Below are 141,762 nucleotides of genomic sequence, written 5' to 3'. Positions count from 1 at the left end.
TGTTGCTAGGCAACCCCAGCCTCCTTGCTCGCTGGCTCACTTTAGGCTTAAAGATACAAACACACACACACACACACACACAGGAATAAACTGTGGTAACTCACTTTGCCCATTATGTGTGCTGCCTGTCGGCCCCCCGACCATTACTCCAGTAGCCCTCTTTCTCACCCTGCAGCTTTTTTTTTTTTTTTTTTTTTACCCCAGAGAAAGCCGTTAAATTGAAAGTCATTTGCATTTCAGAGAACATCTTTGTCACGGCGACGCTGGATGACAAGCTGGCCTGTTTGTTAATCTCAGTTTTCAGCTGTTCAACCTTTAAACCCCGTAGTTCAGATCTCTTTGTGGACGGAGGAAAGAGGTTCCCTGTACGCACAAATAAAATATCACATTACCATAGCACACAAAGCAAATGTTTCCTTTTCTCCTCTGTATTTGTCTTCCTGTCTCCGTCCACATCCTCCTGCACTGTACACCGTAAATATGTCCTCTCGCTCTCTCCCTCTCTCTCTCTCTCTCTCCCCCGCAACGCCGCGTGTCTGCAGGCAGAGAACCTGCTGCTGGACGCCGACATGAACATCAAGATAGCAGACTTTGGCTTCAGCAATGAATTCACTCTGGGGAACAAGCTGGACACTTTCTGCGGCTCCCCGCCCTACGCCGCTCCAGAGCTCTTCCAGGGCAAGAAGTACGACGGGCCCGAGGTGGACGTCTGGAGCCTGGGAGTGATCCTCTACACACTGGTCAGCGGCTCGCTGCCCTTCGATGGACAAAACCTCAAGGTCAAGAGAGAATACGTCTTTGTGTGTGTGTGTTCGTGTGCGTTAGATAAGCAGATGGTTGTTTTCTGTGGGTGGTTGTAGTTTGTGAGATGCTGGTTTCTGTTCCCTCTGCCCCGCAGAATGCAGAAAGTAAAGAGCGAGTTATTATGTTTGTGCCAGCCCCAAAGTATTAAGCTTTGAATAGGTGTTAGGAGGAGGTGGGACGTACCCAACGCAAAGACGGCAAAAAAGATACCTGGTGCTTTGTTTGGTTGCTAAACAAAAGAGATTTAATGCTTTCTGTGAAAATATAATTATCCACAATCATTTCACACCACCTGCCCGCACCGTGCGCTCCGTCAGCGCACGTATGACTCACTCTGGAAGTGCAGACACATTTTTGGTGGGCGATAAAACAGCGAATGTCATGATACTGATGTTAACGTGCCTGGGAAATATAATCGAGGACTTTGCTCTACACCCTGCTGTATAGAGTTTTAAGACCTACGTTACTGGTTTTTAACTGTTTATTGACCAGACAGTAGCTTCATTGTGTTTTGATTTCACCCCCTTTTGGCTGTTGTGCGGCAGCTGTAACAAAATATGTTCCCCTTTTCTGCATGTGTCATATTGAGGCGCTGATACAAAAAAAAAAAAAAAAACAGGATGTAATGAAGCTTTTACAGCTTTTTACTCGTATGCCACGTCAGAACATGCTCCTTGAACTATTGTTTCATACATTAAAGCAGAGTTAACACCTCATGCTTAAACCTCCTCAGTATCATAGTTAACAAGAACCCTGTTCCCTTTAAAGTGTGATGCACAAAGGCCTTTAAAAAGTCGAACTGTGATGTTATTGTGCGTCCGGTGACTGATTATATCGATAACGTGAAAGCGTGATGAATCAAATATCAGCATAAACAAATACCAGGAAGTGCATGACCATTATGTTATGCTCATATTACCCTCCTGCTGGGCTACAGCTGTGTTTGAATTGAGTCTTTCTGAAACCCTCCCCGGCTCTTGCTTCGGTGAATGTGCTGCTTGTCTGACAAAACTATAATTCATTTGGGGGTGTAACCGCAGCTAGCGTGTAGCTTGACTAACACAAACCCGTATCAGATTGATCTAGATAGAGAGCTGAGGAGCAAAAAGCAGACGAGAAATACTCGAGTATTTGCACAAACATGTGAAAATCGACTAAAAAAATAAAAGTTTCTTTTGTCAAAAACGTCTCGTGAGCGAAAAGTGTGTGATTGTTCATGTTTTTGGGGGTGAATATTTGGAGCCTGCTGCTAACTTCTGGTCCACTCATCCATCTCCAGGAACTGAGAGAGCGTGTGCTGCGTGGTAAATACAGGATCCCTTTCTATATGTCCACCGACTGTGAGAACCTGCTCAAAAAGTTCCTCATCCTGAACCCTTCCAAAAGAGGCAGCCTCGAGGTAAACTGCAACACACTGACACAGTAGTTTAACTGTGTATTTTAATTAAATCATCCTTTAAAATGAACTGTATAAACCCTGCATATATATACTGGTTGTGCGCTGTTGCTAGACAGGCTATATATTTACTAGTGTAATGGTGCGTGGTGCATACAGTGCCGTATACCTGAACCTGTTTCACCAGCTGTGTGTGAGTTTGTTGCTGAAGTGTCAAGTTCTTTTTAAAGGCATAGCGAATACCTGTTAGGTCGGGATTAAAGAGTTCCTAAATGTAGATTGTTACGAACAAAAATAATACTTGTATAGCACTTTTTACTTGCGAGATTATTATCCCTGAATAGAAAACTGTGTGTTAAGTGTTTAAGCAGCTTTGTAACGACGCTGTAAAGACAACTCAAGTGTTAGAAATTTACACCTTTTAGAATATGTTTGTGTTTATATCAGCTTACTGCCTGAGCCTGACTCAAACAGTAAACTATTTAATCTGCTAAATACTGAAATGGATTCACCAGTATCTGAAGTGTCCCATGAGAAAGCCCCTGGTAACAGATGCATGGTAATGGTCTACTTTACTCTTTATCTATCTACCCCCCCTCCCACCCCCCAACCCTCTCTTCTTTTTTGCCCTTTTATCAATTTTGACAACTCATACGGCCGGTCTGGCTTGCTCCCAGCAGCAGATAATGAGGGACCGGTGGATGAATGTGGGCTACGAGGAGGAGGAACTCAAACCCTACATTGAACCTCAGCCAGATTATAAGGACCCCAAGAGATCAGGTATGCACAGGAACACACTCCAAAGTGATAGATCTGCTCCTTTCTTTTCCCACACATGCACACAGGGACGCGCATAGAGAGCGGATAAGGATAACTTATCTTTATAGACCTACGGTGAGTTTGCCATTTTAATTAGAAACTGGGTTTTTTTGCTGTATGTGAGTAGACGTCATGCTGCAGATGGGATTCTCTCAGGAGGAGATCCAGGACTCGCTGGTGAACCAGAAGTACAATGATGTGATGGCTACGTACCTGCTTCTAGACTATAGGAACTCTGAGGTACGTTAGCGCTCTTTCCTCCAATCATCATGATATAATATTTCCGTTTTGTGCAGAATACTTAACACACAAGTATATATTTATGCTCATAACACTTCTAATAACAGTACCACGTAAAAATAACTATTTTTAGCCCTTTTTTTTTCTTTGTTGTATCTGCACCATCTTTCTCTTTCTTTGAATAACGCACACGTGTTAAGACCTCTTGTCCATTTCTCCCCCCAGCTGGAGGAAGGTGTCATCAAGCCTCGGCCAGGAAGTGATGTAAGCAACATAAATGCCCCCTCCCCGTCTCACAAGGTATACGGAGAACGCATAACGTCCTCTGCATAATGAGATTTCCCAGCTCCAGCCAGTTACACAAGTACACTGACTTGACTTAGTATTCGTACTAAAAATACTCCGGGAATCTACTTTATTTTTAGGTACTTGATTGTAGGCCTACAATACATATGAACGACAGCAAACCACGGCCTCCGCGAGCGCTGGCGGTGATTCTTTTTTTCAGTGTTTGAACATCTACAGATGAAGGGTGGCTGTACATTTAGGTCTTAATGTGTAAACACGCTGAAAAAAACCCAAAAAACACCGCGTTGACCTGTGTGCATTTTGTTTCTCTTAGGTACAGCGCAGTGTGTCGTCCAACCAGAAGCCTCAAAACCGCAGAGTCACCGATCAGGGTGAGATTGGTGTGTGTCAGAGGGGAAGGGCAAAGCTGGTGTGTGTTAGAGAGGCCTGTAATAAAGAAAAGGGGGGGTGGAGGCGAGGATCGAGGATGGAGATTGGGGCGGTAATTTGTAAAAGAGCGAAAGGGCGGAAACGGAAATACCAAAACTTTGAGAAGGAAAGAGTGATGGGAAAAGAGGATGTGATGGAGAAGTGACAGGTGGAGCAGAGTGGGAATGATATACGCTATTAATAAAGGTTAACGTAAGACAGATGGTGTGGATGGAGGGAAAAAAAAAAAGCTCGGGAGAATAAAAGGGGGAGTAAACGATTAATTTGTGAGTTGGGGGGGTTGCTAGAGCAGATTGAATAAAAAGAAAGCTGCCAGACTGGTTTCTGTTAATGAATGAGTAATGAAAGGAAAAGCAACAAAGACCCGGGGAGATGTCCAAGGTTGGAGCCCATTAAGCGGTGGTCGGTCTGATGCACTGTCTCTTTGTAGGCTCCAAGAGGGGAGGTCAGGCCGACAACCGGACTACAGGGGAGGATTCTGGGAAGAAGAGTTCATCGGTCAGCTCCACCACCAAGGTGCCGCCCAGCCCGGTGAATTCCTCTGACCGCAAGAAGAGCGCTACATCCTCCAACGTGAGACCTAACACATTTTACACACTGTCCCGTCAAACATATCTACACACACACCAGAGTGAATAGAATAAATCGCTGACCTTCACTGGGAAAGTCATTCATGCTCCTCGGTGTTAATCAACCGTAATTATTCTAACGCTGTCGTCCAAAGATCAAAATGAATTGTAGTTAATCATTTAGCCGAACAAAACAACACGTCCAGTAGACTGTACGGTAGAGGTGTGAAGCGTGTGAGAGGTTTTACCAGGCCTGCGACTACTTTTAGTCGATTCATCTGCCAGTTCTTTTCTGATTTAGATCCGTTGATTGTTTCTTTAATCGCTTTGTTGATTATTGTCCTGTCGGTTAACCTTCCAACAAATCATAACCGTAACGTCTGCAACTGATCTTCCCACCCTTTCTCATCAGGAAACATTTTACCAGGAAATGTATGAATGGATAATTCAAATGTAAACCAATCCTAGTGTTCACCACGACGGTTAATTCAGATTTATTTAGTGTGGACCTAATTAGAGAAGGTGTTGTTTACTGTATTATTATTATTATAAGACCCTTAGAGAGTTGAAGGCTACATAATTGATTTAACTTCAGTGGCTTGTGCCAAGTGCTTTGGCCACCAACCAACCAGCGAACAGACAAAATTTACTGTAATATCCCAAATGTGACGTCACTGATTAGTCCAGTATTATTCCTCCCCGAGATTCATTCAGCTTGTGCAACAGTTACATAAATCCAATCATAGTAGTTTTATTGTTCTCTGGCCCAAATCGTGACCTTTTCACCGGCAGACGTTACTCCACTCCACCGTTTGACGTACAGAATAATGAAAACATGCTACCTGCAGTCGCGTCTGTGTTCATTTTTGCCTCGTGACACCCCCACCCACCCCCACCAGCCAAATGTTTCACAAGTATAAAACTAAACTACCGCGCCGCCTGCAATAAACAGGAAAAGTGTTTTTCAGGATGATCTTGCAGCTGCGCTCCACGCGTCTTTCCATTAGACTTTTTCTCAGAACTGTGAGGATGTGTACAAACATCTGCGCTCGAGTTGCGCTGCACCTGTTAAGGCAGTTGACTTTTATTGTCCTTTTATACGTGGACTTTGATTGGGAGCTCCACCCAACATCAGCCCGAGCCAGTGCAGAGGATCTAAATACCGATTCAAGAACACACAGGGGTCGCAGTCGAGTTGTTTTGTTGTCGCAGGTTATTTTGACGGGCTGCAGAAAAATAAATTTGTCATGGGAAATTCTCTTAAGGGACAATTAAGATTTAATCAATGTTAATTGAAGTGACTGGTCGTTTCTGATTAGGGAGCTCGCTCAAGGCTCTTCCAGGAATACTTGCTCATCTTTAATGTCATTACCCCGGTGTTACGTCCCATCCTCTTGCTCATCATTCTCAATTATTATTATTATTATTTTTTTATATATATATATATATTTCTAATATTCTTTCCACTTTGTTGTTCTCTCTACCTTCAGAATAGCACTGGTACTGTTCGCAGTCGAAACTCTCCTCTGACTGAGAGATCCACGCTCGGCCCGGGCATCCAGAACGGCAAGGACAGGTACGCAAACACAAACCACACACACGCGCCGTTACAAAAGAGAGATGTTTTCAGAAGACGAGGACAAACACACCCGCGCAAAAATCTTATTGACAAACCGACTAGTTGCCGTGAGGCCTGCGCTTCTTCCTCCGTAATACACACATAATACAAACACACTTCACCACGGTTTGTGAATGAAGCAGTCCCACAGCTGTCTGGGTGACTGAATCCCAGACCTTGGCTGGTACTCTCCAGAGCTCTGCCAGCTGGCTCAGGGAGGCCCCCGCAGCCTTCCTTCCCCCCGGGGCGGGGTGAGCCCTCCTGGACGAGGGAAATCAGGCTCTCTTGGGGAATTTAGGCCAAACCTCCTCCGGTAGATTACAGATTAAGCGCGATGGTCTGATGCAGGCCCACCGGTCAGAGCAGGGTTTGACGGACACATGCGGGTTGACGTAGGAGATTTATTCTTCAACCTTTCACCTTTATGGTCCGTTAATAAACACATTTCTCCTTCGAATAAACTTCGGTGACAGGAGGGAAAGGATGTAAACGGGCGCAAAAGTACAAAATAAAGCAGGGTATCTTAAATCTTTCTCAGGAAAAGTGAAATAATTGACTAATCTATCATTTGATTCAGCGACGGACTTCCCTCTTTTATTTCTTTCCCCTGGATCGATCCGTTGTGAAATATAATATTCCCTCCTCTTCCTCATTTTAACACTTTAAACAACTCCAGTATGTGACAAAAATGTGTTTTCAGGTCATACTGGAGTTGCTTGATGTGAACCTTACATCTTTTATCATTTATATTAAAAAAATCGTCCCTTAACACGAACGCTAACGCCCGATACAACACACATCACCTCATGCTTAACCAGCCATATGCTTTGTGTGCTTCTTCATAAACATTAAGCCATAATCCCTACTACGGCGCAGCGTTCATGGTCATGGTTCATACTGCTTTATACCTGTTCATGTATCGGTCTCAAATGACCCCTTGGTCCCATCGTAGCGCACACACACAAAAAAAAACAAAAACCAGATTGAATCCGTGTTTATGCCGCGGCTAAGTCTCACAAATGAACAGCAGAGTGTGTGTGCGAGTGTGTGACGAAGCGGTCATTTGAGACGGCATTGCTTTTTTAGTACTGTGGGTCTGTTAGCTGTGGTACAGTAGGCTCTGCTAACTCAATGGTTGTCATCTGCTTTTATTTTAAAGTTTTTTTTATCATCATTAATGCTTTGAAGTTTGGGCTTTTATACTTGTTACACCCCAACCCCCACCCGTCCCTACTTCCTTTATTTTTTCCCCCTTTCCGTGACTTTCTAATTTTCTTAATTTGCTCTTCTTTTATCTGGGCTCTCGTCCCTCTGGATCCTAAGTCACTCACATTTTTTTCCAGCACCTCTTTCCTTTTTCCTCCCCCTATTTCTGTCTTTATATTAATCTTTCTTCTCATTTCTTTCTTTTTCTCCGCTCCCTCTAAGGAGATTAGAGAGACTTGTGATGGAATATTAACTCTTCGTGGCACTATATGGTCCCTGTACTCGCCTCTTAATAGGCTTACACAAACACAAAAACATCCACACACACACGCACGTTGTTCGGCTGTACACGGACAACTTTAAACATACATGTCGTCACGCGTGCTCAAACCCTTGCCACACGCTGGGTTGTCCGTAGTTATTTTTCCATCACTAGCCGTGCTAATCCCTGTCAGAGAGGGCGTGTGTGTGTCGCTCTCGGCTATGTGTTTGCTTTCTGTGTAATTAGGAGCTTTTGGTTGACCCCTGTAAATGTCCCTCTTTCACTCGTTGCTCATTCTTCTCTCTTGGGACGTCTCTGTCTCTCTCTCTGGTGCCACTCTCCGATGTCCCTCACTGTGTTTTCTGTGTGTGTGTGTGTGTGTGTGTGGATAAAGTCAAAGTTAAAGAGCTGTCAGTAATGTGCAGAGCTTTGTAACCCGTAGCAACCTCTCTCATTACCACAGGATTCAGGGATTTTTTTTCTTAAGCAATTCATAAAGTTTTTTATTTATTTTTTTTATTATATAAATAGACCTAAAGGGTTTTACACGGTGAAGAAGAAACGTCAGGCAAACCTGCTTACACTCACTCGCCAGGTCATTTGCTGCACCAGTGCAAACAAATGCATTTGTAATATAACAGTGCTGCACTAAATCTCATCGTCGTGAAGGTTATGGTAAACAGCCATTTGTTTAAAACAACTCAAATTCAGCTGCGGCTTTTTATTTTGGAGGCTGTGGTTTGTAGCGCTGTTGAACGCCGGGCTCATTCAGCGAGCTAGGCTAAATAAAATAAAATGAATTCCCACCCCTGAAGCTCTGAAGCTGAGATTTAGTGCAGGATGAATGCATTTTTTATTTTTTTTCCCCAGGTGAACCTAATGAACTGTGTATTTACTGTAATTAAAACTAAAGCAAGTAACAAGATTTCTGCAGGATGTTCGTCTAAAAACAAAAAGCAACGCTGTTTTTTTTTGTTGTGCTACAAAAAGACGAGATATTTATCAGGGAAACCAAATTGCTGAGAACAAAAAACAGAGGGTTGCTGCGGTTTCTGTGTGACTTTATCCACCTACTTTGTCTTGTTGTGCGTCTTCTTTCTCAGCCTGTAGATGTAGAAGAGTGTGTTTTTAAAAAGTTGCTCTTCCTTTTGTGCCGGGTATATGTTACATTAAAAAGGCACAAGAACAACACAGTCACGTCTTTGATTGTGTTTCTCTTTCTCTTTTCTTTTTGTGAAACCACAATGAAAATTTTTTTTTTAGCAGCAACAAAAAGACCGACTGTCTTTCTTTGTTCACGTCCTTCTGCTGCATGTGTGTTTTCTCTATCTTTATATCTACTTCCTCTCTTCTTCCTTCTCGGTGTCTCTCTCTGCTCTTCCTTCCTTCCTTCCTTCCCTCCCTCCCCCCTCCCTCCCTCCCTCTTACTGTGTTTGATAAGTGCTGCTTCTAACCATACTCCACCTCACCTCCCTGCCCACCCACCCACCCACACACAAACCCCGCCCTGCGTGACTGTTTACGTGAATGATCGTGTGTGTCTCTCCGGTGTGTTTGTCCTGTGTTACTCACGTGGGCGTGTTTGCATATTCGCGTGTATGTGTCGGGCGGGGCACTCCTCCTCCTCCTCTTCCTCCCCGTCCTCCCTCCCAGCCTAAACATGCCGGGCTCCCGCGCCTCCACTGCCTCGGCCGCTGCCGTCCTCTCCTCCTCCTCCTCTTCGCGTCCCCGCCACCACAAGTCCCTGTCCTCCTCCAATCATCCATGCCCCTCTGACCTGCACGCACCACGGCCCAGGCAAGTCTCTCACTCTCTCTCTCTCTCTCTCTCTCACACACTCTCTCACACACACACACACACACACACACCTTCTCAGCCCCTTTCGGCTCGAACCGCTTCACTCAACACGGATCATCGTCCTCCCCTGAGATGGAGGAGGGAAAAGAAAAGAAAGAGAAGTGTTGTCTCTCCAGCCGTCAGCCACTGCTACATTAAAGGAAAATTGTATTTGTTCATGAAAATAACAACTCTTTGATTACCTTCATTTACACAGTGGCAGCTCTTGGCACGTAGCAGTGACCCGACTGCCAATATTTTCCCCCGGAAACTGTGAAATCGATCAAAGAAGTGAACGTTTCTCCCCGAAGAGATGGCGTTTCATTTAACTGCTGCGCTCGCCAGCAGCGTCCTCACTCAGAAAGTTTTCACATGCACCTTTTAGTAGACTAGTTTAAAGCATTAATTCACATTTTATTTATGATGGGGATGCACGCAGTTTCAGTTTATTGTAAAAACCCCAGTTATTCCCAACACGACGAGCCTCACAACCAGGAAGTGAAAAATAACGATGCCACCAAATCCGAGGGCGTGCTGTGTTTCTGGTGCGGTGTCACGTCCCTCGACAAACACCTACGGCACAGTACCTATACATGTGTTTACCACTGTAACGTCACAATGGCGAGAGATGTCCGGCGTTTCTAAGAGTGGCAATCACCGACTCACTAGTTACTTAGCAACCGCCAGGAAGTACTAGATTATGGAGCTCGGAAACCTCCGTAGACGTTGTAGAGGTGTCGACACAGCTCCTCTGCGGTCACGTTCAGCCCCTTCACGTTCACACGCTGGATTGTAAATTGGGAGTTTTTGAACGAGATGAGCAGGTTTTTCGTCCGCGCCGTGCCTCTTGACGGACGAGGCGTGTTTCTGGGCTTGTTTTGTTTCCTGGCAGGAAAGAAAACAGACAAATTCAGAGGATCGTTTATGAACCAGCAGGGATTACATTTCCACTCGCAAAAAAACCTCGATAACTGCTGAACTGCGTGCACTCCGGCCCTTTACACGAGCTTGGAGATCGGTCGGCTTGTTAATGAGCTTCACTTTATGTATATATATATATATATATATCTGTATTTCAGGCCAAAGGAATAAAATAAGGAAGTTGAACGAGACAGAAACTATCTCCTGACATTACAGGATAATAGCGTTGTATCACAGCAATTTCAAAGAATCCCAGCCCTGATTAACTTGCTCCTCATATAATTATATTACTGAAAGGAAACTGTCTTTAAAGATGTGTATCCACAACGGTCTCTTCAGCTTATCCGGAGACATGATCTGTTAATTGCGGCTTACAAGACCAAGGCAGTGCAATGCTGGCAGCGGTACGGACGGAAAAAAGAATCGCACACATTATCTAAAACTGTATTAAATTAACAAATAACTGTTTGATCGAGTGTAATTGTATAAACTGGCCCTGCACAGGCGACCAGAGCAGGTCGACTGAGCAGGTTGGAGACTTAAAAAATGTCTGCAGCTGCTCTGGAGAGAACCGGACAAAATACGGAAGTAATGGACGTGTTAATGTGTGTTTAAAGTGACAACATGTTTGTATAACCTGCTGCACGTCCCCGTGTGTCGATACGTCTAAGGCTGTCCTCCATTTTGCTCTCATGACACGTTGACATGTTGTGTTTGTCGACAGGGTTTTCCCTGGCCGTGGAAGTTGAACTCCAGTTCTCTGTGTGGAAATTAGAGTCACTTCATGGCCTCTTTTGTGTTTTGTTCTCCGAGGTTGTTTGCTGCCGCGTGCAGCCTCCTCACTCCGTTATGTAAACCTCAGTTACAAAGTCGCCCGGGAAAACCCCCATCTTCATCTTGAGCATTAGCTGCACTGTGACATGCCTCCGTGTGTGTGTGTGAATGAAATGGAGGACCGACCGGACTTGTCTCGTGTGTCATCTGTGTGGACTCTTCTGTATTTGTGCTCTGTGTGTTTCTCCGTTGCCTGCTCGACAGTGTCTGTTTCAAGGGCCGCTTTGATATTTTGAGCTTTTAGTTTTTGCCCCCCTCCTCGCCTCTTCCCAGCAACGTGTCACAACGCAGGGTGAAAGGTCTTTGAGGATGCTCCTCAGCAGCTTACCTTAAATACTAGTCTGAAATCAACATGCACAGACGGGAGACCCCCACCCCCTTTTTTGTGACAGTTGTCTACTTCCCTCCCTTCCCACAAATAGCAGAGTAAAATTCCAGCAGAGCAAATGTCAAGGTGGCCCTCTGGCTGTATGTGGGTTTTGTCTGCTGTATGTTGAAGTCTCGTTCTGTTGCATGCGTCGTTCAGCAGTGAGCTTGGGCCGTTCAGAACCTGGTTGGGAACCCTGGAGAGAAGGTACCACCTCCAACACATAGACTCTACCCTGAGTGACAGAACATAATCCCCAACTCCCATCCATTCCTGTTTTTATCCGGGCCGTGCCCAAACACACCTCTGGAAAAAAACTATCCGGCTCTCTTAACTGCATTGCAACATGTTTTTTTTTACTGCATGTACTGTGATGAAGCGAGTGTTTGCCGGACACGGACGGCTCCACGTTTGAATGAAGTAGGTGGCGTCTACTGTACGCATGTGTGTCCAGCTTGAAAAATCATCCGGCCGCGGCATGAAGACGCAAGGTTTTCGTTTGATGCTTAAAGGTCATCACCGCTTTTTGCTTCAGTCCTCACATTAAATGCTTTTATTAGGGATGCGCCGAAAATTGCCCAAAAGTGCATTTTGCGGCCGAAAAATTGCTGCGGTTGTTGCTTGCATCATCACAACATCCTGTTTTGGCGACAAATTTCAAACGTTTATTGCCGAAACAACACGTGCAAGCAACAAACCGCAGCAATTTTTCGTTCGAAAATGCACTTTTGGGCAATTTTCGGCGCATCCCTATTAAAAGCAAAGATTTTCTGTGCATCCTTAGCTTTTATATATTGAAACCAATTCAAAATATACTGGAACTATCTTCTTCTTCGTAGCAATATGTTCTTGAAATCATTCAACCGCTCTACAACTTGAGCATATCCACATCAAATTAAAGGATATGCTTGAGCCGTTCATCACTCTGCTCTGGAGACTTGAGTGAAAAGCTCTGTCGTCGTCGTCGTCTTCTTCCTCTTCTGCGCATTAGACGGGCTGCACAGGACTATTTTTGTTTCAGTCGTCTGATCTCCTTCTGTCATAGATGTGTCACCCTAGAGATCCTTCGCAAGAAACCCGTCTATTTTGGCTAATTTAACATTTAGCTAAACCACATCTAACACGACGTGGGCTTAAAAGAGCCTCATTATGTAACGGGCCTTTCCGAGAAGGAAACAACAATAATAATAATTAATAGACAGAGAGGATCCTCATGTATGTTGTTTGTGTTGTTTCCCAGAGCAACGGGGACGGCCCGTAATGTAATAGTCCCTTTTTCACAGCAGACGCTTTGACTTGTCAAAGTAGCCCACGGGGGGGACTTAAGTTAAGTTTCCCACTAAGCCACGACCGTGAACCAGAATGGACAAAAGCAGGACCTTGACTAAGTGTAGAGATTATTGACACATCTGTGCAAGTCAAAACGTCTGCTATGAATCTAGTTTTAATCGTGAATAAGACCTGCACCTGTTGCAGTCCTCTACAGCAGACTGCTCAACATGTGTGTCGCTTATGTGGCGAAATATATACAGACCAGGAGGCGTGGATGTTCTGTATGACCTTACATTAAAGTAAATGGCAACAAAAGAAAGTGTTTCTACTATTTCACTTTGAGTTTGTCTAACTTTGGTTTTCTCTCTCCTCTTTTTATCCCATCCTGCTCTTCACTTTTGGCTACTCCGCGTCCCTCTCTGTGTTCTTACCATCCTCCCTATCCTTCCTGTTTCATGCTTGCTTTGTCTTATCTTGTGTCCCGTCCCATCTCGTCACCCTGATTTCTGCGTTTGCACCTCCTCTTCATCGAAAAACCTTTTGTCCCTCTTTCCTTTTCACACCTCTTCACCACAATCTCTCTGCTTGCTTTCCCTTGCTTGCCTCCTCTGCATCACCTTTTCTTCACCAACCTTTCCTCTGTTTTGCTCCTTTTTTGTCTTTCCATCCCTTTCTGCAGTGCCCGAGCACAACGGCCGACCGGCACCTCACCAATATCAGCCCAAGACGTCAACAACCCCACCGCGTCGGACCGTACCAATTTCTCCAGAGGCGGGGGCATCCGCAGCACGTTCCACGCAGGCCAGCAGCGGGGTGCCAAGGACCAGCAGAGCTCCGCTTACCCCGGCGGGCCTGCCTCCCCGTCACTGTCGCATGGCAACAGCCAGGCCCGGAGGACACACGGCGCCACGGGGATTTTCAGCAAGTTCACGTCGAAGTTTGTACGCAAGTGAGTAGTCCCGGGAACGCACAGAAACACGTACGAGGTGAATAGTCTGCAGTTAAAGAGCAGAGGGAGGAATAAGCAAAGCAGGAAGGACAGGCAGGAGAAAGTCTGCAGCTTTGTGAATGCGAACCAGTTGCGATAGCAGCTGCTTATTATCCATATACCAGCGCAGTCTAAAGCTGCATTAAGGTCTGCGCTCGGACCAGAAAATGACAAGGTTATGTGCTCTCGGGAACGCTGCACCGTATGCCCGCTGCACGCTGACTTTTCTTTAAACGGTCTGCCCCCATCTATCACCGAAACCGGTGCTGATCTGTAGCTCTGCCGAGAGTAGAAAGGGAGAGGAAGGGAACAGCTGTGTCTTCCCTATAATTTAGTTTGGAGCAGCGGTGGCTGAGGAGTAATTTTGGTTGTGGCTTCGTGTCTGGCCTAGTTTTCATCTCCGTTTTTTGTGTAGTGCAGGTTGGAAGCAGTTAAAACTACACTCATGGCTACCTGGTTGTAATGACGGCGACATTTAATTATATATATATATAAATATTTGGTACGAGATGATATTTCTACCAGTGATTAAGGACGGAGATATTGATGAAAGGTTAAAGCCACAACTGGGCTCAGTAGTTTTTTAGCAAAACATACTTAAATATTAAATAACTACTTTTAACGTGATTCACATTTAGAAAAACTATATCAGAGAAAACTTTACCGCAGTTTTGTTAAAAGGGTAAAGGTCAGGAAGGGTTTTTTTTTTTTTTTTTGGTTGGGTTACGTGACAATCTAAGAAAAGAGCAGAGGTATGAGTAGTCAAGATGTCAAGATGAGTAGTTGGACGTACGGGACAGGAAGTGACGAGTCGTGAGGGCTTTAAACGGGACGAGAGCGAAGGTGAGCAGGTTAAGGTCGGGATATTTACCGTCGCTCTTGTGTCACCGAGCGACCTCATTCAGGTTCATTATAAATACAAGTGTTGAAATGTGTGTGAGGAAGAGGAGGAGGAGGAGAGAATGAGTGTATGGTTGTATTTTTAGTGATTTTGTTAGCGTCAAAAAAAAAAAGAGACATAAAATCGAGAATGATCAGGTGTCTTTGCCTACACACACACATACGGTTTACAGTTTGTGTGTGTGTGTGTCTGTGTGTGTGTGTTTGTGTCTGTGTGTGCGTGTGTGTGTGTGTGGAAGAGGCGGAGGTACAGGCACAGCCACTCTCCAGGCCTCCCACTCAGAGATACTGTAGCTCCGTGGCGACAGTATCCATGGTTACACCGGAGATATCACTTTCCCCTCAACTATAAATACCGCTAGTGGGGACACCTTGACACACACACACACACACAACCACACACACACACACACACCAGTAGGAAGCAGAAGTGGCGTTTGTGCACTTTGACCACACACACACACACACACACACACACTAAAAAAGTCGTGCGTTTCTATTAACACATCGTCTTAACGTCTTCGCCCCTTGCTCGGTCTGGAGAGTGATGTTTTGTCTGTCCTTCAAACGCGCATGTGCAAAGGAGATTAAAGTTTCTCAATATGTGTGTGTGTGTGTGTGTGTGTGTGTGTGTGTGTTAGGAGATTAAGTTGTTGCTTAACCTGTGCTTTTTCATTTGGACGTGTGTCTTTTATGTGTGTTTTATAGGAGGTGCTTTTCTTTTTATTTATTTATTTATATATATATTTATTTATTGAACTTTTCACCTCACACAGACTTGCTTTCAGGATCACAGAGGACTGAGGGGGGGGACATTAAATCCCCTTTTTAAGGTGTCCCGGTGTGCGTTTGTTCACACATTCACACCAGCACCTCCTACATTTAAACACTGATATTCTCTCTTTTTATTTTATATTTTTTATATATTTTTGTTGCTCTTTTTTTATTATTTTTTTAACTCAATGTTGGTTGTGCTCGCTGCTTCAATCCCATGTGAGTCTGGAGTCTCTTTCTTTTTTTTACAGGAACGTCATTAATACATACTTTTTATACATGCGTTTTTTTTTTCTCTTTCTTTCTTTCTTTATCCCTCTTTTGTTTTTGTAGAAATCTCTCGTTCAGGTTTCCGAGAAGGTAGGCAACATACCCAACGTTAAATATATATAACCCCTTTGATATATATATATCCACGTATACTCTCTTCTTTATATATATATATATATATATATATATATTACATATATATACTTCCTCCCCTTTTGGTGTTTTCGTGCAGCTTTTTTTGTTCAGATCTTCCTTTTGCGCCTTGAGCCTCATCTTTTTTTCCTGTGGTTTTTTTATTATTTTTTTTAACCTTATGATTTTGAGTGCCGTGTTTTGGCCCATTTTTTTTTTTTATATATATATATTATTATTATTTTTCATATTTTACTAACGTCCCCCTCACTCACTCACTCACCCACTCACTTAACTCACTCCATCATCACCACGCAGCACAATAACACCTCACCCCTCTTCCTCTTCATCCCTGCATCGTCCCTCCCACCCTCCTCATCCTCATCCTCCACTCCCCCCCCCCCCCCACCCTTGTTTTCCATTTATTTTTTTCCAGGTAGAATATATGTGTGTGAGCGCGTACCCCTCCCACCCACCCGGCCTGTAGCATCCCAGATTTAGGTCGAGCCCTAATGGCTAATACATCATCCAACTACTCCCTTCCCACGCTTAACCCTTTCCTAGCGTCAGCCGCAGGTGTTACACTCTGTTTTGTCAACTTAATACACATTTTCCTCTCCAAATCTTAAAATTGGGTGAGAAAAATATAGCTTCACTGACCACTCAAGTCTAAAAATAAAAAAGAACCAGAGTGATTGTTTAATACCGCTAACCATTACCCAAGCTAACGCCACCAAACCATCTCACCTTTCTGCTTTTAATCAGTATTGGTCGCTGTAATTGGACTTTTCCTTCCAAGTTGTGTCGACCTCAGCTTCCCGGTGAGCTGCTAGGTTTTAAATAGCGAGCCCCGGTGGCTTGTAGTTGTAGTTTTTGGACGGAGGCAGAGAGAGGAGAGGAGAGGAGGAGAGGACCCGGGAGGGACGGGGATGCAGTGTTTCTTTTCCTGGAGGCTGCACTCTTCTTTTCCTTCACTGCTCACTGTTCTCACTCTGGCACTGGCTCTCTAACAACAACAACAGCAGCAGCAGCAGCAGCAGCAGCAGAACTGTGGATGGCTTTGACCTACTCTGGCTGGAAAAGACCTTTTATGCTGTGAACACACATATATATCTATAGATACATTCACTTTACATGAACACAAATTTGTTTCCATCCACATAGTTTTGCATATGCTAAACACATGCCGTCACAGTGACGTGTGTCTCACACACACTGACTTTCAAGTGCTGCTTTTTAACCAGCATGTAGAGCAATTCCCCCTCTAAGTGTGGACCATTGCTCCACCTGGTGGTTTGAAGATGTACTGATGTTTTATAAATGAACCAGTTTGTCCTTTGAGGAAAAAGTATTTAATCTGAGAAGAACAGCGAGCCCTCGTTTGGGATAAAACCTAAAGGGCATGCAGACTTCACCTGTATATTTTATGATTTAAAAACCTTTTTTGCCCCATTTCACCCACATGTCATTTCCCCCCGTGCTATGTTTTAACCTTGGTTTTGTTACAGGTGGTATTTTACTTGATTTTATGTCTTGTTTTTGTTAAAGAAGCCCCCTTTACCCCTCCTCAGAACCACAGACTGTTGAATTTGTCTTGTGATGTCTTGTGTGTGTACGTCGCTCATTTTCCATCGTCTGTGCATGTGTGTCGCTGCTTTCTGTTTGTCGCTTTGAGTTTCTGTCGTGTGTTTTCAGTCTCGTCTGCTCGTACGAAAGAGATGGAGAGAGAGGATTTTATGTGTTATACATTGTGTAGTATGAGGGGTCTCTCTGTGTGTGTGTTCGTGTGTGTTTAAACAGCCTATGTGTAGGTCCAGAGTTACTAATACAGGTTTTAACTCAGTGCTGGGATCATTAATGCTCCTAACCTCATTAAGACACAGGACTGGCCCTCACCATGCCGACCGTTCTGCTCCATCCCATCCCATCCACGGTCCACGTTTTGTTCCTAATATTTCATTTCATTGTCATCCTACTCCATGCTGCTCCACATTCATTCATTACATTTTGAGTTTCTTTTTTTGTAAACTGCTCCAAAGTCGTTCTAGTTTAATTGAGATCATTTCACCCATTAACTGTTTTGTTTTATTTTTTTATAATTCATCACGTAGCTTGGTTGGACCAGCGCTTGGCTTAGTGACTTTAAATAGGCTAAATTAAAGCTTGTTCATACTTATCTCCATTAACTAAAGAGATTTATTTGATTTAACTAAAAAATAGCTCAAAAGCACAGGTGTCAAACATAAGGCAAGGGGGCCAAAAAGCGGCCTGCCAGAGGGTTTAATGTGGTCCACAGCAGGAAAAGTGTGAGAATTACATAGAAGACTGCAATTGTTTAATGAAAATAATTTACTTTATTCACTGTTTTAGTGACGGAACACAACACTGAGACTCAGGACTAAACAGCAGACGGCAAAATAGCCCGAATAGCCACTTGTTTTACTTTTAAAAAAATCATTTTGTTTAAAGGATGCTTGATTAAATATAATGTAATTACATCCTACTAATTTATTTGTGTTTCTTTGCACTAAAACAAATCAAAAAAACCCTCATAGCTGCGAGTACTTCCTCATTAGGACGCTGGATTAGTCGTAACGTCTTAGCCGAGGCATTTCTGAATTTTATCGTCAGAGTTTAGTAAATCACCGTTTTGGTTTTTTGTAGCTGAAGTAATCCCCTGATCAGTAATGACCTTTGCTTTATCGTGAAAGCTGTGATAAAAGTGCTAGCGCAGAGTGGACTTGCATTAATCGGAGCAGGTGCCACAGCGATGCATTGTGGGCCGTGTAGTCCCCACACGTCCGTGGACTCGCGTAACTGTCATCAGGGCTGTTAGAGCGGCTGGACTGGGAGGTAGAGGTCGGGCATGGTGAGCGGCGTGACTTGTGTTCACAGCCAGCTGATTCATTATGTGTCTACAAAGAGCCCCTCTGGCCCAGAACTAAACTCTTGTTGATTTTTTCCGAGGAGTCCGTATGAGGGAGAGGGTCGGGATGAGGGGAGCAGGTGAGACACAGAAAGAAAACAAACAAAAAAAAAAAACCTTCCCAGACTCTTACCCAACCCGCCTGCCAATCAGTAGAGTCGAAGGAGACTTTAGATGATCTGAGCTTGTTGTGAATGACTGGGAGAGGGGGCGGGGCCGGCCGAGCTGGGACGTGTAATTGGTTGGTGATGGTGGTAGCGGTTTAACCAATCAGGGGACGGGCGCTTTAGCAGTGAATGGTAGCATCCTAGAGAACGGAGAGTGACGGCGTGGAGGTTGACCTGCCTGCATGATGGTGTGTGTGTGTGGGTGTTTGGGGGGAAATCGGAAAACAAAGCACCTAAATGTGTGTTTGTGTGTTAGTCCACATGGAAAAACATCCATCAACACTTTACTACCCTCAGGGATAATTAAGATCTGAGTCGTGTGCACACACACAAACACACAGGGGTGCTTAAAAATTATTTTTTGCTTTTTGTCTTCATTCATTTCCACGACCTCATCATCTCCCCCCTTCCTCTCATTCCTCCTCCTCCTCCTCCCCTTCGTCTCCACTTTTTTAAATAAATCTCTCAATTCTTACACTTTTTTTCCTCGTTGTTCTCTGCGATAATCTCTTCCTCCTCTTTCCTGTCGTCTTCCACCCTCCTCCCTGTTCTCCACCACTCGCGTCCCTGTCTTTCATCTTCCTTCCTGTCCATCCTTCCTTTCCTCCCTGTGTGTCCTCCTCCTCCTCCTCTTCCTCCTCCCCCTCATCACTCCATACAGATCTGTGTTGAGCAGTACGGTGGACAAGTCGGAGAAGACGTCCGGCGGCGTCCTCTCCTCCTCTTCCAACAACGACGAGAACAACTCCTCACCAGGATCTGGTAACACTGGTACGTTCATGTTTCATTTCTGTGTACACGGATCAGCCACAACATTATGACCACTGACAGGAGAAGTGAATAACACTGATCATCTTGTGACAATTCAGTGTTCTGCTGGGAAACTTTTTCACCTGAGATTCATGCGGATGTTACTTAGACATGTAGCACCCACCTAGACCAGACCAGGCACCCCCACCCCATAGCAATGACAACAGCACAAGGTGTTGACCTGGCCTCCAGATTCACTAGATCCCAAACTGATCCACAGAGGCCCCTCCCCTCAACCTATAGGACCCAAAGTCCCCCCACTAACAACAGTCTGTTCCCAGACGCCACCATTCTTCATTTATTCCCTTTCTCCATTTCTATCTGTCTCATCTTTCTCCTCTACTCATTCCCCTTCCCCCCCTCCCCTCCAGGTGGCACCGGCACCCCTCCGGCCATCGCCAGCCAGAAGGACATGTCCAAGCCGCGCTCGCTGCGCTTCACCTGGTCCATGAAGACCACGTCGTCCATGGAGCCCGCGGAGATGATGCGGGAGATCCGCAAGGTGCTCGACTCCAACAGCTGCGAGTACGAGCAGCGCGAGCGCTACATGCTGCTGTGCATGTCCGGCGACCCGGCGCGCGACGACTTCGTCCAGTGGGAGATGGAGGTGTGCAAGCTGCCGCGGCTCTCCCTCAACGGCGTGCGCTTCAAGCGGATCTCGGGCACGTCCATCGCCTTCAAGAACATTGCCTCAAAAGTCGCCAACGAGCTCAAACTGTGAGTGCGGAGGAGCAGCAGCAGCCGCAGCAGCAGCCGCAGCGAGAAGAAGAGAGGAGAGGAGAGGGGTGGAGGCTGGGAGGGGGTGAGAGCGAAGGAGGAAGCTGCAGGTGGGATGGGGGGAGGGCACTGTGGAGGTCAGGAGGTAAGCTAAAGGGTGGGATCACTTTAAAAATAACATGATTGTTATCTAGACAAAGGTCTGACGTAGGGCTGCCGGTTCTGAGACTAGAAAACGTTTCTTTTCTAGAAGTTTTGTTCCATAAGTTCCCGAGGCCCTGCGATTAGAGACTCGGAGTTGATTTCCTCTGAGTCGTGAAGTACTTACAGACCGAAGTCTTCTCTCTGCCCTGCCGGGGGTTGTTTTTTTTTTTTTTTTTTTTCCTGTCACGTTCTACTTAGACGTTCCACTCTTCTGCATGTCCGATCTTCTCTCTCTCTCTCTCTGTTTTTTAGGAGTCACACTTAGATCACTTTGACCACTCCTGTCATTTCTTCCTGCTATTTATTCAGTTTCTCTGCACGGTTCTGATAAAAAGGGGGGCGGCTGGAGGAGGACGATGGTTGTGAATGATCAGGTCGGGACGTGGAGCCTTATCTTGCTGGAAAAAACAAAAAAAAACAAAAAAAAAAAAGGAGTTTTTGATTGATTTGTTCTGATTGTCCTCCAAAGCTGAAGGGACTCCAGCTGAGCCAGGACTTGAAGCCTCACTGACACACACACCTACACCTACACACACAGCTACAGATGGATTTTGGATGGACATGCTCTGCATCTGTTGGTTAAAGGACCCTCTCTCTCTCGCTCTCTCTCAAAATCGTCCATCTCCCCTCCCTCACAGACACTCTTCACCTCCCTCTCCTCTTCCTCAGACTGAACTCGGCACAAACACATCCACTTGTTTTCACCTTTTTTTCCACTCCTTTCTCTTCCTCGTTTATGTTTATGTTTTATTTTTGGGATCCTCTGTCGCACCATCAAGTCCGAGGAGGCCAGTTAGACTTCATCGATCCTCCCGTACCTTTTTTTTTTTTAAAATAATTATTATTATTATTATTATTTTCTTCTTTTATTGCTTTTAAAAAGAGTTGTGCACTGGAAAAAAATTAAAGAAGAAGAAGAAGAGGAGAGGGGCGTACCTGAATCGGAACCTGGAAAAAAAAAGGGGGGAAGAGGACACTTGGATGGATTTTTATGTTGCCTTTCTTTGAAGAATTTAAATTTGGGGGTTGTGTTTTTTTTCGTCGCACCACATAAACGTGTACTTGTTTAGATGTTCAGTCGGTTGACATCGCGCCTTCATATCCAGAATGTCAACCCGAGAACCGACTTCTGTCCCGCCGATCGTGCTCCCCTTCCTTCCCTCCCCCTCCCCTCCTCTCCCCCTATCATGTGCTATTAATTAACACATGTTCCCAAAGAGCAAACAAAACAACAAAAAAAACTAAGATTCGACGACGAAGAATGGTGAATTATTTTTCTTCTACTTTTGATTTGATAATATATATTTTTGCGTCGTCGGAGACTTCTCTGGGGGTTTGTACAGGTTTGGACTTTTCGAGGGGGGGGGGCGAGTCGAAGGATCGTGTCGGATCATATCATTGCTGCCTTTTTCTTTTATTTTATTTTTGGTGTAGTGCACCTTTAACACACACATTTAACTTCCACACACTCGTATCCGTTTTAACACAAACCCCTTCAGGCACAGACACACAAAGTGCAGGAGTTATCGATGTATTTAATGTTGATGATGATGATGATGGTGGTGGTGGTGACGACTACTGCTCGTTCATTCTCTTTTTGGCCATTCATTTTATTTTATTTTTATGAGTTGTTTCTTTTTGAGAAGGCCTTGTCGGTCCAGGATGGCTTGAAGCAAAGAGAGAGAGAGAGAGAACGCAGCGGGGAGAGGGCTCCTTCGTTTTTAAAAAAATAAAAAAAACGCTCTCGTGTCGGAGCTGAAAACCACAAGCAGAAGGAGTCGCCTCCTCTTCTCTCTTTCTCCACAACGTTCAATGCTCCAGTTTTTGTCGACGCAGAAGAAGAAGAAGAAAAACAAAAACGCACGCCTAGGATGGGATGGGAGGAGGGAGGGAGGGGGGCTACAGGAGGAAGGCTGGGTCCCGTCAGCTCGTTGTACCTAACTGAACACTTTTTTTTTCTTTCTATCACAATGACACACTGTCGTTTTATTATTTTTGTTTTTCCTTTTCAGTTTTTAATACGTCAGATTATTTTTGTTTCCTTTAAAAAGTTGATCATTGTTTTAAGGTGCTGGGTATTGGATTCTAATTATTATTCTGGCTGTTGCTGTTATATTATCAGGGTTGATTTTATTTTACATTATTTTACATTGCTGTAATTTACATTGATTTTAAATGTGTTTTTTGAGCAAACTGTAACTGTAGTGGTGGGTTTTTTTTGGGGGTTGGGGAGGGGGCGATCAACTCCTGAAAAATGTATTATTTGTTTTTCTTTTTTTTTTCTTTTTGTTTTTTTTTTTGTGCAAAGACAAAATGATGAAAAATTACAATGATAGTAATAAAAACAATGATATAATGATAGTCTGGCTCTGAAATCCATCCTATGATGCAGGTGGTGTCTCCAGTCACGAATCTCATTCTTCATCAGCTGATTGTTATGTTTAATTTTCCTTTTCTCTGTGATGCAGACTGAACATTTAAGGTGGATTAAGCAGAATACACATGTTTGTTTGCTTCCTCTCGGGCCTAAAGCCGGAGTCGGTGCAGGTTTTTTTCTTTGGCTCTTCATTCATTCATCTTCTGTACCCGCTTGTTCCTGTTAAGGGTCCCGGGAGCTTGTCCCAGCTGCCATCAGGCGAGAGGATTCAAGGATTCAAGGATTCTTTATTGTCATTACAACACATGTTGGTACATGGGAAGGAACGAAATTGGTTTCTCTGGTCCCGATTCAAGCCATAAGTAAAAAAAAAAAAAAGGTATTAATAGGCGGGGTACACCCTGGACAGGTCTCCACTCTATCACAGGGCTAACACAGAGAGACAGACAACCATTCACACTCACATGCACACCTACGGCCAATTTAGAATCACCAATTAACCTAGAACCTAGAACCTGAACCTAGAGAACATGCAAACTCCACACAGAAAGGACCAGTCAGCCTGTGGATTTGAACCCGGGACCTTCTCGCTGTGAGGCATCAGTGCTAACCACCTCTCCACTGTCCCGCCCCGGCTCTTAACTTTTTAATTCCAGGAATAAAGAAGAGTTGTTGACGATTAATTTGTCATCAGTTTTCAGCCAAAGCTAAACCTCCAGATGTTTTCCTGCTGCAGATGCGTCGCTTACCCCGAGTAGTGCACGTTGGAAAGAAGCCAGTGCACAGTAAGTTTGAGGTCGTGACACAAAAAAAGCTGATTATACTTATCCAGCTGTCCTGTTCAGTACAGATCACGATCACTGCTTCAATATAACCAAAACAGTGTGACCATACTGACCTTGTCTGACACGTCTGAAGCTTCTCAGCCGTTTACATCACAAGCTGAAACAAGGACTGTGTGATTTATTGAGCTTCAAGACGTTTCTGTTTGATCCTGTGTGCAACTGGGAGCTCAGACGGTTTTATCAGGAGTCTAGACGTGGTGTGAATCATGTTTAGGCTTCAGATGCAGCATGAGAGCTTGGTGCTAGATTAACCACAGTAGCAGTAGAGGGCGCTGTTAGACGATGCTGGTGTGGAGGATATGTAGTGATGGAGTGACCTGTTCAGTAGTGTTTGTTATAACGAGATAACTTAGAGGGGGGAAGAAAAACAGAACTTATTAATATTTGGTACAGAAACAAATTACAGGGTTTTAATCCATGGCGGCGTAGTGTGTTACTAACGGTAACCTATGAGACTGTTGTCCCAGCTCTCTTCAGGTCATAGACCAGGTCCTCCTTTGTAGTTCTGGCCTGATCCCTCACCTTTCTCATGATCATTGACTCTCCACGTGGCGAGATCTTGCATGGACCCCCCAGTCTGAGGTCTCTTCCATTTTCTAATAATTGCACCAACAGTTGTTGTCTTCTCACCAAGCTGCTTGCCTGTTGTCCTGTAGCCTGTCCCAGCCTTGTGCAGGTCTACAGTTTTGTCCCTAGTGTCCTTAGACAGCTCTTTGATCTTGGCTGTGGTGGAGAGGTGGGAGGCTGATTGATGATATGTGTGGACAGGTGTCTTTCATACAAATAACGAGTTCAAACTGGTGCAATTAATACAGGTAACGAGCGGAGGACAGGAGAACTAACAGGTCTGTTAGAGCCAGAATGAGAGCCTTGCTGGTTGGTAGGTGATCAAATACTTATTTCATGCAATAAAATACAAATTAATTATTTAAAAAATTAGATTTTCTGGATTTTTTTTTGTTTTAGATTCTGTCTCTCACAGTTGAAGTGTACCTATGATGAAAACTACCTCTCCGTTCTTTTTAAGTGGTTAAACTTGCAAAATCAGCGGTGTATCAAATACTTATTTTCCCCACTGTACTGTGTGTTGGTGAATAAGTCGGTCTGGGGCGGAGGTAGACTCTGAGTTCTGTTGCATCACGGTGGCTCAACACACAGATACCACACTGTTTAGATTCCTGAGAAAATGGTTAGTGTAGGGATGTTGTTAAAGTAAAATCAGTTTTTACACCTATACCGAGACACACACGCGTACTACACCACGGCAGACAACTTGTCTCATTGCTGTGTCTCCTGTTCTTAAGTGAACACGTTATAAAACACATTTAATAGTTGTTTGGTTCAGACAAGCTCATCTCATAGCACAGCGGCACGTCCGTACAGGATAAAGGCGTGGCCTGTCTGGTTACAAGTTACTTAACTATTTTTTACACTTTATCTTTCAGGATGTTTCAGCTTCAAGGTTATTTAAAAACTAACCTGTACACCTTTTATACTCCTTTCTTTATGTAATAATAATAATAATCTGAGTTCTATCCTGTAGATTAACTCCCTGGGGCTCAGATTAAAGTCAACAAGGCAGCGGAGCCCTGCTCAGGAATGTGGGAGCTGCAGGTGACCGGACCTGTTGGGAGTCGACAGATGGTGTTTGAGATAGTTCAGACCTAAAGGACTTTTCTCTTTATAGGACAGGACAGGATGTGTGTTGACAACTCGACAGAGACGGGGTCTATTTGGTCATTTATTTATTCTAGAAAAAGAAAAAAAAAAAAAACATTTCTCAAACACAAACAGCTGAGTTTCCACAATGTAAACAACTTCTCACATACATCATTACACACAAGCAGTTTTGTTTTTTTGTTTTGGAGGAAGAAACAAAAGTCCCAAGTCTAAAGGCAATTAATTTTAAAGCCTTTTAAAACGTAGTGATGGAGCGCTTCCTCTGCTAACGGAGAGTAGTGAGACGTCTTGATTGAAAAAAAAAAGGCAGTGAATCTGGACGACTGGCCTCTAAAGACGAGCACGGGACGTCTGTGAGACATCAGAGATAGATGTGGTTCAGTCGTCTCCATTTGTTCGTGGGATTGATCAGTAGGAAGCTTTTTAAACGTACGAGCCCTGAACAGAAGACACAGAGATGCAGCATTTTCTGACCCTTCGTTGTTTAAATTAATTAATTAACTGACTCTACAGCAGATCAGGTCTCCTCGCTCCGTGCCTGGACAGGACAGGACAGGAGAGGAGAGGGAGCTGCCTTAACTGGACTCAGAGGGTCACGTGTTTGTCCGCTAAGTGACGTTTTGGTAAACACAGACGTGAGTTTTGTCGTGTCCGGCGGGTGAGAAGCAGCACGATGGGACGATGTGCTTTTAAAGCAATAACAGACTTTGGCAGAACTTCTTTATTTTATTTATTTTTGTCTTTCTTCTTCAGTGGACACAGATCAGTCTGAGGTCAGGAGATCGTGTGAAGGAGTTCGTCTGAACACCGCACGGGTTCAAGTTCAGAGCGTCGGTGTCGGGGAGAGAGAGAGACAACTGAAAATGTTCTTAAAGCAGTGGGACGTTCGACACCGAGGGACGGCTTCTTTGTCTCCGTGGTGCTCGGTCACTAATAATCATCATCTAAACTACGTACAGTAACTACCTGCCTATCTATCTAGGGCTCACCTTTAAAAGTAAAAAAAAAGAAAACATCACTCCAGTTATAATCACTAGTAACACACACGTGGCTAGGACAGGAGGAGGGAGAGGCGTCGTCTCTCTCTCTCGCTCTCTCTACTTTCTCTACTCACGACCCGAGTCAGAAACAAAATTAAACAACTAGTCAAAAACCAGAACGATGAAACTCTGGAGTCTCTGCAGAGAAGAACCTCTTCACCTTCCTCTCTCCTCTTCACCTTCCTCTCAGAGGAGGAGCCGTGTGGAACTTCATCCTCATTATTGTTTCGACGACTTGATACCTACAGTATAGACGTGTGTATACGTGTGTGTGTGTGTTCAATCCCCCCCGCAATCCAGATGTTCAGCAGTTGCCATGGAGACGAGCAGGTGGGTTTGCTCTCACTGTGGTGGTGGTGGTGGTGGTCGTGGCTTTCTTCAACAGCTTCATGATCCAGTGTCTGTTTTTGTCCCATGTGGGGGGGAGGGAGGAGGAGGGGGAGGGGGGGAGGGGGGGAGGTAGTGTTGGTTGGTACAGTAAAGGGGCTTCAGATCAAGGGGGGGGGGGTCCTCACGTGTCTACAGGAGGTGGGACGTCACCTTTGGGAGTTGGAGCGTGTTCAATCGATCATGTGACGATGTGTGACGGTCCTAGAGACGAAGGAGTGTGTGTTTTTTTCCTGCATGCTAATTTGTGTGTGTTTCTACTCCTACTGTCGTATGTGTGTGTGTGTGTGTGTGTGTGTGTGTGTGTGTGTGTGTGTGTGTGTGTGTGTGTATCAGTGTGAGTTGGGCTGCTCCACTTTGAGCCCGACCAGTGATGGAGGCATCTGCCCTGCGGAGGAGGAAGAGGAGGAGGAGGAGCTGGGGGGAGAACCTCTGAGGGTGGAGCTCCCAGCAGCAGAGGTGGAGGAGGAGGAAGAGGTGGTCACCGCGGGCCGTATGAGCGGAGGAGGAGGGTGGTTGTGGGGCGCTCGGTTCTGGAGCGGGCGCGTCTGAAGGGGAGGCGGCTGACGGAGGAGGCTCGGGGGCGCCGAGGGGGGAGCCGGGCGCAGCAGCGGAGGAGGCTGGGAGAGGGAGGAGGGAGTCTGGGTGGAGGAGGGGGGGGAGGAGCCGCCGCCGCCGGCGTCTGTGGGAGAGTCCTCCATTTTGACCTGAAGGGGGGAGACGGATGAAGAGGAGGGTAAATGACGGGGACGTGTTGCATTCACTGCCATCAAAACACGGTTGTTTATTTAAACTGAGGTAAAGATGTCTATTTAACCAACGTCTTTTATTCTGTCCCTGCTTCTACAGCTCCTCACCTCGTCCTCCTCTGCGCCCGCATCTGTAGCTGCTGCCGCCGCCATCTCCTCGCCGCTCCTCCTCGGGTCTCTCTGGTCTCGGCTGGTGGCGACCTGCTCGGCCGCCCACTCTCTCAGCACCTCGTCCAGGTTGAAGCGGCGCCGGTAGCTGACGAAGAACGAGCTCACCTGGAGAGAGAGAGAGAGGTAGAGAGAGTTAAGAGAAGAAAAGGTGTGCTGTGTTCAAGGACACCGAGGACAAGAGATATTAAAGGAGGGATAATGGAGATCACAGCCGTCCTCTCAGAGAAGACGACTGACAGGAGAGAAATTGGAGAAGAGATGAAAAGCTGATCGGCAGCTAAACGCAAATAAACGGATTAGACTGAGGTCAGAATAAAAAGATGAGAGAGGAGATGTTTAAAACTCACCTGAGCTGGTGTCTTGGTTCCTATGACTTCAGCGATGGCTGTGAAGTCTTTGCCGTAGCGACGGATCGCTAGAAAAGAGAGACAGCAGACGAAGTCGTTTAGTTTACCGTGATCGAGAAGCTCCAACAGCAGGAGACGTGAGAGACAGGAAGAGTAAGGTGTGGTGGAGTAACCTCCATCTGAGAGCAGCTGCTCCAGGCCTGACCTGCTTCATACACATCACTGCCTTCATCATATACTTCAGCTTCTGCTTTCTCTGCTGCTGTTTGAACAGCTGCAGCAGGTGAAGGTACAAACTTTGCTGAGTTTTTTTTCTAGGTTGAACCCGACACCTGTGGCCTCGGAGAACTTTGAATATCTGACGCTGTAACTTCCAAACTCTCCCACCGACTCTTTTTTTTATATTATTCCCTCCTTTAGGGAGTTTATATTTTATTTACCATCACTGCCATGAACTACTAAACAGTGACTACACACTACTACGTTTACAAGGATAATATTTCTCCACGCTGGTTAAAATGATGAAATCATATAAAACCAATTCCACGTTTCCCCCGTCCTTCAGAAGCAAAAACAAATCAGCACAAGGTGTCGTTCACATCCATACGGTGGTCCGTATCCATAGCAACAAACAACTGACCCCCTCATCATCCATGAATCCCCTGAATACCACTTCTAAGACGACTGCGAGTCTTTCATTGACCAGAATAAGTCTCTTAACACGTGGAAATTACAGCACAAGTGGTTTCTACACACGTGAAGAAGAAGATAAGAAAAAACCTTTATTAGTCCCACTATTGCACGTATTAAGATTGTACGTTGTGGAGCCTGACAGCAGCAGGAAGGAAAGACCTTCTGTGTCTTTCCCTCCTCACCCATCGAGGGTGAAGCGGTCTGTCTGTCACTGAAGCTGCTCCTCAGTCCTGTCAGGTCACCGTGCAGGGTCAACGACAACTGAGATTTTGTTTGCGTCGTTTGTGTGTTGACCAGCACGATCTGATGTAATAAATGAACGCAAAGCAGACATTTGGTATCTAAATTAGCCTTTTCATGATTTATTTCTGTTTTATTACGTCACCACGTCAGATTATAATAATAATCCAAAAGCAAATCGTGTTTCAGGTGCTTCTTCTTTTTCCTTTGAACGGTTTCTCTTTAGACTTTGTTAAAATGCATATGTGTTTCCTCTGAAATATGTGCAACATATGTTCACTTGCCAGTTTATTAGGTACACTAATGAAAACCAATGTATTCTAATGTAACAGTTCTTCAATATAAACTGGGGAGTGAGTGTACGCAACCCTGGCGACATACTGCATGATTCAGCACTAGTACATGCAGTACAGGTCGTGTGTGGAGAACATGCATATGAATGAGTCTAATAGAGACTTCTGGCTGCAAGAGTGTAGAGGTAGAGAACGGAGAGGTGGCAGACGTGAAGATGATGCTATAGCCTTAACTCACCCTGCACAGCCAGGAGCTGCTCCTCTGTGGTCCAGCGAGAGTTCATCTTAGGGGCAGGCTGGCAGAGAGGGAGGGAGGGAGAGAGGGAGAGAGATTAGAGTGTGAGGGAAGTGGGTGGTTAAGAAAAGAAGAAGAAGGGAGAGTGATGAAGATGGCGGCGGGAGAGCAATGAGCAGATTAAGACTAATCCCAGTCCCACAAGAGGTGAAATAATATCTGGAAGGAGTTGATGAAGGGCAGAGAGGAGGAGAGGTACAAACTGGAGAGAGATCAGAGGAGGAGAAACAACTTACCTCAGTAGGCTTTAACGTGTCGACACCTTCAGTCAGGCTGTGTTTCAAACTACTGTTGTTCTGTTTAATAGACTGAACCTGAGAGACAGAGAGGAGACAGAAGACAGTGAGACAATAAGGTCGCTGGAGCAGACAGCTCTAAAAAAAAAAAAAGGTTTTATTTTCTGTTGAATATGATCTGAGGACAATCCTGAGCACATACCTGTCTCTTTAGCGACACCAGCTGCGTGTCCAGGTGACGTATGGTGAAGACGCCAGAGTCCTGCGAGGCAGACAGAGACATGATGTCCCCCTGCTCCAGGTACATGCCCTTTGGGGGCCTGCGACGGGCTCTGAGTGGGTGGTGTCTGTACTGAGCCCCGATGCTCTCCTTCTTCACCGGCCCGGAGCGACTTGGGGCGGCTTTATCAGAGCTGGCGGCGTTCGGGTTCTGTTTAACTGCCTGCGTGGAGACGCAAGTCAAATCACCGTCTTAGAGACAGCGGTTCCAGAGGACAGCTTCACATTTATGTATTTATTGCTCACCTCTTTCTTGGCGTCGATCTCAAAGTCGCTGTCACTTCCTGGGTCTCCTTCCTCCACCTCATCGTTACTGGAAGGAGGAAAAAAAAGAAACCTAGCTCCTGTAATGTCCCCGTCTTATTATCTAAATTACAGCCATGGTTACTTTTAAAATGACATCAATTAATTATAGTTTCATGGCGTCTCTAACCTGTCATCTTTCTCTCTCTTGCTGACCAGCCTTCTGGCCTGTCGGTCCATGACAGAGGTCCTGGTCCTGGTCTTCTTCCAGCTGTAGTAGTACTTCACCAGGCTGGAGATCAGCTTATCTGGAAGCTACGCACAAGAAAAAAATTGATCTTACACTAGTTTCTGTAGGATGTGTGTGCGCTTGTCTCTCCTCGTCTCTCACCATCTGCTGGATGCGGTGGAAGCTCTTGCCGTGGAAGCTGAAGGCCTGCTCGAACAGCACCTTATCCTCGACCGTCCACTCGTCCGGGAAGGGGGTGAAGTTGGCCAGGTCGGCCAGTGAGCGCTCCACGTCGTGTTTGTGCCACAGCAACATGCCCAGGGCCTGATGGGAGTCACAGGAAACCGGGGCACAGTGACAGGTCAGGAGAGAGAGAGAGAGAGACACAAAAAATATATGGAAATTGAACTGCTTTTTGTTTTATCATACCTGCTCCATGTTGTATCCATGTTTCTCTTTAGCCATCAGGATGTACTCGTCCACTGGAAGGAGAAAGGGAAAACTTCAGTCAAGAAGAGAAAGGACATTTGTGCGGCGAATGAAAAACAGCAGCAGACAAAGAAGATGGACAAGAACGGAGAATAGAGAAGAACAGATGAAAGCAAAGACGACAAGAGAAACAGGACATGAGCGTCGAGAGAGAAGAGCGTCTTTTAATTGTTTTGCAGTCAGTATACAGCCATTAAAGTGAAGGCCAGGGTTAAAGCCAGGGAATGTGAGGTGGTGTAGGTGTGTGGAGCTCACACATAGCGTCAGACAGCAGAGCGTTGGGACACCACACCAACATGCTCCTCTGGTCCTTCTCATTGTAGCGGGCTGGGCTGTCTGGTGATGGAAACAAAACAAGGACACGTTTAAATCCATATATTATTTGAGGCTACACATAATCTGTCGAGTCATCTCTCCCTTTCTACTCATGTCTCAGTTCCCTGCTCTTTTTCTTTTGTATGCTTTCTTCTGCCGTGTTTTGATGCTTCTTCATTAAAACAAGAAAAAGTGTCATGTCTGTCACTGAACTCTCTCTAAAACAGCTGCCTGTCTGCCCGTTTGTCCTTTCTCTCTCTCTCTCTGGAGCAGTCTGACCGTTTGTGGGACAACACCACATTTGCTCAGTGTTTTTATTCCAGTGTCACGTCATTTTTTTTCCATCTACCTCATCATAATCCTTTTAAGATAAAGAGAAATAGTACATGAGGGCTCATTTGCGTTTACTGGAGCATGTATAATTAATAAAATACAGGGTACGACTATTACAAACTGATAATGGCTGAAGATGATAACAGCTGCTCGTTACCCTTTAGTCTTCACGTCCCTGGTTTTCAATAGTAACATTAGTCATTTGACCTTCATTCACTGACTTATCTGCATCCCCCCTTTTCCTCCATATCTCTCCTCACCTCTACGTCTCCGTCTCAGCCCTGGTTCCCCTCCCTTCATCTTCCATTTTAGTCCTCACTGTCATCTCTCCTTTACTACTGTGCCTTCTTTCCTCCCAGCTTACCTGGTTTGAACTCTGGGATCTGAGCCTGGTAGTCTCCTCCCACTCTGATCATGCTGTCTGTAAGAAAAGACAAGACAAACACAAGTTGTTTTTTTATTTCCTAGATAAAGTGTGATAAAGACAGATGATGACGGAGTACCAGTGTTCCTGGAAAGAAGCAGGAAAAGTTGTAGGGCTGGATAAACCGGACCATAAGACAGATAACAAAAGTGATACAGAGAGAGAAACATCTGTAGTTTGGCAAGAAAAATACACAGATGTAATGAAATGATCAGGTTTCATGTGTGCTTCTCCCTTGAACAGACTTCAGTACAGGTTAACCTTATCAAGACACGACAGCAGAGAAGAGGGCTGTGACGTGATTTAATAGAAGTAAAGTACCATGCTCCTCCTAGTTCGTTGGTCATTCTTTATTTATTTCCAAAGGTATTAAACCGTTTGCCCGTCCTGGCAGTGTACCAGCGTACTGAAACGGAGCGCGCCTCAGTCCCCCAGACAGTTAGATTGATTGACAGCCATTCAGCCAATCACAGTCATTTGACCAAACCCACTAGTTCCTTCGCCCGGCAAAGTAAACGCTAACACGGAGCTGCCGACCCGTCACTCGCAGCAGCAGCAGACAGCGAACAGAGCAGAGGTATGAAACGGTAATTTAACTAGTTAATAATGTAGAACTTTCTCTGTAAATAACGAAACTATTAAGCAAGCCAGGTGGCAAACAAAGTTAATGCAAAGTTTTGCAAGCGTTATTCTTTTTGTTATGAATGCCAAAAAGGAAAAGGCAGCAGAAGATTGACTTATTGTCCCACTCAAGTTGTCAATCCATAAATGCACTAATTCTATTTTGTAGTAGTACATATTCTTGCATTAATGCCATATAGGTGTTCATTTATGTAACTTAAAGGTATTTGTTGGAGCTTAAGACCTTCTTTTCAATGAAGAAAATCCCCTGCATCAACTCATCCCTGTTACTGCTCTCAGAAACTAGAAAAGAATAGAAATGAAGACAATGAAATGCAATAAAACTATTAAAATCTTATTATCTAATAAGACGAATAAAATAATAATATAGAGTACGATAAAGCAGATAAAAGAACAACAAAAGAAATGAATGTTTCCTCATCAAAATCAAGTTTACATAAAATATTTCAACACTTCCATGTTCAGGAATATTGACACTGAGTTCTTTATGTAGGATGAGGAAGGGAAGTCCAGGCAATGCAATATTATTTGCATATCCTGATGAAGAAAATCTAGAAAGAGACTGAAACAGGGGCCAAAGGCGGTTGCGGTGCTCATGTGCTACCTCTAGAACCCCCCCCCCCCCCCCCACCCCTGCTTTATATATTTATATAAATGATGAAATAATATATCAAACAATCAATTAATCTTCTTCTGAATTCAGTCAGTCAGATCTTGTTGCAGCTCATCTCCTTTAAAACTAAGCTGTCATTTGAATACTTACATACTGTACGTGGCCCTGCGGCTGCGTTACGCAGAGCCACTTCCTAACTCGCCCTAATATTGCGTTTCACAAACACGTTGTGTGTCTTTAGCCGTTTACTTCAGTTGGGACGCCGTCCTGAAACACTGCAGGAAGCCCTGAGGATGTGTAACTAGTTTCTGACAGCTCTGACGATCACCAAGCCGTCAGCCTGTGAGAAATACAACTGAAATACACCAAATATCTAATTAATGGCTCCACACATTTGTTTTTAAACATATATCATATAACTCGTCTCCTTCTTCCAAGAGAATAATTAAAAACCCAGACACGGCCTAATAGCACGCTTTCATCCACGCCACCCAACGCTAATTGAGAAATCCACACGGATGGAGGCACAACAAGAGAGAGGGAAGAGCAACAGCGGATGGTGGGACATTAAAGTAATTAGTGCTGTGGTGGAGCTAGCAAAAGATAGACGAGATGGGGGAGATGATGAAAAGCACAGGAGTGAAGAGAAGACTGTGAGAGAAAGGCAGGAGGAGGAAGAGACCAGAAGGAGGAGGAAGAGACAGATTACCGTTTCCTCTGGGACGGGAGGACAGGAAGGGAGGGGAGGAGAGGGACGGAGGATAGAAACATAAGTATGAAAAGACGTGGAAGGAGAAAGGGAACGGGGACGGTATAGAAGAAGGACGCTTGACGGAAGGAATGAAGGAGGCAGGAAAGGAAATGGCAAAAGGCGAGAGGTTAACTAAAAGATGTGAGTGGAACGAGGAAGGGAGGAGGAAGAGGAGATGTACGTGGGCAGAGGAGGAGGAGGAGGAGGATGGAGGCTGGACACGATGGTGACGGAGGAGACTAGTGTACAGGTTGTGATGGTAAACCGTAGCTAAACTTGAAGTCGTGTGTGCGCGCGTTTCTCTACCGTGAGCGTGCTCCTCGTCGCTGCTCTCCTCCTCCGAGTGCGGCTGGCTGTTGCCGTTGGTTACGGTCTTGGCTCTGCTCCTGGACAGGACCCCGGCCCCCGAGCGCTCCATCACTGAGGGCATGACTGCGAAACAAGAACCCCAAAACACTTTAAATGTTATATATTTCACAACCAATCATCAAGATTGTTTTTGTTTCTAAACTGTGATTAAATTTCCCAACGAACTAAAGGAGCTAAGTCTTCATTTATGAGTGCGTTGACTCTTTTTTTATTTTTTTTTTGTGTTTTCTCTTGCAGCCCTATAAAACCCAACTCACTCTTGTAAAGTAGAATGATACCGTATGTTTCCACCTTGGAAGAAATCCCATTATTTCCCCCTGAGCTGAGTTTATTTTCCCCAAACACAAGCTTTCTGCTCATGAACTCAATCACACTCTGAGTTATCTCTATCCCAAACACCTTTATCACAGACGCTGGTATGACAGGACCTCAGTTTATTGTTTTCTTGTCCAAGTTTAAGTTCTAATCCACCAAGAGCACTGATTAAGTTGTGTTTTCTCTCCAGCTAATTAAAAGCATGCTCCAAATAAATGAAGAGGGTGATTTAAAGTGTCCAAATCTACTGTTTTTAGAAAAAGAAGCGCTAAAAACAGCCGGTCCACGCCACCCCTGATACCTAAACACCCAGGATTTAAACTAACGGAGAGACAATCTACTACAGGGTTCCCACTCCTCACCTGAAATTATTTTCCAGGACATTTTCAGCTGCTACAGAGACAAGTTATCATGTCACACACCAATCGCTCATTCTTTGGAACGATACTAGCGACACTGGCACTTTTCAGTTTACCGTAGTCCCGAGTTTTGTCTCTAGGCGCGGGGTCTGAAACGTCACTAAAGCCAGAAACTCTCTGCTGAAGCTAAAGCGACAAAATCAAATGTGATTTGCTGGTCGTGTCACGTGGGGGCGCTGCGCTGGCTCTGTGCCTTATGTTGCCCAGAAGAAGACATGCATGTACGTAACTTTTTAACCCGTTTGCATTCAGGATAAATAATTTTCCAGGACATTTGACCTTTTTTCCCTCATTTTCCATATGTTTTCCATGACTGGAAAGGTTTTCCAGGTTTTCCAGGACACGTGGGAACCCTGTACTAACTATTTTACTAAAAAAAAAAAAAAAGCCAGATATGTAAAAACTGAAATGATGTGAAAGTGTATTAATAAACCATCTGGATGATAGACGGCTCATTTAAGTACGTGTTAAACAAAAAGTCTTACTATTTACCGAAGCTTAACGAGGACTCGATTAATCGCTACATCTAAATATAATCATTAGCATGTTTGTGTACGAGGAAGAGGTAAAGAGATCCATCACAGCAGCACAGTAAGACCCTCCAAGCAGCAGCATCTCCTGCATAAAGGGGGAGTTTTCATTTTAAGTATCTTAATAATCACATTCAGGGATATATTATTACATGACCAAGCCTCATTTGTTTCCTCCTACCTCTCTCTGTCTCTCTGTCTCTGTCTCTCTGTACCTCGTAGCACACAAAAGACTAGACGGTCAGCTCAGGACGCAGCTACACAAAACTAACCCAACTCCTTATACACACACACACACACAAACACACAAAACATGGCTGCAAACGACAAGACAAAGGCCGTCCACACCAGAGTATAGACACCCAATTATGTGTCCCCTCGTCTTAAAACCCTTTGCACTTTCTTTCTTTCATCCTCCTCCTACCAGCAGCAACTTCATCTTCAGTTACTCAACTTGAACAGGAGCCAGAACAAAGCAGGAGGAGAGGGGGGGGGAGTCTGTGTTAGGCTACAATAATTTAAAATAATCTGCAGTATTAATCTGTTAATGGGCGAGAGATTAATAAAACACATCTACCAAACTCGGGAGGAGACAATACAAGTGACTGAGGCTCTCTGGGGGTCTTTGTCTGTCGCTGCTCCCGGCAACAAACCCCCCCTTCCTCCCTCCTCCTCCTCCTCCTCCTCCTCTTCCAAACTACAACAGCTCTAACTTCTACCAGAGGATAAAACACTAATTTAAATAAACATATTAATCTATTTATGTCTACATCGACGTATTGGAAGTTGTAGTAAATCGAGACTAGCTGCGTAATCGCGACCCGGTTCACTTTCAGGGAGTTTCAAGGGAAGGGGGGGGTGGTAGCCTCGACCACGGTAGTAGCCTCGATCTCTGGCAGATGAATCAACTGTTACCAGCAATAAGAGCTAAATATATAATATATATATCATATATTATGTATTTGCAGCAATATGTGTTGCTCAAACATCATTTTTGTGTGTGTGTGTGCAGCCTTTTTCCTCATTAACAACCTTTAAACTAGCATTTGGGAAGATTTTACAACTTTTTTGTCGCTTAAGTTAAAATATCTGGACATAAACTGCTTTATACACACAAATTTATATATAAACTACTACTTTTCTTCTATATAATACATTTTTCACCTGCAGGGGCACTTTATTTTCGAGTCAAACTCACAAATACATGAACAATAGTATAGTACGTGGCTAGTAAGTGACTAATAATGTGCTTAAAGATCTCTAGTACGGCTTTAAAGTGGCATTTTAACACTTTTACATCACTATAGGAGCTGCTTTTATTTAATTTCTTTATAATGTGTTAAATATTGGCTCGTTATTAAACATATAAAGCCGGCGGACCTCGAACCCGGCACCTCCTCGCTAGCTAAATCAATATTTCAGCAGCTTTCTCTCAGTTTGACTTTGAAGTCCTTTTGTTTTCCCCCCACGTTGCTTACGTTGCTGTTACTACTGACGCCGGAGCCGCTGCCGTTGCTGCCGTTGCCGCGGCCGTTGCTGCCGTTGCTGCTGCCGTTGCTGCTGCTGGCATGGGCTAAAAAAACTCGCTCTTTGGGGGTCACAATAACTCAACTTACGCGCTCTGTTTCTGTTACGCCGTGCTACAAACGTTAGCAATTTAAAAAGCCCGAAGTAAAATTTTAATGTTTAATAATTAAAATTAGCCGATGTTCACGCCGCATCCTCCTCCGCGAAAGTGCAGTTTAAGTCCAACGGTAGTTGGCCGTTGGGATGCTAACGTTAGCCGCTTAGCTTGCGGCTAGTACCCCTCGCGTTACATGAGTAACGTTACTAGTTGGAAGTCGAGATAACAGTCGCACTGTACCTGCGTTCCGTCCCTCTCCGCTCTCTCCCGCACTCAAAACTTATCCGAGGCGTCCGTCCGCCGCTTATAATCCCCCTCGAAGTCCTCAGAGGCAATTATCGCACCTAAAACGGCTTATTCCTTGCCTAATTGATGAGCACAGTCAGTACAATGAAGTGAACTGCATGGATAGATGGAAGCAGCCGTGAATGAATGTGTGTGTGTGTATGTGTGTAAGTGTGTGTGTGTGTGTGTGTGCCGGGGAGACGGACAACACCCGGAGAAAAGTGAGGTGGACATCCGCTCCGATGCCTCTCCCAACCCCAACCGTTTGGATTGACGAAAAGTAGTCCTGTAAAAGTATTAACTTTAAGTCTGCTCTCGAGTAAACGTTTTTTTTTTTTTAGTGTGTGTGCGTGTGTGTGTTTAAGATGTAATTTGACATCTAAATGTGTTCTTTGTCAGGATTTAAGATTAATAAGTAAAACTGGATTTTTAATCTACCTATTTGCTAATTCAAAATATGATATTAATCCACAGTTTATCTCGTTTAGATAGAAGGTGAAATAAAAGGCGGTTTAGTTTTTTTTTTTAAATCAAACAGTAGCTGTTATAAATCTTAATCTGCTATCTATCAAAATCCCATAAATTAGGGACTACTTGCCAGTGTGTCGGCGGAGTGATTCGTCAGCTGTGCATCTGTGTGCTGAGGCAGGCTGTCCAGACTTGTACTGATGTATGCTTGGTGGAGGAAAGGGCAGGAGAGACACACAGCAGGGGCACAACACAACACAACACACAAGTGAGGGGTGTCATTGTGTAAAACGTGAGTACGTGAACGCCTCACGATGAGTTGACAGTGACTCAGACAAACAACCCTCAGTGGATTTTATATTTATTTATTTTATTAATTAATTATTTAATATGTCGAACAATTCAAAGAGTTGCAGCCTTGTGTGTGTGTGTGTGTGTGTGTGTGTCGGTGCACAGGTGGATGAGTGTGAGCAGAATAAGGGAGTGTTTCTTGGGGGGGGGGAGGCTTGTAGGATTTCTCTCACCTGATGCTGGTTATGAACACAGTAACCCCCACACTCACACTGCCTGCTGCTGACATGTAACAGCCTGTCACTAACTCCGCAGCTCTTTCTCTCTTCTTTCTCCTCTTTCACCCCACCACCTCCTCCTCCTCATCATCTCAATGCTCTCCATCTCCCACCTCCACACCCACTCCTCCTCTCTGTCTGCGCCTCCCTCTCCTCTTCCTGTACACTTCTTTTTTATCCCACCCTCTTTCTGCTCCTCTGCTGTCTCCCACACTTCCTCTCCCTCCTCCCCCTGGTCCTTCCACCTCCTGAATATCTGCCCTATATTCTGATCCTCCTCCTCCTCCCCCCTTTCCTCTGTCTGTGCCCCCTTGCCTGATTTTTTTTTTGTTGTTGTTTCTACTACTCCTTCTTCTTCTTCTTCCTCCCCCCTATCCATTTCCTCCCCTCCTTTAATATTTCTCCCCTCTTCCTCCCAACCTCCTACCTCTTCATTGATGACTCCTTTCCTGTGTCTTTCCTGCCTCCCCCTCTCCTCCTTCTCCCCATCTCCCCCCTCACTCCTCCTCCTCGTCCTCCTCCTCTTCGTCTCTCCCTCTCTCCCTCTCATGTCGCTTGCAGTTTCAACAATGTGTGTGTGCGTACGTGCAAATTCTTCCATTCCCCTCCCCCATCAGCTTCGCTCCGCTCACTTCCAGCCTCTCATCTGCTCCTCTTCCTCCCTCCCTCCCTCCCTCTCTCCTCTCTCCTGTCTCATTTTCACCCTTCCCACCTCCTCCTCTCCTCTCCCCTTGCCTCCTTCCCTCCTCCTCGCCGCCTCTCATTAGTCAGTGCCCGTGAAACTCACCATTGCACTGTCTCTCTCTCCTCTCCTCCTCCTGCCTCAGTCCTCCAGTCCCTAACACATCCTCACTAATGAACAACTGCTACATCTCATCCCCCTCCATCCTCACCTCCCGGCTCTCTCCTTTCATCCTTCCTCTCTCTCCTTCCCTCTCCTCCTCCTCTTCTGTCCTCCTGTCCACTTGGTCTCTCTGTCTCTCTCCTCCCCTCCTCTTCTCGCTTGGCTTCTCTTCGATCTCTCAGAGCCGAGTGTACCTCCCACTCTCTCTCTCTTTCTCTTTCTCTTTTTTTTTTGCTCACTCTTCTTTCCACTTCTGTCCTCACCCCCCCTCCTCACTTAACTCTCCACCTGTCTCATTCCTCCCTCTTGTCTCTGCCTTTCTGCTCTTCTCAACGTTTGTCGAGGAAAATGTGTCTCCTCCACCTTCTCCCTACTCATTTCTCTCCACGTATTCAGATGACTCTCCACTCTCTCCCTCCCTCACACTTCACCCTGACTCCCATCCCTCCATCCATCCCCTCTCATGAATTCCCTGAGTCTCTCTCTCTTTCTCTCTTATCTCGGGAGATGCGAGGACTAGAATCAGACCCGGTAGAACGAACTGTCGTCTCATCGCCGTTTGACTCATTCTCGTCTGACACATATGACATAAATGGATCGCATGGTTTAGACCGAGTGTTTAAGTGTTAAATGTTAAATGACGACATATCTTGAGAGTTTCTTCTTGGCTCATGTTCTCTGCGGTCTCAGATCATCGTGTGTTCAAAGAGAAAAACAACTGAAAAACAGGAACTCCTGCATAATAGATTCACAGCCTTGTTCTCTAAATGTATGTCGCCAGGATCCCAAGGCCTCCATTCACCTTTTGTTCCTCATCTGCCGAAACAGTGAATAGTTCGAGAGCTGAGGTTTAGCGTGTGTTGACAATATAAGGACACAACTCTGAAGACTTGCCGCGGGTTTCAGCGTAATCATTTCTGTTTTTACCTCATTAGTTTAACTCCACCGGCAGTAGAGCGTCTTAGCATCCCATCATTACCTAACTAGAGCTAAACAGCACAAATCACTATTCCCTATACTTAAAAATGAAGGCGCTACCTGGTTCATCCAGAGGGGAACATGAACCAAATTTCTATTTGACAGTCTATCAAGTAGAGATAGAAAGAGTAGGGACATTTCAGTCTGGATCAATATCGAGCAACGTCTATTTGCAGCCCTACAACAGGATCATCCTCTTGGGAGCACGATTACACTCATGCATTTAGTGTCACACTGCCAATAGTTTTTTTGTGTGTGTTTATGTACAAGAGGAAATTCTGTTCCTCATTGTTGACGCAGGCGGAAAGTAGTTTAGTAGTTTAGCCTAGATCCATCCTCTGGGGATCGTGAATATGGACCGAAAAACTGCATGAAATTGTTCAGTACATATTGGAGGCCTGTAATGCTGGAGGCAGAGGAGCGATATCTGAGGTCGAATGATTGCAGAAATGCTGCGTTTCGTCTCAGTAGAGCAGCCGGAGCATGTAGAGTATAGGTGTCCAGTCTATGTGGTGTGATTCTGTGCTGCACGGCTCTATGTGCTGACAGAGGCCTCGTCCTCATCCACCATTCTCAGGTCCCATCCACGCTGCATCTGTTGATAGATCAAGACTCAAGACTCATAGATAAGTCAGTTTATATATTTAAGCACTGCACGAAGCTTTACTGAGCTGCACAGTTGTGTTTTATACATATATATACATATATATACCAGTATATGTGTGGGTCCTGTCCTCACACATTTACAGACGGACAAAGAAAAAAAAAAAGCAGAATAATCGAGTTTCTGTCTCCAGAGAAATGTGCGGAGCTCATTCCAGCTCTGCTTGTTTCTGCTGTGGCGGAAGGTGAAACACAGACAAGAAGAGGAGAGAAGAGAGGCCTTTTCACAATGAGCATCAGGCCTCCTATCCGGATCAACTCTTGCGAGCCTTGCCGCGCCCCCTACTGACACGTGAAAGTAAATAGTTCTTTCCACCGACAGGCCAAGAGACAGATTCCCCGAAGACAAAAGACTGTAGGCGGGGTCTGGAGACGGGGCCATCTGCGTGCTGGGGAGGGCTGCTGTGCAGAGAGAGAGAGAGACAGAGAGAGAGAGAGAGAGAGAACCCCCTATACAAGGCCTTTATTTGCTTTATGAAAAAGTGGGTGGGCTTGTGTAGGTGGCCATCTCATATCCCTCTAAACCAAGAATCCACAGTCAAGGATCAAGAGAGCACTATGAGGCATTAAAGGCGTTATAAGACGTTTTATGGACCAACAAGCAGCTAATATATAATCTCTATGTTTGGCAGAAGTCAATCAGTGACAAAGAACTGCACAGTGTCTTCATATCTGCTTGTATTCTGGGTCAGTCAGACACCAGGATGTCATCAACAGGAATCTGATCACAGATACAGAGCAGATGACGACCAACGGGATGTAATCCTGTTTAAAAGCTGGAGGCTTTCCAAACTACTGAGTAATATTCCACAGCGCGCTGCTGGAAGATGTCATCAATTCAAATTCATGCTGATGACCAACTCTCGTAAAAGGATGGAGGGGATTTTAGGAAATATCAGAGCGTAATATTTTTCAAGCAATTAAAAAAGATCCCAAACTGTCCGGGACTTGAAATGGAGAATAGGTTTAATATAATAGACGTTAGAGGGGACACTAAAACAAACTGGAACTGAAACTATGATAGATTATAATAAGCTGCTTTTCTGAGAAATATATCCTAACACATTGAATCTCTGTCGCTTTTGGATAAAAGATTGAATTTAAAGATGCCCTCCAATTTCAGAGAAATTATAAAAGGCATTTTTTCATAGTTTCATGACATTATGAGAAAACTTTAAGAAAGATTTAATAATTTATTGGCATTTCTACCCCATAAAATTGTGTTTCTCTACTTAGAAGTGACTTTAGACAACTCGTGACATCTCTCTATGCTCTTATACCTTCGTTAAGCTCCTATAGCTTGACTTTGATGCACTGCTTTTCTACATTTTTGTGGTTGCTTAATCACCTAAGAAGATCTAGCTCCATGCTTTATGCTGCAGGGTGAGATGAGATACCACAGGGAGAAACGACAATTACAGTTTGTTTCTCACTCGCTGCTGGCGTCAGAGATAAAAGAGGAGGGAAACCACGGCGGTAAAAGTTCAAATAAAAGCCTATATTTTCTATAGTTTCTCACCATTTATTATGTCTGGAGCTTAATTGTTAGTTCAGAATGACAGACAGGGCCTCAATAGTTTAAATTGGGTGAATTCACGTCTCTACGTCTCCATCTAGTGGTCACTGTGATAAGCTGCTCCTCAAATAAATAGCTGAGGTTTTTATAAAATACACTGCCTGGCCAAAAAACAAGCCTCCTGTTGGATAATTACTGCATGGGTGATTATCTTTCAGCTGGCAACAAGTTATTTAACCCCAAATGATGCAATGAGTCGCTTCTCGTTTCTCAAAAAACCATGTCGAAAGACACATCCTGTGCTCGTGGGAAAGATGTTAGTCTGTTTGAGAAAGGTCGAATCATTGGCATGAATCAAGCAGAGAAAACATCTAAGGAGATTGTAGAAAATACTAAAATTGGATTAAGAACTGTCCAACGCATTATTAAAAACTGGAAGGATAGTGGCAAACCATGGCATCAGGGTAAGAAGAAAGGCAGATGAAGTGATGCACCCTTCATGCCTAGTGTCTACTGTACAAGCCTGTGGGGGCAGTGCTATGATCTGGGGTTGCTGCAGTTGCTCAGGTCTAGGTTCAGCAACATTATGTGTCCAAAGAATGAGGTCAGCTGACTACCTGAATATACTGAATGACCAGGTTATTCCATCAATGGAGTTTTTTCTTCCCTGATGTTCACTGGCATATTCCAAGATGGCAATGTCAGGATTCATGGGACTCAGATTGTGAAAGAGTGGTTCAGGGAGCATGAGACATCATTTTCACACATGGATTGTCCACCACAGAGTCCACACCTTAACCCCATTGAGAATCTTTGAGGATGTGCTGGAGAAGGCTTTGTGCAGTGGTCAGACTCTCCCATCATCAATACAAGATCTTGGTGAAAAATGAATGCAACACTGGATGGAAATAAATATGGTGACATTGCAGAAGCTTATTGAAACAATGCCACAGAGAATGTGTGCTGTAATCACCTACAACATATTTACTGTAATGTGACTGTACTTCCCAGCTCACACTTGATATTGTTTTAATAGTTTGGAGCTCTTAAGCCATGTCAAAATACAATACACACTTGTTACTTACTTTAATTTGTGTGATGTTATCATGATGCCCTAATTTTTTGATTTTTGTTTTAGCAATATTTCCATCTCTAATTCAGTTTAAGTGGGGTTAGTTCGTAAAAATAATAACATTTGACACATTTATCTAGTGAGAATGCCTATTTTAAGTCTTTGTTTTCCAGAATTATTGTGTTAGTGTTGTATATCTCATCAGTGTGACTCAAATTGAACATATTTCACTTTAAGAGTTTGTCAGATTTGTAATTGTGACCCAATTATTACATAAAATGCATATTATATGTTACTCCCAGTTACTCCTCTTTTTTGCTGTTGTTAATTATTCTGTTTTATGATATTCAGTCGTACAAAGAACAACTGTAAAGGCCAATAGTTTTCATTGCGTCCTCGGTGACCCTGTCCACTCATCACGATCCAAACAAGGAAACCACATTCGCGCTAAAGTGAGGGGTGCATTCACTTGCAATCTGAATATTGGGGATCGGCGCTTACACGTGGTAGCGTGGCCGAGCGGTCTAAGGCGCTGGATTAAGGCTCCAGTCTCTTCGGAGGCGTGGGTTCGAATCCCACCGCTGCCATCATCGTTTTACATGAAAATCCAAAAAAAACAAACTTGTAAATGACACACATTGAATATTAGGCAGTTACTATTTTTTAAGACTGATGTGTAAAAATTAGCCTAGATGTAAATTTATAAAGTAGTTGTTCTGTTTCTTTTTTAGGTTTGACAATTTTTTTTGGTACTTTTTGCCCGAAGAAACACAACATAATAAAGCGCACACTGTTTAGCTTTAATTAACATTAATATTAGATAGTTGTTTTGTGATAATTACGTTTTTTTTTATTTTAAAAATGCAATACGTTGTTGTATTCTTAAAGGACCCCCATGCCACCGGAAGGAAATGTAGCGTTGACTCTGATCTGTAATAAATAAATAAATAAATAAATAAATAAAAATAATAAAATAGAGATATATTAAGTAAAATAACCCCACAAAATATACAAACATATTCCTAAAAGTTGCAGTTTTTACTTCCCGCGGTGAGTTTTGGAGTAGCCGTTAAATCTACTCGGAGGTTTCAGAAGTCCGAGGTCAGGCCGGAACACGTGAATGCAGCGCAGTTGGACGCGACGGAGAGGAGAGGAAAGAAAAGGACAAGGGAGGAAGGAAGGAAGGAAGGGAGGAAGGAAGGAAGGAGCTGTAATAAATTCAGCCTCGCAGTCTTGGCGCCAATCCGGCACACGGAGGAATCTTAAAAAAAAATTGACGTTGTTTAAATCAAGTTTGCGCCGTAGCCGCTGCTCCTCGGTCGGTGTTGCTACCCAGCTAGCCTCGTTAGCAACACTATCTATCATTGTCATATTAATCTGGCCCCGCTCTCTCTCGCCCTCTCTCTCTCTCTCTCTCTCTCTCTGCCTGCCCGTAGTCACGGTGCTAATAACTCAGCAACGGCACCGGGACAATAGAGGTGTATATTTCTCCGGGGGGATCGGTACGACACAGCTACCTACAAAAAAAAAAAAGAAAAATGGGGGTAAGTTGTGTGTGTTTTGCTAAATATATCTGTGTGTGTGTGTGTGTGTGTGTGTCTGTTACAGTGAAAGGTGGATGTGTTGGGCTCGTAAATTCCTGATGATGAGAGAAAAGAAAGAAGAAGAAGAAGAAGAAGCAGGGAGGGAGGGAAAGGAAGAGAGATGGATGTAGCTAAACGGTGGTGGCTAGCCGCGTTAGCTGCCTCCTTATAGCACTGTAACGTTAGCTTTTAACACACACACACACACACACACACACACACACACACACACGTTGCCTTCAAATTACATTTTCCTATCGTAATTACCGTAATGTCCTTGTCGTTGAGCTCTGCTAACTTCTGGTGTGCTGACATTGTTAGCCTGCTAGCCGCGCTAGCCTCTCAGGAATGCCACATTAGCATGGGGGGCTCTGCTAGCTCTTAATGCTAATTACCTATGTATGTGTGTGTGTACATCTCTAGCATCCAAGCAGGCCGGGGAGTTGCTGTCTATTCCCACTCGGTGTAAATAAATATAAGCTTGTCGGGTAGTTAACAGTGTACCGGGCCTAGCTAGGTAGCTAGCTAGCTAGCTAACCCCCCTGCACACACACACACACACACTCTTGAATTTATCCCCCACTTTCACTCCAGATAAACCAATCCACGTGTTTTCTCAGTCTGCAGCCTCTCTGTGCTTGGTACAGACTTAATGCTCTGTCTGGGCTAAAGTTGGCACATGTTTGCATTCCTTCCTCATTATTGTTAACTCTTCTGTTCAGCACAGCAAGGAAGCAATTGAGTTACCCTCCCTTCCTCCCTTTTTTTAAAAAAAATAAATAGTTTATTGCATTTGTCTGCACCATAAACTTCATTAACATGTTGTAAATAGATGTGGCTTCCCCCCCAACAGTCTTTCCTGCGTGTAAGGTATAACTACAGCAGTACATAGAAGTCACTAATAACAAATTTCTCTATAGATCGCTGTTTTTAAGCCAGTAGTTATTTAATAGTGTGTGTGATCTCTCCGATGCAGTCAGACTTGTGGCTGCGGCGCTGCTGATGCTTTGGACAGGAAGCCAGGAGGAGACTGAATTAAAGTATCGCTATCAAAGGCACTCAGATGAAAGGAATGCTGTTATCGTCTCACTGCTGCTGATCGTGGTATTAATAGTGGCGTGTTTTTCCTCGTAGCTACAAAAAAAATATTTGTGCTGCGCCACTTGTTTGCCTTGCTTTGATCGTCCCGGATGTCCTCGTTCTGCTCTTGGGTCATTACGTCTGTGCCGTCCTGCTGCTTTAAATTATTATTATTAGTGCTGGTAATCCTAATTTGAAGGGTTTGACTATTACAATACAAAACAGGGCCGCTAAATTAGGTGCAGATGATTATCCACGCTTCCTTTTAGGTTTAAATTCAGCCCGCAACGAGAACTGTGCGTGACATGAGGCCTGAGTTGTAAACCTCGACCTCCAGGTTTTTATCTGACAAGCCAAGCTCTTCTACCAAAATCCTGTAATTCCTTTTTATTTCATCGTCAGAGATTACACTCTGTTATTAGGCTGAGATTGATCCAGGAACCTAACACGAGCCAGTGAATGCTAAATTACTCTTACAGCCCCTCAGTGGGTATCTAGATGAAAAGATCAGTTATAGTCGATCATGCAGAATAGAGAAGGAAATTGATCAAGTGACAGAAGAGGTGCGAAAATCTCAAATTAAATGGACGGATAATGACACTTCTTTGTCTCTTGGGGGAGATAATGTCACATGAAGTTACGCTGTCCCGACCTGTCGTCTTTTAGTGTTTGCTACCCTTCCAGTACGCTCATTTCCTCCTTGTTTCCTGTGTCCAGAGGAAGTCCAACAGAGCAAAGGAGAAGAAAGCCCGGCGCCTTGAGGAGAGGGCGGCCATGGACGCCGTGTGTGCCAAAGTGGAGGCGGCCAATAAGGTAATTCAGATAAGAAAAAAAATAAATAAAAAATCAGATTAACCCGGTGAATCACATACTCACCAGAGGCGCTGGCTGCTCCCTGACTGCGCTCAAAAAGACAAATACTCTGGTCGGGTTATAATAGCGTCTCATTGATGTTAAAAATAAACCCGCTCTTTGTTGTGTGGTGGAGCATTCGCCGCTCCTTCCACAGGCCGTTTCAGGCTCTACCGTGGGTTCGTTTTGGGTCGCACCGAACACGGCACGGTTACAGTAATGACCGCGGTCTCGTGCGATGACACCGAAAGCCGGGGGATGCCCTCCTGAACCCCAATTACACCCACGATTGATATGCACGCGACAGGAAAAGCCAAACACGGCGCCCATATGTTTCTTTATGCATAATTAATCGGCATCGTTAAATCCCACCGAAAACTTGCAGCTCCCGCAGCTTAGAGGTGGGTTAGAGCATTAATAAACCATACTGAAGCCTGGAGGGGGAACAAAGCTCTAAACAGGGCCTGCCTGGCTTTATTACCTTTCTGTGTCACTTTGTCCCAAAATGGGGCACTCTTGTGTTGCATGCTGTTCTCTCTCTCTCTCCCACCCCTCTCCTTTGTTCGTGTGCCAGCAGAGGAGGAATGTGAGAAATCCTCCTAAGGAAACATTTTTTTGTTTATGCTCTTGGCTACTCTAATGAATCTTGACTAGTTTCTCTTTTTTTTTTTTTGCCTTAAAATGAAAAAAGAGTGGCATTATTTAAAAGACCCACCAGACACATGGCTAGGACTCTTAAGTGTCTGCACCCAGGGCCAAATGTGTCATAATGTGTCCAAAAAGAGCAGCCTGCTTAAATTAGAGATTGTCTGTCTGTATTCACACGACCGAGGGAGCGTTTGACTTGGTGCATGCTTGACTAATGACTAATACAGCTATAACACTAATAGCTCTGCCGTTTTCCTGCCCGTCTCGGCTCCATTTGCGCTGTTCGGGTGCTTGAGCCTGGAAGAGACGCTTTTAAAAAAGCGCTTTGGTTTCGCAGTAAACCGTTGATGTATTTGTGTTCTGAAAGTCTTAATTTTTTGCCCCTTCCTCTCGCAGCTCGACGACCCGCTGGCTGCCTTCCCGGCCTTCAAAAAGTACGACAGAAACGGGTACGCACCGCTCCGCCTTCTACGCCTACAAAGACAGTTGTTCAGCGTTTCATAAAGTACATTTGATTTAAACACACACACACAGTCTCGTCGATTGTGCTGACCTTGTCAACTTTGTCTCCCCGTCCAGGCTGAACCTGCAGATAGAGTGTAAGAGAGTGACCTCCCTCAACCCGCTGTCTGTGGAGTGGGCCTTCGAACTCACCAGAGCCAACATGCAGACGCTGTAAGAACTTGCGATGTGGTTTAGGAGTGTGGTCCAGCAACAGGCTGACCTATTAGGAGTGTGGAAGTCTGTGCAAAAGAGAGCAGAGGCGGTGCAACGAGTGGAATTAATTAATGCAAATTACCTTCTCTCGCCTTGCTCGAGTTTGAGTTTCTCTTTCTGCTGCCGTTGCAGGTACGAGCAGAGCGAGTGGGGATGGAAGGAGCGGGAAAAGAGGGAGGAGATGAACGACGAGAGGGCGTGGTACCTGCTGGCCCGCGACTCCGACTCCTCCCCGCTGGCTTTCTCCCACTTCCGGTTTGACGTGGAGTGCGGCGAGGAGGTTTTATATTGGTGAGGAGCTCGTTCGTACGTTTGAACGAGGTACTTTTACGTTGTTGTTGTTGTTGGTTTTTTTTTAAGTTTCGCTGCTTTTCTTGTCTCGGCAGCTACGAGGTGCAGTTAGAGAGCAAAGTGCGGAGGAAAGGGCTCGGCAAGTTCCTCATCCAGATACTACAGCTCATCGCCAACAGGTAAAAACTACAGAGACTCTTGAGGTACACCTGAAATAAAGCCTGAAAGGTGTTTCCTTTCCATTTGGGTCGTTACGCTACATGCTTTCACCCGAGTCTCAACTTTTTCTTATTGTATGTGTTTTTCTTAGTGTCAACAAACCCCATTAAAAAGAAAACTGCAGGCAAGATAACGTGGCTGTCGGCGACGAAGGATTCACAATAATTCATGAGACGTGTGAAACTAAGTGTGTCTTTGTGTGTCTTTGTCTGTCCAGTACGCAGATGAAGAAAGTGATGCTGACAGTTTTCAAACACAACCACGGGGCTTACCAGTTCTTCAGAGAAGCTTTACAGTGAGTACACTGTCTTTACCAACATCTAAATATGGAGAGGGAAGTTTTCTCGCATCCAAGGTAGATACGTATTCTAGTCTCCGCCTTTTACTGTGAATTTCTACTGTCCTGATTTGCCTTCAGAGAGTTGCACTCACCGAGCGCTCTATTAGGAACTCTTGCTTGTTCATGTAATGGATTTTCACTCGCCGCAGTCCCCGGCGTTTACTCAGGACGGTGTAAAAATCGCAAACACGCACTGAGCGGGCAGATCTGTGGAAGTTGTTTGACGAGAGCGGCCAGAGGAGAAAAACCAGACTAGTTGGAGCTCGGAGAAAGGCTATAGGGGCGACTCGACGGCTTCGCTGAGCACAAAAGCGTCCACGACGTTGAAACAGACGGAGCAGCAAGAGTAGAAGACGGTTTCTCTTCTGTCAGCCATGAACAGAAACACAATCAAGACACTAGCTGGTGTTGGCGATGGTGTATTAGTGTCAGGAATGTTTTCATGGTGCACTTTGGGCCCTTAATCCCGGTCAGTCATGGCTTTAATTCATACGTTACAATCCAAGTAGTGTGTTGATGCATTTTAGGCCACAAATTACCTTCTAATTAAAAATACAGGATGGTGAATGTGGTAAGAACCAAACTTGTAGACTGTGTTTCCTTCTAGTAAACATTTTGGAAACTGTGTTTGCATTGTATTTTCAAAGTAGTGATAAGTTCAGCTTGGTACATTCCCACTTCAAGTCGACTTTCATTGCTTACAACTCAACTGAATATCATTTAAAGTCCACAATCTCTTGTTGCCACGTCGTACCAGCCCTTAAACGCACCGTTTAACAAAGCAAAAGTTGTCTCAGAGACCGGTTTAATGAACAGCCATCAGATCTGAATCTAATAAAACATATTTGTGCTAGAACAGGACGTTCTCAGCGTGAAGCTGAAGGAAAAATCAAAATTCAATCAGGTCGACACAAATTACCTTCTAATTAAAAATACAGGATGGTGAATGTGGTAAGAACCAAACTTGTAGACTGTGTTTCCTTCTAGTAAACATTTTGGAAACTGTGTTTGCATTGTATTTTCAAAGTAGTGATAAGTTCAGCTTGGTACATTCCCACTTCAAGTCGACTTTCATTGCTTACAACTCAACTGAATATCATTTAAAGTCCACAATCTCTTGTTGCCACGTCGCCCCAGCCCTTAAACGCACCATTTAACAAAGCAAAAGTTGTCTCAGAGACCGGTTTAATGAACAGCCATCAGATCTGAATCTAATAAAACATATTTGTGCTAGAACAGGACGTTCTCGGCGTGAAGCTGAAGGAAAAATCAAAATTCAATCAGGTCGACATGGAGCTGAAGCTCAAAGCAACGTTTCTAACACCGTGTTGAATCCAGGACTTAAAGGCCTAACTCAGTGTTGGTGTGGTGTCCTGAAGAGACACAAGATGTATTTTCAAAAACATTTAACATTAGTTATGTATAGACTGTCCTTTGTAGTGGACAACTGGACTTTGACAGCTTCAAATCATTGCTGCAACAGCAACTAACACAATTACAAAGCTAATTAAAGCTTGTAGCTAACATATAGTGAACCAGAAGGTTGTTTACCTTTTATGGCAGTATTAAAACAATCAAAGATCACATTCAGAAATGACAGTTTTCAAAATATCCTCAACGTAAACCCTTTTAGGACATATTCATCTATTTGAAGTGCTGCATTTCCTCAAATTCCCAAAAGCGACCCACCTGTAGTTTGTCATACACTTTACTTGATGCCCTACACATGAAAACCCTGCTAGCAACAGAAAAACATTATGTAAACTAGGATCCCTGCAGAATGCAAGGCAAAGAGGTCGACTGATGATGGTGATTATTTTATCAGGAGCAGCATGTAATCTGAGCTGGACAACTTGATTCAGCTGCATGTGCATACATCCAAGTTAGAAATGTGTGCTTTATTTAATTAAAAAAAAAAAAATAACTCTCTTCATTCTTCTTTTACCCTCAACATCCATCTCTACTGTGGAACAAATACAATAACTGCTTGCTATACATGTTGCTCCTGACCAAAATGTCAATCAAATTTCCCATTCTGAGTAAAGCTCCCTCTACTATCACCTGTCGTACTATGAATTTTAAATACAAACAGACGTAGTGAGTCCCAGTGTCCACAATACTGCTCTGTGGTTTAAATGTTGTACGTGTGGATGAAACGACATAAGATATCCACTTAGAACCATCACATATGAATGTTTTTAGACTATTCACCTCCCCTGCTCCCATAAAATGTGGCCGGTGAGTTATCGTCCCTATTTGAAAATGCAGAGCGACCGGTGATGTACCGCTGGAAAGGCCTGGATGTTCCTCACACAGAGCGCAACAGGTTTCAGCTCTGTAGTTTATAAAGTGTCTCAAATATCCATTGGAGACTGAAATGAACTACCAGGTCTTAAGATGAGGGATATGAAAGCAGATTATTTCAACAACGACACTAGTAAACTTGTTTTCGTTCATCGACTTCCTGTGAAATTCTGAAAGTACGTTGCATTCAAAAAACACGCCTTTATCTTGTGATTACGACTCCTCTTCTCATGAAAGTCACCATCTCATAATGAAACTGCTTCAATATCATGAGATGGTTTTGTCGTAATAATGAGGAAGGTTCGGTTGATCACTTCTGCTTGAGGAGACGGAGACGTGGTGGGCGCTGCCCGATTTAATCAGCTTTCATTTTCTCCTTGACTTGAGTCGCTGGGAGACGGTAATGTGCATTATAAGTTTTATCTCTGCGCAAAGTCTGCGAGCGTTCGCGCAGAAAGCTCTCAGATCTTTATCAACCTGAAACCCGACCTCCTGACCGAGCTCCCTCTCCTCTTCTCTCCTCTTCCTCCTCTCGTCTCCAGGTTCGAGATCGACGAGACTTCACCGAGCATGTCCGGCTGCTGCGGCGACGACTGTTCTTACGAGATCCTCAGCCGGCGGACCAAACACGGCGAGGCCTCGGCGGGGCACACCCACGGGGGCGGCCACTGCGGGGGCTGCTGCCACTGATCGGCTTCACCGCCGCCACGTGATTGGTTTAAAAAAAGAAAAAGGAAAAGGAGAAGAAAAAAAAAAAAAAAGCCAGCAACTTTCATGGCTGTGTGTGAAAGCTTGAGCTGCCTGCTATTCCGCGAGCGTTTTGAGTTTGAACGGCCCCGTAAGGCGCTGTTAAAAAGAATTAACCGATGGTGGAATACCCGGCTGCAGATATTGATGTTGCATAATGGATTGCGTGTTTTTTTTTTTGTTTTCTGTGTGTATTCCTGCAACAGAAGCGGTATGCAGTGTGAGCTTTCACACATAGCTCCTGTTTTGTTTTGTTTTGTCCAACTTCTTGGTCCAACGTCCAAGCCACACCTCTTCCCCACTCGTATCCCTGTTAACGACAATTCGTAGTTCCCAGTCAAAGAAAAAGCTAAGGCATATGCTGATGTTCTCTACCACTGCAGTCGACCTCATCCCATCCCGATCTGTTCTGTGTTCAATCAGTTCTTCACCGCTTCTTAAACTGCTGCTACAGGTTGTTAAATTAGCCGCTGGCCTTGGGTTCGTTGACACTTGAGCCACATTTTCACCCAAATAACCCAAAAACCTTTTAGTTTTTCTGAAAGATCTGAAAGGATCTGTTGTGTAAAGTGGTAATACTGAAGTGTTTAAGATTTAATACTCTGCACATGGACTCATCACGGAGTTTACAACCAGGCTTAATGTAAGCTACTGGGCTCAAAATGCTGCATGTACTTCATGTTCAGCACTCCTTACAGTTCCTGTACTTTTAAACAAGTACTACCCCTGAGAAGAAACTTTAAACGGTGTAAAATAGTTGTGCTGGAGCTTATTTTAGACCTTGGTTCCTGCGGTACCTCCAAAAGTTCCTCGTCTTCTGGGGAAAGACGGAGACTGCTCCCTTGTTTCTCTTAAACCGGGTTCCCAGGATGAGGCTGAACGTTTCAGCTCCGCTTAAAAACGGCGCTGCTGTAGCGTTATCAATTATAACTCAAGTTATGTGCTCATATGACTTTCTTATAATCTAACAAAAGCGCCACAGCTAGTTTTTTTTGTTTTTTTAACTACAACTACTCGTGATTACAGGACACAATCAGCTCTACTCATCTCCTCAAGTGATACCTAACTGTACAGACGTCTCCCCTGATTTTAATGTTTTATATCTCATGATATGAGCTGTCCAAGTTGTTGCCTTTTTTTCTTTGATGAGTCTCTTTTCTCCCAGTTAAAAAAAAAAAATAGAAATAATAATAATTTAGTTGCTGTAAATCTGCTAAAAAAAATAAATAAATAACCCTCGTGCTCATCCAGACGTTAAACCGCTTTAAAGCCCTGCTGTATTTCCTCATCACTTAAGTGCATGTTGTAATCTTAACCAGCTTTCTGTTTACTGAAGATAGTTTGTGAAAATGCATCATTTCTGCTTCCTTTCCGATGTCTTTGCTTTTGCTTTCGTGCGTTAAGACGCAAACGATGGATTTGCCGACTGAAACTACATTTCCCGTGCTTCAGTCCTTTTCTCTCGTCGCCAGGTGATCACAGCAGACCCCCTTTCTTTCTTTCTTTCTTTCCTTCTTTCACGCTGCTCCCACCGTCAACCACCTTTGTGAAGCTGCATTGCTCTTCGCTCTTGCTTTCCAAGAGGTACCGATGACAAACGAGTCGAAGTCGCCGCCACTTTTAGCCACGTTTTAAAACAAAAAAACTACTAGAACCGTCCTCCATCCCGTCTCTCACATATTTTGTTAGCACGAGCGAATCATATTGATTTTTAAGTGGATGAGGATCGGTAGAAGTCGCCACTTCGTTACATGGCCGCTCGGAGCCGATGAATGCGGTTTTAACTCGGCGTACGGAACAGATGGATGAATGAATGCATGAATGAAAGTGATGGCAAAGCACTGAGGAAAGAAAGTTGTTTTTACAGTTGTTAGTCCTCTTTACTCCCCCCCTAGCCCTCTGGTTGGCATGCATGACGACATTTAAAAATGTTTTGCAAAAGAAGAAAAAAAAAAAACATAGTCTTAATCAGGATTGCACAACAACAATGCAGCTTCTCAGTCTCTAAAATCCTCACATGGATCTAATAGCATTACTTTAATATTCCATACAAATCTCCAGTGAATGATCAGAAGTATGCAAAAGCTGGAACGGCATGGCCTTTAAAGTTAATGCAGATTTAGGCAAAGTCTTTTTTTTCTGTTTTGTTCATCTGCTGCTCATAATAATCGGTTCAGAATAATGTTAATTTCCACTTTTTTTTTTTTTAGATATCACATCAATAGTCGACAAATAAAGGCTGCTGTAACCACACTGACCGTGATGATTCCACATCTGTTTACAAAACCTTCAGGGTGTTTTTGGATAGTTTCGAGCCGGCTGTGTTTAAGGCCCGATCTAGAAACCACCAGAAACCCCTTTAATTCCAGGACTGTAGTCGAGGGGGTGTGTATTCAGATTTCCCTTGCGGGCTGGTGGCGTGTTTCAGTAGCGTGACTGTGAGGGCTTTTTTTTAAAAAAAATATAGGTACATACTGAGTCGTTTTGAATCCGGTCGTATCGAGGCTGGAGTTGAGGTTTCGTACGGATTAATCAAAGCATGTGAAACGGGAGACGGAAATGTGAAGTAGACAGAAGTAATCTCTGTGTGTGTGTTACACAAGCGAAGGAGGATCCTGGTGTGAAAAGGTTCCTGGTTGTTTCCAGACTGGGTAGAGATGAGGTTGAGAAAAGAAAAGGAGGAAGAAGAAAACAAAAAAAATAACCTTGGAGGTGTATCTGTGTTTCCTGCTTGTTGGAGCTCTGAACAACAGTTAAATATATTGCTTGTTTTAGGACTAGACTACCTTCTTATTAGTGCAGTAAATCCATTTCTTTTTTTTTTTGTACTTCATAGATTACAATAAAAAAAAAAAAAGAGGATGTTGTAAATAGTGGTAGTAGATCAATCGACTTACAGTCTCTCTCTCTCTCAGGTTAATCGAACATAATCAAACCTCATCGGTTTTACTTAACAGCCATGTTGTTGGTTTGTTGTTGCCTGGATTGAATCAAACCACAGCTCTGATCTGGAGTCAGTGTTTTGTTTTGTTTGTGTGTGTGAGTCGTACCATCATGCTTAAACAAACAAAAAAAAACTTGTTTAATACAGTTTTACTTTAAAACACAGCCAGAAGAGTAACAACACTGTTTTTTAATGATGCGTTGCATTAAAACAAATAGCTCGTAGACTTCTTAATAAATGTGACATTGCATGAAAGTGGATTTTGAGGTGACTCTAGATCTGTGCTACGTGGTTTTTATTCACTGCAGACAGGCGGCCTGTGTCTAAAACGACAAAAAATAAAAAATAAAATAGGCTCACTGGAAGTAAAAAAAAAAATAATAATTTTGTGGGAATATCATGAGTTGGAAAATGAGCCTAAACCTAACCAGTTTATTTTAAGGTCAGTTATTTTAGAAAAGTGGTTGCGTACCCTCACACAAGTACAGATCCTTCTCTTTGGTCTTTTCTCTATGTGTATATAATATATATAAGCTGTTGTGGATCCATCTTCATTTCTTGGCCTTTTACAGGTTAAACACTTTTTTAAACATGATGTTAAATATTAAAAGAAACTCCCATGTTTGAGAGTGAGTGTTACAGTCCTGTCCATAAATGACAATGAAAGGGAAAACTAAGTCATTCTGCCTTGTCAGTGTTTTATTTGTATGTTACAAATAAAGGAAAGTTGTTTGACTTTTCAAGAGATGCTTCTTTTGGGGTTTTTTGGGTCGGTTTTCTGTCAGTAACGATACAAATAATCTATCCAGACGCTTTACAAAACCCGGCCTGAAACCTCCAGAGCAACCACTGATATTTAACAGGAAGAAACCTTGAGCAGAACCCAGCTCATATGGGGGGGTGGGACACAGCTGCTTCAAGGTAGAGATAGAAAAAGATGAGGAGGAAGGAGGGATGAGCTATTTTAAATGTTGAATTGAGGTTCATTCATTCATCTTCTGTAACCGCTTGTCCTCTGGAGGGTCGAGGGGTCTGCTGGAGCCTATCCCAGCTGTCATCAGGCGAGAGGCGGGGTACACCCTGGACAGATCGCCGGTTTATCGCAGGGCTAACACAGAGAGACAGACAACCATTCACACTTACACCAATTTAGGATCACCAATTAACCTAATGAGCATGTCTTTGGACGGTGGGAGGAAGCTGGAGTACCCGGAGTGAACCCACGCAGACACAGGGAGAATCAGAATGAGTCCCTGAATTGTGGTTTATACACAAAAATAATTTTCAGTCTGGAAAATGAAGTAAAAAAAATAAATTAAAAAGACTAAAAACTAAAGCTGTTAATTCAGACTTTCATAATCTTGCCCATGATAGAAGTCAAACTCATGTCTAAATTAAACTTTTTGTCGATTTTTCAGCATTTTTATTTATTTATTTATTTATTTGTGTAAATAGCTTCCACAATATTACGTCCATGTCTTCTCATACAACAAAGAGTTTAAATTTTTAGTTCATATTCACCTTTTAGAGTTGTGGAACCGTTTGTCTTTGCGAGCTGTTGTTTATGCGGGGACGCTTTATTGCGTTACACCGAAACCGGAAGTTGTTGGTACATTGCTGCAAAAGAGAAAAAAATAAAAAATGTCCTAGCCCGGCCGAATGAATGGCTGTTGTGATGCCCTGAGGTGCCTTTGCTCACATCTCTCCAAGATGACATGAAGCTTTAAACTCGTCGCTCGACTCAACCGTTCCTTGTCTTCCGTTTTATTTTTCCCGCCGCTGGTAAGAGAAGTAAAAATATAGCTTAGCTTGTTTTCAGTTTCTACGGCTAACACACTGTATGTTAGCGAGCACTAGCTCTATTATGGAAAAAAATGTATGTTTATATTATTTGACCTTCTTGGGAATTGCGCACAGAAACTTGGGACTACAACCTTTTTCACAATTATCCTTTTTTTTTTAAATAAAGTTTAGCGGTGGTATTGTTAAATAAGGCTACTATCCCTGTTAGCTAGTTAGCTAGCTAAGTGTTGTCAATCTTAATTTTGGAGCACATCTTTTATAATTTACTTAGTTTCTAAGTTACAGTCTCTGCCAACACAAGAGAAAGGTGACGAATTAAAAAAAAAGAATAATAATAATAATATTTTCTCTGTCAAATATTTGCCACCCTCTCAGCTTGTCAGGGTGCCATGGCAACGAGGATGAAGCTGAAGCTGAAGACTGTGTTCGTGCTCTACTTCATGGTCTCCCTCCTGGGCCTCGTCTATGCATTGATGCAGCTGGGTAAGGGTCCAAGCACACAGCCGCCTCGAACAAGAGTTGACCCGTCAAAACCAGAGACATCAGAAGGAATCTAGTTAAAGCTGAATCGACAGAAGTGAACTCCCTCTGAGTGATAATTTCAGTTTCAGATCCCCACTCACAGTCAAATATGAAGCCGTGTTTCCGGTATACTCTCTGAATACAATACGTAAATTAAAAGATGTATTTGCAAAACTGACTTTAATGTAGCCAGATCAAAATGTACAATTGTGAACAGTTCTTTGGTTTTTATACGTTAAACCGTCTGTTTTGTCCTTAATGTCGTGAAGGCCAGCGCTGTGACTGCACGGAGCACGACTTGCCTAACACCCGCACCATATCCCGGCTGCGGGGGGAGCTGCACCGCCTCCAGGAGCAGATGAGAAAGTCAGAGGCGACGAAACAGCCCCAGAAACAGCCAGCCAAGCCCCTTCTGCCCACCATATTTGTCATCACTCCGACATACGCGAGGTAGCCTTCCCTTGGCTCCGATCCCTTCGCACTGTCCCACACCTCCCTTGTTACTTCCCGTGTTCATTCATCTCCATCTCTCATTGTCTCTGCACAGGCTGGTGCAGAAAGCTGAGCTGACTCGTCTGGCGCAGACCTTCCTCCACGTTCCTCAGCTCCACTGGATCGTGGTGGAGGACTCGCCACACAAGACGCCTCTGGTGAGCGACCTCCTGATGAAGAGTGGCCTGACCTATACGCACCTACACATGCCCACAGCCAAGGACCGCAAACTACAGGAGGTGGGTAGAGATAATTGGTTTGACATTCTGGTTTACCTATTTCATGTAATTTACTTCATTTTCTTTCCCTCATTTGAATATGAACGCGAGCACTTTTCAAAATGTTCAGTCTGGATGCTCATTTCTCCACCTTAGGGTGACCCCAGCTGGCTGAAGCCACGTGGAGTAGAGCAGAGAAACGAGGGACTGCGATGGCTTAGAGAGGACAGAAGGGCTCAGCCAGGAGGAGACAACCAGCAGGGAGTGGTTTACTTTGCTGATGACGACAACACGTACAGCCTGCAGATATTTGAGGAGGTGATTATTGTAGTGTGAATGTCTTCTTTTTTATTATTATTCTCAGAAATGTCTACATTCTAATGTTCTCGTGTCTTGTCCTAGATGAGGAGTACCCAGCGGGTTTCAGTGTGGCCCGTGGGGCTGGTTGGAGGGATGAAATATGAGAGGCCTGTGGTTGAAGGAGGAAAGGTAAACCGATGCTTGTGGATCTAAAGTAAACGGTTCAAGCTTGATAATCCTGAAAAACCTGAGTTGTACCTCAGGGAAGCACATAGATTTTGTTGTTTTCCTAGTTCTACACTTCAGATAATTAGTTCTGCACTTCAGATAAATGTATTATGATGCAACAGATGTGTCTATGATGTAGTAAGACAAAAACTGAATGTAAAGTTTTCCCGAGCTTTTAACCACATCTGACAATCTTCCCCAGCTGATGTATTTTTCTTTGTCCTAATGAAAATATCTCATTTGTCATCAAGTTACAGTCATGAAAACTGCACAAACTCCCCGAAAAAGGGAAGTGAATGTGTCACTGGTCCAAACACTGCTTTCAAGATTAATGATGCACGAAGGAGTATAAAAATAATGCTTCTCTATTCCAAATTAGTATCAAACAACATAGTACTTATTTTATTTATTATTTTCTTACTAACCTCTCAAGAAAAAGATGGTGTAAAAGTTTTAGATATACCTAAAAACATCCAACCCTAATATTCCTTTCCAGTGTTTAAGGGAAGTGACTTCAGTTAAATCTGTACATATTAAAATACTGGAAATATTAATCTGTTTCAGGTTGTTCGCTTCCATACCGGCTGGCGTCCCAGTCGCCCCTTCCCAATGGACATGGCTGGCTTCGCTGTGTCCCTCAAACTGGTCCTGGCCAACCCTGAGGCTTGTTTCGACGGCGAGGCACCGATGGGCTTCTTGGAGAGCAGCTTCCTTCAGGGACTGGTTACGATGGATGAGCTGGAGCCCAAAGCGGACAACTGCTCTAAAGTACGAGTGTGTGTTTGTGTGTGTTAAGGAGAGACAATGAAAAGTAGTTATGAAGCCAGAAAGATGACTTTAGGGTCACTGATGTGTGTTTAGGGTGGAAAGTAGGACTGTAATGAGCTGTAATGACAAGATGAGGTTGTGTGAAATATCCACATTTTCCTTCTTCTCAGACTTCTCAGAAAATTTCCCACTACATACCACGAAAGGACGCTGTTTTTCTGGACTTTACTCTCAACCATAGTAAACCGCCCCCATTAGGACAGATTGTCAAAAGTGGGAGACCTAATAAGACGCTTTGTAAAAATGAAACTGCACCTCAGCAGCACACCATGAGAACCTCAACAAAGAACATCTGCCAGCTTTCAGACTTTAGAGCAGTGAGAGCCGTGTCAGTCTTTGGACAGTTACATTTTCATTCAACAAATTTCAACAAATACTCTCTCGAGCAGATGTTAATGGATACTATGGCAACGCTGTTTTCCTGTGCCTATGTCAGTAGCCCGGCTAGCTCAGTCGGTAGAGCATGAGACTCTTAATCTCAGGGTCGTGGGTTCGAGCCCCACGTTGGGCGCATAGCTTTTGGGTAGCTGTGGATTAGCCATAGACGAACCAAGCTGTGGCTGAGGTGCCCCGAGCAAGCACGGCTGAGGTGCCCCGAGCAAGCACCCAAACCCCAAGTTGCTCCCCGGGTGCAGTCCTTAGACTGATTCGCGAAAGGGCCGCTGTGGCCATAGACATATATAGATAGACGCGACATTGACTGTGGAGGGACGTGCCTAAAGCGACGCCATCTTGGTACAGGGCTAGCAGAGGCAGCGGTGCATGAACATACGAAGGAAAGAGGTACTCCTCAATCTCAAAGTAGAATTATTCGCTGAATTTTGGACCGATTTCAAAACGTATTGAACTGTTAAAAACGTCACACATGTAGCTATGATAAAAATATGGTTTTACTACCCAAATACAATTTTTACTTAATGTTATCAGCAGACTAGCTTCTGACAGAGGATTGTAAAGAAAAGATGCCGGACTTCAACTGAGCGATTTATGATCACTTTTATTGTGTAGAAACCCCGTTCCTCCATAGATGTAATGCACTGTAGGAGCGAGTGGCCCTGTTCCAAGATGGCCGCCCTGTAGGCACGCCGCTCTAGTCGACGGCAGCGCTCAATGTCGCATCTATCTATATACGTCCATGGCTGTGGCTGCAGGTTTTCATTCCAACCATGCAGCAGCACAGCTGACTTGGCTCAATCAATCAACTGAACTGCCTTCACGCAGTCATTTCAGGCGTCCTCTTGCTTGATTGGAACAAAAACTTGCCAGCCACACCCACTGCATGGGTGCTGCATGGTTGGAATGAAAACCTGCAGCCACAGCGGCCCTTTCACGGATCAGTTTGACACCCCTGCCTTAGAGGCTGCATCCCACTGCTCCAACTGTACACATTACGGTGTGAACAAATGGATGACATTTCCCCATTGCGGGACCATTAAGGGTTACAATTATCATTCTAATGGCAGAATATAGTGGACAACATCTGTCTTAATTAGCTCTACGCTGCATGGACCTTAACTTTTGTGTCTGTCATTAGGTAAAAGTTAAAGTTTGAAATGTTTTTTTTCATTCTTGGAATTTATGTTAAAATATGTTATTATGAGAAGATGGTTGAATGCCTTTGTCATTTATTATTATTTAGATGAAGACACATGAGTGAAATATTTTAATTTGAATTTCTAACGGCGCACAAACAGTTGCAAATTAGCTGTTAGTGTGATTCTGCACAAAGTTTCGTATTTGATTTTGTGTTGATTCATTCATTCATTCATTGTGTGTTGTCTGTGCAGGTGCTGGTGTGGCACACGCGGACGGAGAAGCCGAAGATGAAGAGGGAGGAGGCGCTGCAGGCTCAGGGGCTGGGTTCAGATCCCGCCGTGGAGGTCTGAGGAACACACACACACACACACACACACAAAACACACGCACACACGGTGTAAAGCTGCCGTTTAATGCTGCACATGTAACTCTGCGTTGTAAATACTGTAAACAAAAAAAAATATCTGTCAGAAAAGAGAGATGTTTAAATTAACCTGGTTATGACCGTTTGTTTTCTTGTTTTCTGTGTCGGGTAGTAAATGTGTGAGTGTGTGTGTGTGTGTGTGTTGTCACAAGCCTGTGCTGACTGTGTGTTTGTGTATGTGTCAGTGGGTGATGACTGTGTAGTTCAAACCCTTACCTGACGGGGGCGCCATTTTTTAAAGTTAGTGAAGCCATGCCGTTACAGAGTCCTGCATACTTGTATCATTCGTAGGGTTTTACTTGTTTACCTGTGCTCAGTGGAGATCCTGCAGTGTTGCTCATCCCTGACAGCGACCGCCCACGTCCCGTCCGATTCTTGACCAAGATTCCCTTTATTCATGCATGACCTCTTTTTCAAGGTGTTTATGTCTGTATTCAGCCGAATAGATGCTTCTTTTATTTATTTTTAAGTCACACGTCAAAAACACTCATCACCATCAAAGGCATGAAAATAATCTTCATTCAAACTGTGAATGAACAATGTCACAATGTTAGTACTGTGGAGCCAAGGTAGTATCAATTACATATACAGCCGTCATAAAGCAAGCCAAACAATGAACAAATCCTAGAAACTAGTTGTTGCCTGGCCTTGTGCAGAAACATCCGGTGCAACTTAGCAACACAGCAACGACAAACACGTAATACGTAATGGTCAGGCTTTAGAGTCGACGGTGTGAGAGCACACAACGACTAGATCTAGACAGCTTTTTATGTAGCGATAGTGACGTCCATTTAGAAACCCTTGAAAGAGGGAGCAAGCACTACTGAAATGGAGCAAACGAATGCAAAACACGCCTTCCATGATTCATTTCCACACTTCAGTGATAAGAAAAACACTTGAATTTGCCTCTGATAGGCAGCAAATCCCCGGTACTTTATAGTAGTGGCGTCTCAGAGCTGTATTTGAGAAGAAGCTTCAAGTATAAACCAATCTACTCGAGCTGTGCTTGATTATCTTTCCACAACATGCTCTGAAGTCGGAAGAAGGACTAGCTCCTCGGCTACTGTTGTATGACACTGTATAGGAAAAAACAAAAACAGCTAGTGCCTGCTTCAGTGTAACTAGTGCCTGTAAGTAAGTTCTCTACTGGTGTAAAATGTATTTATTACTGTAATATTGTTCTTTACATTGTACAATGTGATAATGTCTGTACCTGGCCTTGAGAATAAATCTAGATCATGTTAAATACGGTTTGTGTTTGTCTCCTGTTATTCTCACATTTGCCTGTGAACTGTGTTTTAAGTGTCAGGGAAAAATGGAGGACACACTGGTATAATACACAATGGTTTGTTGTCTCTGGACAGTGCACACCCGAGTGTAGTAATAATGATAATAATAATAATAATACATTTTATGTATAGGCGCCTTTCAAAACACCCAAGGAGACCGTACAAAGTAAGACAGGTTTTAAAATACATAAAAGAAATCAAAACCATTAAAAAACTGCAATTATAATGTGAAAGATAAAATTTATCTTATTATTGAAAAGATAAGATAAAAAGATTAAAGATTTTGTAAAATAGTGTTTGGATTTAAACATGCTGTTGCGCAGCCATGCAAAAAAAAATATAATGGACTTAAATGAAGCTCGCTAAAGGCTGTAGCTTAACTCGGCCAGAAGCGAGAAGTTTGTTCTGGCGGCTTGTTCTCGACACATCTACCGGCCAGAACGTTTTTCTCGTGTGGTGTCCAGTTGCTGTTCTGTGATTGGTCAGAAATTGGAAGTGGGTGTGGTTAATGCGGAAAAGTGGAAACGCTAGCGGCTAGCATAAATTCCAGATGCTAATACTCGCAGTGTGACCGCTAATATCTCCTGGGCAGAGATCAGCATACTGGGCGTGGGAGCATGCTGAATGAAAGGCGTGATCCGACGGACACGGTTGTCAAAAGGACTGGTCCTTAAATAGTCAGACAAGTGCCTCTCGTCGTCAGTCTCCCGAATCTTCCACAATGCTTAGCGCGTGTGACGTGTGCTGGAGTGGGCGGGCCCTATGAGGACTTCCCCGTAGCTGGGCACGCTATGGGCACGCGAGCTTCTCTTGGTAAAATTACTTGACTAATACAATTTTTTTTCTTGTTCTTGCAGCCATAGGAGTGAGAACAAATTTTTTCGTTTCTCACAGAGTATGTAAGAAACTTAAGACTGTGGAGGGGAATCAGATTTAGTTGCATTAAAATTTACTTAGCATTTAGCATTTTGTTTTATGTTTTTGTGTTGTTCATCGCAATCTTGTGATCATGATATTGCAGGAAAACCTTGGAGTTATTCAAATTCTGCACAAATGCCCATCATACCAGCCTTTAAGTCACAAAAAATGTCTTGTCCCAAATCAAAAATAGAATTTTCTATTTTTGATTTGGGACCCTGAAGGCATCTAGTCACCTGCCCTTATCTTTATTTTCCACAGCGTGTACTGTTAAGTGTTTATGTGGAGCAGGTGACGATCCTGAATGTGTAGATGGAGAATATGAATACATATACAGTACTTTGATTAGCCATAACATTATGACCACTGACGGGTGGTGAATAACACTGATTCTCTTGTTATTGTGCCATATGCCCATGGGACAAAGTGAACAATTTGTCTTCGAAACCTAAACAGTTTTAGGTGGATGGTCGTGGTGTTATGACTGATTGTTGTACGAGTCCGGACAAATAGATGTAAACTGCCTTATGTATAAAAGTGAACTGGTTTCTCCACCACAGCAGATGACTCCTTTTTGGTTTCTGATCTCAGCTTTGTTTACAAATTGCTGTCACGAAAAAGTTCAGTGTAATGCTTTTATTACTGGCTTCATTGGAAACCGAGCCAACAGCACATCTGTTCTCTGTCTGAGAGTGTCAGGTGATTCGCTTCTGTTGCCGCAGGCAGAACTGTGATTTAAATCTGTCACCCTTCTCAGACTCGTCATAGTCTGGGATTTTTATAGCTTTTTCACCTGTATAATTCACTTTTAAGTCTTTTGTCTGCCTTATATTCTGCAGATTCAACACATCGTCACCGTCCAGCTAAACAAACCCTAACTTGTCTCTGCCTGACAGTGACCATGGCAACCTGATCCCAGCGTCCGGCACTGTCATCGGGTGATTACAGGCGTAGGCGGGGGCTCTCTAACCTCAACACAGCTGAGGTTTTTACAGGCCTGCGTGATTGGCAGCCGTTACGCCCTCTGTTCAGGAAAGTGGCCCTCTTGGTGACTATATAAGGAGCGTGTGGAGGTGTGGAGTCTGCAAATCACACTCTCACTGAGGACCTTCTAAGATGAAGGTGAGTAAGAGGAGCTGAAGTCATCGAGCCCGATGCGCACCGTGTTTGATCCGCGATGATTCATCTATACAAGTACACACATACATCTATAAGTGCATCTGTGCACACACAGCTGTAGACCACACTGCTTGTCACTCTAGAAGCTAGTTTCATTATTGTCTGAACAAACTTTAGCCCCACTGTCGTGCTTTCAGTCATGGATAACACTTTAATGTGTCTGTTTTGCTGTGGTTTCCTGTCGGTGGTGTGTCGCCACAGTTGCACAGTGTTCTTGTGCATACATGTACGAGGTGTGTGAGTGCAGGAGATTCTGACTAAGGAACCAATACACCCAAAGTACTAAGCAGCTTCCACTCCCTGTCCCACCCAGACATAGTGTTTACCCTCCAAACATTAAGGCAACATTAAGTGACCAAGCTAATCCCTTTTCATTTGTAGACACATTCTTTCCTCAGCCCTTTATTGTTCAGAGCGTTATCCACGCATCGGTTAATATGAACGGACATGAAAAAGACATCTATTTTAATTCATTTTGAAAGAAATAGTTTTTCAACTTCTAATTAAAATGCATGTTACCGATTTCACGGTTGATTTATTTTGTGGTGCGCATCATAAGGTCCCTTTTTACGCTTTTTATGCATGATTTAATACATTATGTTAAAAAGGCCTTGTGGTTTTAAAATAAAAAAATAACAAACAGTTTTTTATAGGAGTCCCTCCAGTTTGATTTGAGACCAAGATTTGTACTCAGAGTGTCATTTTACAGTCTAAAAATAACCTTGTTAATGCGCTGTTGACAAACTACGTATTGGTCAATCTGATTCTCTGATTTACCTCCAACCATTCCTACTGCAGTTTATTGTTCTACTATATGCTATCACAACGTAAGCTAACAGAAGTCAGCATATCTGTACACGGATAAATATTAATCTCACATTTATTAATTAAAAATGGATTAATCTGATGGAATATCATCGATATTTTAGATACATACACAAATGTTGGGTTCTTATCTGTAACTAAAGATTATAGAAGTCTGTGGCGGTCACACAAATGACTCAGAAGGTTAACTTCACTTCATGGCTCTCCCACTAAACTGTATCTGCAGTAAGATAATGCCTATTTACCCAAACAATATATGCTGACCAATATTTACAGCATATTTATTAGATTTATTCTTCAAAAAAAAAACATTATCTGATGAAATATCTTAGCTGTATCTTATATAATCCTTTTCTCAGTTCAAGTTCAGTGTATGGTTTTATATGTTTTTGCTGCAGTGAACTGGTTACACTGATAATTAACATCTAAACCAGTACTCCAACATAGGAAGTGTGTTTTTTTATGCCACATGTACATTTAAAAGAACAACTTTGGCTGAGGTGTTGTTATCAGATTGTTGTTGTCTCCGAGCACGATCAGTTCTAGCCTCACAAGTCAAGTATTGGTGTCGGCCCTCAACCTTGTGGTGCGTTCACATGCTCCCCGAACATATGTGTTCAAATGACGTCAAATAATGGGAAAAATTAATTCCCGATTGGGAACATTCACAACGAAGTAAAGCCTCCCGAAGTTGGAAGAACAGTTTCGAGAGAGTGGGAAAATTGTGCTACACGACCATTGGAGTTGTTGACATGGCGGATGTAAATAACCCAAACCTGTCAGGTGTTTTAATGTGAAACCTCTTAGTTTTTATGATTAGTATGAATAAACTGGACATGGATCTGTCACAGAGACCCTGATCTGTTCCCTTTGCACTCTGTTGTCAATACTCACACCTCATATTGAGTGTAAATCGAGTAGTTGATCATAAAAATGTCTGCGTTTGTGGAGAAATGAATGAATGTGTGTGTTTCATAGAGTTACAGGTGGAAAATGGCACCGGGAATATACAGTACATATGAAACCTCAGTGAGGAGACAAATAAACTTGACAGTAGCATTGGTTTTAATAGGTTTTTTCACCTTCATCGTTCCCATTCATTGGCAGTATTATGCATTATGGAGGTGGATGATCGGTCAAAGTTGATCCCTGCTGGTTTATCTGTGGCAGCTGAGCTCATGGTTCATGGTTAATGATCGACAGCCAGGCAGAATAGGGTGTTTGCTGCTGGTGTTTAATTCAATGTTTTCATTTTTTGTCAAGTACGTCTGAGTGAACACATGTATTGGAATGTGCATGGTGAGTTAGTGTCACAGATTTTAATGGAAAACACACTCTCAGTGTCAGTGTGTGTTTAAGGCTGTTAAGAGAAGGTGTGTGTTTTCTGAGTGCCGTCTGGGACAAAGAGTCCTTGATAGTGAAGAGTGCTTCGCTGCATATGTGTGTGAGACATTATCACACGTGTGTGCGTGTTTGCTCAGGTGACGAGAGACGTGCAGGTGTGGGCAGGGTCAGTGTGTGACGCTGTGCGGCGTTAGGGGAGTATGCCGAGCTCCCAGCTCTCAGTCATTCACTCAGCTCTCAGTCATTCACAGGACGTATTGCTCAGCGGTGCTCTCACACACACACAGACAGACAGACTACAGCAAGACATCAGGTAAGTCTTTCTATTAAATCTAAAACCCAAACATATTACTTATAACGTCATACTCAGAGGTAAATGTCATGTGCAGTCATTTCTTTTAGTTGTGTTCAAGCAATTTTCTCAGTTTGAAGCTGTTTTTTTTTTAATCAATTTCCTTGTTCTTGCCACCGTGTTATGGTTTGCTTTTTATTCTTTCTCGTCACGTCCAGTATTTCCTTGTTTCTGTTTGTAATCTAAGCCACTAACAGATTAAGTGACCTACAAATGGCATCTGAACTTGATCTGTACTTTATCTTGAGAATAGTTTATCTCAGCAAATCTTAATCTCACCCCTGTGATTTCTTTTGTTAGCCATACTTGTAACGAGTAAATATTTAGATTTTAACCACTCACATACTTGCTCACTCACAACTAATTCATCCTGTAAATACACATATATTTAAAACCAACTGCATAGGCTTCTTTGCAAGCTAGCTTTCAACAAGAATGCTAACAGCTAGCTTGTTTTTAACAGCTTCACAAAAGCTAAATTCTCAAACTGCTTGTTAAAAAAAAGGTACAACATTAGTAGAAAACTGGAACCACCACACAAATGCTAACGCTAAATATGAAGCTACAGCCCGCACTCAGTTAGCGTAGCTTAGCAAAGACTGTTAAACAGGTCAAAACAGTTAGCCTGACAAGACTCCCGTCTTGGCTCCCGTCCAAGAAATAAAACAAGAAATAATCCCCCTAAAACCTCTTTCACGGTTTACATAAATGAGATTTAAGCTAAACTAAGCTAATGGGCCACTAACGAGTTTCATACTTGCATGAAGCGTCTCTAAAATAGATACTTTAACTTTTATTCATTTTTCTTTGCGCTAAAGAGCCAAATTATTTATTAAAAAGGATAATATGATATTAAATAATATCAAATATTAATACATGTGTGTAATGCGGGTTTATTCAAATTGTTGTGGTTAAATATAGACGCGACAGGCACATTCAAAACAGTACTCCAACAGAGCAGCTTTTGTGTAGAGATGCTTCTGATTAAGGTGAAAAGGTCTAAAAGGTATTTAATCGTGAATCACACAGGGAAGAAACTGTCTGCTGCTGCTGCTCCCCGTGGGTTGAACCCTTCAGCTTTTCTTTCACTCGTGGCAACAACCCAGCCAGTGACGTCACATCAGGTGTTTTTCCTCGAAGGCTGCCGCGGCGTCACCGATCAGCGGTGCACAACCCTACATTTGATTCAGCGTCTTTTCACGTTAATAAAAATTGGTTAATTGGGCGCCACTGATGGTGACGCTGATAATCGAATCTGAAGTCATCGATTTTGGCCGCGGTTCAGCGTCCAGCTGGTTAGCTCGGTGTCAAAGTCTAACTCTGTGTGTGCATGTCTGTGTTTGCCCTAAGTGAGAACACCGTGTCTTTAGTTTTGACATCCAGCTGTGATCGCAGCCCTGATAACGTTGACCTCCAGCTTCGGTCACACACACGTACTTAGTCAAGCTACAAGCAGGACTACTGTGGTTAAACAGCCAGATATTATCATTTTTTTTTGCTAGAAAACATCTTGTGACGCTTTTAAAAGTACATACCACCCACATCAGCAGATGCACACTGATAAAACCTGCACTCAGACACAACCAGGGCACTGATATTAGATTTATCTTCCATCTACGGTACTTCGTGGCATTTTCACTCCTTTTTTTATATCATCTGTGACTTTTGCTGAACTTGTGGCATTAATCTCTAATCTCTCTTCTCTCTCAGAAGTGACGAAACAAAGGAGAAATAAAAGAGTGTGTGGAGCCAGAGTGCAACAGAGGACACGAGAAGTTTGACGGCAAAGAAGCACTAAGAGAAGATGACCATTGGCAAGAGGCAGAGCTCCATCCGAAGCTCCATCCGGGCCCCGAAGTTTCTGGACAAATCCAGCGGCTTCTACGGGCGCCTCGATGAGCCTGAGATAGCCCATGAAGTGGAGGAGAATGAGATAGATGATGGCAGCAGAGATGGGGGAGTCGTGAGCAGCCCGTCGTTAACCGTGGTAAACAATTCTGGAGCTGAAGAAGAGAGGGAAGAAGTCGAGGCGTTCGACTTCACCGAAGGCATGATGGAGGACGACGGCGAGACTCTTCTGCGCAGGAAGTCCAGCCGCCGCAGCAGCAGGTGGAGGAGAAGCTCCAGGAGGAAGCAGAAGGAGGGGAGAGCCGAGGAGGAGCAAGGCCGAGAAGAGAGGCCGAGTCTGGGCACGGGGAGTCCGGTTGAGGCCCCTGCCCTGGGGGACAGCGTTGCGAACATGGAGGTGGAGATGGAGAAACTGAAGAAGATGGAGGAAGAGAATGAAAAGGCGGGCAGGGCGAAGGAGCCGGCGCTTGTTCACTTCCCGGCTCGGGAGGACGAGGACGACCAAGTTCTGATCAGAGACAAGAAGCGAGGGAGAGAAGACGAAGGAGAGGAGGAGTGGAAGATGAAGAAGGAGCAAGAGGAGGGGATGAAGATGGTGAAGAGGAAGACGGCGAAGAATTATCGCAAGGTAAGAAAACAGAAAAGGTGTCTTCTGTTGTTTCCGTCTGTTTATTCTTGCTGTTCTTCTTCCAGTTTCTCACATTTACATAAATTCCATATCCAGCTCTACTCTGGTTAAACTTTAAGCCCCTGGAGATTACATAATCGAGTGCTGAGAGCTTGGGGAACAGAGGGCTAAAGTTCTCCCTCCACATCCTCCACATAATGCACACCGGGTTATTAATCACCATGGAAACTATCATATCTCCTTAATAAAAGACTGCCCCCTGGGTCAAAGTACAGCGGCCACTGGAGCATGTCACCAACGCATTAAATCCCCTGCGACAGGATTTTTCCTTTGCGTCACAATTAATGGCTTAAAAAAAGAACTGAGCTGGAACACTTACAAGCTTTTAGCAGTGCACAGACAGCAGGTACCCCCACCTGATTCACATGTTATTAGGATTTTCTGCTTCCACTCACACAGAGGTGACATTCCTGTGCCTCCAGTATCGCGTCCTTTGATCAGTGGAACGAAGTAAGGCAGCGCTGACCCGCCCACTAAACCCACACCATAAAAAACATTCCTGTGCTGTTAACAAGCTCGGGGCCTCTGAGTCTGACCTCCTGAGAGGTTAGAGGACAGTGAAGAAGTTAAGTGTCATTAACAAAACTGTATACATATAAAAAAATAAAAAAAAATAAAAAAATAAAAAATCAGTTCCTGTGACTTTATCATTATCTTTATTATTTTTGGCTGAATTTAAATAATAAATTCAACTAACTAAAGCCTTTTACACTTTATTCATCAAGTCTTTCATTTCCTGAGAATTTCCCCGCATGCGGCCATGTAACTCTACACCACCTGCAAAGACAATGACAATTTGCATCAGATTCCTCTGAAATGTGTTGCCTGCACATTTCCGACAAACAACTGCAAGCTGATGCTGCTCACGGTCGCGGAAATGACTGGAAAATAATTTTCGTATCTGAAATACACACTTGAAATATTCCAACACCTACAGGACGGATTGCTGTTCATTTGATGCAGGCTTCGTCATTGCTTTCTTAGCAACTGTTTGCTCATAAAAGTGGAATAAGTGAAGCCTCAGTGTACGCTCGTCTCTATAACTGTTGGAGAAAGTGCCCTTTATAACTGAGAGCTGTCGTAGTTCTTAGATCTCTCCAAAACGTTAAAATTAAAACAAAATAACAAATAAAATGTTCGTGTTAGCCTTGAAAAAAATGGAACAAAACACAGAAAAGTTGAAGTTCGGGACCAGTATATGCAAAGTTGTTGTATGCTTGGTGCTGCACCGGCTTCCAGCCAGTTATTACATAACGCCATGCAAAGCACGGATGCAAAAGCCCTCGAGGGTGTGTAGTTCATGGCCAGTCTCCCTAGAACTGTTTGCTCTGATAGCACCCAGACCATCGACCGTCGCCGCTGTAGACTTTGCCTTACGTCCGTTCAGCGGCAGTGCAACGCAACACTTTCCTCTAATCTGTGTGTTTTATATCTTATGTCTGACGTTCATGTTTTGTTGATTTGCTAACCCTCGTCCTCTCTGTTCCCACCAGGCCCTGGACCGAGCCATTCGTCGGGGCTGGGAGGCCTTCATCACCAACCTCTACAGCGTCACGCTCACACCCGTCACACAGTCCTCGCCACCGTCCTCCTCGCCTTCCATGAAGAAGAAGCATCAGCACAACTCGGTGTTGGCTGAGTTTCAATAGAACTGGACGATGAAAGAATATCCATAATAGAAATGGACAATCCTGCCTGTTTGACACTTGCCACGCCTTCAGTGTGTGTTAGGCCTCAGAAAGTTACAGAGTCTTAATTACTCATCATAATGTTTACTGGCTCATCACAGCATGGTGCACATTGGTTTGCTCACAGACTGCACGTACTTTCTTTATGAGCTGTGGGAGCTGAGCTGTTGATTTTTGCATTGAAGTCTTTGACGCTGCCTTGAATTCAAAGCGTCCAGTCTTTAAGTGACGGAGTTCAGCAGCTCCTGGTTCTCTTCTTCTATATCGCTAATTTCAGATTTTAATCAGAGGTGAAGGAACATCTTATCTCCTTACATCTGGTCCACTATTAAGAGCTTGTAGTGCGAGTAATCTCTGTTTCCTTTGGCTTAGCATTATGAAACGACTGCGTTGATGTGTAACCAAGAGGAATGTAAACTTACGAGAGCGTAGCGGTGACTGATTAGTGGACTTGTTCTGGAGATATTCCTATTTCCATGTCATCAGAGCCATTTATTTCTGTTTGGCAGCTAATCAGTGATCAATTGTTTGTTAATGACAGCAGGACACGCACAATCCTGCTCAGCCAGTGAGTCTTTAGGCATTATAATTGTGCTGTCAGGAACACGTTTATATGATAATATTTAATTAGAAATCGCAGTTTTTAACCACTTTTAAACTGCGCATGCACAGAAATACTTTACATTTGAGTTGTCTTGTGGGACAGCTTGTCAATGTCTTCCTCATGTGAGGCCTGTGTGTGTTCTAGTGAAGGTTGTTAAACCTGACGGGACGGGACAGGACAGGAGAGTGTGTGCATGGGTGTGTATTTGAGAACTCAAACAGAAAAATATTTTTATTGTATGATTGCAAATGAATGTAATGTCATGTTTTTATTTTATTTTATTTTATGTGAACATTGCCAAATCCTAAATATCAAACTGTTTTTAATAAGTACCAGTTATTGATTTTTGTAGAGGATAAGTTAAAAATAAAAGGTTTGCAATAAGTCTGCTGTAATTTCTTGTTTTCCAAAGAATGTTTTTTAATATTACCTCATGTGTCCTTAGTAGTAGCTGAATAGTCGACTGAATACACTTTTGTAGCTTAATTAGAACATTTTCTAGTGATGAACCATAATGATATGCACATTTCTCAGTAAATAAAGAATAATATTGTATTTAACTGGCTTGAGTGTAAATTTATATGTGTCACTGTAACATGATTCATGTATCAAATGAATGGTAATAGGCGGTTTAGACTTCTGGTTGTCGCAGAGGCTACGGAAATAACGTAGACACCTGCGCGTGACTGGTCCGCTTAGTAGTAGCACGTTTCCGCTTTAGAATTTCTGGCTGCTTCTCCTTCTCCGCAATTTTCGAATTGATTGTTTTGGATCAATAATGAATCTTTAAGGTTAACTGAGGAGGTTTGGTGATACAAACACTTGTATAACTTGTGTTCGGCGAAATTTCGGCATTTCACTATTGTTAAAGGGGAACTACTGTTTTTTTTACAACCTGAACCTTGTTTCTGACATAAAATACGATAGTTTACTCACGCGTATAACTTTGGTGTTATTTGGAGTCGTTCGGACGATATTTAGACCCACGTAAATCCATATAGTGGGAGTGACTGGGGCACCGAAATGCAGCCTCTAAATAACACATTATCTGCAGCGAAACTCTTTCATATCACCAATGTTTTGTTATGATACACTAGTGCTATTCCCCGTTGAGTCCGGAGTTACCTGTTATCATCATCCGGGGTCTGTAGATTGACCTACTAACCTCTGACCCGGATGATGTCATCTCTGAGCGCCGCGTTTACCTGTAATTTGCGCTGCTAGTTTTTTGCAACGTGGCTGAATATTTTTCACGTCCGCGAATAGATAACAGGTAACTCCGGACTCAACGTGGAATAGCTCTACCATATCGTAACAAAATATTGGTGAAATGAACGAGTTTCGTGGCAGATAATGCGTTATTTAGAGGCTGCGTTTCGGTGCCCCAATCACTCCCACTATATGGATATACGTGGATCTAAACATCGTCGGAACGACTCCAAATAACACCAAAGTTATATGGGTGAATAAACAACGGTATTTTATAACAGAAATAACGTCAGGGTTGTAAAAAACAGTAGTTCCCCTTTAAAAGTGAAGCAGGAAATGGAAACAAAAATTAATCCGACCTTCAAAAAAGAGTCGAGTAGCTTGGGTGGTGTTTTTATAGAGTGAGTCAGACTGACGAGGCACAAGTATAAATGTCTCGCATCAGTGTAGGCTACGTGCTTACCTGCTTGTATTTAGGTACTGCAGTACTATGTAAGCGCCTTAACACAGCAACTCATCAAAAGGTCAAACTGAAACTCTTGTCGTGACTTTTTCACAATTTTCTGTGAACAATGAAGATACTCAAGATGTACGTGAAGATTTAACCTGCTGAACTATATTGCTGCCACTTAGATAAACAAAGTGATAAGTTTGTCCAAGTGCCAACAATGATCCAACGAATATGTGCACTAAACAATATACTGCAAAAGAAAACACTTCATATGCCATAACAAGTTGTGTCTTATACTCTTATGGTGAGGTATACCCATATATGCTCACTATGGGGATTTCATTAAAAATATATTCATTATTATGAATAGTTGTGGTGAATGTAGTTTTATGAATACCACATTACAGGGGTTCAAAGTTCAACTTTAATTGTGGTTTCACGTGGCAATTGTAGCTATAGTTTTGACCCTTGATACCAGTTGTAGCCGTGCCAAATAAATCCTGCTTCATGGACAAATTCACACCGTTTCCACAGCTTTAATCCAATTTACATGACATAGGAGTAAAAACAATTTAAAGTCCCCGTAAAACAGAGAGCAGGGTATACACCCCTGAGTGCAGGATGAGTCATCGATATTGTTAAAAGGTTTCCCGGGATATGACAAACTAGCTAGCCTACTTGTGGTTAATATTAAGCCAGATCCAGGTGCATGGGTGATTTAAAGTGTTATAAAAAAGGTGTAAAAAACGTAGAAGTGGTAGCCTTTTAGCTACCTGTCGTAAATGTTATAGCTCATCATACTTCCTAGTACTCCGTAGGCATAATTTTTAACTTTACTTGAGGTACTCCAGAGAGAAGACGATAAGTAGGCTACTTTTAATGACAAGCAATAAAATAATAATTAACACACCAATCAGGCATAACATTATGACCACCTTCCTAATATTGTGTAGGTCTCCCTTGTGCCTCCAAAACGGTTGTGACTCATCAGAGAATGGACATTGACCTTCTGAGGGTGTCCTGTGGTGTCTGATAACGCAATGTTGTTAGTGGGGGGTCTTTGGGTCCTGTGGGTTGAGGGGAGAGGCCTCTGTGGATCATCCCACAGATACTTGATCAGTTTGGGATATAGGCTAGTGAATTTGGAGGCCAGGTCAGCCTTGTGCTGTTCTTCGTATTTTTTGAGTTGTTCATCAAGGAGAGGCTACGGGGTGGGGGTACCTGGTCTAGTCTAGATGGGGGGGGGGGACATGTCTAAAACGAATGTCAGGTCCAAAAGTTAAGCCAATGTTATTTACTTCTCCTCTTGTCAGTGGTCATAATGTTATGCCTGATCGGTGCGACCTCCTTGATTGTTGCGCAAACTACTCTGTGGCGGGTTTCAGTCTCTTTGCCTCCACCTCGTGGAGGACAAAAACGTTTCAAGTCTTAACGTCTTAACGGAAATTACGTTGATAAATTAACTCTTCGCGTTTTATTGAGTTCATCATAAATAACTTTTATATGGTTAATTTAACATAAATATAAATTATTTCGCACGTTTAATTATTCCTAATTTAAATTCAGTCAAAAGTCAACGTCCGGTGTTCGGGTGACCGTTTGCCGCCCGGTGGGAGGAGTCTTCCAGGCCGGACATATAAACCAGACGCACCGACTTCCTCGTTCACTTCCTTCTGTCTTCTGTTCGAGGTAAGAGTCCTCTCATGCTTCTTAACTTTCATTCAATTGCAGGCTTTTCTTATTTTATGGTATATGCTACTAAAATAGAGAAACATCAGCTGTGGTTGTGTTATATATTTAGTTTGGTAGCTTGTTTTAAAAGGCGGGGTGGTGTTTTAGCTAGCAATAGTAGCAGCAGCTATGCTCCCTCTTAGGTGCAGCTGAGATCACTTCTCTCCACAATCCTCAACCATCCACTATTATAACCTATCAGTTTAATCTAAAAAAGTGTATTAACTTAAACAAAGACATGTTACTTAAAGGTTGCATGTTGTATTAAAACGCAGATGTTAGACTAAATAGTAACTTTATATAAAAATAAATGGCCGATGCAAGCTAGGCGCGGTTGCTAGCGGTGTCTCTCAATGATGATAACTTTCACAGACCTGTACTGAATGACTGTGATTGTACATTTTTAAATCTGACGTGAGACGCTTCTTCTTTATATTACAGTCACTTTTATTTTTCTTGTTACTGCCGCCCTCTGCACGTTGCATGGTGCAGTCACGTGGTTAGTTTACATGCTAGCTGCAACATGCTAAAGCAGTACTTTCCCTTTTTATCTGTTTTGCAGATGGAGATGGAAGCAGAAACAACTTTATGCAAAGGTAATTGCTCATACTATCTGGTTAAATTGCATATTTTAATGTTTTTAGTGTTTTTATTTTAAATAAAGTTGATGTCATTGACATAGCATGGCATAATGTGAAGCCTCATGCTACGGTGATGTCTCATTTGAACTCTCTCACTGAATAAATATCTTGAGGAAACTTTAATCTCTCAAATTCTGAGTAGCATGGAGCTGTTAAGAGTGTGCACCTTCAAAGCGATTCGTAAAACCCACTAAAATCTTGCTTTACTTGTCTTTTCAGGTGGGACTAATGTGAGCCCCCCCCCTCCTTGCATAAGGTAATTACTAAATGTGACATCCTTTTATTTTCACATGGCTTCAGTATGTTGGCTCAGCAACATCGGTGTCCTATTGGCTTTCATTTGCCTTTTTAACTGAGCCGTGTGCTGCAGTGATGAATCTCTGAACTCTCTCTTACTGAATCAGCCTTTGAAGAAACTACTTTACCAGATTCTGAGTAGCATATGGGCACCAATAAACCCTACAACATAGTAATGTGTGTTGAGGATGGTCAAGTTGCCTCACAAATTTAATTAACTTCACATTTTCTCAACAGACGTTCAAAGATCTTCATAGATGAGAAATGACAAGGACTCCTCTGCAGGTGAGCGACACTAAATCTAAAGTTGATAAATCCTCCATGGCTTCAACTGATGAGTTAATAAAAAGACAAGCATATGCCTGAATCTTTTGATGATAGTTTAAAAATCTGATCAGCCCTTAAACATATAAAAAGCCCAGCTTGACTTTTTGACATGTGGCTTAATACATTTTTATTTCTTGTAGGTTGATTATCACGGTCTACTCCGTGCTCCTCAGAGCAGCTTTAAACTCCGCTAAGGTGAGTTGAGAATGGTTTATTCCAAGAGTGTGTTTAGTATTGGGGGTATAAACATGATGATTACAATTTAAAGACAAGCATATGCCTGAATAGAGTGATGCTAACCTTTGATCTGATTACCCTTGGCTCAGCTAAGAAAATACTTGTATTTCTGTGCATGTGATTAATTTATATTTCTCTGCTAGATGGAAGTTCATCTCAAAGTCTTGGATGTGCAAAGCTGCATCAACCTGTAAGTGTTCATTTTGTTTGTAGATGTATTAATGACCAGAAATGCCTTGTGTATATTAAAAAAAAAATTCTAAAAGATGTCACAACACCCAAGTTGAAGGCAAGGCGTTTGTTTGTTTGAAAGGATGATATGGGTTAGCACCCATTAAACACCTGGACGACTAATGTCACATGGCAATTTGTCACCAAAGCCCTGATCAAACATGCGCACACACACAAATGAAGCTGGAAGTAATTTTTGATTTCTACTAAAGTCTCGCTTCTTCCTGCAGCCTCGGCGAACGACGCCTGAGGAGGAAATCGCAGATGCTGGAAGCCTCGTGGTAAGGGTCATTTCTCTCATCCTTGTGTGGAACATCTAAAGTTGATATGCAGTTTCAATGATGATGATACTTAGCTCACTTTGAACCGATGTGAAACGACACGAACAACTGAGGAACTGCATTAAATTAAAACTAATTTGAGCAGCTAGATTTTCCCAGATGTAGATTAAATGTCAGATATTAACTGTTAATGGCGTCTTTTGAGTAACATAAATTTACTTTTTTCTTGTAGATGATTCGTTGACTGCTTCAGCCACATGACGGATGTGTTCCAGTCAGTTTGAGGTGAGTTGAGTGGAGACGCTATCGTAGCCATTATACCCAGACCTGCTGATAATGATGAGATACATTTGGAATCTCGTTCGTCTGAACTGCTGTTGAGAAATAAAATATCTGACATTGGTGATGGTCAACACTTAGTGATGTAGACTCCAGTATCTTGTGCTTAGACCTGACTGTATCATCTGTTACAGGTTCCTGTTGGTGGACATCTAAAAATGCTGCTGCCCCCTCACCAACGCATCTGTCCAGGTGAGAACCACTTAGGAACCGAGACTTTGGCTGGAGAAATGCAGCAATGCTCAATACATACGGTTAAATTAAAAGGCTAAACTGCCGTTACAAGCATGAGCAGTTTCCTTCATGATGACACCTGCACATGTCTTACGCCTTGCGTCAATGCCAGAACCTGAAAAGGTGAACCCACTGGTGTTGCCTTGGCAATAAGGGGATGACCCGTTGGGGTTACCAACAGTCTGAATGGGAACTGACTAACATGGATGTGACTGAAAATGGGGCATTTTGCATCTCTCAGCCATGTGTCTGGCTCTCAAACTATTGAATAATTGTATTCAATCATCCAGGTTATACAGTGTTTTCACCTATTTTCATCTGTCTTAAAGGTTGGCCCGGTGTTGAAGCAGCCTGTCAAGTATGCGCTACTGATCATTTGACCCAGAGTCGAGGTAAGTGTCTGCTCGATACTGAAACTATATGAACATTTCTAAGCTGAAGTGATGACTTTTTATTACCGCCCCAGTCTGAGAATACATGACTGATTGGTTTATGCTGATCATAAACACTTGCATGTTTCACTTTCTTGTTTGCTTCGGTCACATGTCTTAAAGTGCGTACTTGTGTTTCAGGCTCCTCAAAGTCAGCCGGCCACGTTGGACTGTTTGCAGCGTCTGTGGTAAGAACTTGTTTTAAAAGCTTAATTTGATGTGATGAGTCTCTGTTACCGCCCCAGTCTGAAAATTCATGACTGATTGGTTTTCTCTGATCAAAACTACAGTAATACAACTGTTGAATTTTAACAAAGGTAAAGTTCTTGGTATCGATCTGTAAACATTTTATTTATTTATTTTTTTTTTCCTCTCCCTTTCAGACTGAGCAGAATCTGGTGCCATGGTGACCTGTAATTCAAGAGGTCAAGTGGATGCTTCTGTAAACTTCAAGTGACATGAGATTTTGCTGTAATCATCATCCTGCTCTATGTTTAAAAATGCTGACATAAAAAATACAAAATATTACACAAATTCCTGTTTGTATGCTATTTATAGTGTATGAATAAATATGAATCCTACTGTGTAAAAGCCTGTCTTCGTTCTATTCTGTATTAAAGCAAATTATCTAGAGTCTTAATCCAATTGACTGCACTCAAAGGTTCAATCTGTAGAGACTGATAAATTTGTAGCTTTTGATCTTGGAATGATCTAGAGGCTAGACATTAATTAATACACAGGATTAGATGTTACAATCCCAGGCGAAACACATTTAGAGGCCCTGTCCAGCTGAGAAACCCTAAGAAACCTATAGTCATGTGATATGACGCTTAGCCTACAATCTAAATAAACTAAGTAAATGCTGCTGGCTTGTATGGCCCGCTCAGCAGCAGACGCTAACTCAAACCTTGTGAAATATAAGCTAACCAAATGCTGCTGGCTAGTTTAACCTAAAATATCCAACCTAAGAAAATCTGGTCTAATGGTTTTTGCCACAATAATTTGGACACGAGTCAAAGCTTGTCTTGCACTTTAATTCTGGGGTGGATGTAGTTTCTTGTAATCATTGAAGCAGAGGATGCTGAACAAGTTTTAAGCTGTACATTGTAAAAGCTGTTAGGTAAAAGCTCACACGTGGTTTGTGTGGCTGCATTTATTGGAACTGAAACTTGCTTCCTAGAAAGAATCATTTCATTGGCCTATAGTTGTGATAAAGGCTGTGGATTTTAATTTGTGCATAACGAATGGATTGACGGGGTATTTACACTTAAGCCGTTGCAAACTGGATAGAAGTATTATTTAAAAACAAAAACAAGAGACACTTAGGGACCACAAAGTATTAAAGCATCAGTCACAACAGTTGAGCTCTGTTTAGATGCGTCCAATGTCCACGGTCCGATCCTGGAGAACAGTCAGAACTCAAACACGTACACTACACTCAGTCAGAGGTGAAGATTCTTGCAGCAATATCATCCAGTAGCCAGTCTACTCCAACTAATAAGTTCTCTCCTGTTACTGCGCTGCAACCAATAATACACCAGTGATGACTTTTGATCTCGTCCAGTGCCAACGCCTGCAGGAAAAGCACAAGGAGGTTGTTAGATACAGTAACACAAAGCATCTAGTAAAGCTGTACTTTACATCTCTTAATTATTGTAATGCCAGAGCAGAGCTCACCTCACGTATTGCTTCTTTAGACAGGGCCCCTGGTAAGTCCTGTTTGTTCGCAAAAACCAGCAGCGTGGCACCAGCTAACCGCTGGAAGATGGCCAAAGAAGAAAGCACGTTATGTACAAACGAGATATGTGCCAAGGGCAGATTCATACTTCTTAATTTAATAGTTGGTTTCTGAAAGCTATGTCCTCCAGAAACACCATGTTGGTCCAACAAGCCCAGTCAGCATTTTATGGTTGTCTACATTCCACTATACACTGTCACTGTTTAGACAACTTAAAAACATGGTGTGTGGTTGTTTTTATACCTCCTCCAGCAGCAGAGCACTGAGCTCCTGTCTGCAGTCCTCCAGTCTGAGTCTGTCTGCGCTGTCGACCACCCACACCAGTCCGTCTGTGCTCTCAAAGTAGTTCCTCCAGTAGGACCGCAGTGACTTCTGACCACCTACGTCCCAAATATTCAGTTTGAAGCTAGAAAACCGCAGAGGGAACACGAGGAGTGTTAGGTAATAATGGAAATTTATGCAGTAACAACATAACCTGGTTGGTTAAGCCACATGACATCTATGAATGACTTCCTTTCAGTTGTCTGTTGTGGATGTGCATGTTAACAAAAGTGGCTACAGAGTTGTAGGTTTACATGCTTTGGTACGAGCTTCAGTGGGTCCGCGTGCACAGGCACCGAAACATTTGAAACGTGGCAAAAAGATTGTGTAAATTGCATGAAATATTCATATCAGATGTGATGTGGATGAAAGGCTGCACTAGCATTTCCACATTACCACATTACTATTAAGTGGAGACGACACTGACCGTGAGGCCTCTCTGTGACCGTGTTTCAGAAAATGTGTTTAACCAAAGGACACTGAACACCACACAGCTGGTCAAGAAGGCTCAACAGTGGCGCGAGGAGGCTAAGGAAGTTCGGCATGTCGCCTAAGATCCTCTGCAGCTTCTACAGCTGCATCATTCAGAGCATCCTGTCCAGCTGCTTCACCATGTGGTACGGCAGCACTACGGCTATGGACCGAAAACGCCTGCAGAGAGCGGCGGCGAAGAGAAGAGTGCTGAGAAGATCACCAGGACTCCACTGCCCTCATAGAGTTCACAGGAGAGCTGCCTCCATCACTAAGGACCCCTTGCACTCCCAACGCCGACTGTTCACACGCCTACCCTCAGGCCAGAGGAGTGTGAAATGTAAAACCTCAAGACTGCAGAAGTCTTATTTCCTCACGGCCATGAGACTCAGCTGACATGAGTTTATAATGTTCACACTGTTCACTTTTTCAGTTTCTGTTTACATTTCAGTTCATTGTTTACATTCTCATTCGCACAGTTACTTTATATTTTGTATCATATGCATCTTTTTATATTCTACTTCTAAGATTTTATTTATATTGTTGGGTGGACGGCAAAAGACATGTTTCTACACTGTGCACGTGACAATAAACTCTTTGAATCAGGGATGAGGGAGGTGTTGGGTAGCACTAAGTGTTATTAGGTTATTGTCTCCTTTGTTTTTGTTTTGTTATTTTTTATTGTTTCTCTTTGTGCATCTGTGTATGTGTGTGTGTATACTGTATTAAGTGTATATGTAGATTATGTATTTTTTTTCGTTTGTTTTGTTTTGTTTTTGTTTTTTGTTGTAATTCAAGTCAGGAATATATTTTATTTATCAGGCATATCTAAACTAGTTGCAATGAAGCTGGTATTGTTATTCATTATTTAAAGAGAAGGGGTGGGAGTTTATAAGTTATTCTTCTTCTCACTCCTTTTCGAATATGTATTTCTATGTTTAAATGTTTGCCTTACTTTTCTTTTTTCTTTTGGTTTGCATATTCGAAATAAACACTTCAATCAATCAATCAATCAATCTTTGAATCTTGAACTTAAGGACCTTTCCACAGTAGACACTGCTCTACTCAAGTGTCCCAGTAAGTTTTGGCAGTGAGACAGCATGAGACAACACCAAAAACCCTAAAACTGAAGAAACTAAATCAAAGTCGGCCACTGGTAATAGTAAAAGGTGCACGCGTCCTTCCTAATCTGGGGAATGAATGGTTTTGTGGGAAACATTATTTATTGTGTAGAAGAAGAAGTAGAAGTTCTTCTTCTTCGCGTGTGTCAAAGCCAGGACGTTTACCCTTTATGCTCTAGTGTTTTGATGTTGAAGCCCAGGGTGGGAGAGATGGTGCTGATGTCTTCTCCGTTAAACTTCTTCAGGATGGTCGTCTTCCCCGCGTTGTCCAGACCTCTGCACGGGACAGGTCAAAGAAAAACACACACCTGACTCTGACATTGACTCTAATATTGTTAATTAATGAGAGCTCAACCATGTCTCATTCAAACGTTAGCTCAATTAATAGCTAGCTAACGACACAATTCAGCACAAAACAGACTACACAAGCGGAGGACGGTTATTCGTTGTCATTATCTAGCTGTAAGTGAACATAACTAAAGCTACTCGCTGTTCGTATTTATGTATAATATAATTTAATCATGCTAGTGAATCAATGCTAACACAAAGCTAGCAAACTGTTAAAGAAAGGATACAACATTAGCAGTCTCATTTCGCGCTCCTTCTGCTTCATCTTCTTCAAAATCGTCAACAAACCCATCGCGGCGCTGGTCCGCTAAACTGCTAATCTATTTAAATATATATATATATGTATTTTATACTATTAGAAGTTTGTATTGAGAATGTTTAGCTTCAATAAACAGCATTGCGGTGAAGCAGGAAGTAGATGTGTTGTAGCCCCGCCCCATGCACAGACTGATTGGTTTGTTCGGAGCAAGTGAACGCGGATTGGCTGTTGGAGAGGTTCGACGTTTGCTGATTGGTCAGTGAGGATCATAAGGTGTGGCCGTGCTGTGGCGACGTTGGTCTCATGCGTGGGTTTGGCGCAGCACCCCTGCGTATGTGTTTCAGGAATTACATGTGTGACTCAGGATTTTAGTGGGAATCTGCAGAATATATATTGATGTAGCTCCAAAAAATACAAATGAATACGCAGGGATACAATAATACGGTTAATACAAATTCCACGCAATACGTGCAGACCAAAAAATAAAACAAAAACAGGCATAATGAACCACTGCAGCTTTTGTTCGTCTTATTAGAAATGATTGAAGCTGTCACGACATTTAAATGTCAGGCCACTGTTAAATGCCTCCAGATCTGGGGATGTACAGAACCACTGTGCTGTCCAACGAACGTCTGTCCTCATTCGTGCAACAAACTTCACAAATTTTCCTTGTGAATCAACAATAAGAGCTTTGCAGATGCGCTTGTTGTATCTGTCTGCTGCCTCTTGGCGTTAAAAAATATGTGACACAACTAGAAATGTGGACCCCTCGTGTCCACGTCTGTGGTGTTGGTAGTTTTTAGGGCTGCACGCACATTCACTGTAGCATCTGCTCGGTTGGATTCACCGTAATCCATCACCGTGCTTAGACACAACCATATTTTGGCATTAGGACTTGAGCTTTATGGTAGAGTGGTGTGACAGCAGGGTCTCCCTAATGCAGCTAATCAACCACAGCTTGAAAGGAGTTGTCAACAGGCGTCGATCTACAAGAGCTATCAATGAACAGGATAGTGGTCTACAAGAAAACACAAAAACCTCAACACTACACATTTACCAATGTTGATTAACCGCTCTGACTTGGAAAGCCTGATAAACTTCCCCGCCCACAAAAATTTTTTCGCCACAAAAAGTTGGACTGGAACCCCCCACCCTGGTATGAGCTGATTATGCTCTGGTGATGATCCTCCGGGGCCAATCATATTGTTTGGGCAGGCTTTATGTCAGTAGAGCAAAAGTGACGTAGTTTTACATGTCATCTCAGCACTGTGGAGTTTACAACATAATACCTATGATTAGTTGTACCACTATCTAACTGAGTGCAGAGGTATTTTTCTTCCCGTATCAGCTGATACAAGTTGAGTATCACCAGACTCATATTCTGATAAGAATATCAGGCCACGGCGGGATGGGTATGACTCACAACTCATTCAACTTTTCAGGGCAGCTCTTTGATAGTTAGCAATTAAAGAGTTAAAGAGACATTTCATAGACCGATTATTTTATTACAACACAAATTTATGTGTCTAAACATTCATTTAAGCATCTTGACGGGGAGCTACTTTGCCAAATATCTTTTAAACAGCCTTCAAGACTAATCATACTCATAGCCACGTTATTAAACAGCCCAAGGGAGCAGTTCTAATTGATAATTAATTACAGAATTAATTTTATTAACTGATAATTGTGTGATCTCATTCTTCCTTCAAATATCAAGCTGCACACATGCTTTCATCGTTTGACAGCAGGGCTGCGTGGTCTCTGTAAAACCAATGAGTAAGGGTAATTTTGTTTAGACTACACAGAGCCAAGCAAATATTCCCAGAGTTCTGCCTAAAGTCACATCATTTCCTGCCGAGAACTGCTGTTAAAATCTGTTGGTTGTAGTCTGGGGGCTCGGTCACTGATTTCCTGGCAAGAGCTTCTCAGAAATTCCCTGCACGTGCAGAAAGAGAAACTCTTCTCCAAATATGGTCATGAGGTCAGAGCGCTTCCTGCCCCAGCGGCACACTCCAACTCATTCATCTAAAACGATGCCTTCAAGTGCTGTCAGAAACTTGCAGTTTGGGATTTGAAACCGCAGCCTGTCGCTTGTTTATAATTTAAAAAACGTAGCTTTAATGCTAATACGAATATGTCGCTACTTACCGGACATTAGGGTTTAACGCGCGAGACCGCAGAATTAAGAGGGCGCCTTTCAACGTCTGCGTCAAGTGAAACTAACGTACAGCGCGTGAAGGCGTCGCCGCTCCCACGTTCCAGCAACTCGACTGTTTAAAATAAAGAGAAACCGAAAGAAGCCGCAGCATCATGTTGCATCATTGACTGACTGACTGACTGCCTGCCTGCCTGCCGGCAAGCCTCCTGCTCTCATAAGTGGTCCGACACGCTGCCTGATCGTTTCACTTCGCGGTACGCATCCACAGCATCAGGTCACCAAGCAACCACCAGACTGTAGAGTTAGTTTGCACCGCGGAAACCGGGGACTCTACCTGCGGCGGAGGTCGTTATCATATCCAGGATAATTCAAAGATTAGGCTACTCCAAGCTGCAGCCAGCTGCTGATTTTGAATGGCAACGGCCGCGCTGCACAGATGATCCGAACCAGGTGAAGGTTGATCCAGCCAGCCAGCCAGCCAACACTTGAGCCAGTCTGCTGCGAGAGAGGAGAAAGACATGTCCCCGTTATTCATGGACACCGGGTACGAGCCCAACAGCCCCGGATCCCTGTCACCTGAGGAATGCCACAGCAATACCGCAGGATCGGTAAGTCCCACGTTGTCCTTCTCAATCAATCAATCAACCAATCAATCAACCAATCAGTCAGTAAGATAAGATAATCCTTTAATTTATCACACAGTAGGGACATTTTTACAGCAGCACAGTGTTGAGGACAGTGCATAAGAAAAGTAAAAGTAAAACATTAAATAAATACAAAAATAGAAATTTAAATTTGTGTTCTACTGAGATCAGTTGTTGCTACACTAAAATAAAGGCTCATGTCTTATCTTGTGTAACTTATCAACATGTCATAATAATGGTGTGAAAGTATTTCATGTCTGTGTTTTAAATTTTTTATCACAATCTGCCTTTCTCGTGTTTGTATTTTTTCAATCTGCCGTTTAGCACCCTGGATTCACACACCTATTCATACACCTGAGAGGTTTTATTTCATTAAGTCGAGCTGCCCTCTTTAAATTGCTCAAGTCCACTGTTCAGTTCAAGCCGGTGACACTTACTGCACGTCCCGCTCCTCCGTCCGTCGGTCTGGTCTCAGCTGTCCCACCTCCCTGAGTATAGGCCTAAAAATATACATCCGCTCAAATGTGGTCCAGAAAGACTTCAAGGACGAAGCGTGCCAAGTTTTCTTTCTACCTCCTAATATAGGGGGTGTAAAGAAAACATGCATACCAACTCTTATGTTTCATTTGTTTCGGTCAGACTTGGACGACTTGTTCCTTTGAATTGATACAGACAAATGAGTTGAATCTTAATTATTTCCCACCTTGGGTTAACATATATAATAAAAAACAAAATAATGACTCATGTTTAGTTGATTTGATGGGGGCGTAGAGTGAAACGCAGTGATGGAAGGCGGCTAGGTGAATTTCTTCGTGTGTAAAATGTACTCTCTAGTCATTATCTAACTCGATGACCTAACCTATTGCTCATCATTTTGCTCTACATCACATCACAACTAATTCCTTTCCAGGTGTCTTTACGTCCCTCTTGACCTGCTTAATTCTGAAACCGCACGTCGGCTCATGTGACGGGCTCGTCCCATGACACTTTATGAACTTTGTGAAATCTTTCAAAACAACATGCTGCGACGTCAAAACGTTACTCATAATCTCAAAAAAATTTAAGGCAGGGGGTGTCACAGGAGAAGTGTGCACTTGAATCACAGTAAATCTGTCTCACGCACACACACATACCGAGCGTGGTGCACAGACTGCAATTAACCCCAGATAATTGCGGCTCACAGGCTGTGCATTCATTTTTTGCAGGAGAGAGAAGGAGACGGGCCGCCGACGGGCCGCCGGGGGACAAAGAGGCGAGAGAAGAACAGAGACGCCGCGAGGAAGAGCCGCAAAAAACAAACGGAGAGAGCGGACGAGCTTCACGAGGTTAAATAACGCTGGCTCCTTATCTCGCTCCACTCCTTTCCTTCCTGCTTCCATCCACTTGCCACCCTTTGACTCTGTCACTTTCTGTCTCTCTAACAGTTACTCACATGGTCTGTGTGACAAGTGGTATGTGCGTTGTGTAATCGGGCTGCATGCTCGGAGCCATTTCTTGTAAATACTCAGCTTAGGAGAAGGACTTTCACTCCCTCCGGTTTGCCCTCCCCGCTGGCCCTCCCGTTTCTGTTTGCTCTCCACAGTCACACGCACACACACACCAGTCTCTGTTTTTCCATCAATGCCAGCCTCTTTTTTTTTTCTCTTGCGGGCAAATTCCACAGGTACAAACACGTCTTTTTAAAATGATACATAATCATATCCCAATTAAATGTAGTCATCCTTCTGAAGAAGCGAGACATGATGCATTTTTTTTTTTTTTAAACATCCTTACGGGGATTTATTTTACAAACACAGTGTTGAAGATCTGCTATCAGGCGGCCTTCGGCAACCGAATGCAGCCGTCATTTTTGGTGTGTGTTGTCATTTCTAAACAGATTTATGACAAATATGTTGACTTTAGGTCCACGCTAGCCATCTCTCCTTGTTTCCAAGCTAAGCTAACCTGAGTTTAGCATTATAAGCAGCATCTTTGACTGAAATCAGATGTTAAAATCTCCTAGCAGGCACATTTTCTGGTATTACTTTGAGCCTTTTGGTACGATTCCGTACGCGTGCTCGTACAGCATGGAAGCAAAAACTGCTGTGGGTTTAAGTTAATCGGTTGAAGGCGTTTCTGTTTTTATTTTCCGTCAACCTCTGCCTATAGTAGGTCCCACCTTACCTGTTAGAACAAGTTGATTAAGTGTGTGTTTACTGAAACCTTGAATGGATTGTGGCTTTTGCATGGAGGGAGTCCAGACTTTCGCTTTCTCTCTCTTCTTCGCTTTCAGTTCCGCTCTATCTGTGTGTGTCCTTCAGGTTTGAAAAAGCTGCTAGGCCACAAACCAGTCCAACTTGTAAAAAAAGAAAAAGAAAAAAAAAACATAGAAAATACAGAGTCATGTCAGCTGTTAGTAGTATAGAGTGTCAGCATGCCTCGACCTCTGTGACCTAAATAAAAATGAAGTAAAAACCTCAATGGAGATGAATGCTCCCTGTCAGAGCAAGAGTCGACGTGACGCAAACTTGACACCCTCGACAGCTTTCGAAAAGTTTCTGCCGTCATTTTGATTCTCAGTTTTTCTCATTAAACTCGTCGACGGCACGCTGATCGGCGGGGAGTCACCTTCATCTCTTCGCTCTCCCACCCCCTACTCACTCGTTTAGTGCTGAACTTGCAGTGCTGTCACTTAAGAGCAATATTTCAGTTCTCCTTTGGGTCTGTGGTGCTACGCCACATGAAGAAGAGTGTCGTTAGACACTTCATTAGAGTTGCTCGGCTGTGTTGTTTTATCACGGGCCCGGGATTGCGTTTTATTTCCTTTTGATGAATGCCTTTAATCAGTTTTTATCGCTGATGGGTGCCTCTCTTTGGCTTAATAATGATTTACCTGGCTCAACGTGACACTGTCATCTCCTACTATGCTGATCTGTCTTCCTCTTTTTTCGAAACACTAATTTCCCTTTGCCCTCTTCTCCTCAGGAGCTCCAGTGTCTGGAGCGATCAAACTCTGCTCTTCAGAAGGAGATCGCTGCTTTGAAAAAAGACTTTCAGCACTATACGACCGTTCTGGACCGACATGAACCTTACTGCCACCTCAGAGCGTCACCCAGCTCCACGCCACCCACCAGCTTCTCAAATGACCGTCACGCTGGCTCTAGCTCTCCAAGAGTCCCTCCCCAGCCCTCAAACTCCATTTTATCCTCTTCACTATCTACCTCCTTAACCTCCAGCATGATCCTTCAAACCCGTGACTGTGTTGAGAGGACTCGTCTCTCACCTTTGGCCTCTGCTGCAACAACTACAACATTGGCCTCGCCTGCTGGCTTGACAGCTGAACTCTTCCCCGCCGCCTCCTCCTCCTCCTCCTCCTCCTCCTCCTCCACCACCAGCCCAGTGACGAATCCTTATTCAGTCTCTTTCTCCACGGACGTGGCTCCTCACTCTTTGTTTTGCGATCGTCCCGTCACATCGAGACCAGCGAATGTTAAGCCTGCTAGCCTTCTTTCAAACCACGCTCCCTTGACCCAATCCGGACAAGACACCCTCCACGTAGCCTCTCCAGTGTCCAATCCATCTTTCACAGCGGATGCATTTTTAACGAAACAAGCTCCTTTTCCGACTGCTTCGCCTCCCAACGCTTTGCCACCTTACCCACGCCTAGAGACAGAAAACAAAAGAGTTGTGGCGCAACCTGGTCCCACAAATCTGCCCCGGCCACTTCCATGTCATTTCAGGGGAAATCCAGACAGCTCACTGTACAAACTTTTACCTTCACCTCTTGCAGATCCTGTTTCACAGTCCCTTTGTGTTCCACCTCAGGACAGACTGGAGCCACCTATCCCTACTCCTTTTCTCCTAAAGCCGAGATATAACGAAGTTACGCCCAGCACTGCTTCTCTGCTCTCCCTGCTCACCGTCCCCAGCCCGCTTGACGTCTCCCAGACTACCTCCAGATCTCTCGCCCAACCTCCGCCACCTCCACAGCCCTCCGTTCCCTTGAAAGACCTTTCCCTTTCTGAGCTGCTGGAAATCAACGATTGGATTCTAGGTGCCAACCCTACAGAATAGACCTTTAATTTATATGCTGTGTAAGCAGTTTCACTGAGCTCTGGACATTCATTCAGCCTGATATGGCGAAGACAGCAAAGACGAAACTATTGTGTAGTGCTTTCAAGGGAATGGCACTCGTTTATGGAGAACCTGACACTGGAAATGAAACAAAAAAACAGACAGGCTATTGCTCATATTCAGGTTTCTGCTTCTTAAATGGAGTCTTAAATGGATTATAAAGTTGGGAGACTCATAAAAGCTAGAAAAATGGTCAAAATGGAAGCAGCAGAGATGAAAATGTCCTGATGTTTAGTCCCTAATATGTAAAAATCTCAAACCACGCTGAATGGTTCTGCCTGCTGAATGCTCCTGGCTTTGAAATTCTGGCCTCCATCATGTAAAACACCTTGTCCCTGTTATAAATTAATCAGACCTGATAAGACAGCAGATGTCTGGCATCATCTTCAGGGTTATTTCCACAGGTCTGACAAATCTCCTCCAGAGAAGTCGTTACACAACTATTTGGACAGAGTGGGCTGCAGCCTCCGTGATGACTAAATGGCTACTTATGTGTGACTTTGGATTTTCCCTTTAATAAAGCCAAAGAGCGCAACACAGCATCTTAGCTTTCAGGGAATGCTGCTAAACTAGCTCCGGACGATGAGCTAAAACTCTGTAAAGCAATAAAGCTTCTTGTGAGGCAACAGCTCTCAAGTAGATGTGGGTGTGAACAAACTCTGCAATAGAATCTGACGCCAAAGGTGTCTTTTTTTTTTTTGCCCCCCGCTCGATTTTGTGAATAAGCGAAAACCAATCCAAAGGCGGCATCACTTCCTTGCTTAAAAAAAAATGACACTGCATAACTGACTCAACATGCAAAGCTTGTAAATTTAGACAGGGTGGAGAGCCCACTTCCTCGCGGCTTCATGGAAACCCCATTAGGAGAAATTTCAAATCAGTGCCAAGCAGTGACAAAATTAACCAGCCAGCCTGGCGCCACGCAAGCTCTTTCCACACAATCGCACACATATATTCTGCTGCTATTGAGTATTTATTTATGGGTTGAAATATTAAAAAAAAAAAGTGTGTAGGGATGCAATTCTCTGATCCATCATGAAAATCAGCTAGTTATTGGTGCTAATTTGCCGAGCTCTGTGCCGCCGTGCACATTAGTTTGGTGTGACACATTAGTTTCAAACGAACGACATGCACGTGTCTGCGTGGAATAATAAATGCATTAAGTGTCAACCAACTCTTCAGATGGATCAGAGGGAATTCAAAGAGGAGTAGTGCGGGGGAGAAACCCCTTCACTTCTGGGAGTCTAAACATATGATTAATCAAAAATGCGCATATAATTAAAGAATCCCCTTTTTTGTGCTCATTTCAGTAGAGTCAGGTAAGCTATTTTTATTTTTTTTTACACTTCTTCTGCTTGTAGCCGATTATAAGAAGACAAAGGCTGTGGGGGAACTAGAGTTTTAGAGGAACTGCTTTAAGGAAATGGATTGCATCTTTTAAAGTTTTCTTTTTACTTTAAGTAAGTGCTGATTGATGTAGATAGTTTGCTTCATATGCATATATGCATAAGTGTGTTTGTGCTTTTTCAGTTATGGTGAACTGTATTTATCCTGAGTAAGATAATATATTTCTTTGGTATTAAATAAAAAGAAAAAAACATTTTATTAAAGCACTTGTAATTTCTTTATTTTGATAAATTGAAATTCTTGTTTTATTGGACCAGAAAGATATACTGCCATACATCACATTTCCCTCTCTTAAGCTTGTTTTTAGCATACATTATTAGTTTAAACCAAAAACGACTTCTTAACAGCTTCACTCAGAACAGAATTATAAGGTTAAACAGAAATGAAATGATAAGAAAAAATGGACCCTTATATAAAGAGTTGTTAGTCACTTTTCAACAGACATTATGTGTAGGATAATAATAAAAAATAATAACAATATAAGTCTCCTTTGTGTTTCCAATCTGAGAAAAACTAAAAATAAACTCTAATCTAGAGCGTACAATAAGATGCACTGTGCAAAAACATTTAAAGCATAATTTGCAGGAACGACTAATCTATCGCTCTTGCAAATTAATTAATAGTTAATATTATGTTTGTTGCTGTATGACTGGCAGCACATGACTAATTAGCTAATTCTATAAATGTTTTACATAGATGGGGCAGTACAACAGTTTTTTTACTTGTGGAATATCATCTAATACTAGTAGTGCAATGTTTATACTGTATTTTAGCATCTAAACATTAATGTTCTGTGCACACAAGTAACTTGATCCAACAAGGTTCTTGTTGTAATAGGCTGCAGACAGTTTTACTCATGCTGGCTGCTTAGTATTTTCAGATACACGGATTACAAACTTGCAGTATGAAGCTAATGAGGCAGTTTCAGCCTTGTTTGTTTCTTCAGACACGGTTGCGCTGAAGTGATTTTCTGGAAACTCAGAGTTCATGTGTCGCAGTGTGTTTGCCAATGTTTTCAGAAATAGCAGAGGCCATGTAATTTAAGGGTCATTTATTAAATAAAGTGTTTTCCTTCGCAATTCATATTATGCCCGAGGGAAATGTTGATAGTCCCAACAGTGTCCGCCTCTGTTTGGCCCTTTTGAAGGCAGCATCAGTCATCATTCATCATCATGAGCGTATTAGGGTTTAGCATAAAGCTGGTTCAGGAGTTCAGATGTGTTTCCTGACTGTACTAGAAATGATGTAGGCCATAGAGGCTAATTATTCTCTGACTGGTAAGTTGATATTTTGTAATTTAGTTGTATTAGAGTTCTCTTATACAACTAAATCTCACAACATCTCTGGGCAAAGTACCATTTCATACATTAGGTCCCACTGTTGCTGCCTTCAGTGGCGCCCTCTTGTGGCATTCACGACCCCTTATATGGAAATGCTGAGTAGCCTACACAACTTCACATGGTAAAGCAATATTTTGTAATTTTGTTTTTGTTTATTTATTTTTTTATTTTCTTATATGTGTGAGAAAATACTGATATTTCAGTCCTATCATTATGCCTTTGCTTTTGCCTTTTAGTTAGCTTGCTAACTGCCTCAACGGTTTCTTAAACCTTTTTTTTTTTTTAAACATTGAGGCCACAAGTGCACGAGTTCCACCCGAAGGAAGCACAACTTAATATATTGTGATTAAGACACAGGTGTATTTAAATAACCTTTGTCTGAGGAAAATGCTGAACTGTTAATGTCATTGCATTAAGTTAATTGCTCGTTAGCATGCTAAACTGTTAGCTTGCTGTCTTCTAGAAGCCGACAGTCGCCTAGCAACGTCGCCCTTGGAACTCCAAGCATTTCATGTACATCCCTGGGCTTCAGTTTGATCAGGCATAACATTATGACCACCTTCCTAGACCTTGTGTAGGTCTCCCTTGTGTCTCCAAAACAGTTGTGACTGTGATCAGAGAATGGACATGGGCCTTCTGAGGGTGTCCTGTGGTGTCTGTCAACTCAGTGTTGTTAGTGGGGGGGCTTTGGGTCCTATGGGTTGAGAAGAGGGATCTACCACAAATACTTGATCAGTTTGGGATCTAGTGAATTTGGAGGCCAGGTCAACACCTTGTGCTGTTCTTCATGTTTTTTGAGTTGTTCCTAAACCATTTCTGTGTGTGTGCATGTGCTCAGGCTGCATCCTGCTGGGGATGGCTGCTGCCATCAAGGAGTGTCATTGCTATGGGGTGGGGGTGTCTGGTCTGGTCTAGGTGGGTGGTACATGTCTAAGTGACATCCACATGAATGAATGGCAGGTCCAAAAGTTTCCCAGCAGAACACTGAATTATCACAAGATGATCAGTGTTAGTCACTTCGCATGTGAGTGGTTTTAATGTTGTGGCTACGTTTTTGACAGATTAACCCACAGTGGTGATACAATTCAGTGCATTAATAGAGTCCCGTTAACCAGAGTGTTTTCCAGGCCAGTGTGGTGATCGCACATGTGAAGTAGCTTACTGGAAAGACGGTCTCTCTGGGGTTTTCCCCAGAAGGTTGAGCTCACCTGCCACACATGCAGGAGGAGGAGGAGGAGGAGGAGGAGGAGGCGGCGGGGGAGGAGAAGGAGGGAAAAGGGCGCAGACACACAGACGCACCCATTATGCTCGGCCCTCTACTGTGAATAATAAAAGTCTGGAGTGTGTTTATGATGAGAAGAGCACTGAGAGGCGGGTTCAAGGCTGGCAAGCGCCGGGACACCAGCTGAAACAGCAGAGGTGTGACTTTAACGGGAAAGGAGAACGCGCGTGGACAAATGCGCTTTTGGGTGCGCGTGCGTGGGACATGGAGGGAGAACAAGTGTCTTAGTGGAGAACAATGGATGGACCTTGATCCTTTAGAGCCAACTACAACCTGCGCGCACAGAACACACACACACACACACACACACACCTCAGATAGGAAGCGAGGAAAACAGGGGGGAAAATGGGGGAGGCGGGGAGTCAGACGCAAACAGTGATGAACGTCAAAGCTGGGGAGCAGCAATGTTTCATAACGGCTGTGAAACAGCAGCCAGAGGTTTGGCATAGGTGGCGCAGCGAGGCAGTAGACCGTAATGACGCATCCGTTTAAAATTAACCGGGTTTGAAAAAGCCAGGCCACACAAATAAAGACATATAAATAAATAAATAAATAAATCCATCCTATAGCGTCATCCGCAGTGAGGAGCCTCATTCCTCTCTCTCTCTCTCTCTTTCCTCCTTGCACCACCTTTAGGATGAGGAGCCAGTATCAATGCCGCCAGAGTGAGATGACCCAGCATCCGGTCACCGCTTTCAAAATAAAAGCGTTGTCTATTGAGCCTGCTCTGCTGCAAGACACACGGCTCATGCAAACCACATGTACTGGAGTTTTAATATAAATGGTAACAGAACTGCGGAGAAATCCTTTGTCTGGGTCAAGGAGGTCGTGCATTTGTAGCTAAATTCAAAATAAACTGAGCTTGTCCTTTGATTTTCATTATTCAGTAGTCACGAAGGAACGCTGAGGGAGAGGATATGTATTTATAATGAGTAACCGCTCTGACATTATTCACCAAGACGAGGCTTGAAATAACAAACATCCCTCTGCATATTTGTCCTCTGATGTGCACCGGATTTTGGCAGATGGTATTTAGTTTTGCCTTTATTTGTTATTCAAGAGAGAATCACATAGACTCCTTTAACTACAGTGAAATCTGGTCATTTTGAATCCTGGAGGCTGGTCATTGTTTTGGTTGTCTATATCTTGGAGAAATATTGATCTGCAGCATCTTAAAGTAAAAACACAGCAGCGGAGAGATGAATGAAAGGCGCTCAAACTTCTTTTTTCATGTGAGTCAACACCTCTCTTCAAAAGATGTGTTTGTTAATTTCTGAACGAATGCTGTCACTAAGACTGCAGATCCAAGCCAACAAACCTATAGGGACACTTTCAGCTCAAGTCCAAAGAAGCAAATAAACTAACACCCTTTTCTATTTAATTTGTCTCCCTGCAATTAGGTGCTTTCGTCAGTGGATTACCAAGTGGGAAACATGACTAACTACCCCAGTGACACCACATCAAGACCCTGGAAAAGCCTTGAGTCGACATAGGTTAGTTTTATTTAACCGTGTCCATTCCTAAATTGTTTAGTGTTTAGTGAATATAATGTTGCGTGATTGCACTGGCTTTGTGATAGACCTGTCAAAGGTGTACAATGACAGCTGGAATAGGCTCCGACCCCTCCAACGTCCCTCTCAGGGACAAGCGGTTACGGAAAATGAATGAATGAATGATATATACATTTAACCCTGATGCGGTTAATATTTCACCATAGACAAACTGGGAGCTCTTCTTAACCTCGGGATTAATCAGGTTGGGGTTTATTTTATTTTGAAAGGAAGAATGCTTCATTTCCTGCACGTTTCTGCCTCACTGCGTGCACATTGACGCGGCTCTCAGAGGCGCTGTAGGACAACCGGATAACGGGAACCGAGAAGGGGGACTGGAGCAAAACGCGTCAGACACAGACGGGGTGCTATTGTATAACACAGGCCTTCTGTATTTATTTTTTTCCCCCCTCCTCTCCTGGCTGCTCTTGCAAGGAGGAGCGGCTGCTTCGTTTATATATATTTTTTTCTATTCTCGCGTTTCTCTCACCGCGGAGGTAAGAGACCCGAGCGGAGCTGCGGGACTCCGCGTTTGCATCGGCCGCTGGCGGAGGACCTGCACATGTCGGCGCGGTGAGGAACCGTTTGTTTCCCCGCCCTGATACGGTTGGAGGACGGCAGCAGCAAGAAGAGGAGGAGGAGGAGGAGGAGGAGGAGGCGGCTGTTTGGAGGGGTGTGAACCGCAACCATCAAGCAAGCTGTGAGAAAAGGAAGAATTTGCAGGGTATTAGCAGTCGAAAGGGGATGCGATAAAAAAAAAAATCAGAAGGACAACAGTGATGCGGCAGCCGAGGTGGGCCCAGATTGATGATTTTATGATATCATCATTCACCGCCAGGACCGATCACTGATTTTATCGATAAGGAGAACCACCATCGAGGAGAATATAAACAGACCTGGAGTAGTTTGTTTGTTTTTGATGTGGATAACAGGAAGGGATTAATAGGTGCTCGATTACTGTGATATATTTTTTTCCTTCTTTGCATCCGGAGCTCGCCTGTATCACAATATAAAGAAATAAACAGCCACGTTTAGGCCGATGACTTAGTGTGAGTGTGACGCCGATACAGCAGCACAGAGGCGTGTGTGTGTGTGTGTTTGTTTGAGGAGACGCGCCTGTCTGAGCATCATCTGGTAGCTGTATACTCCTGCGCGGGGATGATACACAAGCGATTCTTCATCTGTGCGTGAAAAACCAGAAGATTCAGGGATGCTGCCGTTGCTGCTGCTGCTTCTGCCATTTCCAGCCCGGCTCTGATAAGAGACAGCGAGGCGCACACCACGCGACTGGACATCCAGAATATAGCTCTCCTCCTCCGCCTCTGCACCTTTTTTCCCCTTCCTTTATCTCTCACCCCTCTCCTCCCTCCTCTTCTCCCACCTCCACCCCTGCAGCGTCTATCCATTCTGATCAATTGATAATCCACCGGTGATTCAGAAAGCCACCCACTCCTCCATCCTCTATCCTCCATTCACCCAAATATCCCCTTAAACGCCCCTTTCTTTACGCACTCAAACTCGCAAAGGCACGCACAAGACGCACGCAGCTCCACCTCCACCGTCGCCGCCGCCGCCGTCGTCTGCAGCCACCATGGAGACGACCAAGCTGCCTCCGTCCAGCCCGTCCTCGCCGACCACCAGCTTCTCGGTGCCGTCCGCGGAGAAGGTGGACGGCTTCCCGCGCAGGTCCATGCGCCGGGCCCGGCAGAGGAGGTCCCACAGCTCGTCCCAGTTCCGCTACCAGAGCTCCCAGGTGGAGCTCACCCCGCTGCCCCTGCTCAAAGGTGAGACACTGATTTACTGCAGCAGCCATGGGTCAATGTCAGAAACAACATCACAGAGATAGGCCTGCTATAAGGGATGAGAAAGTGTGCTAAGGTCACCGCCTTCTTCACTACTTAGATGACTTAACATAATACACCCATTGATCAGTGTTGCATTTTCTCATAGCTGTCCCCTGGTACGTTCTCCCTCTGCGTCCTTGTCCTTTCTGACAGACAGAGGTGATAACAGTGGCTTTGATTTATTGAACAGAGTCTACTTTTGGATTAATGTTACATCATGCACTGAGGCAGCTACTGCATGTTCATTATTAGCTTGATTAATTGAGAGGACTAATGTACAGTCTTCTATTAAATATCATAAACCAGTGAAAAATATCTTGACGGTCCTTCAAAGTAGGGGCGAGAGGCGGGGGTACACCCTGGACAGGTCGCCAGTCTGTCTCAGGGCTAAGACAGTGAGACAGACAACCATTCACACTCACACTCACACTTACGGCCAATTTAGAATCACCAATTAACCTAACCAGCATGTCTTTGGACGGTGGGAGGAAGCTGGAGTACCCAGAGAGAACCCATGCAGACACAGGGAGAACATGCAAACTCCACACAGAAAGGCCCCAGTCGGCCTGGATTTGAACCTTCTTGCTGTGAGGCATCAGTGCTAACCACCACACCACTGTGCCGCCCCTCCATTGTTTTATTATTATTAATTTTCCTATCAGGCTCTATATAAACTGCTATATAGAACTGTTCATCGTCTGCGTAAGGTGATATCTTCTGCAGCTGATTCTCCAATCAGTGTGTGTTGTTTGATGCTGCGTAGACCCATTAACTACTTTCACCTATCAAACGCGTGTTTGTCCTCTTGACTGGTTGATGGAGGAAATACGAGAGGCATCTCTCCATCACGAGTGCTTTCCCCTCGACGTGCCACAAACCTCATACGAGAAAAACATTGAATGTGAAACGGTATGAAACGCGGCCGTGCAAAGATCTTGACATTCAAACTGTTAGAGCATCCGTCATAAACGCAGTCGGAGCTGCACTATTTGCAGGTTTGTTGTTGCCATAGCTCTAATCCCAGAGCTGCTGTTACTACACAGAGGCCACTTTGATCTGTATGAGTGTTTTCAGAAGCCTCTCAAATTGAAGGAACGCAACACATTTGCGTCCGTCTGCATTTCACATGTTCCTCTAATTTACAATATATAACATATTCTGTCTCAAATGTGGGAATTTATGATGATTTTTTTTATTGACTGAGCAGTCTCTCTATCAGAAGATGTATACCTTGTGTGTTTAGGTGGTGAGCACTTGCCAGAGATGTCCAAATCAATATTTTTGTACCTTTTCTTTCGGCTCACGCAGGGAAGGAACCCCATCCCTTCATGTTCCTTTCCTTTTTACACGCTAGCTGTTCTATCTCTTCATCTCTGCCTTGTGTGTTTTTTCTTCTCTCTCCTCCCATTTGTGCAGCACAAAGGCAGATTGTACGTCCTCATATTTGCCTCTGACCCCTCTTTATAAGGTCACCCCCTCCCCTTTCACGTAGCCTGCAATCTATTCCGATTAACCCTCTATGAAGACGAGACCTTTCTGCTTTTAGAGATTGTGCATGGTGCGTTCAGGTGCGTGTCATTTTCAAGGCTTTAACTTTCTCTCTGGCCCGTGAGCCAGGAGCTTGTGCACCGCGACGATGGAAGGTTTCGACTGACGCTTCGATTCAGACCTGTCTTTGCACATGTGCTGTAGCCATCACCGGCACAAGTCCCAGATATTTCATGGCTGCTGCACTGCTGCGGCACTGTTTCTGGATCCCCTGGAGGAACTGATAGTAAGATCCTGCAGCACTGGTGCAGGAGAAATGTCTGTCTGGTGAGGGGAAGTCTCTAAAGGGCAGTATGTAGGCCAAGTGTAGACAGACTTGTGGGTGTTTTGCCCTCCAGGGGTTCTCATTCCCTTTGTTAATTTGAACTACTCCTCCCGTTAACGGCACATCTCTTACACTTTAAGCCCTGAGCAAATCTTCATTCCTGCTTGTGGCTTCAGGCTGAATATAATACAGAAAACATAACAAAAGAAAGCACTGGTAAACAGAATTAACCAGACGCAAACAGCTACCAGCAACAAGGTCTACTTTCTTGGTTCGATGTTGTATTATAGAAGAATATGTAATAAATATGCACATATTCAGCACTGCTATATTGATGTTGGCAGCTGATATTTTCCAATAGTAAATAGTATGTTTTTATATGCATCATAGAAAGTGTGGCAATATTTCGGGCCAATTTCTACAGTCCTGACAGGGTTGAAGCAAAGGCTCACATAGCCTAGCTTTAACAACCTGCTCTTTGACAGATGTTCCATCAGTAGAAGATGAAACATATGACCCTATGTGGCTCCACCACATCAGCTGAGAAGTGTTGCTAAAATCCTTAACTGCAAAACTGTAATTCCCACGTGCCTCTGCCAAGTTGCTCTAAATCATTCGCAGTCGGCTCAAAATCCATTTGCAACTAGCAATCTGTACCACATCACCCCTGTTCTTGCCCCCCCCCCCCCCCCCCCCATTGGCTCTCTGTTAATTTGGAGCGCACACCAAGGCTCAGTTGAACAGGTATATTTCCTCTGTTCCTGATTCCCAACTCTCTGGTGACAGCTTACCCACTTTGTCAGATTGGCTGAATCAGCATCACTTAGTCAGAGGATGCTCATCGTTCCTTCAGCTGAAGCACACTTCTTTTAGGATGTTTGTGAAGCCGAGAGTTTACAAATGAGAACTAGCATGTAGTCTTTCAGGGTCTTATCATTTGCGGAGCTCATTCTGGTCTAACCTCTGTGTAAACAAACGTCTATGTTGCTAGCTGGTTACCTTTGAGTTTCAGGGCAGATGCTCCTCAGCTGACCTCTAAGTGTTTCTCTGTTAAAGACATAAATAAATGTTAGTATTTTTCAGTGGCAATCCTAGGTTTTGAAGGCCTTTGGCAAAGATGTGCATGGGCTATCCCCCTGTCAAATCTGTCATGGAAGAGGGTAACCCTAACCCTAACCCTGAGGTGGGTTGGAGTGTTAATGACACACTATTGGGCCTGTGTTTAAGAGAGTTTATGCTTGGCATTGGAAAATATGCCCAAAAGTTGCCATCTGGGAGAAAACTTTCTCAGTTTTCTATCACAGGACCCCAAACTATTACTTGATTTGCCCGTTCTGACAGTGGACCCCTGGCTAAAATGTCCATGCACAGAGTAAAGGATAAAGCAGACAGATCAACGTCGCAGTAAGGAATATCTGTAACAGTTTTTCAGTAAACATGGATAATGTAATCCTGAGGTGAAATACTACCCTTGTGAACAGTAAACAGAGATCTGATCTGGGAGCGCTGACCTGGCCAATAAAAGAGCAGCAGGCATGTTCAAGGCAGGCAGTTAATCCATAGATGAAGGGTGAAGGACACTAGCCACCTATAACCTCTTTTACAGCGTATATTCATGTTTGGCCACAGGCCTGCAGCGCGTGTGCATGCACATATACTCGCATTCAACGGCACTTCACCCCTTTGTGGACACTGTGTGGTTGCACTGTTCTGCGTTTGCATGTAAATGGATATGCTTCTTTAAAACATGGACTTTACAGTGGAGTCTTTCCTTGGAGGTCTGATTCTTAGAAACACAAGAGACTCTCTCTTGAAGCAGTTTTCTATAAACTATCTCACATTTCTGTAGACACTGGTGCTGCTTACAGCCACAAATTGTCATATGAAGCCTCATACTGATCACTGTCTTAATCACTATTAGCACTTTTTTCATCGTCTTAGTGTTCTCGCTAAAATATGGAGCTTTAGTGTAAGTACTGCTGACATTCTTCAAACAGGGCCCCAGATGAGATAATGATTAAGTCACAGAGCGGCACCAGGGCTCGATAAACTTTGTGTTTCTCTGGGATTCAGGCAGACTTAAAGTATTTAATATCAGCTGTCACGCTGTATCTGAGCCACCAGACCCATATCAAAAATGCTTTCCGATAGGGACTGTGAGAGCAATCCCTCCCCCTCTCTGTCTACACTTTAACCATTACATTACATCATAAGATAGTTGAGGATGGTGTCCAGTAAAAAATGGGCTGGCAGTTAATGGTTCCAGAAAGCAGCCCACAAGAGCTGCTGTCATCTTCCTAATGTTTCCATTCGTACACAAGCAGAAATCGGAGTGCAAGCAAGAAAAACAACGGATATTAGCATTCAGTATAGAAGATGAAATGTAGGAAACTCAAGAGAGTCCAGTTATCCTTGCTTGATATCTTAGATATACCATGAGTCTCTACAGGCAACTGCAAGAAGTCGAAGATTTCAGTCCAGCTTGATTTGAGACCTATAGCCGCTAGTGGTTACAGCAAATACGGTTTAATGGTTTAATACTAAAGGTCACAGAAGTCTGGGGGGCAGCAAAACAAACTACTGCCGCTTTAATAAAGGACTGAGACAGTAATTCTTCCATCATTCTGTGAGCAATTATGATCTAATACGCTGGACAGGATATGTGTCTGCAAACTGGCTAGAGGTAGGAGGCAGCCTGTCGCCTGCAGCTCTTCATCTAACAGCTCATTGTGACTGCTCGTTGGGCCACAGGCTCAGTCATTATTGCCTTATTGTACCTCCTTCAGCATTGGATAGTGATTTATTGATTTAAAGGGGAACTACCGCTTTTTACAACCAGGACCTTATTTCTGGCATAAAATACGATCGTTTACTCACCCATATAACTTTGGTGTTATCTTTTGTCATTCGGACGATATTTAGATCCGCGTATATCCATATAGTGGGAGTGACTGGGGCACCGAAACACTCGTTCATTTCACCAATATTTTGTTATCATACACTAGTGCTATTCTCCGCTGAGTCCGAAGTTACCTGTTATCATCATCCGGGGTCTGTAGATTGACCTGCTAATCTCTGACCTGGATGATGTCATCTCTGTAATTTGCTACTGCTAGTTTTTTGCAACATGGCTGAATATTTTTCCGATTCTGAGGTTGTGTGCGAATAGATAACAGGTAACTCCGGACTCAACGGGGAATAGCATTGGCGTATCATAACAAAATATTGGACGATAAATGAACGAGTTTCGCGGCAGATAATGCGTTATTTAGAGACTGCGTTTCGGTGCCCCAGTCACTCCCACTATATGATATACGCGGTTGTAAATATCGTCTGAATGACAAAAAATAACACCAAAGTTATATGGGTGAGCAAATGGTCGTATTTTATGCCAGAAATAAGGTCCAGGTTGTAAAAAGCGGTAGTTCCCCTTTAAGTGAATATCTTCAAGGGTTGCCACTGACCACTTACAGATTAATAAACTAATTGTGTGAACTTAGCTAGATTGCTAAACAAGCTAGCTAGATGGCTCTATCCGCTGATGTTTTTTATCCTTCAGGAGATACAGTCATATCATACAGAGTATATTTGTCCCTCAATGCCTCTTATTTACTCTAACACGGATCAAAATGTAGCCCAAATGTAAGAAAATATCAGCCCCTAGATAACTGCGCTGCTGTTCAGAACAAGTAACAGGTTATATTTTGTAAAACGATGCTGTTTGTTGCAGATTTATCTCCTGGTTGCCGTCCGCCATGTCTTCAGTTACAGTGTGGCTCTGTGTCTAACCAGAGAACATGCTCTTAGCTCAGCGCTTCTCCCCAGCTGCGATGCTCTCCCCTGGGGCCACAGGCACCAGCCTGGCTTCACAGTCACGGGTGTTGTGCTGTCGCTGGCAGGCTAACCAGACTAAGGTCACATTCCTGCCCAACATCCAGTCAGCAGATTAAAAAAGAAACTTGTGATTTATAGCTTGGTCTCACATCAAACAGAGTTCGCACGAATGTGGACAGGATCACTGTTACTGAAGAAAATGTTTCTGTCTGTCAAAACCGGGTCCTGCAACTGCAGTAACCCAGGCATCAGTAGATTCCTTGCTTTTGACCTTGAGATAGATTTAATTCCCTCTGTAGCTAAATGCAGACTTTTGCTCTGGTTCCTCTTTTGCTCCCCCTGTAATGCCTAAAATGCAAAACACATCTAATTATTACCTGGATATGACAAGCACAACCAAGGTGTAGTGCAATTAGAGTCAGCCTTTCAAAACCTTTAGCCTTGCCATTTGATTTGACTTACTGTGAGCAAGAGTCGTCTAGGTGCAAATCCAATCCATACAGCGTGGTAATTTCTGTGAAAAAGTATCGACCTGGGGGATAAAACATGTCATCAGCAAGGATAGAGACATCATAGTAGAAGCATCGTTGCTATGTGTAGATGTATCAACAACCGTGAAAGAAATATCACAAGTAGAAACTGGATCGGAGTAGTAAGAAACGTAATTACACGACTCCGAATAGAAAAATCGACAATGTGAATGGAAGTAAATGCGTCTTCATTGCGGGTGGTAATGTTATCACTATGCATACGAACGCAATGATGACTTATAGAAATGTGATCCAAATAGCAAACTATCATGATAAGGGGTTTGGAGGTTGGGAATAGTTTTTGGCCTTTGTGGCTTTTACTGGCCAAGAGGATGATATCTTACAAACACTTCAAATGTTTATTGAGGGCTGAGTTAGGGTTTGGGATTGTATGAAGTGCTTAAGTATGCAGCGTGATCACAAGATGCTCTCTGGGCTATCTTGGGATTTTGGGGAACGTTGTTCCTGCCAGCAGCTAACTCAGCAGGAGCTCAGAGAGAAAACACACAAAGCAGAGATTCTGCTCAGCCCGGTCCAGCGGCACGTTATGCAGGCACTTGCTGCTGAACACTTTTACTAAGCTCTGTTCGCCTTTTTGATTACAGTAAATATACACACCAATCAGGCATAACATTAAAACCACCTTCCTAATATTGTGTAGGTCTCCCTTGTGCCTCCAAAACAGTTGTGACTCATCAGAGAATAGACATGGGCCTTCTGAGGGTGTCCTGTGGTGTCTGGGGACAGGATGTTATTAGTGGGGGGCCTTTGGATCCTATGGGTTGAGGAGAGGGGCCTCTGTGGATCATCCCACAGATACTTGAATTTGGAGGCCAGGTTAACACCTTGTTCTGTCCTTCATGTTTTTGTTTTTTTTGAGTTGTTCCTAAAACGTTTTTGTGTGTGTGCCTGTGTCAGGCTGCATCCTGCTGGGGATGGCTGCTGCCATCAAGGAGTGTCATTGCTATGGGGTGGGGGGGCCTGGTCTGGTCTAGGTGGGTGGTACATGTCTAAATATAACCACATGAATGCCAGGTCCAAAGGTTTCCCAGCAGAACATTGTATTGTCACAAGATGATCAATGTTAGTGGTCATAATGTTATGCCTGACAGATGTATATAGAGAGGCATAGTCCTGGCCATTTCGACGGACAACATTTTGGAAAAAAATATGTTGAATTGTGATCATTTTGCAAGTCAAAAAACTTTCACAGTACACTTTAAGTTTTGTGTGAAACCGTACAGTGAACTGAATTTCTCATCTTGCAGAATGTGCATCATTAACACCAACATGGCTGTCACCTCGGAATATCCTGAAAGTATTAAAACCAGTGCTATTTGTCTGTGTAGATCTTCGGGTAGCTTGGAGACATATTGTCTGTGACTTTAAAGATGTCAGAAAATAATGGGACTTTTTACACTGACGTGACTTTAGGTTGTGTCGGAGTTTTAAGCAGTTTTACCCAAAAAATCCTTCTTATCCTTCCGTCTTTTAAAATGACAGAAAGCATATATATATATATATATATATATATATATATAGCAGATCAGGCAAAACAAACAGGATCAAAGACTTATTTGTCTCTTACTATTAACTAGAGTATATATTTTTCTTAAGGGACAGGACCTAGGATGGCATGACAGGAGTACCAGCTTATAAGAGAGGTGCATCATTTCATAAATGTGTTAATTAAGGCATTACCAAACATGTCTCTGTATTTAGAAGTCACTTAATGATCACATGAAAACCGAGTATCACCAGAGGCTTAGTTCTGTCGTCCTAGTCAGAGAGACAGCTAGATTTTGTCGGCCTCTCGTCCAAGTTTTTCCACATCTGCTTCTCACAGTCAACCGTGGTGTTGGATTTCTTCTCATCAAAAATTCATACCTAGTTGTTTATTATTATCTCCCACATCGCCAGTGTGAAAGCAGCAAAAAACTGCAGAACAGCAGCGGGCCTAATTGCTGTTTTGAAAAGAAATCAACACGCTAGGCTCCAATACCCTTATCTGGGTGTGCTGAATACTCAAAACAGCTCAAACTAACGAATCATTAATAGGAAAGCACTCACATCTAATAATTAATAGAAATATACAAACTGCCTTCAGTGTGGAAACTGGCTGCAGCGTTTCTAATTGATATTTTAACCATGCAAAATAAACACCCCTATAAGTAAATAGCCATGCATGATGCTCTCTGTCCTTGACATTTTCATCACTGGGTGCCAGCAGCAGTGACTTTTCAAAGGGGCTGCTGAGTGGCTTCAGATAGCTCCATCAGGCCCTAACGGGATGTTGTGTGAGCTAGGAGTGTCCTGTTCCTGCACAAAACCCATCCTTTGGTGAAAGCATTTAAGCATCTCTAAAAGCCTTGCAGATATAACACAATCACAGACAATGTGAGTGAATCGGACTTTGTTGCAGAGTAGAGTAACAGATGGCGAGTTGAAGCTAAGTGGGATAACCAGGAAGAAATTAAATGTTGTTATATGTTTTTATGTTCAGTTTATGTGCTCTCTCTCCCCTTTAAGATAGAAATAATGATCTCTGTTGAAGAGCAGCAAGTGGTCAGTCGAGTCAGCTAGTATTTGCCTGATTATGCTGTCACCCCACTGGATGCCGTTTACCAGGTCAGAGTATGTTTTTGCAGTGCTTCTGTTCATGATATGAAATGCATTTGAAATGCTCTCGCTGCTGTCTGCAAAAGTACAAAAATACACTGCGGCTTGTGTTTCATAATGTACTCAGAAATGGCCCATTTTCACAGCTAACAATGAGGGGATTAGAAGGACGACATGCCAACAGACATGCATATGGAAATCTTAAAGAACGCCTCGTGAGACATAATAGAAATATAACAGAGGGAAGGATATCTTTCTAAGGACATGCTGCACCAGCCTTATGTCGGTATAGACATACTGTAATAAAGTGTTAAATTTAAAAACCCGAATAAGAACATTTGTTTTGGGTTTATTTTCATGTCCTTGTTCGGCCAGGATTTGCGCTAAAACAGAAGCAAGCTATTAGCTACGTAGCATATTAGCTGCTTCTCCATTTTGCCTTAAACTCCTCTCTGCTGTTCAAAACAGGTTTTGGATGAGTTTTAACAAATAAACACATTGAATTTAAACTTTAATTCATTCATTTATTGATCACATAAGCAGCTGACGTTGCTAACTGCTAGTTGGCAAAAAAACGGTAGTTAGCTAGCAGCATAGCTTGGAGCGTCACTCTTTTTGGCTAGTGTGTTTGCAGTTAACGTCTGGCTGCACCAACTAACTAACTGCATAGACAAAGCTTGTTGAAATATATAGCTTGCAGAGAAATAAGTATGGCATTCATTATTTTGCCGTTCTGGTATCACTAGACTTTCCTTTTAGAAAAGAAAGGGCAAATATTCTCTAGTTTTAACGAGAAATGGTCCCCGTTGATGCTAACTTTTGTAAATGTGCAAAAGTATTGGGATAAAATAATGGCATAGTGTAGCACTAGGTCTAGAAGAGGGATGTGGCAAATAACCTGGTCCAGCAATAGTCATGGTACGGCAGTATTTACAGTTCCTACAGTTAATATTAGCCACCATACGTTACTGGCTACACTAGACCAATTGGAGTTTAGCAAATAAATGCTAACTGTGCTTTATTGCATAGGAACGTGATTTTTCATTTCTAAGAGTAAGCCTGTGTTTATTGTATTTATTTATTCTTTTTAAAGGTACACTTTCTCACTTCTGAACATAATCATTCACGTGACTGGTGTATTTTCCTGCTTATATAATTAGCCTACTCTCTTTTTCTTGGGGCAGTTTGTTAAAGTGGGAATGTTGAATAGCCCCATGCGAGCCGCTTATGTGCTTATGAGTGTTTTCATTTTAATTTGTCCAGAGCGTGTGTTTGTCCACATCATAATAATGAATGTAGAGAAGGCGCTGTTTTAAACGTGCTGTTTGCTGTAAAACAGTCACCTTCTCACACAGATTGTATGTGGGCGATTGAATAACTCTTTCTCTCTTTGTGTGTGTGTGTGTGTGTGGGTGTGTGTGTGTGTGTGTTAGGCAATGGCCGGCAGGATGGGCCTGGTATTGGGTTACAGAAGGCATGGAGTAGTTTTTGCTCTCTGACTGTCTCAGATCAATTAAGAGGGAGAGTGGAGGAGAAAGTGAGGCGGGTGATGAAAGAAATGGAGTGCATGAGGACAGAGGAAATGACTGAACATTAAGTTGACAGGTGGAGGGGGAACAGTGGGAGGGGTAGAGACGTCTACGAGATAAAAAAAAAAATCAAAAAAAAAAAAAAAAAGAGGCAGAGGATATTGCAGGGGTAGAGGGCGTAATGCGACGGCCAGCAATGCAATAACCACTGCTGTGTCACAGAAAAAAGGACTGATTCTTAAAGGAATACAATGATGCACGAGCGAATTCGCTTTCTGATTGAATCACCGCGAGACACACCTTTGCGTGTGTTCTTTGCTAAATATACCAGGTGTGGTTCTGAGGCTGTGTAGAGCTCAGTAAGCGAAGAATATCAAATATAGGACATGCTGAAGTGATGTGCCTTGAACTCGTTTTGAAAGGGAGTTGTTTAAGTGCAACAGCGAATTCACGTTTTTGTGAGACTTGCATTGAATCCCAACCAGGTTAGAAAAAAACATTCCTGTTCTTAATCAAGGACAATGAAGTGTGAATTGTTTTTCCTCTTGTTGGTGACAAGCAGCAGAGCGGAAAGCTGCTAATCAATTGTCGAGGATGTCTCCAGCTGAGGCGACCGTCTTCCATATTTGTTTACTAACCATTTCCAATGTGTGTTTACATTTTTTACGTTTAATATCTCGAATCGCTGAAAGTCATTCTGCAGCGAAGGCCAATTTTGACAATAGTGGCAATTTATTAATTTGCGCCGATGAAGGTGATTTTGGAAGCGAGGAAAGCTTTTAGAAAACCACAACCTGAAACAGCCATCTGATCCCTGCTCATTATGCCGTGTGGTGGAAATGTGTATTATTAGTAACATTGGATTATTTAAAGATGGGCTTAGCTCACCACTTAATCTTTTGCCATGACACAGCCTCCTCCCTCAGCCGTTGTCGCAGACAGAACGGGTCGTTTCCGTTTATGTGCCCATTGAATACAACGTATAAAGATCTCCTGTCATGTTTTAAAATCCATCCACATTAAAATCTAATGCTGTTTTTGTGCAAAGGTCTTTAGATGTGGTAGCTGTAGTAATGAGTTTCACTTCAATCTCTTTTATTTTTCAGATGGTAAGATCATCATTTGGAATAAAAGGTCTTTTATGGGTAGGCTCAAGTATAGTGGAGACAGTCATTGTGTCTTGTTTTTTACTCAGAATTTCGGCTTAAATAATAGAAAGATTATCACTTTCTTAAAAACTAGACGTCTCCCAGAAAGGACCAGCTTCCATAAACAGTGAATTCAAGGCTGAAGCACCCTGACAACCAGACAAATCTGAGAGTTCATTTCATTTGCTTCGGCGTAATACGTCTGCCTCTCCTCCAGTACAAAGTTAATTTCCACTCGAGCACTGTTGAAGCAGCAGCCAAGATGGCTACGTCAAAGGTTTTGTTGCTCTGATTAGTTGTGGGTCCATGCAATCGGGTCCATATGCACTTAGTTGTTTGCCCACTGGTACCGCCTATTGGAAATCAACTCATTTGAATTCATAATCGCTTGTTATCATGTAAATATCGGAGGCTCTGTGTTTCCACAGCACATTTTATAATATTGCATCAGAAATGTTGAATATAAAGCGATTCACTTGACGCCCATTGCACCATCAGGGTTCACCCGACTCTTCGAGCCAGCTATCAGCATGGTGGAAGGAACCGTGGATTAAGAACAGTGTAGACGTCTATTAACATACGCTCCTATCGGTCGTCGCCTCAATCGCGTTGCTTTAAAGTTCTTCTCAATGAGTTATTTAGCCAGTCATTGCTGCAACTCTCACTTTAACCGTCCACAGTCTCTTGTTGCCATGTCGCTGCTTGTCTTTTCCTGTGTTTAAAATTGAAGAAAAAAAATAAATAAATGGAAACAGCCTTTCCAGTGAAATCTGACATTGCATCCACTTAACTCATGAGACTCATCAAGAAAGATTTTTTCCCATGTGTTTGGAAACCGTCACTGTTACCGTCATTGTGGTCCTTTCAGAATCACTGTATTTCCATGGAAACATGTTGCAATACAAGCTGACACGAAAAAATTACTATAACAGAATAAAAAGTCCTTCTGCTCTTGTTCCAATTTTCTCTTGCAGATGGCCAAGGTGACTGTTTTTTCCTTTCTTTTTCTGCTCCCCGTACTTTTCTGTGTTCAAGATTTGGCTTTGCTTTCAGTTAGTGACCTCTACTTCTTCTACTCTTTTATTATAGTTAACCTAAACACCTACTGCCACCTTCTGATGAAACTATTAAGTTTATTCACTCCAAACTAGTTGGTGGAAATGTACCTAATTTGCAAAAAAAAGTCACCTATGTGCACATCTATATCAGCAGTGATTCTGACAAATGTTAATTCAGTATTCACTTTGTTTGTCCTCGTGTTTTTGCTTTCCACAAACTCCTGAGAAAAACATCAACACTGAATTTGACCCTGCAGGCATCCTGTGAAACTCAGTCTACCTTTTTGTTATTTTAGGAAGCGTGGCGGAAAAAAGTCCAGGTCTAGGATAAGACTTTAAGTAAATGGAATTTATCTTTGGCCCAAAACCCATCTGTCGACCAAATGTCATGAGAATCTGTTCATAATTTGGTGAGATCTCCTGCTGACAGGCAGACGAGCTAACTGAGAGGAATAAAACATCATATCCTCAGGAAGAGGAGCCCAGAAGTGTGCTCGTGTTTTTCTTTTCTCTCAGTAGACTGGTTATCGCTGACAGATCGTACATACAACTCTATTTACATGTCGCTAATACCCAGCTGGTCTTATTACCTATTCTCGGTACTGTCACCGAGTGACGTCTTCCTAGTATTGTCTGCTTTAATTTAAAGCAGCAGGACGATTTGTCCTGTTCTTTCCCGGCAGTTAAATTGCTGTTTACACTTCAATCTTGTTGAAAATCTGAAGATGGAGGACGTATAATCAGCCTCCGTCCTCATTCCTCTCTGCCGCTTATTACCCGGGTGGAGTGTTGTACATATTTTCTAAACAGTTCGCCATGCTGTAGTCAGATCCTGTATTAGGAGGATTAGATTATTTAGAGGCGGTTTTAAAGCGCGTCACTTAAACCCTTTAAGGTGATATTTATACTGCCCTGACTTTTACACAGCATGGCGTCTCACCTCTGATAGCTGCCGTCGCTCCCTTCTGCTATTTATAACCACGTCTTTCTCCTCTTTAGCTACCTCTTTCTGCCTCTTTCTCCCCTTTCCCTTCCCTCCCCATCCTCTCTTCCTCTCTGCGTCACTCGTATCTGTGCATTGAGTGTGTGTGCGCTTAATGACAGAGGTGCAGAGGCGGCTTGGCTGGTAGCTAAAACAGAAGCTGTCCTCCTCTTTTTTTTCTGTCTCTCTGTGTCACACTCTCAGCCCCAAACAGAATAACTGTTATTTAAAGACTAGAGCTGTACTTGCTCATTTGAAAGGAAAAAAAAAAAAAAAAAAGAGCCTCAGAGAGATGGATGGGTGGAGAAGAAGACGGGAAAGATGGAGGGAGTGAAGAGAGGGACCAAAGGGAGGAAAAGAAGGGAGGTACCTTGTGGTGGAAAGATGAGAGAGAAGCAGCAGGAGGAGGAGGAGGAGGAGGAAGGGGATGATGTCATTTTTTAACCCTATACCACTCCCCTCTTCCTCCCCTCCTGTTTCTTCCTCCCCAGATTCTTCCTACTCTCTGTGTCGCTCTCTCCAGCATGCCTATATTTAGATTTGTGCAGCTGGGTATGTGAGTGTTTGTGTTTTGATGCTGTTGCACCGTGCTTGGCACTGCGCAGTCTTAAATGTTGCTGCTCCTTTCGCCAAATTCATCCAATCCGTCTTGCCCCCTCCTTTTTTTTTTTTTTCCCCACGTCATATGCTGCCTCTTCTTTCTCTGTGGTTGATCATCTTTTAATCAGCCGCTCACTCTTCATCTATTTACTGGAGATATTGAAGATATCCTTTATTTTTCTTAAGCTCGACAAATTTCTGAGTGTCATTCAGCTCTATTATTATCCAGATCACACTGAATATTGATGTATTAATCCACATCTGAAAATAGTCGCCAATAAATGCACTGTTGACTGAGAAATCTTAAGAAATCTCTGAAAAACTACAGTTCATATACATCTCTAGTAAGAACCAATGGGCTTTGCAGTGAAGATAAGACAACATATAACATAATATCAGGTCTGTTGTTGGATCCTTCGTATTTTAGGCTTTATTTTTGTCATGAAACAATCATTGAACCAATTTTTTTACAAATGTTTATGCACACAACTTAATATACGTGCAATATTTTGACATTTTAAAAGTCCTTTCCCGCAGAGGGAGCAGTTAAAACGCCGTGAGGAATAGGAATTATACATTTTTATTTTGTTTCCCTGTGGGAAAATGTTTAAAGTCTTAGATCACTGAAAATGAACCTTTGGGAGATTTCCCTCCAGTGTTGACGTCTAGACTGGGCTCGTGACGTCAGGAAAAGTGCAGTGGCAGACCAAAACAGTGCCCGTGCCAACGTTTTAAACAGGACTTCTGACATGTTTATACAAACAGTATAAAGTGTATATCGTTACTCTTTCACCGGCGGGGAGAAGAGGGTTCAGAACAGACGTGGTGACGAACTGATAATGGCCTATTTCAGGCGTCTCACTGGGCGCTGTGGCTTTGGGTTGTGTGGCTTATGTTGGTTTTGCATGCTCATAACACTTCAGGAGGAAAAAAATACTTTAAAAAACGCTTTCATACAAGTGGGGTAGGAATAAGAAGAGAAAAATGAGGGTTTGAGACTTTATGGTCTCTGTTATTGTACGCTGAATGAATTACTTGAGGCTGTGAAGGTGACATTTAACACAAAACCTTCACATATCCGTCAGTTTAATATATAACTTATTCAGCAGCAAATAATATTCAGCGTATCTGCATAAAGTGGGTGAAGTTCAAGTAGCTTCATTGACGGCATATGCAACCTTTCCCCATTGAGTTGCTGTCAGACTCCTCTTCATGTTTTTTCATCTTATTATGTCTAAAATGGACATCAAAAACTTACCTTACGTCCTTTTTAAACACATTTTTTTTTTGGGATATTTTGATTTTCCGCCAAAGATTTTTTTTTTATTTCTTCTTAGACCGATCTCAGAAGTTAATGTGGATAATGTGTTTGCCTAACGGTGCCCGTTTACAGTAGCATTAGCATTCATATTGAGTTTAAGTCCCAATGTCAATCCAACATTCACTCTCCTTTAAGCACTGTTTTGGTCTCCACCGACTTCTATCTTATAGTTTAGTCGCTGATTGGTCCACTGTCATCCACCCACTAGTTTCTAACTCTCTCTGTCTAATGTTTAGTGCTGGTCAGGTGGGTTTAAGAGAGTTTTCAGAGACTTTCTTCCTGTAAAATTGATTAATAAGCTTCAAGACAGCTGAGAAAATCTGTGTGTTCATAATTCTCTTGTACATTAGGCCTTGAATATTCTTTATCCGCGCAGTGATATGAAGAACAGCAGCAATGTGACTATAAAAGGCTCCACTCACTTTGTATAAGCACTGAGAGCTTATTGTGTTGGGTTAATTTGATGAAGAGTGTAATAGGTTTTCTGCAGCATGACTGTGTGTTGTGTGTCCCTGTCTCTCTATTGTGCGGCATTTCTCTCGTAGATGTGTGTTTGCCGAGTGCGCGCCATGTTGATGATGAGAATTTTAATCTAAGGGGGATGATCTAAGTTAATAAAAGGGAAATAAAATATAAATACTCTACGTGCTCAGGCAGCTCGTCTCGGCAGTTACTCAGGTGATGACTAAAACGCCAATTTGGACTGTCAGAAAACATGAAAATACCTCTTTCACTTTCACTGATTAAGATCTTAGTTAATATTCTAATCACTTCCCTGACATGATATTAAATGCCGCTTTGAATAAATGAGTCTGGAGCGACCCGCGCTGACCTAATAAAAGCAGAGCCGAGAGGAAAACTGGATTTCACTTCGCTCATTATTACCTCGGTTTAATTTGCCGACCGTCTCAGTGTAAATCCTTGTAAATCTTTCTTTTTAAATGTAAACACTGTCGACCTGCATGTGGCACGACAGCAGAAAGTAACGTCAGCGGCTAAAGCTGCGTATCGTCTCATTCTCTGTGCTGCATCCGTCTGTGGCTGTTGTCTCCCTGCACTTTTCCTCTTTGTCGTTTTTTATTTTTTCCTTTCCCTTCTTCCACACTTGCTCTCACATGACCCACCGAGTCTCTTTGTTCCCTCCGTCTTCCCCACTCTCTTTATTCTCACCTCCTATATCTCCGTCTGTCTACACAAACACGCGCATGCAATTTTCTTTCCTTTCGTCTTTTCACCGCGTCGTGTTCTTTTTTTTTTTATTTTTCTTTCCTCGGTCCCAGCACGGCACATCTTCATACAATTACTCTCCATTAAAAATGGATTAGATTTCACCTTCACAGTCAGTCTACAGAGGGAGAGCAGGAAGGAGGGAGAAGACACAGAAAAAGAGGGGGGCTTAGAGAAATAAGGAGAGAAGGATGAAGAGATGGGAAGGAGAGGGAGTGGTAGGTTAGAGAAGGAGAGGAGACTCAACTCTTTCAAACCGTGCTGAACATATAAACACAGAGGTAGCTTGTTGTCGTGTAGATTTAGACTCCCATTTGCAGTTCAAAGCAGTCAGAAAGAAACGATTCACCCTTTTGGACTTTTCACACTCGTGTTTCATCACAAATGGTCAGAAAATTGTGTGAACTTGGCCATCACACGTTTTGTCCAGTCAGAGAAATGGCTCCAATTCAAGAACAAATTGACCACTCGGTGCAGCTCAGTGGATAGGCTCACAGACGTCAACAGGATGATGTAAAAATGGACAGCAACCAACGGCAGCGTGTTTACAGCGGGGTAGAAGGTTATAGTAAAGTCACAGAGGAGGTTTATGCAGACCACGTTGTAAAGATTATCCAAGGAACGGAGCAGGAACAATAAGGGGACGAGTCTTGATTGTGAGCAACCTTGATCGAGTCAGACAATCTGGACCATAATCTTGTATATAAGACACACTCGCCACATATGGATGACACAGTAGATCATAACTGATTAAATAAAACCTTCCCTGGTCAAGCGAAGGGCAGCCATCATCAATCCTCGTGCATATCCGTGCCAGAGGGAGCAGATGGTCGCGGTGTGCCCACAAGAGGTGAGGGGGTCTGTGGATGGAAATGCTCCAGTCAGCTCCCTTCGCCCCCTTCTGGGTTTCCCACCTTGGGGTTAAGAAGGGTTAAATCTAATCCTCGCCTGCTGTGTTTGTGTGTGTGTGTACGCGAGCTTTGGATAACCCTCTGTCCAACTGCACAGTCAGTCTAGACTGCTTCCCACTCGGGTAAGCTGTATTGTTTTACAGAGGGAGATTATTTGCTCAAGATCTGGAGTACACCGAGTCACCAGTAATTTAAGTGTAAGTTTCTAATGTTGGTACTCTGATGTTGGACTGCTTTGAGTTTTGGAGATGTATCTAATCAAATGGTACTATTGAATCCCACCACTACCTACATATGAACAAACATAGACACTCAACGCAGGTGGCAGAACCAAACAATGTGTAGTCCGTGTGGCATGTTGCCTTACGTTTAGTTATCACTACTTTGGGTCACATAGTCTTTTATTAATTTACTGAGCCGGCTTGTTAGAACAACAATGGAAGTTGGTATTCATGCCTACCCTTGCAATAATTTATAATCTTTTCTACGAACTATTGATTGACAAAGATCTTGCCTTTATATTTAGGACAAATATTCGGGACAAATGTTAAAAATGGCATGCTAAACTAGGCTGGTGATTATGTATTTCACCTCTCAGGATGTTTAAAATTCTATTAGCCTTTACTAGTTTGAAGAGTGCCTAAACCCCTGTGCACATGTAAAGCAAATCAGCGCCCATCGTTTTGACAGTTGGGCATTAGTGAATGGTCCATGCCCCAAAGGATTCAGAGAGGAACATTCATTCATTCATTTTCTGTAACACCAATTAACCTAATGAGCATGTCTTTGGCCGGTGGGAGGAAGCCGGAGTACCCGGAGACGGGGAGAACGTGCCAACTCCAAACAGAAAGACCCCAGTCGGCCAATGGAATCGAACCCAAAACCTTCTTGCTTGTGAGGCATCAGTGCTAACCACCACACCACGGTGCAAATGTATGGACGTAGGTAGCCCCTCTTGCCATCACTGCTCTCTATTTTATTTCACCTGACGCTCCAAACCCGCTATCAGCCTGGTGCATTTGGCAGGAACCAAACCAAAGGGTGTTTTCCCTTCAGTAAACATTTAGGAAACTCTGGAAACTCTGTGTTTGTCTCATATGCCGATCAACCGTATTAGTCGCTCCCGCTGGTCGTCGCCTGACAGCTATGATTCCTCAACTACGCCTCCCGAGTCTCGTTTGCCAAAGGTTTTGTCACCCACCATCGCTGCAACTCACTGAATATCATTGACATTTCAGGATTTCTTGGCGCCACATCGCTGCTAATCTTCTTCCTGTGTGGACGCCAGCAGGGTTGTAACTTCCAATAGATATAACCATTTGATATACGTATCGATTAGTGGAAGCTAGAGGATGTTCTCATACATGAACAATTATAAATTATTATCTCTAATGGGCAGGGATGTGACACCCAACGCAGATTGCCCACTACAGTAAGGTGCTGCAGGGGCATTTACAACATAAGCAAATACATAAATCCCTGAAAAAACTTTGCGCAGAGGATTAGCTTTTGTGTTTAAATTTATATCATTTGTCTCAATATCGATCCGTGTATTATTGCTCAGTCCAAACCTCCCATACGTCTCACTTATAGAGGAATCTAAAATGTGGATATTTCGCTGCTATATTTGGCCGCTGAGTCATCAATCATCGTGTTACTCAGAGAAAGAACCAAGCATTTCCATTTGGCTGCTGTCAAAGCTTATAACTCTCTGTTTTTTGTGTGTGCGCGCCGTTTTTTTTTTTTTCTTTCTTTTGCATGATGCATTACAGGCTGAGCAGATCAGTTTCACTCACCCCCAGGCCTGTGGAATGAGTTTAAAACTTGTCGTATGTGTCCAGTATCCTCTGGTATCAGCCGCTTTCTCTACATCTGTGGGGTTTTGGGAGGTACGAGGTTTTAGCATGACGACCGGCGGCAGGTTGTTTCATTGTGATGAACAGGTCTGAGGAACGAATCTGACAGGTAATAGGACTGAGACACAACACAGCCCTCTGAGGAGGAAAACTGTTTTGTGGATGGACATGTGTGTGTGCATGGACGCAAGCCCCTGTTTGTATGGGGGTGTGTACAAATGTGTTTGTAGAGTAATAGTCTGCTCTCGTTCCCTCATTACCTTTGAAAGAAGATCCAGCCCGTGCAATATGTATACTGCAGCTTGCTTTTTCACCTTGTCAAATGATTCTCTGCCAAACAAACACAAAGGGCTTTTCAGGAACAGGGATGGCTGCGCCTCATCACCTTTTTTTTTTTTTATCCTCTAACCTTGATATCTAACGTTTCTTTTTCTTTCTTTCTATCTTCCTGTCCGTCGTCCAGATGCCCCGGTGGCAGAGTTACACGACCTGTTCTGTAAGAAGCTGCAGCAGTGCTGTGTGCTGTTTGATTTCCTGGACTGCGTGGCCGACCTGAAGGGGAAGGAGATCAAACGTGCAGCTCTCAACGAGCTGGTGGAGAGTGTGGCCACAAGCAGAGGAGTCCTCATAGAGCCTCTCTACCCAGAGGCTATAAAGATGGTAGGAGGGGCGTTCATTTTACTTCCTCAGGCCACAAAAATCCTTTAAATAAAAACGGATAAATAAAACCCTTCTTTATAGAGTCGCAATTAGACAGTAGTTGATTGCTAGATTAGTGATGGAAGGACACATAAGGTGACATGAAGCACAATACAGATGAGTGAATGCTAACTATCCAAAAGCCAAAAAAGTAAGATTTAGGAATGGACAGTGACAAACAATGGTCGTGGCGGATGACGCCAATGGATCAATAGCAAGATGGATGGAGGGGGAAGAAAAATACAGAAAGCCAGAGATGGATTTCCACGTGTGAATCAGTCCTTATCAATTGCAACACCAGAAAGTCCAAGAAGAGAGAGAGGAGGAGAGAAGGAGGAAAAAATAGTGGAGGTGGATAGTGATATTCAGCAGATGCTGCCTTGGGAGAGGAGAGGAGGGGAAAGGAAAGTGGAACGGCTAGAAATGGTGCTAAGGAGCAATAGGCTGCACAGATGGTGAATAAGAGAAGAACAAAAAGGAAAGATGGAGTGGTGTGTGGTGCAGAGTATGGACACCAGAGATCCCAGAGGACAGAGAGAAGGGGGAGAGAGAAAGGAGGCCGGAAAGGGAATCCAGCAGTGGGTATAGCTTATGTAATAGAGTCGCTATACAGTAAGCCCAGAGGATGGGAAGATGCTGATAGGACAGAGGATGGGGGTGGAAGGAAAGTGGAGAAAAGGTTTTTAATGTGTGGCTATAAATTCTATAATATAAGTATGTAATAAGTGCAAAGGTTAGAGCTAAGTGGCGCGGCGCAGGATTAGTATATGTAGGAGAAAGAGGGAGGCCAACGGAGAAAAGCTTGATCAGGTTAAGTGGCGCATTGCACAAATGAGTAACTAACAACTGTCAAGTCTGAAAAGTGTGTTTCTAAATAGAGAACAAAAATCTGTTAGCATTTCTGTGAAGTATTCTTACCTGGTGGTGCTTCGAGTTAACGCTAACTTCTGCTTCTTGCACCATAAACAAAAAAAAATCTTCACAAACATTAAATATGAAAGAGATATTGTACAGTACATGTAGTAATGCATGTTGAAGTGTGAGGAAAACAGGCCGAAGGGAAAAGAGAGAAGTGGGGATGAAAATATGACCGGACGGAGGAGGTACCGAGAGATTCAGTGCATATTATCTTTACAGGATTTTAAAGTGCCACTGGAAAAGGAGAGATTCTGTGAATAATTTGGAAACCTTTTTAAATCCGAGCGAGATTTACACAGTGCCTTGAAATGAGCGAGTAAAGTAGCGAGTGGAAGTGCATTTGCTGAATAAATCATGACGTAGCGAGCAGCCGCTGCATGACTTATCAGTTGTTTCTTATAACACGGCCTGTGAACGGCGTCGGAGGACATGGCCGACGGTAGCTGAAGTTGCTTGGAAACTGAAAACAGTACAGTTATTTTTTTACCCCCATGCAAAAGCTTCTTCTGTTTTTTTGTCATTTGACAGAGCGGCGCAATACCACCACTAATAGCTTATTTATTTATCTGAAAGTTGGCCCTGCATATAATCTGAGTAGTGACAAAAATCTCCTAAAACAAATGATTCAACAGATGGTCGTTAAACTATCATGAAAGTGCCGTCCATCGTGTTGAAATGTCGGCTGGATGAAGTACGAAAATAGGTCAAAGCCTCGTCTGCCATGACTATAAGAACTCAGTTAGGAATGTTTTAATCAGACATTCAAAGAGGCGATTTTCTTTAAATAGACCTCTCTGTTTTCTCTCCTGAAATGCTGTTCATGATTTTCACAATTAACAAAGATGCATTGTTTGTCATTTATTCCTCACTAATCGCTTTGTCTACCTCCTTCCTGTATACATTTCCCTCTCTCCTACCCCACTCATTTTTCCACTTCCACACGCTGCTCCCATCTCCTGTATCCATTGCTTCTCTCTTTCCTTCCTCCTTCCGCGTTCGCGATTTAACAGATCTCGGTCAATATCTTCCGGACTCTCCCACCCAGCGAGAATCCGGAGTTTGACCCGGAGGAAGACGAACCCACACTGGAAGCTTCTTGGCCGCATCTGCAGGTACTCGGAGATTAGCACTGTACATGCACACATTAACATAAACATGAACATATTCTGTGGATTTATATTATTTTATCTAATTTAGCTTGCAGAGGTAACAAGAAAATGCTGACTTTGGAATTTGTTTACCATAAAACTTGTGCTGTTAACACAATGCAGTGTCAGTTAGCGCTAAGAAAAATGTGCCATGCTACACATTATATATGCAGCACAGTGGCGATCCTAGACTCTGGGTGCCCAAGGCAAAGCAGCCACAACACCCCCCCACCCCAATCCCACATGCCCTGCACTGCTATAAATACACTTGGTTAATGGAGACTGATTAAACGACATAATCATACATGTATTAAAAAAAAAAAAACACCATCCATACACATATCTGAGTGTAGGAGAGATGTGTGAATATGTAACGTGAATTATTAACTCACAACATTGTTTAAGAACTGCCACATCTTGAAATAACTGGTGTTCTTTAAGAGCCTAGCATGCTAATGCTACGCAAAGCTTTGCAGATGCACATCTACGCTGGCTAATCTTGTCAGCTTCTTATCCTGTTGTTGGCACTTTAAACTTGTATAATACGTAGCCGTTGCCTTTGCCTCGCTCTTGTTTGTGCATTTGAATTCCCATAATCCTTCGCTCTGCAGCATAGATGGAGTGCTGTGTAATTTGATACCAACGTGCAACAGCTAATAAGCCTCCAGTGGGACCCTTTCTCGCTACCGTAGCATGGGCTAGCTAGAAGTTGCCCCACTTAGGGGGTTTTGGGTGTAGCGGCAGTGCACTGTATAGTGCCTTTAAGGGAGTCAGTGAAAAGGTGTGACTGGCCACTAGTGGCTTCCTTTACTGGAGGCTGTAGAGGGTGCAACATTTGTCCAGTCAGTTTTTTCCTGTTTTTGCACCTCTAAGGACAGTGGGCCATGCCACGATGCACGCAGCTCCCACCAAAACATAGCTGCTATTTAAAGCAAAAACTTTCTGCCAATTAATTATCAGGTTCATCAGCCTGAATCACAACGCGGCGCTTTCGCAAACAACTCCTAAATAGACTTGATGACATTCAGGCGTTTAGTATGGTCACGTCAGCATCTACAGGAAGAGATTAGGCAAAATGTGTGAAGCTGTGTCTCATAGAGCAAAATATTTTTTTTTCGTTCCTCGCTCACTCTGAATCTTTTCATATGAACAACTTGAGCACAGAGTGAACAGGTAAAACATGATGCTGTCTCTTGCTGCCAGCGATATTGCTAATGTCTGGAGCGGCTTTAAAAGATTTGAAAACATATTCTTTCTTGCCAAGAGTTTGATGAGAAGACCGAATGCGCCGTCATATTATCTGGTCAATATGAAGCTACAGGCTGCAGTCTATTACTGTAGTTCAGCAATAGGAGTGGTAACAGTGGGAAGTGGCTGGCTTGGACTAGAGATGAAAGGTTCAGCATGCAGAGGGAGTTAGTACAATAAAGGAGAAACCAGAGACTGTCACATTAAAGCTAAATGTGTTTATCCTCACATTTCTAAGCCTGTCTCTTTGAATTTCTCTGCTGTTATTGCGCCATCTTCTAATTCATGTATGAAGAGTGCTTTTGTCAAACTGAGCTGCAAGGTTTATCTATAAGTTAGCAGCGAACAACTCCTTGCAAGAAAGTGAATCATTTCCAAAATTAAACTGTGACTTGATTAAAGAAACACACTAAAAGGTAATCTCTAATCTTTGTTTGTTTCTCCGTTAGCTGGTGTACGAATTCTTTCTGCGCTTTCTGGAGAGCCCGGACTTCCAGCCCTCCATGGCCAAACGCTACGTCGACCAGAAGTTTGTCCTGCAGGTAACGTTCTCTCCTTTCTGATTTTTGTCAAGTCAAAAGTCCTTAGATGTTTCCAAAACCCAGATAAACGTAAAGGTATAAATAAATGAAGCCTTGCTTTTAAACATTGTTGATGTTGTAATCTTTAAGTGCCACGAAGCTGTTGTAGTGGAGTTTTTGTTGTACATTATTTATGTTTTATATGCTATTAACTGTTAGTGTGGAGTGCAAATGTATTATTGTGACCATGAAATGTTCTTACAAGATAAGGAAAAAGTCGAAGTATTATTAAGGTTGAAAACAATTCAGATTTGTTTTGTGAGGAGCTGGGTGTTCTAGCGAGGAGGTCAGAGAATGAACGCAGCCTTCACGGGTGCAGAATTACATGCATAACATATTTGTGCCTCCTGTGTGTGTCTAGCTCCTGGAGCTGTTCGACAGCGAGGACCCCAGGGAGAGGGAGTACCTAAAGACCATTCTGCACCGTGTCTATGGAAAATTACTGGGCCTCCGAGCCTACATCCGCAAACAGATCAACAACATCTTCCTCAGGTACGGGCTACAGTCCGCCAAACTGATGCACAGCATTTATAGAGGAGCTATTTATAGCGTTTCAACATCAATAAATCAAACATCAGCCCACAAACAAAGGTCATCAGCAGGAAAAGGAGCAGCCTCTGTGACCACTGTGATCTTTTTTTTTTTCAGATTTGTGCATCACTAGTATAAAGACTGGTTGTTGTACGATCCCTAAAGCCATCCAAACACTTTAAACCAGTGGATACGCTGTCAAAACACTTGTTCAGTGTTATCAAGAGCTTTATTTGGATCTATCAATGGAAAAGCCTGAGAACATATCCAAAACAGCTGTAGCTCTTGAGTGTCTTGTTTGTCTACTTTTAATTCATCTAATTTTTATGAAGCTTTGCATTCTAATCCCACAGCAGTTTTGTAAGTTTCTCTATTGTACCTCCTTTACCTGCAATCTCTCTTGGACTATTTGGTTAATTGTAATCTTAAATCCGTTGTAAGGTCGTATTCTGTCTCATACAGTATGTGCAGACAGTGCACATTTGTGGCCACGAAACTCACTGAGTCAGCCGCATATCTCCATCCGGTATCTATCTGGAGAGCTAAATCTTTCTGTAGGGGCACAAATCTCCCCAAACGACGTGTTAAATAGGTCTGACTAGTCAGAATGCTATGATGTACAGTCATTTTTCATCCTCTCTCAGGTTGAGTTGATGACTTTTGTTGTGCAAGCTCATTGCCATTGTCTTAGCTCATCATGATATTGATCAGTTCCTCGGGGAAGTCATGAATACCATTGTCATGCGTACACGGGTCAAAGGTTTTACAGTTTCTACAACCGCCTTAGCTGCTTTTTATACTTGTCAAACTAGAAACTATCTGACGCATCTAATCATTTGAAGTCCCCTCATGCTTGTGTTGTTTCTGATCTCTAGGTTCATATATGAAACTGAGCACTTCAATGGAGTCGCAGAGTTGCTGGAAATTCTTGGCAGGTTTGTAGACACACATTTGGATCCTGCTTTGCTGCTTTGGTGCCAGTACATCAAGGCCCGGAGAATGTATTAGGAATGAAATCCGATAAAACAAACACGGGCACGCGTACAGTACTGTACTAGGCCAGCTGTTCCTACCCACGGGACAGCTGGTAAAATAGTGACCAAAGCTGCTATGAAAAATGACTACAAAGCACAACCACTGGCGCAGCTGCTACAACACATAAAACAACATGCACATTTTCATTTATCACCCGTCTTATCAGGTAAACACAGCCAGCGGAGCAAAGCTTGACTACGTGAGAAATGAGACTAAAGAAGGCAGGGAAATGAGCAAAAAGGGGGGTGGTGGGTATGAGGAGTGGAAGGAATATGACTCAGAAGTTTGTGTCGTTTTCTCGCTTTATCTGTGAGGAAAAATATGAGGAGGACAGAAATGAAGAGGAAAAAAATATGAGGAGGACAGAAATGAAGAGGGAACAGTGACGGCAGCAAGAATGGAAAGATGGCGATCACTGACGTGTTAAAACTGACGTAGTTTTTTTATGTACGTCAGCAGACTACATTGCCTGATCTTGGCTGGGCTTTAGAAGAAAGAACCTGGGATTCAGATTTTTTTGGGGGTAGAAATGTGGCCTCTCATTCTTTTTGTACAAAAAGTTACAGGCAAGCTTGAACGTTTTGGGAATCATGCTTGCTGTCCTATGAATATCAACCTCCTGGCTGCGGGGATGGTGTTAGCAATCAAGCAAGCTATCATAACGACTTGGAGAAAGGGGAACAGTTAGCCCGACTGTTTAAAGTGGTTTTCACTAAAACCTTTAAAGCTGACTTGTTTACATTTTATTTAAGCTGTGAACAGGCTAACTAGCTTGTGATTTTGGGTTGCATCAAGTGAGGAGAACCTGTTAGCATTTTTAGCTAGCTCTAATTGGATAAAGCAACATGAAGCAAACAAACAAACAAAAAAAAACAACTGTTGGTTTTTTCTTCATTGTTTGTCTTTCTCTGCGGAAATTCTGATTAACCATCTACACCAGCATTTAGCAGCTAGTTAGCATGCCAGCAAGGTAGCGTGTAGCCTTGTGAAGCTACATAAAAGGCGAGTGTATACATACTTCTGTGAAAAGAAAGCAATGGATATTTGCTTTTGTCTCAGTGCCTGTGTATTTTGTTGAGCCAGAAATGGCTTTAAAGGGGAAGAGACATGAATATATTCCTAGATTTAAATAGATAGACTTATGTGGATAGACTAATGTAGGTTGCTTGAGCATTTGTGTTAGCAGTTAGCTAGCTTGTTAGAACGACCAACGAGTTGTGTGCCTTTCTCTGAAGGGCATTTAAAAATTCAATTGGTGAATTAATCCTTCCTAAACACACTGGTAACTTAGATGCTGAATATTAATCCAAATCTACATGTTGGTTAGTTCAGATAGTTGTTTTGTTAAGCTAAATTACATAAAAGGTAAATCCCATTAAAGATGTAAGAGAAGTAAAAGACAATAAACCAATAGGAAATGAGAAATCAGACAACAAACAACAAGTTTTAGGGTCAGTTAATAATAATTTGTCGCAAAAGGACATTTTTGGTGGCTGGAATCTAACTTATTGTCCATTTTCAGACGTGATACTTGTGAAGGAGTTGAAAAGAGGGATATATCCAAAGAGGTGAATGCTGGTCATGAGTAAAAGGTTCAGCAAATTTAGTGAAAATATTTATAAAAACGTCTTTTAACTCACAAACATAGTTTCACCTGTGAGTTATCAAAAGGTCAACTTAGAAAAATGAATGATGGCTTTCGAGGTTTGAGGAAGGTGAATGAGAGGATGAATCCAAGGTGAGAATAGAGGGACTGACGGAGATGGAGATGGAGATGGAGATGGAGAGGGGGGATGAGTGAACTGTGAGTCAGAAGTGGAGGAAGGAGGGAGAGCAGCAGAGGAGAGAGAGAGGTTTGTATTCATGTTGGTGGTAACAGAGGTATTTATAGCTCCTCCCACACCCGGAGAGAGGGAGAGAGAGACGGGTGAGAGAGGATGCAGAGGGGAAGGAGACAGAGAGGTATTCAGAAAAAGGGTGAGAGGGAGGCAGAAAGACAGATTAGAGGAACAGCAGGGGGGGGAGATATTATTGAAGGAATGTTCTTTGAAACAGACGACGCCGCTTTTAGAAATGTTAAAGAGAGACGAGCAGGTAGACTGAGACGGAGACAAACACCGACGACTCAAACTGACAAACAGATGCTAAATAAGTCGCACACTTTCCAAGTTTAGTTCCCGCTCTTCTGTTGCTCATGCTTTGTCTGTATGTCACTTGGAAATGGACATGGTACGAGCCGAACCGTAAATAAATATCAGTTTCTGCTGCTTTCTTTTGAGCCTAAATACCCAGAATTTTCACTATGAGTCAAAATGTGTAGACTTGCAGTGCTATTAGCTATCAGTCTGCAAAATTATGATACTTTCAGAATAATCTTCCTTCCTGGAGCCTCAGGAGACTGTGGTTGATATATAGAATGATTGATTGGCCATTTTTAATTAAGACATTTATCATCTTCCAGCTTCTAAATGTGAGCATTAGCTGCTTTTGTCTGTTTTGTATGAATTTTAATTGGCCAGATACTGTATTTTGAGTTTTTTTATTCCATTATCATGAAATGAGGATCAATTGATTGGCTGAAACTGTTACTAGTTACTAATTAAGTGTACTCACTGCACGGTGCTTTAACTTAATTAAAAGCAGAAAGGTTTGCATACCGCGGCGAGAAATCTATCTCTTGAGCTATCTTCTCTTCTCCTCTGCTGCAGCATCATAAATGGCTTCGCTCTGCCCCTGAAGGCCGAACACAAGCAGTTCCTGGTGCGGGTCCTCATCCCGCTACACACGGCAAAGTCACTTTCCATCTTCCACGCACAGGTCAGTGAGAACCTACGCTAACATTATGTCGTTTGTATTGAGATTACTTAAAGTTCGCATGCATAGGAGAGATATTTATCCAATTTCTTTTCTTCCACGAGTGTTCTTATAGTTTTTGAAGGCCCGCTTCAAAAACCGATGTTCTTATCTGCCTGTATTCTGTTTCCACCATTTTCAAGCCAAAGCACTTCTCTGTTGTGTTTGCCAGAGTCCAGAAGCCTTTCAGACAACCTTTAGATCTTTGTAGACTAAAACTGTCAAATGAAAAAGCCAAAAAAACAAACAGAGACAAGCTCATACCCTTTATTGTAGGTAGCTACCACAGAACATCAAACTCGATTTAAGTTTATCTTCTCTCTACGAGCCTGTGTTTTATTCCGTTATTAATCTAGCCGTCAGCGTCACTGAAAGTCCGATTGATCTCTGCAAGGGTGAACAGCGTCTCTAATCATTTGGCTTGAATATATGCATGAATGAGGATAAAAGCCAGGAGGAAGAAGAGAGTCAGTTCTTACTTTGATGTCTCTCAAATGGTAGTTGGTAAATGGAGGTGATGGAGGCTATGCGTCAAACGAGCCACTAGGAGGCAGAGTTGAGTTACAGATAACACTGCAGTGAGCGCTCACCTCTGAATCACACTCGGTGTGAAGCTGCCTTTGGTTTCTCTGGGCTTGTGTTTTTTGTGTTTGCGTGTTTGGGTTGTAATAATATTTGATGACACAGATGGCTGCTGCTCTATTGTGCGCGCGTGCCTGTGCATTTTATTTGTGTCGCACATTATTTGCCTATGCAGAAGGTACAGTTTGTTCTCTGGTCGGAGGTGTGTGTGAGTGTGTGCATTCCCGGTCTCAGCATCACCGTGCCCTACATTTCTCCCCATCTCTCTCTCCCTGCGGTTCACACACATACATTATTCACACGCTCAAACATACTCTCGGTTTGACAGGGTCACAGGAGAAACGGCGCTCGTGATCTGCAGTTTTGCACACAGTAGGGTGACCCAGTTCTGGCTGTAAAATATCAAAAATATGATGTTACGGTATTTTAATCATGGCTTCTCAACACTGTGAAATACACTGGAACCATCCGTTTGTGTCACTGAATTGTTGCACCAGCCCTAACTTGGTTTAAGTAATCAGAATCATAGGTTTCCAAAAATAAAATGTATTGTAATGTATTGTTTTGTTTTGCTGCTGGTGATTTGATTAGCACCAAAAAACATCCTGCTCTGTAACTCGTAATAGATTTTCGACCAGTCCAGGTGCCAACTGGGATAGGCTCCAACCCCCCTCACGGCCCTCTTCAGGATGCGCAGTAATAGATAATGAATGGATGAATGGACTTAAAACATCCACCTACAATTAGCCTTGGCCAATAAGCCAATTTCCATTAGTTTCTTTGTGCAGTGATAGGAGCTGCACATGGCTCAGCAAAGAGGAGCAAGGCAAGTTTGAATAGTTTACTAATCTCCACTTTGGCATTAAAACCAAGCGGCAACGTCTGATGCTTTTCCACAAATGACCACTTGATGCTGGTTCCAAAAGCGATTTAATGGAAAGCCCTGCATAATGAACTGCTTAGTGTTTACAACCTGCTACAGAAAAGTGGGCGTTATGATTATATCAGGGATTTAAGATATGCTGTATTTAATCTAGGGCCTCTTTGGTGACAAAACTAGTCTTCGGGAATCCTAGTTTTGTGTTCACCCTATTGGTAAAAAAATGCTACAACATGGACAGCATGGCCAACTACATTATTGCAGAGTCGGGATTGAAGTGGCTTGGCTTTTCTTTAGCTTAGCTTAGCTTAGTTTAGCTTAGTGTCACTGGAGTGCTGTAAAAACTTGAAGCCAGCTCAACTTAGATATGTACTGCATCTTGTCCGTCATGAAGCGACTAGCTAGCTAGCTAGCTAGCTGCATATCCTTGGCTTCCACTGAAAATTGCATTGTAGCTTGTTGCGCTATTGCTGCTACTCTGAGCTAATGTGAGCATAAGGATTGTTCATGATCGTTCATCCATCTTTATACACAATTAGTGATTAAAAGTACGCCCTGTAGTCTTGTTTGCTCACTCCCATTGACAAATTCACAGGTGAGACCATTTGAACTTTTCCCGAATGACCTCTTCTCCAAAAAGCCAAACCCCGTCCTGTCACCTTGACAAATCAATATCGGTAAAGTCCTCGCCTTCAAACCCCTCAAACAAGACGGCGTCCATAATTCTTCGCCAAACAATAGCGACCTGCACCCGCAAATCCCGCAACGTGACAACGAAATCCAACATCATATTTACCCGGGGCGATCCCTCTAATGCCTGGTTAATGCTTTAAATAGTTTGACCTATCGTCACCTTTATTTTAATCCTCCTCTTTTTCCTGCTCTTCTTTATGTTCAAACTGAACATCCCTGCTTTCAACGCTCCCATTTTATTTTAAGCCTCCGATCCCTCCTTTGATAAACTTCTGTAACTTCTGCTGTGTTGAACGTGAAGGATGGAATGGCTTGGACGCCCCAAGGAGGAGGAAAATGGGCTTAGAAAGAAGAAGGACATTAAAACAGAAAAACACCATGTGACAGTACACAACCTCCTTTGTCTGTAACTATAAAACTGGATACTTTTAATTTAATGACTTTTGATGTGACTGAACCAGAGCAGTCATAAAACGAGGTCTAAATGGGACTCACGAGGAAAGGCGAGACGAGAGAGAGGTCTAAACTCTATCTTACATTGCCCTTAAGGGACTTCGTGTGTGTGTGACATCACTCCTTCCGAAGTAAACACAGCCTCCGTCGCCACGGTGCACACTCGCCACGGCAACCGGCCTGGGCGGAGGGGGCAACCGCAAAACACACACACGCACCACTCGCACACTCTCAGAATAATGAAGGGGAGTGATTGCTCCTCGCAGAGACGCGCACGCCCGCCCGCGCACACTCGTCTTTCCGATCTTTAGCAGCGCGTAATCCCGAGGGATAAGAGCTAAGATCCCCCTTGTCTCCTTGACAGCTTGAGAAAGTTTGTGTGTGTGTGTGAGTGTGAGCATAACCCCTGTGTGTTCTCTGTCGTTACAGCTGGCCTACTGTGTGGTGCAGTTCATGGAGAAAGATGCGACAGTGACCGAATATGTGAGGCTGCTTTTCATTTCTAAAACGCACCTAATCACGACATTTGAAAGGACAATTAATCTGTAATTCAGATTTATAAAGTCTGTTGCTTTCACTGCGACAATCACAGAATCTGTTAGCTGTACTGATGACTCAAACTTCGCATTGTTTTGAAGCCCGCAGCCTAAGTAGCCTGCTATTTAAACCCATTTGTGAAGATGCAACCCAGTCGCTAAGAGCTTTATTTATAGCATTTGCTATGACTTACTTCTCCATTCAGTGAAAAGGAGACCCACTGTAAACTTAATGATGTTTCTCTTAATGCAGACACCAGAGTATGATTTTGAGTTAATGGAGGTGGTAGAGATGGCCGCCATCCAGCTGCCCCGCTGAGCTAATGGCCACGGTGTTTATTTTTATCAATGCGTGTTCATTTTCGCTCCGCAGATCATCAGAGGGCTGCTCAAGTACTGGCCAAAAACCTGCACGCAGAAAGAGGTGAGGCGGATGATGATTAAAAGCAGCAGGTGTTTCCCTTTTCTACTTTATCGCTCTTCAACCAGCAGAGCTGAGAGCACTTTTTTTTTTCTTTTTCTGTGGGTGTTTAGGTGATGTTCCTCGGGGAGATCGAGGAGATCCTGGATGTGATAGAGCCGTCTCAGTTCATCCGGGTTCAGGAGCCGCTCTTCAAACAGATAGCTGCCTGCATCTCCAGCCCTCACTTCCAGGTGATAAATTCGCACCACTCACACCCAGATTAAAACTTTTGGAAGGTGACAGGATTGAAATAAATGTGATTACAGTAATCTGATTACCAGTAAAAGACTGTCGGCGACTGTAATTCAGTTACTTCTGATATAAAAACAGTGCTGTTTGACTTTGCTAGATGAAAGTCAACTTTTCTCCGTGTGCTTTACAGGTAGCGGAGCGGGCTCTTTACTTCTGGAACAACGAATACATCCTCAGTCTGATAGAGGAAAACTGTCAAGTCATCCTGCCGCTGGTGTTCGCCACCCTCTACAGAGTCTCCAAGGAGCACTGGAACCAGTCAGTGGCACACATGAACACAAACCCACTCTATTCATAGCTTTTGAGTTTAGCCTCCGGTCATATTGTTGAGCGCAGACGGCTGGTTGGCTGGTAAATAGATACAGGCTACACCCTCGTCTCTGGTCCAGCGAATAGTGGAAAATTTAATTTAGTGTAAGAGTAGCTTTACTGAAAATACCTTTTGAGGAATCAGCAAGTTTTGGAAGATTAGCCTGTCGCTGAACTAATATGAATCATCTGGAGCTAAAAGGATTAGTTCATTAACTGGTTTGTCAACCACGACAAAATTATGGCATCATAAAGTGATGCCATAATTGTGATTAATCATTTAAATAGCTTGTCAGACAAAAATGCAAATGGATCCCCCGCACTGTGATCTCAGGTTTTAAGAGTTTTAGATTGTTGATGCTTAAAATGTCATGTTGGACTGTAGGGAACTGAAATGTTTTAATATTTTGAAGGTCTTCTGTTATATTTGTATTCAGCAAATTAAGGCACTTGTCAAAATAATAGTTAAAATCCTACAATTACGAATGAATCAACTGTTGTTCATTCATTCGTGATTTCTACAGAAGTGGACAAAACACACTGATACTTGTAAGGTTACTATATACCAAATATTATATAAGAAAGTCAAAGTAAACATGTAACTATGTTACTATATGTACTACTATGGTGTTATTATTACTGACTCGTTCATTTGTAAGGAACAGTTGGTTCAGTCAGTAATATTTCATCATATTTTAAGAAGAAATCATGTTTTTTATGTTAAATCTGGCTTCAGTTATCAGATAAATGAGGTTAAGTAAAGGTGAGATATACACTGATCAGGCATAACATTATGACCACCTTCCTAATATTGTGTAGGTCTTCCTTGTGCCTCCAAACAAGTTGTAACTCATCAGAGAATGGACACAGGCCTTCTGAGGGTGTCCTGTGGTGTCCTTGAGTGGGGGCCTTTGGGTCCTATGAGTTGAGGGGAGGGGCCTCTGTGGATCCTCCCACAGATACTTGATCAGTTTGGGATCTAGTGAATTTGGAGGCCAGATCAACACCTTGTGTTGTTCTTCATGTTTTTTTGAGTTGTTCCTAAATCATTTTTGTGTGTGTGTCTGTGTCAGGCTGCATCCTGCTGGGGATGGCTGCTGCCGTCAAGGAGTGTCATTGCTATGGGGTGGGGGTGCCTGGTCTGGTCTAGGTGGGGGGATGCATGTCTATGTATGCCAGGTCCAAAAGTTTCCCAGCAGAACATTGTATTGTCATCAGATGGTCAATGTTATTTATGTCTCCTGTCAGTGGTCATAATGTTATGCCTGATCGGTGTGTAAGCCAATGGAAAATTGTAAATGTACCTCGTTTCTTTTCACGACTGCCCATGAAGCGGCTCCTCACCAGATTCATAATCTAAAATGTGTCCCTCCAGGACCATTGTGTCTCTGATCTACAACGTGCTGAAGACCTTCATGGAGATGAACAGCAAACTGTTTGATGACCTCACTGCCTCCTACAAAGTGGAGAAACAGAAGTGAGTATGACTCACTGTCTTTGTGTGGCGTGTGTTTGTGTTACTGGATACAACAGTGACACAACAAGAGGAAGAAATAGGAGTCTTCTTAAGTCATGTTTTAGGCCGTATTTGTTCCATTATCCGTCCTGTTATATTTCACATCGAAGGCATGAATCGCTGAGGTCATCCGTTGAACAGGGATCACATCATGATTCCAGTTATTCATTACCCTGTTTCAACTCAAGGCAGCAGACGCGACTGGGGGAAAAGATGTTTGTGGCAAGAGTTCAGCATGTTGATAATTATGTGCTAACTTTGCTAAGTGTGAAAAGAAAAGACTCACAGTCAGCTGGGATTTCTTCTTACCAACACCTCTAAAGCTGTTTGATTAAGCCATAGAAATGAAATGGAAAAAAACATAGTTTCGGTAGTTTTAGGAGAGTTTAGGTGCTATGGTTATTTTTAGTTATTACCCTCCTCTGGGCAGGACGATGTACCCCACACCTATAAATACCAACAAATATTTATCAATGTTCAGAGACTTCAAGGCCACTACCCTTACATGTGTCCTTAAAGCAGTTTAGAAGTTAACATGAGAACAAACTATCTGGTGTGCACAAGTATATTTGAGGTCTAAGACTGTAGACAAGCATGTTACAGTCTTTATCTATTGTTCACTGCAAACATGGGACTGTTTCTTCCCTGATTTAAGACTTTCAGGTACTTTCTTCTTCTACTACACTCCTTCTCCGCAGGCAACCTACCAAAAAAATGCAGCAAGCCCATAGAGAAGTGTTGCTTCCAAAGTCCCATTCACACGAGATTAGTTTTGCTTTGATTTAGAAATGACCCCCCCTACGTCTGTGTTTCCTGTTCGCTGGGGGAGAGTTTATGAAACGACCTGGCAGCCCCATCTTTACTGATGTGATAAACACATTAATCACCACTAAAAGAAATCTTACACATCATAATGTCATCCATCTCAGCATCCTCCTCGATTTCGTTCGTCTGATTCAGTTTTTGAGCTTGCATTTTTCTGAGAACAGGTCAGCGACATCTCGGCTGTGCACCCTAACATCTGTCCAGACTTTGCCTTCATAATTTTTAAATGAAATGAGACTCAACTCTTGAAAAAATAAAGACACGCGCGGCCAAATCACAGAGATGCGACAGGGACAGATACAAACTACGGACATGGTTGATTCACACGATATTAAAATCACAGACAACACTTGCAATTACCAGAAGTTAACAGAGGCCCCCCAGGTAAAACTAGTCCTGTGTGAATAGGGCTAAAGACAAACTTTGTTTCTGTGGGAAAGCAACTAATCTCTTTCCCTTTTTTATTTCAGTAACCTTTATGGCCACCATAACCTTTGCTTAATAAGGGAGAAAAATACGAATGTCTCGCCAAGGGGTTGCATCATTAGCTTGCTCAAGAATCCATATCTCTTTTCTCCCCTTTTGACTTCATCGCTGCCTTTTCTCCCGTTTCATTTAAACTGCCTCTCCAGGGAGATGAAGCGAGAAAGGGAGCGTGCCGATCTCTGGCGAGGCCTAGAGGAGCACCAGGAGCGCCGGATGCAGATGCTCACAGAGGCCGCCAGGAACCAGCGCAACCTCCAGGAACGAGGCGAGAGAGGGGACCCGCTGAGCCCTTCGTCCCCCCAGACGGCTCACTCCGACCAGCCCGAGCTCAAACCCAGTGCGGCCTCCTCTGGAGCCGGGGAGAGCGCCACCTAGGTGCAGCTCTACAGGGATTTGTTAATGTGGAGGGGGGCGGGGGAGGGAGGGTAGGGGAAGGGGAGAAGACACGGAATTTGTTGGTGAAAGTGTTGGGAGACAGAAAAAGGTACAAAATAACTTTATTTTTTATTTTTTATCTTGTATCATCGAGGGGGCGCGCTTTTTGTAAAAAGGCACAAACTCAGAGGTGACCCAAGGTAAAGACTTTGTACCTTTTTTCTGACAGAGTTGTGTGAAACTGGTTCACTTTTTTGCTGTACACACATTACGTTGCAGAGCAGAAGATGAATATTGGCCAAAAGTGCAGGCTGTCATTTTAACTAACGGCTGGTTTCTTTAACTGCAGGTCAGCTGGCCTGCTCCAAATCAGCCTAAAAGTAGGAGATAAAACGTCTCTTTCGGTGCAACACTACCCAAGTTGAACACGTGTCTTAACGTGTCTTAACATTTAACCAGCCGAGTCGAAGTCTGCACCGCGGCCTCGTATTTATCTTTTGTTCCGCGAGGCTTATTTCATGCGTGGATAGCACAATACATTAATAAACGAACGAAGCAATTTCACACAAATGTCCCAAAACTATCGCCACACAGACCAGACACACACAGACACACACACATATATTTACTGTAAATATCAGAAGACAGAGCTACCGAGAGTGTGCCCAGGTCAAACAAATCTCACACACCAACGATTGACTGATGCGCCAAAATGTTTCTCACGCACATACACATGCAGACACACACACACACAGCTGGTTCTGGTACTTAATCCTCTCCCAATCTGCCGGGTTCCACCAAAGGACGAGCCTAAAGTCCCTCAAATAACCACTGATGAAGATGATGATACTGATATAAAGTACAATAATGTTCCTTCTTCTTACTTGTTACTCTACTACTACTACTCTACTCTACTCTAAGTACTACTGATGATGATGATGATAATGTTTTTATATATATACATATGTCTCTGGATATTTCTGTAGTGTATTATGGGACAAACACTAGTGTAGCAGATACCATAAAGGGGAAGGCCGACTCGAATTCTGAATTCACATCACACGTTTAATGTATGAGGCCATAATGTGAGTGCTGAAATTCAGCAGAATTCCCCTTTAACAGACCTTAAAGAGGGGAGGAATGACCTGGATTGAGGGTGGCTGATTCTTTTATTTTGAAATTCTGTGATATTTGTGGCGCAGCGGCTGTCATTTAAAAATAAATCATAAAAATTCCCAAACGAAAATAATGTTTTAAAGGTGCCCTGTGGATTATTATTATTATTATTATTTTTTGTAAATACAATTATGTTTACATTCAACGTTACTCACCAAAATGCCAGGAGGCCTCACCAAAAAAAAAAAAACAACTAAAAATAAAAAAAAAGTAGTTTAAAAACATTTTAAAACCTACTTTGTTTACATGTTTGCCCGCTAAGCCGTCTTCTTCTTCTTCACGGCCTTAGCGGGAGCATTGCTACGTTGTTTTGCACTCTACTGCCACCAACTGTTGATCAGTGGAATAGTGTGAAACCATTTTTTTTATTTTTTTATTTTTTGTCAAAAGTTCTTCAGGGTACTTTTAATTTTACTGTCGGCTGCATATTAAATCGCAGATTCTGTGGTTAGGAGTTTTACAAATTCAACTAATTGCTTTGTTTACATTCACAAAAGTTGAATTTTGTGACCTGCCACCATACAACCAGGCCAACTATAGCTAGCAAGCCCCACCCAACACAGAAACGCCAGGGAAAGTGAATGAAGCGCTCCACGAGTATTTCAAACCAAAAGAAACACATGCACCACAATCCAGTTGGATTTCTGAACCCGGAGCGTCTGTAGACAGAGCAGACTTGACGCTGCTAGATGGTGACCATGACGATGATGATGATAACTTTTTTGTTTTTTCTTCTCGGTGTGAACCAACAAAAATCTGTTTATTCTTGTCTGATCATTACGATAGAGTGATAGGATAAAGAGAGGGCAGGGGGGGAAAAAAACAACAGAAAAAAAAAAAATTATTTTAGCAATATTTTCATTCTTTCAGGATACTCTGTGTGTTTTTAGGGGGTCAAACAGGAAGTGGGCGTCACACTCAAATGTTTACCCCCCCACTCTTGTTTTTACTCCTGTTACGTCCTTGATATTCACATTGTCTTAAAAGGTACTTTCTGTGTAAATTTATTTGATGAAAAATAATTTTGCTTTGTAATTATGTTGTTTATTTTCTTGTTTTTTTGTATGATCTTGTTCATTTTGTGGAAAACTGATACCGATGCTATTTATTTTCTATTTGATCAGGAAATGTATCTTTATTTGAAGACGATGGTCAGGTTGTGTTTGTGTGAGTGCGCGCGCGCGAGTGTGTTGGTGCGTATCCGGCGAGTGTATCGGTGAGTTAGGAGGCATGCGTAGATGGAGTGATAGAAAACGAGAGAAAGCAGTTGTCTCTTTGCTTCTTAGTCTCTCTCTCTCCTTCTCTCCTTCCTGAGGGACAGGGTTTGAATCTGAATGTACCGTAAAACAAAAACTGATTGTTTTGATTTTTTTGTTTTTGTTTTTATGCTTGAGTTACCTGTCGGCTGCTTCGTAACCAAACATTCAAAAGCCCTTTGACCTGCGGTTTTTCTACACCCTCACTTCAAACCATGCCTGAATCAACCATGTTTTGGGAATCCGTTCGATCTGCAGCTCTGTTGGCGAGCGTTTTAATGTTTCAAACAGAGTCAGGAATCTTAAATTTGTGATGCTTTTCTGCTGTTAAAGTCGGCCTGGTTTGCTGCACCTAATCTGCCTTTGCTTCGTACAAAAGAGGCCGTTGCTTTTAGTTGTTGATCCTGCAGCTTTTGACGATGTAGCATCCAAGATCTAAATTACAATGTGTGTGACATTTGGCAGTCAATCCAAATATTGTCTACAGTATGTATAGAGGTTCATTATAGAGCTTGGGAACAGGAGATGCCTTGGTCCTCATTGTGTGGCTGAAGTATGGAAGACGTTAGGGATGTATTGAATGTATTGTGACGTGATGGCTCCCAACCCATGGACATAGAAATTGAAGACAGTTTTAGTGCTCTAAAGCTCTGGAAAAGAACCGGAGAATGAGAATCTGAGTTAAGATGAAGACACATAAACTAATGGTGCTGATGTCCTCCTCAAATAGGATTATTAGAAGCCGGAACAAAAAAAAACATCCAACGAAAAGCAGCAATTTTGTGTTCCACTTTGGTGCTCGGCTTCAATAATTCAGGAAAAATAATAGATAAAAACAACTTTGTGCAAATGAAAGCTGTTTCATTTTGTTTCCCTGACATTCCCTGATTCTTCTCCACGGACCTCAGTCTTTTTCATGTTTGTTATTTCAGGCAGAAGGACAGGAACCACAGGAAATGCATGGATGGAGTTGGTTTAATAGAAGTCTTACTAGTAAAGCAGCTCAAAATCTTCATCTGGCACCCCTTGGCTTGTACCCTGGGCAGACAAAACAAACCCAAACTTCCGCTTCCACTTGGTTGGATTTCTAACATCGTGTTGATTCAGGCATGGAGCACTCAACAACGACACCACCACCACCGAAAAGAGACAAAACCTAAAACCTCACTGTCATAAATCCGAGTATACGTCTTGATTTTTTTCGTTTTGGCTATAGCTTACTCACAAACCCTTCGTGACTGCCCAGTGTCGGCCAGTCAGCTGACGCGGCGGGGGGGGATTGGAAAATGGAACCCCCAGCTCCCACTGTTCAAGAATTGTCAACGCTGTGGATTAGTGGCAACATTCCTCGATTCTAGAATTCTACGAGCCGTTCTAGAAGTGCTCCGGAACAGGAAGTGAGAGAGGAGAGAGGAGAGAGAAAGAGAGAGAGTTCTGGTTGTCACCTCACAGACCAGGCCGCCGGGCGCTGATTTCATCGACTGCCACCTTTGCTCTCTGTGGCCAAATTCAGACAAACTCAACGTGAGTGGACTTGATGAAAACACCCGGCCCGAGTTTAAAAACGCAGAGGAGGAGAAAGACAGAGGAAAGAAAAGACTTAGAGTTAGACACGATAGAATGGCAATAAGTCAGAGCAACAGAATGAGAATACAACGTTACCGAAACCTACAACCGCATTACGTAGCAACTTCACTGAATTTCTAGATTTGCACTGTCTGCCCAATGGTCTGTGTTTGTTGTGTTGAAGAAAAAAAAAAACATAGAGATGACAAAGAAGATGCAGAAGAAGAAGAAGATGTATATTTTGGGGACCAACACAGCGGTGGGGGGGGGTTTGAATGTAGAGAGGCTTACTACTGTACGTAACATTACAGGGGAGTGTAGAATGGAGAAAAAAAAAAAACTATGTGATAAAAATGAAACTTCACTTTGAGAAAACACTCTGGGAGTCTGTGCTGTTTTATTTATGCCTCCTGCACATTTCATGCGCATTACTTAAAGCCGCACTAATCACTATTTTAATATTAACTCTGGATTAAATTAGTGTGTGACATAAAAAGGCGTATCACAACAAAATATTGGTGAAATGAACGATAATGCGTTATTTAGAGACTGCGTTTCGGTGCCCCATTCACTCCCACTGTATGGATATACGCGGCGCTCCACTGGATCTAAATATCATCCAAACGACTCTAAATGACACAAAAGTTATATGGGTGAGTAAACGATTGTGTTTTATGCCAGAAATAAGGTCCAGGTTGTAAAAAACGGTAAATCCCCTTTAAGCTCTTCAATTTGTTTCACATCTTTCTTTTTTATTTTCTGCGGTGTCATCACTCAAAAACACTTTCCAACACGTTATGCACTATACCTTCCAAGCATTAGACAAAGTTATTTACTATTAGTGATCATAGCGTATTATTTTGCTGCTCAGTGGTCAGTGGAGACTAAAACGGAGCAAAAAGGACTGTTAAGTGACTTCCAGCTGGATGCTGGAAGCTTACTTTTACTATGCAAAATTTTAAAACTAGTTTGCCCCAAGCATTCATTATATTAACTGAACAGGGTGTCAATATGTAAATGTTTTGTTTTCGGTTTGTTCTTTGACACAGTTTTGGCTAAAAACAAAATCCAGGAACGTAGCTTCAATCTCTGAATATGCACATACACTGTAAAACTCTGTAGCCGTACGTTTGCACGTTGCATTAAAATCAAGCATATCTGTCAACACACACAAAACACGTTTTAATTTTTGCTTTATTTCTAGGCAGCTGTTAACCTCCATTAAATAAAAAAAACTTGTTGTAATCTTACCCCAAAACGGCAGTAAATCTGCATTTTGAGTCAAATTACTGTTTTGCAGTGTCTGTCCAGCATTAACTACCAACTAAATGGAAAACAAATGGCCACAAATAGTAGTAAAATTACATTCAAAAGTTTGATGTAACAGATGGTTGACAAAAATGTGTACCTATAATGTAAAGCTGGAGTTAAATTGTGACTTTTTATGAACAAGGAATATATATATGGAGTCATACGAAGTACTAAATACGCAATGTTGTGTGCAGATTTGTAACCAAGCTACTAATCTAGTGTCAGGTTCTGTATTGCCGTTCATCACATCATAGAGAGCAGACTATAAAAACTGCACTCGCACTCACAGTCGCACACAGAGATACAGGCTGAGGTTAAGAAAACATAGACAAGCATCAGCATTTTCCAGGGAGTCTCCATTATTTCTGGCTTGGGGACTCTCTAATGGTATTTCATTGTAATTGCTATGATGTCAGAGTGTCCGTCCGCCCTAATGGCCTTCTAAAAACAACAACAAGGGCAGATTGGTTCCATTCACCAGATCGTCCGGCCACCGAGACACCGCCAGAGAGTCCAGCGGCTCAGGTCTTCAACATTCAAGATCTTCGGCTGAAAAAAGGTGAGAGTCGTTTTTGTTAGAACATGTAAAATCTACGTAATAATGAAAAACTGAACAGATTTAGAGAGAAATTTGTAAAGTTTCTACCCGGGACTCAGTGTTAGTGGTATTCTATAACAATCTGTTCACTTTTTTTTTTTTTTTTTTTTTTTTTAACTCCAGTTGCAGTGTCTGTTTCTTAAAATAATCTTAGTATCATGAAGTATATCTGTACTCTGGCTAAGCTGATCTAACTCCAGCTGTTATAGCAGTTTAAGAAAGTTGTTTGAAAATGTGCTAAGCAGATTTTGTCATTTGTGCCTTAATTTCATTCATGTAAAGCTGCTCTACTGTCAGATTTGTTATTTAAAATTTTCTTTAGACTGCAGTGTTTTATTTATTTTGGGTCTGAAAGAATTATTTAGTTTCGGTTGCAGTGCACACAGCAGACACCAGAGGGAGTAATGAGTCATTCTCTGTATCACTGTGGTAGATCTCCTTCTCCTGCAGATGTCAAATACTGGCACCTAAACATTTATCTGTGTTAAGAGACTGAATATGTATTCTCTCTTTAAATCAGAAATGATATAATGCATGTTTTTTTACTCAATATGATATTGTTTCTTCAATAAAATCAATGACATCTTCATTTTAATGTGAGCTGTATCAGGCAGGTCAGTTAATAGATACACAATTTTAAATAATAATCAAACTTTGTGAGCCTAACACTCTTTCTCTATTTTCCCAGCATGCATCTCCACCCTCTCTCCCTCTCTGTCCTCCTCCTCCTCCTGGTTGCCGGGGCAGCCGTGGTGTGCGTTGCTGTGACAACAACCCTCCACGATTTCCGAGGCTGCGCAGTGCGAGAGTTCTCCTTTGTGGCCCAGAAGCCCGGCTGCAAGGGGCTACGCATCACCACGGAGGCCTGCTGGGGGCGCTGTCACACCTGGGAGGTAACACACACACCCACACCCACACACACACACACACACACACACACACACACACACCCCATTACACGTGAACCAGGCTAACAGTGGACTGCCATTCTTCATTGACTAACAGAGGACTTGGGTTTCTGGGCATTTTTAAACAAAAACAATTACATAGAAAATTTGCTTTAAAGGCCTTTTACCATATTATTACTTAAAATGTGCTTTTTAATCTTTTAGTGCACACACACACACACACACACACCCCGTTCTCTGTTGCTATTTCTAAAAGCTTCCATAAAACTGAAATGTTGAAAATAAATGAATAATAGCCTAGAACTCAACCCTAACCATCAGAGGACTGATGACCCGTCCTTGTCCCCGGCTTGTGTGTCACTGTCATAAGAAACAGTCAAATCCTTGCAAGCATGGAGGAATAATGAACCTTTGCTGTCCTTATTCTAGTTTTAGATGTTTAACCTGCACCTTTGAGTAACTGAAAACCAGCAAAGAACCTCTAAACTTCTTTCAGATTACCATTGAATAGCCTCGCTCATCCTCTGACTAAAAAGCAAGTTACAGAATTGGCAGTGAGAAATAATCTGTAAAACTACTAAACTACTACTAAACCTCTCTGTCTCTATGTGTTAAAGTGAAAGCTTTGAAACTCACCTGTTCCACCTGTATATGTGTGTATGTGTGTGAACACCACAGAGGCCTGTACCAGATCCGCCCTACATCCACCGGCACCATCGCGTATGTACGTACAGCCGTACCCGCCACATGACCGCCCGGCTGCCAGGCTGCCAGCCCGGCGTCTCCCCTCTCTACCACTACCCCGTGGCCCTGCACTGCCACTGCGCCGTCTGCTCCACGCAGGACACAGAGTGTGAGACCTTCTGAAGGACGGGACTCAACCGAATTGAGTGACATTGAACAAAATGTTCAGTGGCTAGAATTAGGAAGGATGTTTGAGTTAGTAGCCTTAACATCTGCAGACTGAAGACCATGTGCATGCATGTATGCTTTACATGTCTGTATGTAAGATAAGAGAAATAAAAGGACAGGGATTACATTTTAAAAGTCATTCTTTGTCATGATTTTAACAATACTGGATTTTAGAACGTTGAAGATAAAAGCCATGTATGTAACGTATGAAACAAATTCAGGTAATAATCTAAAATGAGAAAGGTTAACATTACATGCATTATGTATTACGGTTATTCTATAGTTTACGGTAATTAGATAAACTGCTAATTTGTC

At 43.1% G+C, this 141,762-nt stretch overlaps 9 protein-coding genes and 1 long non-coding RNA gene across 22 annotated transcripts in view; 8 read left to right on the top strand and 2 right to left on the bottom strand.

Moving 5' to 3' along the window:
* mark2b (MAP/microtubule affinity-regulating kinase 2b) overlaps positions 1-23,120 on the top strand; it is a 45,965-nt gene extending 22,845 nt beyond the window's left edge. For 2 of the 8 annotated variants that reach the window (XM_084543664.1, XM_084543670.1), the window contains 14 exons: positions 543-779; positions 2,084-2,203; positions 2,878-2,980; positions 3,147-3,259; positions 3,485-3,559; positions 3,882-3,939; positions 4,428-4,570; positions 6,057-6,142; positions 9,306-9,449; positions 13,562-13,831; positions 15,878-15,904; positions 18,917-18,952; positions 19,701-19,810; positions 20,221-23,120. In XM_084543664.1, the coding sequence (XP_084399790.1) occupies positions 543-779; positions 2,084-2,203; positions 2,878-2,980; positions 3,147-3,259; positions 3,485-3,559; positions 3,882-3,939; positions 4,428-4,570; positions 6,057-6,142; positions 9,306-9,449; positions 13,562-13,831; positions 15,878-15,904; positions 18,917-18,952; positions 19,701-19,810; positions 20,221-20,570 (1,872 nt within the window). In that variant the 3' untranslated portion in view covers positions 20,571-23,120. The remainder of the gene's footprint in view (positions 1-542; positions 780-2,083; positions 2,204-2,877; positions 2,981-3,146; positions 3,260-3,484; positions 3,560-3,881; positions 3,940-4,427; positions 4,571-6,056; positions 6,143-9,305; positions 9,450-13,561; positions 13,832-15,877; positions 15,905-18,916; positions 18,953-19,700; positions 19,811-20,220) is intronic. The other 6 variants (XM_084543665.1, XM_084543667.1, XM_084543666.1 and 3 more) reach the window with 6 other exon arrangements.
* A 4,112-nt stretch (positions 23,121-27,232) lies between these two features.
* rcor2 (REST corepressor 2) lies at positions 27,233-38,073 on the bottom strand. The gene is made up of 14 exons (XM_084563897.1): positions 37,939-38,073; positions 34,748-34,873; positions 32,376-32,432; positions 31,619-31,699; positions 31,304-31,356; positions 31,037-31,198; positions 30,836-30,960; positions 30,649-30,715; positions 30,326-30,565; positions 30,124-30,201; positions 29,831-29,888; positions 28,367-28,434; positions 27,957-28,124; positions 27,233-27,806 (listed from the first exon to the last, which is right to left on the bottom strand). The coding sequence occupies exons 2-14, from the start codon at positions 34,869-34,871 to the stop codon at positions 27,432-27,434; spliced, it is 1,656 nt and encodes a 551-aa protein (XP_084420023.1). The 5' UTR covers positions 34,872-34,873; positions 37,939-38,073; the 3' UTR covers positions 27,233-27,431.
* A 7,127-nt stretch (positions 38,074-45,200) lies between these two features.
* Positions 45,201-56,570, top strand: naa40 (N-alpha-acetyltransferase 40, NatD catalytic subunit). Of its 6 annotated transcripts, none has more exons than XM_084547902.1 (9): positions 45,201-45,411; positions 45,530-45,637; positions 47,474-47,569; positions 48,653-48,705; positions 48,836-48,931; positions 49,106-49,264; positions 49,360-49,443; positions 49,701-49,778; positions 52,670-56,570. In XM_084547902.1, exons 2-9 carry the CDS (start codon positions 45,632-45,634, stop codon positions 52,815-52,817), a joined length of 720 nt encoding a protein of 239 aa, XP_084404028.1. In that variant the 5' UTR covers positions 45,201-45,411; positions 45,530-45,631; the 3' UTR covers positions 52,818-56,570. The 6 variants fall into 6 exon arrangements, 5 of the variants coding, with proteins under 5 accessions (XP_084404028.1, XP_084404027.1, XP_084404029.1 ...); XR_014699157.1 differs by lacking the exons at positions 45,201-45,411; positions 45,530-45,637 and adding exons at positions 46,318-46,780; positions 49,575-49,607 and having other exon boundaries at positions 52,670-52,694; XM_084547900.1 differs by lacking the exons at positions 45,201-45,411; positions 45,530-45,637 and adding exons at positions 46,323-46,546; positions 46,653-46,780.
* Positions 56,571-57,439: 869 nt separating this feature from the next.
* b3gat3 (beta-1,3-glucuronyltransferase 3 (glucuronosyltransferase I)) lies at positions 57,440-63,437 on the top strand. Its single transcript, XM_084545138.1, has 8 exons — positions 57,440-57,600; positions 57,997-58,104; positions 58,413-58,593; positions 58,691-58,874; positions 59,010-59,171; positions 59,256-59,342; positions 59,946-60,149; positions 61,997-63,437. The coding sequence occupies exons 2-8, from the start codon at positions 58,011-58,013 to the stop codon at positions 62,093-62,095; spliced, it is 1,011 nt and encodes a 336-aa protein (XP_084401264.1). The 5' UTR covers positions 57,440-57,600; positions 57,997-58,010; the 3' UTR covers positions 62,096-63,437.
* Positions 63,438-68,967: 5,530 nt separating this feature from the next.
* On the top strand, positions 68,968-73,288 carry LOC311487279 (uncharacterized protein). Its single transcript, XM_084543496.1, has 2 exons — positions 68,968-70,552; positions 72,106-73,288. Exons 1-2 carry the CDS (start codon positions 69,881-69,883, stop codon positions 72,259-72,261), a joined length of 828 nt encoding a protein of 275 aa, XP_084399622.1. The 5' UTR covers positions 68,968-69,880; the 3' UTR covers positions 72,262-73,288.
* A 3,559-nt stretch (positions 73,289-76,847) lies between these two features.
* On the top strand, positions 76,848-80,147 carry LOC311485400. Its single transcript, XR_014698961.1, has 11 exons — positions 76,848-76,891; positions 77,156-77,192; positions 77,471-77,518; positions 77,701-77,755; positions 77,941-77,987; positions 78,259-78,309; positions 78,542-78,594; positions 78,783-78,840; positions 79,212-79,274; positions 79,455-79,501; positions 79,697-80,147. It is a non-coding gene; the product is annotated as an uncharacterized lncRNA (long non-coding RNA).
* Positions 80,148-80,333: 186 nt separating this feature from the next.
* Positions 80,334-83,719, bottom strand: arl2 (ADP-ribosylation factor-like 2). Its single transcript, XM_084545147.1, has 5 exons — positions 83,540-83,719; positions 83,130-83,240; positions 81,295-81,457; positions 80,991-81,071; positions 80,334-80,886 (listed from the first exon to the last, which is right to left on the bottom strand). The coding sequence occupies exons 1-5, from the start codon at positions 83,602-83,604 to the stop codon at positions 80,752-80,754; spliced, it is 555 nt and encodes a 184-aa protein (XP_084401273.1). The 5' UTR covers positions 83,605-83,719; the 3' UTR covers positions 80,334-80,751.
* Positions 83,720-86,086: 2,367 nt separating this feature from the next.
* Positions 86,087-90,426, top strand: batf2 (basic leucine zipper ATF-like transcription factor 2; the record flags this gene model as incomplete). The annotated part of the gene is made up of 4 exons (XM_084549333.1): positions 86,087-86,337; positions 87,579-87,698; positions 89,338-89,751; positions 90,178-90,426. The coding sequence occupies exons 1-4, from the start codon at positions 86,248-86,250 to the stop codon at positions 90,424-90,426; spliced, it is 873 nt and encodes a 290-aa protein (XP_084405459.1). The 5' UTR covers positions 86,087-86,247.
* Positions 90,427-97,656: 7,230 nt separating this feature from the next.
* On the top strand, positions 97,657-133,720 carry ppp2r5b (protein phosphatase 2, regulatory subunit B', beta; the record flags this gene model as incomplete). Its single annotated transcript, XM_084547126.1, has 13 exons — positions 97,657-97,849; positions 117,801-117,997; positions 119,965-120,066; positions 121,800-121,892; positions 122,293-122,423; positions 123,338-123,397; positions 126,206-126,314; positions 129,388-129,441; positions 129,868-129,918; positions 130,029-130,148; positions 130,340-130,467; positions 131,894-131,995; positions 133,492-133,720. 13 exons carry the CDS (start codon positions 97,657-97,659, stop codon positions 133,718-133,720), a joined length of 1,569 nt encoding a protein of 522 aa, XP_084403252.1.
* A 6,596-nt stretch (positions 133,721-140,316) lies between these two features.
* On the top strand, positions 140,317-141,558 carry LOC311498138 (glycoprotein hormone beta-5-like; the record flags this gene model as incomplete). The annotated part of the gene is made up of 2 exons (XM_084558580.1): positions 140,317-140,520; positions 141,214-141,558. 2 exons carry the CDS (start codon positions 140,317-140,319, stop codon positions 141,400-141,402), a joined length of 393 nt encoding a protein of 130 aa, XP_084414706.1. The 3' UTR covers positions 141,403-141,558.
* Positions 141,559-141,762: the final 204 nt, after the last annotated feature.

Source organism: Chelon labrosus (assembly GCF_963514085.1).
Source record: "Chelon labrosus genome assembly, chromosome: 1".
Taxonomy (NCBI): domain Eukaryota; kingdom Metazoa; phylum Chordata; class Actinopteri; order Mugiliformes; family Mugilidae; genus Chelon; species Chelon labrosus.
The sequence above is the reverse complement of the archived record's forward strand: the minus strand, read 5'-3'. Positions and strand labels throughout refer to the sequence as shown.

Bases quoted from the DNA above. Each gene is read 5' to 3' on its own strand.
- rcor2 (XM_084563897.1), bottom strand. From the start codon at position 34,871: ATGCCCTCAGTGATGGAGCGCTCGGGGGCCGGGGTCCTGTCCAGGAGC. The intron at 32,433-34,747 runs GTAGAGAAACGC...CTTTTCTTACAG, and splicing joins CGACGAGGAGCACGCTCACG to ACAGCATGATCAGAGTGGGA. The intron at 31,700-32,375 runs GTAAGCTGGGAG...TTCCATCACCAG, and splicing joins GATCCCAGAGTTCAAACCAG to ACAGCCCAGCCCGCTACAAT.
- naa40 (XM_084547900.1), top strand. From the start codon at position 46,679: ATGCTTTGGACAGGAAGCCAGGAGGAGACTGAATTAAAGTATCGCTAT. The intron at 48,706-48,835 runs GTACGCACCGCT...CTCCCCGTCCAG, and splicing joins AAAAAGTACGACAGAAACGG to GCTGAACCTGCAGATAGAGT. The intron at 49,779-52,669 runs GTGAGTACACTG...TCTCGTCTCCAG, and splicing joins TTCTTCAGAGAAGCTTTACA to GTTCGAGATCGACGAGACTT.
- b3gat3 (XM_084545138.1), top strand. From the start codon at position 58,011: ATGGCAACGAGGATGAAGCTGAAGCTGAAGACTGTGTTCGTGCTCTAC. The intron at 59,172-59,255 runs GTGATTATTGTA...GTCTTGTCCTAG, and splicing joins GCCTGCAGATATTTGAGGAG to ATGAGGAGTACCCAGCGGGT. The intron at 59,343-59,945 runs GTAAACCGATGC...AATCTGTTTCAG, and splicing joins CTGTGGTTGAAGGAGGAAAG to GTTGTTCGCTTCCATACCGG.
- LOC311487279 (XM_084543496.1), top strand. From the start codon at position 69,881: ATGACCATTGGCAAGAGGCAGAGCTCCATCCGAAGCTCCATCCGGGCC. The intron at 70,553-72,105 runs GTAAGAAAACAG...TGTTCCCACCAG, and splicing joins CGGCGAAGAATTATCGCAAG to GCCCTGGACCGAGCCATTCG.
- arl2 (XM_084545147.1), bottom strand. From the start codon at position 83,604: ATGGGTTTGTTGACGATTTTGAAGAAGATGAAGCAGAAGGAGCGCGAA. The intron at 81,458-83,129 runs GTAAACGTCCTG...GCGGTTTTCTAG, and splicing joins AAAACACTAGAGCATAAAGG to CTTCAAACTGAATATTTGGG. The intron at 81,072-81,294 runs GTATAAAAACAA...GCCATCTTCCAG, and splicing joins GTGCTCTGCTGCTGGAGGAG to CGGTTAGCTGGTGCCACGCT.